The sequence below is a fragment of the Aythya marila genome (genome assembly GCF_965140915.1).
Source record: "Aythya marila genome assembly, chromosome: 1".
Lineage (NCBI taxonomy): Eukaryota > Metazoa > Chordata > Aves > Anseriformes > Anatidae > Aythya > Aythya marila.
The window spans coordinates 18,721,291-18,865,469 of record NC_139042.1 but is presented as its reverse complement, the minus strand read 5'-3'; the positions used below and the strand labels follow the sequence as shown (position 1 = coordinate 18,865,469).

At 40.1% G+C, this 144,179-nt stretch overlaps 4 protein-coding genes across 6 annotated transcripts in view; 2 read left to right on the top strand and 2 right to left on the bottom strand.

The window, feature by feature from the left end:
- Positions 1–6,852, top strand: part of EEF1AKMT1 (EEF1A lysine methyltransferase 1) — a 10,537-nt gene extending 3,685 nt beyond the window's left edge. Inside the window, exons 2-5 of the mRNA XM_082756754.1 lie at positions 2,273–2,426; positions 3,287–3,369; positions 4,054–4,334; positions 5,861–6,852. Of these exons, the coding sequence (XP_082612880.1) occupies positions 2,277–2,426; positions 3,287–3,369; positions 4,054–4,334; positions 5,861–5,988 (642 nt within the window). The 5' untranslated portion in view covers positions 2,273–2,276 and the 3' untranslated portion in view covers positions 5,989–6,852. The remainder of the gene's footprint in view (positions 1–2,272; positions 2,427–3,286; positions 3,370–4,053; positions 4,335–5,860) is intronic.
- A 4,470-nt stretch (positions 6,853–11,322) lies between these two features.
- IL17D (interleukin 17D) lies at positions 11,323–22,539 on the bottom strand. The gene is made up of 3 exons (XM_082784528.1): positions 22,467–22,539; positions 22,058–22,350; positions 11,323–13,442 (listed from the first exon to the last, which is right to left on the bottom strand). The coding sequence occupies exons 1-3, from the start codon at positions 22,479–22,481 to the stop codon at positions 13,127–13,129; spliced, it is 624 nt and encodes a 207-aa protein (XP_082640654.1). The 5' UTR covers positions 22,482–22,539; the 3' UTR covers positions 11,323–13,126.
- Positions 22,540–30,484: 7,945 nt separating this feature from the next.
- IFT88 (intraflagellar transport 88) lies at positions 30,485–75,993 on the bottom strand. The gene is made up of 26 exons (XM_082751931.1): positions 75,932–75,993; positions 75,354–75,448; positions 74,276–74,338; positions 73,017–73,073; positions 71,765–71,818; positions 70,580–70,643; positions 70,434–70,503; positions 69,751–69,841; positions 68,079–68,183; positions 66,590–66,692; positions 65,834–65,948; positions 65,512–65,743; positions 64,680–64,750; positions 64,097–64,183; positions 61,344–61,443; positions 57,004–57,090; positions 56,176–56,362; positions 55,498–55,606; positions 53,626–53,776; positions 52,348–52,463; positions 48,583–48,635; positions 47,058–47,123; positions 45,175–45,281; positions 40,946–41,006; positions 31,590–31,685; positions 30,485–30,947 (listed from the first exon to the last, which is right to left on the bottom strand). The coding sequence occupies exons 2-26, from the start codon at positions 75,441–75,443 to the stop codon at positions 30,826–30,828; spliced, it is 2,457 nt and encodes an 818-aa protein (XP_082608057.1). The 5' UTR covers positions 75,444–75,448; positions 75,932–75,993; the 3' UTR covers positions 30,485–30,825.
- Positions 75,994–80,073: 4,080 nt separating this feature from the next.
- On the top strand, positions 80,074–142,029 carry CRYL1 (crystallin lambda 1). 3 transcript variants are annotated; one of them, XM_082762850.1, is made up of 8 exons: positions 80,074–80,166; positions 85,945–86,052; positions 95,343–95,469; positions 109,988–110,149; positions 114,486–114,680; positions 124,558–124,663; positions 137,698–137,804; positions 139,843–142,029. In XM_082762850.1, the coding sequence occupies exons 2-8, from the start codon at positions 85,970–85,972 to the stop codon at positions 139,954–139,956; spliced, it is 894 nt and encodes a 297-aa protein (XP_082618976.1). In that variant the 5' UTR covers positions 80,074–80,166; positions 85,945–85,969; the 3' UTR covers positions 139,957–142,029. The 3 variants fall into 3 exon arrangements, with proteins under 3 accessions (XP_082618976.1, XP_082618975.1, XP_082618977.1); XM_082762849.1 differs by lacking the exon at positions 80,074–80,166 and adding an exon at positions 83,549–83,672; XM_082762851.1 differs by lacking the exons at positions 80,074–80,166; positions 85,945–86,052 and adding an exon at positions 94,381–94,497.
- Positions 142,030–144,179: the final 2,150 nt, after the last annotated feature.

Below are 144,179 nucleotides of genomic sequence, written 5' to 3'. Positions count from 1 at the left end.
TTTGGACTTGTGAGCAGTATACTTTCTGGGAGGGCTATAGAGAGGTTTCAAGTAGTACAACTTTCTACTGACTTGAAGCCAAAGGAATTTACAAGTCTTGTTCACATAAACTCACTTTAATAGCTTTCTAATGTACTTCATGTGCAAGAAAATGTCTTCATGCTGATGACTTAAGTCAGTATATGTAGACAATGTACATCTGTTCAGAAAAAGGTTTTGTTTTTTGATGATATTCTTAATAGATGTACCTAATGATTTTTCTACCATATGTTCTAAGTTACCTTTCCTTGCAGCCTCACAGTTAATTGCTGCTTGGTTCCTAAAGCTTTAATTTACAAACCAAAAGGAAGACTATGAAAAAGGAGCTAAAATAGCATTTATAGAAAAAGGATGCCTGTGGTTGTATCCCTTTCCATCCACTGAAACAATGGATAATCGCTTCATCAGCAATTTTATCTGCGAGGATTTCATTTCACGGGCATAGATTTAATCCTTGCGAATGCCTGTATGGGTTCACTGAATGTAAAATCAAAATGGTTTTGACTTAAGAACTGCAAGTTTGCATCAGTTTTGGTTTCTCAGTGTCAAAGCCTAGAGGTGTGCTTGCCTTAGGGAAAACAGAAAAACAGATTACTGCATCTATGATACACTTAATAAAAAGAAAGTCATAGAATCATAGAATCACAGAATCATTAAGGTTGGAAAAGACCTTCAAGATCGTCTGGTCCATGAAGAGTAGTTTTAAACTTGGAACATCTGTCCTAGCAAAAAGGGTTCTTGTACAGGGCCTAAATGGACGTTAGCATTGTACATTGTTAGAAACTCTGTTCTGTGTGAACTTGTGGTAATTTTACTAGGAAACTACCTTAATAATATGAAAATTAATAATATAAATAATAATTTCAAAGCATTTATGTTAATTCACCAAGCAATAAGAACAAACTAAGCCATTTTGCCCCCTGACTCCAGGATCCCCTCTTGTGAGGCCTTCAGGCTCTGAGGGACGGAGGGACGCCGGCACAGTGCTCGGCAGGAGCCAGGAGCTTTGAGGCGTGTGGCAGGCACTGTGTCACCGGGATGGCAGAGTGAATATTTTAGTGAATAGCAATGGGTTATCTCTCAGCAGCAGGCTATGGCACTGTTTTTTCAGTCAGTAGGGAGAAACAGATTTAGGAAGTGTCCGGGAAGTGCTGCAGGAGGGAGCTGAAGGGGAGGAGGCTGTGAGTTCTGGAGTCCTCCTTGTAATGGCGAGAGCAGAGAGAGGAACAAATGTAAGCAGCTGTACTTCAGATTAAGTTTTCGTAGTTTTCTAAGTTACGTACAATTCAAATGGCAAGTGTTTGTGTGCAGCCTCCACCACACACGGCCTCTGCATGAAGGAAGGTGCACACCCATTCCTGCTGAAGTCCTTGGATGAATGAATTCTTAGAACAGATGCAGAAAAAGCTGGTTTCCTGAGGGAAGAATCTTGGATTTCCAAGTTTTCTGCCATGCTTTTCACATGCTTGATTTCTGCTGTTGTCACCTTGGCTCCACGAGGTGGCACCGTCTCTTCTGGGAAGGACTCACAGGCTTGGGCTACTGCCTGGCAGTGCGTGGCCGAGAGGTGCAGGGGGTGCCCAGCTCTGAGACCCCTGCAAGCAGCTGCTCTCGGCATCTAGTGCACACCGTGCCCTTTGGGTACGAGCTGTGCCCGTGTTCTCACACGTAAAATACACAAATCGTCAGTCACACAGTGGTACCTTAGGAAAACATCTTCTTGAGCATCTTGTCTGCTGAAGGTTCCTGGCATTCGGGACCCATTTTATGGTGTGAGAGGTGAAGCCAGGTGATGCTGATCCTAGAACAAGAGTTTACTTCTTTTTGAGTCAGAAGTGTGTGCCTCTTCAGCATGGCAAGAAATGATCAGTAGCTATCGTTATGTCTCAGAGGGGAGGGCATAATTTCTACAGTATTTGCAAAATCCACTCTAGCCTTTTCCTGCAAGCTGAAACAAAAGTGATGTATGGATGCAGGGTATAACAAACTGTAACAACAACATCCCTGTAAGAATACAAGTCACAACCCTGTGATACAGAAAGGGACCAGTTCCTGAATTCTCTCTGGAAAAGTTGTATATTTTTCTCTTGTTCTGAGGCTTTCCTCATTAGCTATTAGACTAAGCCTGCAAAGTCAGGAAATGTTGCTTTGCCTTGGGAGAGCGGGCTGTTATTAAAAGCTTCCACTATTGAAAATGGTTAATTAGGTTTTTTTTCCTCTGGTTGATGTCTAGAAAAATGGATGATGATGATGATGACATTCCCCAGCTTTCAGCCCATACATTGGCTGCCCTCCAGGAGTTCTATTTGGAACAGCAGCAGAGGGAGGGCACGAAGACTTCCCAAGGGTTTAATCAATATTCTGTTGGCTCGATAGAAGAAAACTGGGTAAGAAACTAAACATAGTGAATGAAGCACAGTTAGTGAATGTTACAGGGGAACAGCCCTCACTGGGTTTCTTTTGTGGATTGGTAATAAAATGAAAAGGGCAACACTTAAGATGTTCCTAGAGTGGCAAAACGATTTATGGACAATAACACTGCAAGCTTATTTGCCTTAATATTAAATCAGGGTAATTACATGCACAGAAGGAATAAAGCTGCCAACAGAAGCCTCTGTGCCTTCTGGAAACTTTTAACTCCAGCCTGGCATGTGAGGGTAGTGAAGATTCTTCCTTCAGTTTGAGGCAACACAGTGTAACGAGGCTGAATGTTCTTTCCTTTCACATCGTATTTCTATTTGTGTTTATTTTGTTGGTTTTGTGGGTGGCTGCCTTGCTGCATTTTTTCTTCTAACAGACTGACTTTGGATTTGTCTCTGGGCTCTCTCTCTTTTTTTTTTCCTCCCCTTCCTGTTTCTCGTATCTTCTGATTTAGTACATTTATCCTTTATTTCCTTCTATACCATCATTTTTCGAGTTCTTTTTTCCTTTCCCATTGAACTAATTCAATTTAAGAGTATATAAATACTGTACATCTGCGGGGTTTGAACTAACCTTCTTAGTGATTTTGCATTACTTGGTTTTCCTGATACCACGGTAAGTGCTGTGGAAGCACACAGTGTAAGCTACCTGCTGCCTCCCATTGGTTTACGGAAGTAAAAAGACTCTCAGAAAAATTGTCACCTTTGTAGTTTGTGAAATGAGAAATTGTTGTGGGTTTTGGTTTTCTTCTAATAGGACTCACAACACCTAACTGTACATAGCACAGTCAGGTTTGATGTTTATAATTGTGCGTTATTTTTCTCAGCAACTGAGCCAGTTTTGGTACAGTGATGAAACTGCATCGTGCCTGGCTAATGAAGCAATTGTGGCAGCTGGGAAAGGTGGCAGGTAGGTTTTAATGTCTATTTTGTAGATTTGTCATGCCTTTTCTGTAATTATTTCATTTATGCAGGGAGACCGTGCAGTCTAATTCCTTACTCTTTGTGCCTCAGCAGTTGGCGGAGATGCAGCAGCAGAAATGCCATTATTTAGTTAGGTAATAGTTCATACTGAGCTTACAGTTTAGTGTTTCATTGAATGCTGTAGCCTCTGCCTTGCCAAAGTTTATTATAAATCTTTCTTTTTTATTATTTTTTTTTATTTCTGAGAAATATAATGAGCTCCAGAGCGTATTAATGACTTCTAATTCTTTCCTCTGTTTTTATACATTTCTGCAGAACAGATGGAAAAACTTGTTTTTCCTCCTATTCCTGTAAGGATTATTTTTCAATTTTAACTTAAAATTTCAATATATTTCCTTGTTCTAAAATAAGCTTTTCTCTGTAGTTAAGGTCTCTGTGTGGCATGGAAGCTGAACATGTAATGGCCTGCGTAGTTAAAGCTCCATTCTTTGATTTTTACGAAGTAATTATTTGTTAGATTTAAGGTTGAATAGCTTACATTTTCTGGGACAAATGCTTAAAATGTTTTCCCAAAGCAGCCCTGAGAACTCATGGAATTGTCTTTGTTGCAGTTATTTCTTTGTTTGTTGCCTTTTAAAATCAATTTTCTAAGTAGTTCTCTCTTTTTCAGGATAGCCTGTGTTAGTGCACCAAGCGTGTATCAGAAACTGAAGGAACGGGATGACAAAGATTTTTCAGTGGTTATTCTGGAGTATGACAGAAGGTTTTCTGTATATGGTGAAGAATTTATCTTCTATGATTACAACAACCCTTTGAACTTACCGGAAAACCTCCTGCCACACAGCTTTGACATCGTAATAGCAGATCCGCCCTATCTGTCTGAGGAGTGTCTTCAAAAGACTGCAGAGACCATCAGATACTTAACGAAAGGAAAGATTCTGCTTTGCACAGGTATAATTAATAAAATATTTAGGTCACTGTTGAGCATCTCTTTTTTTTCCCTCTCAAAGGACAAACTTACTCAAGTGAGAAAAAATACTAACTCAGTAATACTAATTTATAAGTAATTCTAGGAAGAATGTGCATCCTGAAAGGGATAATGTTTTACTAGAATACTTTAGTTCAACCTTTATTTTTCATTGAAGGGATGTGTATTTTAATCGTTAAGTCAGTACATTTTTTCTTTTGGCATTATGAGTTTTACTAAATTTTTGAAGAATTGTAAAAACATCCTGCAAAGTTCCAGAAATATATATTTTTTTTATTGTAAAGGGGCATTCTCTACAACTGTAGTGATTGAAATCTGGCTATGACAAGCATAGATGCAACCTATCATTAAAATCTAAAAAGATTAAAAAAAAAAAAAAGTGCAATGAGTTTGTGATTCCTAAGCATATCCGTAGCTGCAGGATTTCAGCTACTGTATGTTTAGAAAAACAAAGGTGAGCTAAGCAGGAAGAAGGACAAATAGGTTGGAATGGCCTTTGTGTAGTAAAGTGGGATGATTTTAGCTAAGCCTTGAAAAGAAAAACACAAAAAGGACACTTCCTTTTTCTCATATCACTGGCTCCTTACTGGTAAATATAGAAATTGTAATGTGAATGAATATACGAGGACTCTTCACTGTGATTCAGGTAATTGGTTCTTAGGCACTGAAATGCAGCAGGAGGAATTAAAAATCGGTGATCACAGCAGTGAAACTGGAAGACTCGCCAGCCGCATTTTTAGGCCCTTCTTCATGAAGATGCACTTGCAAGTTTTAAGAGGCTGCGAGTATCTGCCTTAGTCCTGGTGGTTCTTAAGGCTGTAATCTGATTACAAAACATCTGAAAACATCCAAGTAGCTTTTGCAAAAAAACAAAGGACAAAAACCATACATGCAGACAATTCTGGGCAGTCGACCAAGTAGGCAAAATAGAGAAAAATGAAAATAGTATGCGGACGTAGAAAGCCTACTTCTTTGTTTACTTGTAAATGGCAGTTATGCACAAGGATAGCTCTCAGATTTTTTTCCCTGAAATGGATAGGTGGTCCTTCAGTTTACAAAGTTTGACAAATACTGCTCAAGAAAGTGATTTCTGAATGTGCAGCTATAAATACCACGCTGTGGTTTATTTAAATAGAGGAGTACATGTAATCTGTTTGCATTTCCCATGGCTCCCCACCATGTAATTCTTTGGCAAGTAGCAAGAAGATGGAGTTCAAATCTCTGTTTTTTATAAAGGGGGCACCGATCTTTCCTTCTGCCTATTTTTATGAAACTTTTATGACATTCATTTCCTTGGAGCTTCTTCAGTTCTTTCAGATTTAGATTTCCCAACAACTTCAATTGTCAGAGAGCTGAAGGTGTCACTGCTTTAAGCCTTGCTCCCTCAAAAAAGCTGGTTCTCTGCATACGCATTCGTGAGGAGCTAATCAAAAAGTCCAAACGTTCTGTTGCTGTGTTTCTCACCAAATACTAATTATTTTTGGTGCAGGTGCAGTCATGGAGGAACAGGCAGCAAAGCATCTTGGTGTGAAGATATGCAAGTTTATTCCAAAACACTCTCGAAATTTAGCTAATGAATTTCGATGTTACACGAACTATGCTTCTGGACTGGACTGATCCTCACAGGAAGATCTGGAACTTTTTCACTCAAGTTCCTTTGTATGTTTTTCTCAGTGACTCCACGTTTCTCCATGCTGAAACGTTCAGCTCCAAGGGATACTTTCTGGGTTAAATTTAATCAATGTGGGGTGATAGCCTCTCTCGCTGTGAGCATTTGCAAATATTGTGTGTTTTTATCTTACCTGGTAGGTAAATGGGGACCAAACAATGTCGGTGCTGGGCAATGGGAACTTCTGTGTTAGAGTTTCATTCCAACCAGCAGTTTTTACCATTCAGGGACTTTTCAGTGACATCTCTGAAGTGATTTTAGCTGGTTGACTTATAACACCACGCAAGTGCTTTCCTCACGGACATCAGAATCGTCATCTGCATCATAACTGATGGCTTAGTAGCTAGTGGATGATTGAAAGAACATGATCGTTGGTCTCCTTTCACCTTGAGACATGTTTGTTCTCAACATGTCATTTATTTTCATATTCATTGTCCAGCAGGCTGATATTTTTATAAAGGATAACTAAAGAGAAAGCAGGTCTCCTTCTGGGGAGGCCTCTCCAGTTGCTTTTAATAATCAGAACTACTTAAGAGCTGCCAAGTAAGATAAGACCTACTATCTGTTATTGTTGCCAGACTGGCTTTTTATAAAAATTTGGTGATTGTTTCACCTTTTCTAAAGTTTTGCCACAAACCCACGCTTTCTTTTTGTAAAAGATAAGATCTATTTTGTCATCAATTATCACCGTATAAACTTGTGTGTGTATGTGTGCTGTACTTGAAAAAAAGTGTTTAACATCTGTTTGCAGAAGTGCAATGCATTTATTTTGTGATACAGAATAAACATAAGCAACAAAACCTGAACTTTTTAAAAACAACCAAAACCGAGTAGACCTTTTTTTCTAGCTAAGCTAATCTCCAAAGGTTGGTATAAACCTGAAGTCTCCTTGAAAAAAGCACAATACAGATTTCCCCATGAGAGAGAGCTTTGCTTTCACTAGGGATCCTATACATTAGTCAGGTCAAATCACCCTAAAATATGAGGTAAGTAATAAAATGCCAGAAATTAACCCATGCTTGCATTAGTGCCTCAAACTGTGTTCATGGGTTCTCACTTTGTTACCTTTGCTGCTGGCTATGGGATCCTGCTTCTGTAGTAATGTGACCTGTGCGTGTCGATTAACTCTTGAATCATAATGGATTCAATTCAAAAATGGAATTGAATTCAAAATTCAAAAATTCAATTCAAAATTCAATGCAGTGCCTACATTTTAGTTGATTTCACTACCAAGTTAACAACGATGTATGGGTATGTCATGTTTGTAGTTTCAAGAACAGACCTTTTTTTCCCAAATACCCATTTTTATCTTTGCCTCCTGTTCCACAGATTAAAACGTGGTAGTAGAATAGAAACATATTAGAACTTTCTGGATCTTACAGGGCCACTGAGATATACCATAATGTATTGATAAACTCCTATTGTTTCTAACAGGCAAATTTAAATTTTATATACAAGGGTTTGGCTGTATTTCAAGCAATTTCAGTTACAATAGATGATGCATTAGAAAAACTTTCCTTTGTGATAGTAGGGATTTTTTGATAACTGGAATTTTTTAAGCTACTTTTCTCTAACTTCTTGGCTACACTGCTGATGCATTTTTGGGTGAAAGCTGGTTCTTAAACTGCAAGGCACTCCAGTTTTTATCAGCTATAAATACACAGAACATATGTACTTGTCTTCTTGTCTTTCCATACCATATTTATATACTGGGATCACGTAAAAGGCTAACAGAAATGCTGCATCTACAAAATGAAGCAACTAGAAGACGTATTAAGAAATTTATTTTGTGGTGGTGAACTCACTCTGTAAGTTTTCCCTCCTCACTTTTTTTGCCTGTGCCTCCCCCCTCCACAGTCTTCCTGAGTTTCATGGTACCAGTTTTTTCTTTCACAGGCACTGGTTTCCATCAGGTGGCTGGCAACAGGGAACTGTAGAGGCAGAGCACACAGGGGAATGGAGAGCTGAGGCAGATCTGAGTCACTGCACACCTGTGGCCGATACTGTCCTGCCGTTCAAACCAGAAGGCGTCCTTGCTGTTGAGCCCACCAAAGCCTGAATTCCCCCTGAAAATCACTGCCCTCAGGTGACACCCAGCTGGGGTTATTAGCTGTGTTCCAGGATGCTGAGCCATCGCTGTTACGTGGCCAGTTCCAAAATAAGAAAGTAAACCAAGGTTAAATGTGTAGGCATGGGCACAAATCACAACTGGAGGCTGGTTTGTGTTTGTTACCACAAATGTCTTACACACCAGGCAGATGGAAGCAATGCAACGTGAAGCACCTCCTGAAACATTTTTAACTGCATGGAGGCTTCAGATGGGACAGGTACGGTACGGCTGCCAGAGCTGACGATACTCTGCCCACCTAAATTAGAACGTGCTGTGCGAGTACAAGCTTCACATGTGTTGCTGCTTTGCTGGTAATGTCCTGCAGTTGTCTGCTTCCTTTTGCTAAAGCTGTGTTGTTGGGCTCTCTACAACAGAACTGAAAGATAGTTTTGTCGATTTCATCAGAGAGCCATTACTTTTTTTTAAAAAACGTGCAACGTTGAGTTGTACCAAGAAATTCAGTTCACCAAGAAAGCAGCTGCTGCTCTCACGCGTTGGTCAGGCCCCTTTGAAAAGAGGCTCTGTGAAGACGCGTGGTTATGAACATGAGGGCACACGTACGGTTTTGTAGATGTGCTCAATACAGCAGCCCGTTGTCCACCAGCTTCCCCCCTAGAAGGCTGGCAAGCTCGGGCAGCTGCCTAAGCTCAGCTTGACTGGTGGCATTCACACAGCCTTCGTCAGTGAGAGGATGCAAGCTGGTTTTGTCCTTTCCGGGGAAGTAGCCGTGTTCCTGAGGCTGCAAGTCACAAAAATCCGTAGTGAATTTGTACTTTGTGCCAACTCTAAGAAATGTTCTGTAACAGCAAACAGCTCTTTTCTGTAACATGATTATAAAACAAAATATCAGTGTCAAGTGAGGAGTGGCTGGTGTTACTGTGGATCTTTTGGGGACTGCCTTTCTCTTGGAGCAGCCTGTGGTAAGGTTTTCATTATGATGCCACTCTTCCAGAGGCGTTTATGACTGCAGAGGCACGCGTTATGACACGCTGCAGCCGTGCAGCAGCAGGACACCTCAGCGCCGTGCGGGCGCATGTGTCCGTGCAAAGGTGACACTCAGCAAGGGAAACCCGGCATCGTGCGCACGGGCTGACGGCTGCAGGTGGAGGAGCAGATCCCACAGCTGCCCACATCTCCCCCGAGATGACAGGTGGAGCATTTTGAGAATGCCATGGCATGAAATCCAAGGTACTTTGATTAAGCTCTGACCTGCATTTCCCATTAAAGTTGCTGCTGCACTTACCTGGCGCAGCTGGCCGGGCTCCATACAGCACGGCTGCCTTCCCCCCTCTGCACAGGGCAAGGGAAGCAGCTCCTGTCGCTGCTCCTCCACCTATTTTGCAACCTCCTTAGAAAGAAGTGCTGCAAAACCACGTGGTAGCTGATGCCAGCCAGCAGGAATATGTAGCTATGGTAAATCTGCTGCTTAATCCCGAAGAAATATGCAGGTGTTTATGCTTTCTGGGTGTGTGTGATAGCCTTTTTCCCTTGTCCACTTGCTGCTGGTGATTTCGTGTTTGCTTGCAGCTGTAGGTCACTGCCTGCTCACATGAACAGCCCCGTGTAATGACAGGCCTTTAAACCTAAGCTGGCATCTCAGGGTTTCCTCAGCCTTCCCGCGGGACACGAATTTTCCAGCGTATCTTAAGTGATACTACAGAGAAGAAAAGTTCTTTACCGAGGATATTGTTCCGTGTTTTGTGGCTCCTAATGTATTCCAGGGACAACCTCATTGAAGGAAAAGATTTTCCTGGCACAACAAAAGATTTCTCAAATCAGCCGCAGCTGCCAGATAGTTTCAGCTTTGAATTGTTTGCATTTATTGGGCCTGGAGTTGGTTCAATGAGGCATTTCATGTCTGCCTTGTGTCAACAGTTTGTGAGCCTTGAAGCCACTCCAATGAACTTCCCTCCCCCCGTGCAAATTAAAGGCAAGGCTACGGCAGCTGTAACCGGAGGGCGAGAAGCTGGAAAATGTCGCACCGCGGTTGAAGTCAACCTGATATAAATCCATGATGTGATAAGATCTTAAAAAAAGGGGGAAAAAGTCCAAACAAACGCAAACTGCATTTAATACTCGAACTTTTCCACGTGAGTAACGTGGAGGGAGGGCGTAATGGAAGGGTGTTGTGAAGGTTAACAAATGTTTGCATGGCTAATCGCTTTTGATGTGAAGTATTAGGAAACAGTTGTTCACTAACAAATTATTATCAAACAGTTGCTCACGCTGAAACGTAAACATGGCTTTTAGGAGACAGCTAATGGGAGAGCTGGACCAGGAAGCAAACTGGCTCAGCCAAAGTGTTTGTCCCAGAAGTGAATGAAGATTAAAAAAGGAAGTCGGTCTCTAAGTGGAATAGCATGGAGGTGCCTGCGACCATGGGAAGCTTTCTGCACTTGTTGAGTATGCAGGGAAGGAGGTCGCCAACATCCATAATCTATTGATCCGCTGAGGTTTTGCAGTTCCCTAATACTTTCCTTTCAGTCATCCAATTCCTGGAGCTTTATGTAAGCTACAGCATCTGTTTTTCTGGGTTGGCAGAACCAGTTGTGTTCCATTTACCTGCTCTGAGCCCAGCATTCCCAGGAATTCCCAGAACATGCTCTGGTTACTTGGAAAACCTCAAACTGATGCTGTAATTTATGCCTGCAGGACAGAGTGTTACAGCAAAAAGCAAGATTTCTTTTTTTTTTTTTCCTTCTCAATTCCACACAAATAAATGCATGGACACTCCTTAACTTTGTAGTTGAGTGTTTACTACGTGTTGAGGGCTGTACAGTTTGGGGTCTTTTTGTTGTTGCTGTGGGGCTTTACAGTATTTTACAGTGAATTTATATGTTGGGGAGTCTGAAGGTCCGATTTCACCCTGTCTGAAGTGTGAGCGTGGAAAGAAAACACTGCATAATCGTGAAACCTTAAGGAACTGGGACTGCTGAAGCATCATCTAATGCAGTGTTTCTCTGGCTGTGCCTCCCTTTTGAGGCCCTCTGTCTTTGATTAGCATTTCCCTTTTATCAGAGGGTGAGAAGTCCTTCCACATTAGGAGGATGGAAAAGTGGCTGTAATAGCTGCAAGTATTTACATTCTCTGGGGAACAGGTAACTACCTTTAATTGCCGGCAGCAGGTAGGCAATTAGCTGTTCTCTGAGTAGTGTAAACACTTTGTGACCTCCTTTGAACCTTTCTTTGAGCATCCCTTTGAGCTAGAAGCATCCCGCCTTGAGGAGACACAGAGCTAAAGACAAGTAGAATTGTGAAAAAAACATCTGCAAGGAAACATGGTTATAAACGTCAATCTGACATTGTGATGGGAATCTTCCTTTTATTGGTTTCTGGAGCCCTTAAAAGTTGTTTTAAGCTTTGTAAGAAGCTACAGATTGCAGTATAAAAATACTGTTATGCTGTACTGAGTCATAAAGGGCACAGTCAGTAATTGCACACCAAGACAAGAAGTTGTCATATGATTTTAATTCTCTATTAACTTGTTAATTCTGTTCGGCTTGTTGCCTTTCCATTCTTCATCCAATGACAGCCCGAAGGAGTGAGTGTGCCATTGTAGGGACGTCCTCCGTGTGAACTAAGCCCAATTCAGAGATTCTCAATGCAGCAAAGACCTTGGCACATACGGTATTTACCCTGGTTTGCAATGGCATTGCCGTCACAGTCAGTCAACTTAAAAGTTAGAAGACACTGGGGTGTTCATTCTGAGATTTATCAGCTTTGGTAATTGCGGCTCTCTGAGCAGTTGTGGTCATGCAGGGTATGCCCAGCTATTCCTGATTATTGTTCCCTCACCTAAGTCAGCCTTTGGGCCCTCGCTCTGGAAACATGGGGTTTTGGAAATCGAGGGTTTGCAGTTAGGTTTTGCCTCCAGGTTTCTGTAGGCTACAGAGATAGAAAACTGAGTGTTTTTGCAGGTGATTGTCTGCTACTGGTAGCCCAGGGAAAAACGAGCAGCACTAATGGTATAAATCACTTGGATTTAACAAGTTTGGATTGCCTGGGACTCACCTCAGTGACCTTTGTACCATCTAAACGTGAAGCGTGTAGACTGTTTACTCATCTGCAGGTACGTGGATGAAGCCTACCCTTTGTACTTGATTTTTTAATGGAGAATTTCCTCTCCTAACACGAAAAACGTTTTGGCCTTTCAACTTCACAGAACACAATGCTATCACAACAACCAGCAAGCAGTTAATGGTGAATGAAATCTAATACAGAACTCTTGGGACCCAAGGTTGTTAGTGGTTTTTTTTTCCTAATGGATATTTTCTTTGCAATTAGACTTAGTCCACACTGGAAATGTCCACTGTGCTTTTATAATATCCTAGCATGCTTTTCATCAACAGTTGTGTACCCTTAGCAATTTGGCAAGTTTAAAAACAGCACTCGTAGGATGTTGTTTCATGAACGACTCCTGCACAGCGAAGGTTCCCGTTCTGTAGTATATAAACAGCCAAAGGTGTAACAGCCAAGAACACTGCTGTGAGTTGAGATATGCAGTATAGAGGAAGGCTCTCCCTGCCTGAAAAAACATCCTTTTAACTGCTGACTTGACACACGTGTGGTAGCTGTGTGATCTTTATATAAAAGTATTTAAAAGTAGAGTATAAGAGACTCCTTTAAAATATCTACAACCAGTAGTCTGCTATAGTAACAGATAGCATGTTGTACATTTGCATCATCTAAAATTTACTGTGAATAAGCAAGAATAAAATGTTCTGCTCTAAGGAAAAAAAAAAAAAAAGAAGCTACGCTGGAATTTGTAAAAATACTCACATGAGCTAAAGAAGTTCTTGGTACGAATTGCGGTCGTTAATGATCTGAGCGACCGGGCAAAAATTTCCATCTTATAAGTGAAATGACTGCAAGTAGAGAATCAGGGTAAGCTGCTGAGTGTTCTGCTATCGTGCAGTTTCCTGAGGTGGGGAAATAATGTGAAGCCAATCTTGTCCAGATGACTCTTCATACACTCTTCATTCTGATGATGGCTTGTTCTGGTTTACGAGCAACTTCATTTCTTGCTTATCTATGCTGGAATTTACGCTTTCGGCCTCTTTCTCTGGCTCGGGGACACAAGTGCAGCCCACGGGGATAGTGACGTAGTCTTCCGTGTACACGTAGCGGCCCCCGGCACAGGACGAGGTGCGGCGCAGGATGACGGTGGGCATGTACACGGGGGTGCTGCGGAAGTGGAAATTCTCCTCGCCGAAGATCCCCATGAGGCAGCCCTTGCACAGGCAGTACGCTTCGGGAATGTACTTAGGGTATCTCGTGGGATCGTATGAAATTCTACGGGAAAGCAAATAATACAGAGTCATTAGCATCTCTCCATGTATTCATCTGGAAAACATTATTGTAATGTTGTTTGACTGTAAACATTTATACAGAGTTTTTGTTGCTGGCTTTTTTTTCTTTTCTTTTTTTTGGCCAGGAAAAACAGCTGTAGTTGTTGCTGTCTAGCTTCTTATTTGTAAAACGGAAAGAAAAAGCATGAACAGCCAGCTTACAGACCTGCCCGGGTCCTACATGGCACGCTGAAGGATGAAGTGCCTGGCTTTCCGAAACGTGAGATTTGGGGGCTTAAAAGCAGTCCGTCTTGCCTTTGAGTGGGTAGCTGGGACATCAAAAAAAAAACCTTGGACATTTCCAAACTTTTTATCCACCTTAAATTCTTAAAAATTACGACAACTACTTGTTAACACTGTTACTGTAGAAGCTATGACGTGATGATTTAAAGTTTTATAATTTAAATAGAGTTAAATTGTACAATTCTTTCTGCAATAGTTTTTGCTCCCTCGTATGCTTGGGGTGTTCAGGATTGTAAAGGTTCCTTCCTCTTGAAAGCAGAACTCGGCTTTTCTTTCCCTAACTCACCTCTCTTGTCTCTGCTTCTCCCTCTAACAGAATAATAACACATGCACGCCTATGCTGAGATAAACTGCAATATTAATGTTTTTGCTGCCCTCTCCTGCCACGTTTTGAAGTGAGGCATTGCCCCAAAGGTTCCAGAGCGTACATCCTCTATTTTTGTTGTCCTACATTTTGTTGTTTTACCCGTTCGCTTTGCTTACTAAAGCACCATTTCTGGAAAGTTCCCATTAGCAGTTGCTGGACAGCTTGGATCCTAAGTGCAGCTTGCACCAGCGGAGTCCAAGACACAACATTCCTCACCGGACGCAGTTGGAGGCAGAAATAAAGGCGTGATATTTGGGTTTCAAGTAATAGTGATCCTGACTGCCTCAAAACTGGTGTTCTCAGCAGACGGTAAAAGCTGATAAAGTCAGCGTGGTTTATTTTTTGAAATTAAAAAAGGAGTACACAGCATAAAAACATGAAGTGTGTAGTTACAAAGAATATCATGGTGATGATGGATTTGTTGCTTAGATCTTCACCCACTTCTCCTGCTTAAACTGGAAATAATTGCAGGGCATGGCTGTAACTCGTTAATTACAACTGGGTGCCATCAGTCCAGCAAAAATGTTTGCATTGCCAGAAAAAGAGGATTGTTTTTATATGTGTAACATACGCCCGCAGTCCTCTTTGTGGAGGACCTCTCCCCAGATCCCTTTCTGCCCTGGCACTTCAGCACTGGCCCTGCTTCAGAGCTGGTTGAGCCATGCGCTGCGTGTCAGCGTGGGCCGCGCCCGTGCTCCTTCCCCAGAGCCCCGGGGAAGGATGCTGACCCCATGTTTCTTACCAGCAGCACTCACTCACCTCTCACCTAGCAGAAAACCCTTTTCTCCCCTGTGTCCCTGCTCCCCCTTCACGCAGCAGGCTGCTCACCCACGCGCAGCGGGCTGCCAGGCCTCTCCTGCAGGCTGCGGGAGTGGGAGGACGCTCAGGGAGGTCACCTGGGCCAAATGCCTCCACCGAGGCAAGCTTGGAGGCGTTTGCTGATGTTTGTCCAGCCTGTTCTTAAAAACCTCCACAGGAGATTCCCCGGTCTGCCCAGAGGCTCTGCTGCAGCGTCTGACTGCCTCTTTATTTGGTAAGTTTTCCAGCAGTGAAGCAGAGTGGGGTTTTTCTTGCAAACATAATCAATCATTTCCCATGCTTGGCCTGGAAATTACAGCAGCGGAGGCTAAAAAAATGAATAACAGTCAAAGTTTTGATATTAGAGAAGGTATCAGTGAACTCTGAGATGAGAAGGGACTTCTGCTGCAGAAGGGGCAGCATGAGTCTGCCTCCAGCTGTAGTGACACGGGCACTTTACTCATCAAAATCTGCAGCCCGTCTCTCCCTCACACCTCTGCCCTGTGCCGGTGCTCAGGTTCTCCTGGTCACAGGACTGACGGGGGAATTCCTCCAGCTGTAAAGCTGCCTGGCTGAAAGCTGGATTTGGGTCTTCAGCTGTCTTGCCGCGTGGAGCAGTCCTACACGAAGGAGGCAGCGCGGACACACAGCTGTGGATGGGGGCGGAGGGAGGCTGCTCTCTTCAGGAGAAGTAACCCCAGTGTACCACAATGAAACAAATCTGGAACTGCAACTTTAGACAAACACAAACCCATTTATCCCTTCATCAAAGAAAAGAGACTTTTTTACTGTTATTTTTGTGGTATATATTTTACCCTATATTCCGGATTCTTTGCCTTTTTTAAGGAACTTGATTTCCTCGCAGAGAAATGCGACCAGCTCCCCCACAGCCAGACATCTGTGATGCTGCAGATAGGTTTTGCAAAGCTTCTCTGTCCCATTTGCACTTGCTTACTTTCCCCAGGAAATACCTTCATGTTACAGGATCTCACACCAATGTGAAATAAACTGTCTGCTAGCCAGCAGTAAGTGGAATACGGTCATTCCTCCTGCGATACATTCCCATTTCAAACCCGAACGTGAATAATTTCAGTGGCAGGCTGTTAAACTCTCCGTGTGTCAAGGCAGTGCTATTTCCCATACTGTGTTATCTCTAGCACCTGGTTTATGATGTTACTGGAAAGCACAAAAAAAGTTTGGTGCAAACAGCACTTCCACTAATAACAAGAGGACTGTGTCACTGGAATCAGGGTCTACAACAAACTTCCCCATTCTGAATTCTCATGTAGCAAAAGTCTGGCATCAGTGAGGTTTTCTGGAAGGATGGTGTGGTGTAATTTCCTCCTCTATTTGGAAAATCTCCTCTATTCTCAAGTGTGGTATAGAAACTGCTGCTCCATGAGATGAGGACTGAAAGGAATCAGAGAGGCTCCAAACCCCAAAGTGAATCCAAAACATGGTTTTGCATCCAGACCTGCACTTCAGTAATAACGAACCAGAACGTGGGGAGTAATGCCTCCTGAAACCAAATGCTGCACTAAACGTACACTGCGCTTTGGAACCATACCCAGGGTTCTGCATCTTCACCTCAAACCTGTTAAGAAACGTAACAAGTGTAGCTGAAGCCCCGTTTTATTCTTTCTAGGGAGCCCAGATTGATGGGGTCTGCACTGCCAGCAAACCCCAGTAACCCAGCCGTGTGAGGGCACTTGTGAGACCTGCCTCCTGCCCTCACGCACTGCACGTAATCGCTTTGTGTGTACAACGACAGGCTCTGCTGCTGAAGCCTGATGCAGATCCATTACTCCCAGCAGTACCAGTCACGTTTTTAAGTCTTCTCCTGCAACAGGACAAACGTGTTTGGTTAAACTTGGGTTAAAGATATGGATAAAAAGCATGCCCCAGGTTCCCCGACTCCTTCTTGCACCTAGTGAAAGATGTCCCTGCTGAGAGGAGCTGTCGATGTTGCTGGTGATGCAGCAAGCTGCTGCCCAGCCCGTGCTCCTCAGCTGCAAGTGACAGCAGCGAGCTGTGCGGGGCTGTTGTGTTTCCATCTGCTGGAACAAGCAGTGGGTTTGTACTGAACTGGAACTGCTAATGAAGTGTGACTCGTTCGAGGGTGCTTTTCCTTATGACCCTGTAAGTGTTCTGAGAGCTCCCAGTGAAAAACAAACTTCCTGCCGTTTATGCACTAAGCCTGGAAATCAAGAGAGACGCTGCTGTCACAAGCAAAGCTCTTGCAAAGACTTCATCTGTCTTGTCCTGTACTGCTACTGTCAGATGTAGCATTTTTAACAATACTACCACTTCGTAGTTCAAACCCAGAGGGTCAGATGCTGTGCTGGATTCGGCAGGTCCAGCCACCTCTTCAGAAAATCACAGCTGGCGTGAGGCTATTCAGTTACACAAGCACTGGAGTTAAATATCTGCGTATCAAATAAACTAAGCACGATGTAAACTCAACAGAAGAACTCCTGCTACAGAGAAATAAATGTCTTGCTAAGGGAAAAAAAATAGTTGTTAGCTCCTAATGCTGTAAATACTTCAGAGTGCAAGGTAAAGGGACGATGCTGTGCATGTTAGACCTCTGATAACATCCAGCTGTTGTACGAGCATGCACTCAAACCACGAGGACAGCAGTTCTGCGTCCCCTTCTGTTCTTGCCCTCACCTGCATCTCTGGGTCTTGCATGCTGAGCCACACGATAATGTCAAATCTTGAAAAATGAGCTGGGTAAGGGTCTTGAAAATCATTGGAGTCTTGTTTAAAGGAAATGCCACCCTTGCATGACATTTTTTCAAAAGCACAGCAGACAAGCTTGCCTTCAGTGGTAAAGACAAACTTGCCTGTATTGTTTTTATTGAGATTTTACGTAAATAAGCACTAAGCCAAGGATGTATATAAACTGAAATTGTTTTTTGAAAAGCAGAAAAAACAAGCTAGGCAATGTCTGAGAAAGGGACTAGCTAACAACGGGTTTCCTGATCAGGTTAACACTGACAATAACAATTAAATCTCTGCTTTACTCAGTGTTGCTGCCTAGGAACTCAGTACGGGAAAGGAGTTTAAGAAGGAATCCTTAAAGGATGTCGAGAAGCTTTGCTGATTATTTCATCTTACTGCCTATCAGTAAACAACCCCCCATGGAAACCATCACCTCTCTACAGAAGTTCCTTATTACTTTTCTAGCAGAGACAAAATGCTGGATGCAAAACAAAAGAAGGCAGGCTCAGCTTTTGAGAAACTAAAGCTCTAAGCTCATCTTTCAACCCAGTAAGTGAACCTTTAGTAAACATGGGAGTAAGCTCCCAGAGACAAACACAGAAGCCATGAGACTTGGAAATTCAGAATCAGGAATGAATTATTGAATACACATCAAGGTTTTTGCCAAATTCATGCAGAAGTGTGTTTGCAGAAGCCTCTGAATGTATTCCTATAACTCTTCATGTGATTTCTAGCCATGAAAAGTATTAGAGCCCTAAGACAACAGACAATAAAACTGAAGCTGATGAAAATAAACAGCTGATGAATGGAACAGCACCTGGGGCTGATGAATGGAACAGCACCGTCACAGAAATCACAGATCAGCACTGTCTGCAAACTTGCCATTGACTTCAGCGGGACCAGACGGCTCAACCTTTACACCCAGCTTTACAACCAGAGCCTACAAATGTGTAGGCACGTGTTTAAAATTAACCCCTTTTTAATGGCTTGTGTCCACGAGTAAAGTTACTGGCGTGAGCTGAGCTTGCCTTGGTAAGGATCCACCATCCTTGTGGCTGCTGATTTTAACAAGCGACACCCATCCTGTGCTGTCGGCGGGGTGTTGAGAGAAGCCCCTGCATGAACTTTTGTGAAGCACAGCAATGGCCAAGGACCACGGCACTTCCCTGTAGAAGCAGGCTGCCTGGGTCTCACTGAGTGTCCACGCAGAGCTACTGAGCAGTGCCTGGAGAGAGGTCACAAGCTGGCACACCGTCGGCCTGATGATTTCACAGCATGCTGCTTTCAAGGCAGAGCTGCTGCTTTCGACTCTACTTTTTTTTTTAAAAATGGGTAATTCCTGGCCCAGCTCCCCGCAGTGCTGAGCACATCCAGCATCCTCCAGATTTCACTCAGCTCAGCTGACTTCAGTTCAGGGAACTCTGATGTCTCTTTATAGCTCTGCAGGGTAAGGAGCGATACGGGTGGTTGAACATCATGCTCCGAGCTATACATTGATCTCCTGTGACCATCAGGATGGAATTTCAGTATCAGGCAGATGAATTAGTATTTTCCCCTAACTTTTGCCTGAAATACCAACTGTTAGTTACCTGCCAGCAGCAGGATGCTGGATCAGATGGATCCTTGGTGCAATCCACGTGCAACTCCCGTATCTCTGGGTTGTAGCAAGCCAAAAGTGATGCAAGTCTTGTAATTTGTATGACAAAATTAAAGATATCAAATAGAAAATAAGTAATGACAACAGAACAAAGACAAGGAAAGAAACCACACAAGGATCACCTGTACTTTTACTCAGTCAAGCCTAATTCTTCCACACTGAACAGAGAGACAAACTTGGATACAGAGCAGTAGGGTGGACGTTACGCATGGATCTCTAAGTAAATTATTTCATTCTTTCTCACAAATGCTGGTTTGAAAAAAATTTCAGTTGACTTGAAGTGTCATGCGAGCAGAAGAATTACAAGAAGCAGTGTTAAACAGCTGGGAACAGGTGCCTAGGGAGATCTGCAGGGGAAGGTAAGTAGAGCCAGACTTAATATCTTTATTATTAATGATCTGGAATGGGGAGTACAAACAGTATGTTAATGAAATCTGCAGCTGGTCACAACGGGAACCGCTGCAACACCAGTGAAGACAGAGAAATAGCACAATATATCTCAGACATGAAAATGCAGGTCAAAAGGAAAAAAGACCCTGTCTGCATTAAGGAGAGATCAACTGCTCTGTAACTCTTTAGTGGCAGAAAAGAGGCCGGAGAGCTTCTGAAGTCTGCGAGATGCTGGAACTGGGCAGGAATCTCAATGCAAGATTCAAACAGTGCCAGTTGTGCTTTGGGGGTGCCCCATCCTGCGACCCTTGGTAAGATAAGGGAAGGGGAGCAATTTATGAGGAAGACCTGAGAGAATTAAATGTAAGCAGGCTCATAAAAATAGTTCCATAACACAGGAGAGCACTGTATGCAGATTTTCAGAATAACATCCTTGCCATTGAAAAGAAATTGTTGGGATCATTTAAGTGGAGTTGGTTAACCACTGACAAGACATATTGTGCCATGATCTGCTTTAATGGAGAGCAGCACGTCCTTTCTGAAGAGATGCAACAGCTCCAATGGGATCTGGGAGATTGCTTAGAGGGTAACGGGGTGAATACCTGTCATCTAAATGCTGCTGATCTGATTCTTCAACTTGATCATCTTAATGCTTTTTCTATCTGGCTTCACAATCTATGAAAGAGCAGGTTGTAAAAACAAAAGCACCTTACTGTTCATAATGAGCAATTTTATATTTTACACTTTCATCACACATCTTGCAATGTTTGTTGCCATCTCATAGCGCTAATAATGAAGTAAAAATGGGATCAAGAGAGAAAGCGGGGAGATCTGCTAACTAGACAACGCTCTCTCTTACGAACTAAGCCTATACAGAGCTCCAGCTGAAAATAAATACCTGCCCAAAGAGATGTGAGTATGGAAATCACCACTTTCAGACAAGGAGAACAATTTTCTGATAGCACGAGTATTTGGCAAAACCGATGTAAAAATACCTGAGCTTAACAGTAGGTGTTCATCATACTTGTTTTTTGCATGTTTAGGTTGGTTAAAAAATCCTCAGTTTGCTTTGAAAAAAAAAGTATTACTAAAAATACTCTTTCTAAAAATACTTTGTTTATGAAAGGCTTATTGAGCAAATAAACCATTTTTCTTTCAGTAGGATTACTTCTTAAACTAAAAGTGGGCAAAAACCATGCCACAAAATAAATGTTTATGGGAGATCACTAACAAGGAGATGTATTTAAGTTTGCTGGATATACAGTAACTGTGTCAGAGTATTTATGAAAGATAACACACAGAAAGTAGCAAGAAAGTTCCTTTAAAGTTTCTGCACATTTTAGCTTCCCGTTGCCTGCAGTGTCTTCACAGAAAGCTGGAAATTGTCCCCAGATCTGTCACTCTTTTTCAGACAAAACTACCAGAAGACTTGTCAGTGAGAATGGGACCAAAGTTTCCAAGATTTTCCAGAGTATCCCACAGAAGCGCAGCCCCTTGTTTTGGGGTATTAAGCAGCCTAACAGCAGATTTAGTTTGCCTGTTTGTTTTTTTTTTACGCCCCCTTACGAACAGCCTGTCAGCCACCTCGGGGGATGTGGGTTTGCGAAGTGCTGGTTGAAAACAGATGTAGAGAACCGCAGCACTCGTGCCTCTCCTACGCTCTCTTACAGCAAACTGGATGGCAAACTGCTGGGAATATCGGCGTTGGGATACGTGGAGATACAGCTCCGCTGGTCTGCACCCAGAGCACGTGTTGCTCTCAGGTGCATTTAGAAGCCAGCAGTGTCTGGGGAAATGGCTTGGGGAGAGCATCTGAGCCCCATCTGAGCCCCATGCTCTGTCATGGGGTGATGGGCGGCGTGCTTGGCTACTGCCTGCTGTTGATGGTCCTGTGTGTCCAGCCAGGTTCACCTCAGCGTCCAGTCAGGTTCCCTTCTGTGTCCAGTCAGGTTCTGCCCCATGTCTAGTCATGTTCCTCCCTATGTCCAGTCAGGTTTACCTCTAAGTCCAGTCAGGTTTCCCCGTGTCTAGTCATGTTCCCCTCTGTGTCCAGCCAGGTTCCCTGCAGTGTCCCGTCATATTCTCCCCTATGTCCAGTCAGGTTCACCTCTAACTCCAGCCAGGTTCCTGTCCATGTCCCCTCATGTTCCCGCCTGTGTCCCGTCATGTTCCTCCCTGTGTCTGCCACCCTCCCCTCTGCATGCAACCCTCCTGGGGCTCCCACCCGGCGCTGCCCCCTCAGGGCTCGCTCCCCGTGCGTGCAGCCCCCTCCCTCCCCGTCCCCCTCTCCCCCGCTCCCTCCTCACCCCCGGGCGCCCCCATCCCCGCCCGTATCGCCCCTCTCCGATCCCCCAGCCCCTTTTCCCCCCGCACCTCTCACCTGTACGCCCAGGGCGAGGCGCTGCGCATGTTGACGGGCAGCCGCAGCCTCTTGTCGCCGGCCGGCCGTGCCCCCGCGGGGCAGCTGGCGTTGTGCTGCTGGCGGCCGGGCGGCTCGGGCTGCAGCGTGTGGTGGAAGGCGCTGAGCATGCCGGCGGCCAGCCGCCCGTACAGCTGCTCCAGCAGCTCCTCGGGCCTCTCCCCGCAGCCCCGGGGCCGAGCCGGCCGCTTGGGAGCTTTGGCGGCGGCCGAGGGCAGCGGCAGCAGCGCCGCGCACAGCAGCGCCGCCAGCACCTGCAACGACGCCGCCGTCAGCGACCCCCGGGCTCACCCCCCCCACACACCACAACCACCGCCACCGCCACCACCCGGCCCGCGGCTCCCTGCCCTCGGCTCCCCGCCGCCCTTACCCTGCCTCGCTGCATGGCGGCGGCCCGAGGAAGCCGAGGGGAGGCTGCCGCCGGCTCTCCCGCCGGAGGAGCTGCTGGAAAAGTGCCCCGCGCCGCGCCGCATCTCCCCCCGTGCCAGCGGCTCCGCGCCGGGAGCTGCCCAGAGACAGGGAGCGGGGAGGGGGGACGAGGAGGGGGGAGAGCCCGCAGCACCGCTGGGTTGGGCACAGCGAGATGCAGGGGTGGCTGCTGCCAGCCTGGGACACCCAGAGCAGGCTGCCCAGCAACACGTCCAGGCGGCTTTTGGGGATCCCCAAGGAGGAGACCCCACAGCCTCTCTGGGCAGCCTGTGCCAGGGCTCCGTCACCCGCCCAGCACAGCAGTGCTGCCTGGTGCTCAGAGGGAGCCTCCTGGGTGCCCGGCTGTGCCCATGGCCTCCTGTCCTGGCACTGGGCACCACTGAGCAGAGCCTGGCTCCGGCCTCTCTGCACCCTCCCGTCAGGGATTTAGGGACATGGATGAGATCCCCCTGAGCCTCCTCTTCTCCAGGCTGAGCAGCCCCAGCTCTCCCAGCCTCTCCTCACAGCTCCAGCGCCTTCATCGTCCTGGTGGCCCTGCCTTGGGCTCTCTCCTGGTCCCTCTGGTACTGGGGAGCCCAGAACTGGACCCAGCACTCCAGGTGTGGCCCCACCAGTGGTGAGGAGAAGGGAAGGATCACCTTCTTTGACCTGCTGACAACACTCTGCCTAATGCAGCCCAGGATACTGCAAGCTTCCTTCACAGCAAGAGCACATTGCTGCCTCCTGTTCAGCCTGGTGCCCACCAGGACCACCTGGGCCTCTTCTGCACAGCTGCTTTGCAGCTGGGTGGCCCCCAGTAAGTCCTGGTGACTGGGGTTTTTCCTCCCCAGGTGAAGGACTTTGCATTTCTCCTTGTTGAACTCTATGAGGTGCTGACAGCCCATTTCCCCAGCCTGTTGAGGTCCCTCTGGATGGCAGCATGGCCCTCTGCTTTATCAGCTACACCTCCCAGCTTTGTGTCATCTGTAAACTTGATGAGGGCACATTCTGCCCAGATTCATACATATCATTAACAAAGACATCAAACAAGACTGGAACCATTATTAATCCCCAGGGCACATTGATAGTGACAAAATGACTGTGCCACTAGCCACTACCCTCTAGGCCTGAGCATTCAGCCAGTTTTCAGTCCAGCTCACTGTCTGCTAATCCATCTTCATCAGCTTGTCTATGAGGATCTTATGGAAGACTGTGTCAAAAGTCTTACTGACAATATCCACTGCTCTCCCTTCCTTTCCCAGGACAGTAATTTCATCATAAATTTTAAGTTGGTCAAGCATGGTGAGTCCATGCTTCTTGGTGAGTCCACGCTTCCTGGACTCACCCGATGTGATTTTCTTGTCCTGATGATTTTATTGTCCTTCATGTTCCTGGAAATGCTTTCCAGGATCAGCTTCTCCATCACCTTCCCAGGGACTGCTGTGAGGCTGTCTGGCCTGTAGGTTCCCTAGGTCCTCTTTCTTGCCCTTCTTGAAGATAGGACTGGCAATTTCTTTCCTCCAGTGCTTGTGTGCTGCTCCCAGTTGTCATGATCATTCAAGGATTATTGAGAGAGTCCTTGCCATATCATCAGCCAGCTCCCTTAGCACTGATAGGTGCATCCCATCAGGGCCCAGTTGATGTATATATGTGCAATTTGATAAAGTATTCCCTGACTTGATCCTCTTCCACCAAGGGTGAATGTCTTCCTTGCTCTAGCCATTCCCCCTGGTCTCTGGGACCTGAGATGCCTGAAAGCCAGTCTTGCTGGTAAAGACTGAAGTGAAGGCTGCATTCAATACCTCAGCCTTCTCTGTGGTCTGCATAACCAGGTCCATTTTCTTACTCATCAATGGGCCCACATTTTCCCTGGTCTGAGTATTGCCTGGAGCTCCTTGCACAAAGGCCTCCTGGCATTTTTGCCTGAATCATTTTGCCTGGCTCATTGGGATGGACCTCTCTTGAGTCTGGAGGAGGAGATCCTTGAATGTCAACCAGATTTCCTGGGCCCCTCTCCCCTCCCATGGGCTGTACCAAGCAGATCTTTGAAGAGACCTAAGCCATAAGGGTTGTAAAGCTTGCTTTTTGCCTACCAGAGCCCTTCCCTCTGGATCCTGTGAAACCCCAGCTTGGTACCACAGAAATACAAGACATCAGTTTCACAGACCACGCCAGATTTAAAACATAATGATCTGGCATACATAATGTGATTAAGTGACTTAATTTCATGGGTTTTGAAAAGTGATTAAGTAAAGCCCAAATGTGATTTTTGTGGGTTTGGTACCTTATGAATCATAAGTCGGTAAATACTCATGCGTGAGAGGTATCATAACCTTAAACTGTATGGGATTTGAATCAGGTTTCAGCTCTGAGGAAGGACTTTTTTTTTTCTAATGGAATTCAAAACTCTTTCCTTTGCAGTCTTTGTGTCCTGGGGCAACAGGCTGGGGAAAGTGGCTTTCCATTTATCCTCATCCAGCCTAATCCCAAACCCTACACTGCACCTGTCCTAGTGTTACTTCAACACCTCCAAGTGATGTGTTGCAACATGATTAAGACTTATCATAACACATCTTTTTATGATACTCTTCCTATGTTAAACCAGTATCTTTTCTTAACACTTTCTGAGTTGCTTGAGGATGTCTCTCTTGGCTTTACATCAACATTACTGGGAGAAGTCTGGCTCAAAACTTCAGAGCGGAAGGAGTGGAAACAATGCCATAGATGTTAAATTGCCAAAGAATTTAATGCTCTGAGTCTCTAGAAAATATTCCAATTCTGTACGCTAGTTGCGTCATACTATCCAATTAACCACTCAAGTAATAATAAAAAGAATCGTAGGAAGGCAACTGATGAGATTCCAGTATACAGGAACTAAAACAGTGCAGTACTACCTCTCATGACAGCTGACCCTGGAGACATCTGAATTGTAAAAAAATTACAGAATCACAGAATCACAGAGTCACAGAATTTCTAGGTTGGAAGAGACCTCAAGATCATCGAGTCCAACCTCTGACCTAACGCTAACAGTCCCCACTAAACCATATCCCTAAGCTCTACATCTAAACGTCTTTTGAAGACTTCCAGGGATGGTGACTCCACCACTTCCCTGGGCAGCCTGTTCCAATGCCTCACAACCCTTTCAGTAAAGAAGTTCTTCCTAACATCTAACCTAAAACTCCCCTGGCGCAACTTTAGCCCATTCCCCCTCGTCCTGTCACCAGGCACGTGGGAGAACAGACCAACTCCCACCTCGCTACAGCCTCCCTTGAGGTACCTGTAGAGAGCGATAAGGTCGCCCCTGAGCCTCCTCTTCTCCAGGCTGAACAAGCCCAGCTCCCTCAGCTGCTCCTCGTAGGACTTGTTCTCCAGGCCCCTCACCAGCTTCGTCGCCCAAGCACCCCGCTCAAGCACCTGCTCAGCACCCGCTCAAGCACCTCGATGTCCTTCTTGTAGCGAGGGGCCCAAAACTGAACACAGTACTTGAGGTGTGGCCTCACCAGAGCTGAGTACAGGGGGACGATCACCTCCCTAGCCCTGCTGGTCACACTGTTTCTGATACACGTACTTTGATAAAACTTAGATTCTACCACAACTTTTAGGATTTATTGAGATGTTATTAATGTACTGGTGTTGTACCATTGTCATTGACTTATGGAAAAACCTATAAGGACTTCCATGGGTAATGGATATTTTCTAACAGAAGACAGGTAAGACAGTGAAATGCTTTCCTTTGGAGGCCTCAGATGAAATCACCAGACAGAGCACAGAGCATCCCAGTTACGCCCAGCCCCATGGTGAGGTCTGCACAGAGCCTGTTAGGCACAAGGTGCCCCAGCCTCCTGCCTCCTCACACTGAACGAAGGACGTGTCTGGTGGCTCATATCCCACATGTTTCTGTACTGCTTTATGACTGTCCATGTGCCACATTTTGAAACCCTCATACCTACCTGATCTCAGAGCATCCTGACTGGCTTCCCACTCCCTTTACATCATTGTGTGTGCATAACAAAATATTTCTGTACACATATAATAGAAGGGGTGTAGAATATGCTTAAATATATATTTATATTTATTTATTTATTTATTTATGTGCATATATCACATATAAAATATATTTAAATATGATAAGAAAACAAGGACCACACAAACCAGAGAAACCAGCCATCAGGTTCATGAATAGGAAACTTTTGTTTTGAGATGTACTTTGAGTTTAAACTGGGCCTGTTTAGCCTGGAAAAGAGAAGACTGAGGGGAGACCTCATCAATAAATAAATATCTGAGGGGAGGGTGTTGAGAGGATGAAGCCAGTCTCTTTCCAGTTGTGCCCAGCAAGAGGACGAGAGGCACCGGGCACAACCTGAAGCACAGGAGGTTCCAGCTGAATATGAGGGGGCACTTCTGTGCTGTGAGGTGACAGAGCGGTGGGACAGGCTGCCCAGAGAGGCTGTGGAGTGTCCTTCTCTGGAGATATTCAAAACCCCTCCTCCCCACCACAGCCACTGCTCACCCACTCCTCACCTCCAGCCTGGGCTGGCTGGCTGAGCTCACAGCCCTTTTTATACCATCCCGTGGCAGCTGTGACATGGGCATGGCCAACGTCATGCTGCTGTAACATGGTCACCGCATCACAGGGTGGGTGCTCGGAGCTGGTGGAAGGCCCAGCCCTCAGCTGCTGGTACAAAAAGGGCTGCTGCTCTTCTGCCTTGCTCAAACATAGCAGGATGGACAAAAAACAGAACTCTGGGGGGAAATGGCTGACATGGAGAGCCCACCATCACTCCCATCTGTGTGGGGACAGCCTCATGTGGGGCTGTTGTCACTCCAAGGCCCGTCACTGCCCTCTCCCCACCTCCCCTTGGCCTCCTCATGGTGGCAGAGACCAGGGAGAGGGAGGTGGAGCTCAGCATGAGGGGGCAGACAAATAAATGGGGTGTCTGAACACCAGGGAGCAATCCAGGTGTTTAACATGATCGCCTCGTGCCACTTTGGCTGTCTCACGTCCTGATACCCTACGTGCATGCATGAAATGGTCAGATAGGACACTGGGCCTGGGATCAGCCAGGTGGGATGCACAAGGGCAGCTCACGTTGTCCCAGATACTTGATGGCAATGCCCAAAAGTCCATTGTCTCTGTCTGTGGGCAGGTAGCTCACCCCTGCTGCACAGAGTGGGGCTCAGCCGTCAGGACTATGCTCTGCAGTGTCACTGCAGATGCTGCGAGGAGACTCCCCCCTGACTCAGAGCTGCTGAAGTAGAACTGGGCAGGGCTGAGGTAAATGCACCCACAGCCTACACTCTGAGAGGCTGTCATCAAAGTATTATTATTATTATTATTATTTATATTATTTATATTTATATTGTTTTCCTGCCCACCTGTGAAGCAGTAATACACACAGAAGACTCTAGAGACACTCAAGAAGACAAATGCCTATTTCAGGGGACAGAATTCCTGTGACCACTTTCCACCTTTATCAAAGTGGAAATTCCATGTTTTGTAAAATTACAGCAATTCGTAGGGTCATTATGAGGAAGCCTACTGTACACTGTGATGTATTTCATACCTGTAAAGAGAGAGGTAACTATTTGTTTCTAACTGAATCCAGCACATCCTGAAGAAGACTTCTTATCACAGGTCCGAGAGGTCAACCGAGGATTGTTTAATACTGTGGCAAATAACATTTTTCATGATAATACAAGCCGAAACAGAATCACAACAGGATTAACATTTTGCTAGGTTTAATACTGCTGCCTTCCTAGGATTAAATGAATAAATAAACAAAAATGACCGGTCCTATTGCATTTATGAAACTTTATTCGGAAGTTTTAAATGATCTACTATTTCCAAAACGAGAAGCACAAAACCAGAACTTAAATGGCGTCAGAAGCACATACCTGCAGTGTGGCTTCTGGAGGTGGAGTCTGTTTTGTATGACCTAAGCTGACTCATTTCTCCTTGAGTTTCTGGGATCTAGGTAGACATACTTAGCTCACTTAGCTCACATTCCTGCAGTTCCTGAGATCTACCATAGGGCTGAGGACTTTCTACCTGACAGCACACACTGCTCCTAACCTGAATGCCAGCCAGGCTAGCACCCTAACAGGGGCATGGTCTTCACATCAACAGCACAATAACTGCATATACACATGTAATTGTGCTGGACAGTGCCCCACTAACATGGCCACGCTTACTTCTAGACCTGAGCTGCATGAATCAGGCAGTTGTGTTCACTGGAGGGCTTGAGGTCCTCCAATAACATGGTGACAGTGCTTTGGAAGCACACAGCTGCTGTTTCCTGAAGGGATTCCAGGTGTACCAGTCCCCACCAAGGATCACTCTACAGCCTGAAGTCCAGGAGGGATATCACATTTTGTCTTCCTACGTGCAGAACATCTCACCCAGCAGAAGGAGGAGGCCACACCTAAGCTGCCTACTAAGAATGCCTCCTGGCCCATGTCAGGCTTCGGGCCATGCCAGGGAATTGTTTGGGAGACTGCTAATAGTCACGGGCCAAATCTGTACCAGGGAGCATGCTGATGGTCTTACAGTAGGGGTGGATACACAAATCAGCATCCCTGCTTTAGGCCTGCCAGAGCAGGCAGCGTTTTGTTTCTAGCAGAGACACAGCCATAGTTAACATGGTTTGGAAGGAGCTGAATTTGGACTACATCATTTTGACTGTCAGCAGGACTTACCCTTCCACTGTTGTAGTCTGATCACACGACTTTCTGTAAAGCTCTTGCAAAATAATGTGCAAATACACTGTAACCCAAACCATGACATAATCAGATCCTCATGCTGTAAGAAACAACATGTTCCAGAAGTTCCTGGGAGTTTGTGCAGAAATGGAATAAAAGTGCAACTCTTTGTTTGTAAAACACAGAATTTCACATAATGCAGCTGCGCATCTGGGCAAACAAAACCAAGAAATTCCTACTGATCAAATCTGTCTATAGGAGTGTTTCTGCAGACTAAGGTTGGCTGTGAACCATATCCCAAACAATTAATAATTCATCCCACTTTACCACGGACTTGTCTGTGCAATTGCAGTATTTAAGTAGATGCTTTTGTTAGAAGACTGTGACTGTATTGTCTTTTCCTTTGTTTTCCAGCTGTATCCTGTGACGGTCCCAAACACTCTCTCCCACTTTAATTAGTCATACTTCGTTCCACTGCTACTTGCAGCTGAGAATGCTTCCTCCTGCCTGTTGTGACCTGGAGGCCCAGGTCTTCCAAGACTGTAAGCCCTACAGGAAAGAACTACTGCAATATGCAGGAATATGTCATCCCAGGACCAGAGCAATAGATACGGCAGCACTGAAGATGATAGCAAGAGAAAGATGGGTGCAAAATGTGGGCATAAAGTCACCTGCCTGGGCCCTTCTCTAAGAACTGTTCAGCTCAATTCCCTTCCCACCTCCCCTGTCCATCTAACCAAATTAATTGAAAAAATAAGCACTGTTGTACTGGATGTTAAGTGCCAAGGTGCTGGCAACCAAGGGGTTGCAGGGGTGGCTTCTGTGAGAAAAGGTTGAGGATGTCCCATGCCTGACCTGGCCAGTTCCAGCTGGCTCCACAAAGGACCAGAATAAAGCAATACAACAATAGTGCACACGTTGTGTTGACAGGTGTGTACTGTCTTTGGACTACTGTCAAGGAGTGGAGAAAAGTAAAATCATAAAGGCAGAAATAAAATAGGTGGCACCCACTTCCTTATGTTTTTTTCCTTCCTGTACCCACTCACTTTAAACCCTGAAAACCCAACCTAATTGAAGAAAGACTAGCAGATTGCCAAGAGACTGCAGAATGGCCCTGGTTGAGTGACACACAGACTAACATTAAGATACTTTCTTCAGTATTAGTTTAAGTGTTTCACTGAATTGTGGCCTCAGAAATGACCAAGGTCATATCCAGCATTTTCAGGAAGTCAATCCACATGCCTTGAATAAATCCTAGCTTTGAATGATGGATACGGAACTTCCAACTTTATAATATTGCTTTGAGGTATCTCACAGTGAAAGGTGAAATTTTAGAGACTGCTGCATTTCATACTATCAACGTATGTATTTCTGAAAGTGAAAATTTTATACATTTGATACAGCTTACGCTGAGTTTGAGTGCCTGTGTAGTTTTTATGCAGGAGTAAAAATAAAATCTGAGGGGGTTATTTATTTTTATCTCCAAAACTGTATTTTTAACATATGGAACCATAAATAAAAAGTGTTTTCTGGTATTTTATCAAAACCCAATAAAAAAATCATCACAAAGGAGTATTTTTCTGCTAAAACTTTTAAAAGGAGAAAAAAGAGCGGAGCATATATTATTCTGGAAGCAAATCTTCTCCTAGTTCTTCATCAGCAAAGTCATCTTCCTCGGTTCTCTTTCTTGCTGCAGTTTTCGGTCTTTCTGCTTGTGGGCCAAGTGGATCTACGTAGGAGGCATCTAGGGTTTAAGCAAGCACATTTGAAACAGTTACCTACAAGTAATTTTCGTTTTGCTTTAAACATATACAATCAAACATAAGACTCCTTTTTAACGTGACACATCTGTAAAAAGTGTCTTTGAAATGCAGACTAGAAACATCATACAAACACTGAAGGCAAACACCACATTTGGGCACTGCACAAGGGCAATGTTACCTGAGTTCTAATGTACAAGCTCTCTCTCAATTATTTATTTTTTTTTACATTATTTTTTTTTTTTCTTTATTTCAGTATAGACATTAAGTGAGAATAAGACTTCAGAAAGGTGCATGGAACAGGAAGGTGGTGATAGTCAAGGAAGGGCATTCTAGGAAGTAACACATTCCATGAGGATTAGGGTTTTTAAATCCCTTATACCCCCTTTGAAAATTCAGCTTTAAGGTTGCAGCAGACAAATATCAAAAGTAAATAAATATTTACATAGGCCACATTTCTTAACATTTATAATTACTTTAAAGTGAGTTCTGAAGAATTCAACTAAATCTGGGGGAAAATGCTTTCCTAAGTGTGTAATTATACTTGCCCTTCCAAGAACTTAATTTTTCTAACTCCCCTCTCTTTGAGGGCCAGAAAAGTCAGAAGGTGTAAGCTGCCCACTTGCCTATTTCTTTACTGCTGCTACTTTCATAGGGTTCATTTGTTCCAGGCAAAGCTTTTAGTTTGGCACTCAGTTTTTCCCCTTTGGTACCACCAGTATCTGGAAGAAAAGAAAAAAAAAAAATTAGATGACAAGTAACATGCTGTCATGTTCTGTGAAATCATGATACAAGATAAATTAAGCTACTATCTGTCAAACAAGATTTGGATGAAACCATCTTTTCACGATGGATACAGTACTCATTTGTAATAGTAGTTATTACAACACAATGGGTACTGTGTGCATGCATGTGTGTGTTCTAACGTCTTTTTTTCTCCTAATACATAGCTTTATTTATTTTGGAGTAAACATACTAATCTATTTCTGCTTCAAATGCTGACATTTCAGTTGCTTATAAATTACAGCCACATTTTGGAGTTAAAATAACCATGATAAATATAAGCACTGTCACAGTGCATTTTGACATTTCGTATGCCTGTGTGCTTACTAATATATTAGCTTGATCCACCTGTTGAATGCTGTCAAGGTTAAATACAACATTAACTTTGCTTTAAATTAGAAGAGTATATTTGGCATGTGTTGTCTGCACGGCAGGCAGGCACAGTTCATGTATACAGACCATCTCGGCCCCGCATCCTGCTGTAAACACCGTGCTGGCAGCTCAGCTTGCAGCGGGGCCCCCAGGAATGTGTCAGCTCTGAGGGCTGCCTCGTGCCCAGACAACGTCAGATTAACATTCTCTTGCCACAGCAGTATTCCAGACACTTTAAATATTCTGTTCACCTCTGAATCTCGTTTTCACATTCATGGCAAGCTTTCAATCTCACTTGCTACAACAGATTTTTATTCTTTTTTTTTTTTTTTTTTTGTTCTCCTAGGCGAAAATGTCTCATGTTTGGCTTGGTGTATTTACAAGGCAGGACGTGCCATGCAGCCAAATACAAACACACAGCACAAAACAATGCGGTTATGAAAACTCCATCTGTAAGGAAGAGAAATGGGTTTAATTCAGCAAACATTAATTACCAAGTCTGGACTTGGCAACACATTCCCATTGTCTTACTGCACATGTTCTTTTTATGAATTTATTACAATTTAAAAAATATTCTTCCACAAAGTGGACAATCCTTCATTTCTCTGTAAAAACTACTGCAGACTGGCGTTTAATCAGGCCTAAATCGGCAGAAAACGTTTCTGCTTTGAAAAAGATCTAATGCATACAGCCTAATACATGTATGTCAAATGGTTAATATGTTTACAGGATACAGATTATGTCTGAAATTTCAAAGCAAGAGAAATCAACTTTAACATTCCTTGACCTCCTTTTGCTCAATTCTCTGTGACAGGTGTACAGTTAGAGGACAATACAGAAATGGTTTGCAGGGAAAAGAATAGAGTAGTAATACACACAGAGCCTTGTGAAAGGGAAAACAAGCAATTTACATAATGAAGAAAACTGGAAGTAGTGAAGAGACAAAAAGATAGGAAAGATACAGCAGAAACCACAAGAGGGGAAAACTGAACGCATCAGAGGAACTACATTAATGAGAATCATACAAGCAGGTTGAAAAACACCTTCAAGATCATCAAGTCCAACCATCAAAGTCCCACCACTAAGCCATGTCCCTTAGTTGCACATCTACACGTCTCTTAAATACCTCCAGGCATGGGGACTCTACCACTTCCCTGGGCATCCTGTACCAAAGCCTGGCCACCCTCTCCATGAATAAGTTCTTCCTAATGCCCAATCCAGACTTTAGCAATGTCCATTACCCCCCGGCATAACTTGAGACCACTTCCTTGCATCCTATCAATTATCACCTGAGAAGAGACCACCACCCTCCTTGCTGCCTCCTTGCAATCCCATTTCAGGTAGATGTAGAGAGTGATGAGGTATCCCTACAACCTCCTCTTCTCCAGAATAAACAGCCCCAATTCCTTCTGTCACTCCTCATAAGTCTTGTTTTCTAGTCCTTTCACCAGCTTTGTTGCTCTTTGCACACACTCAAGCAACTCAATGCTATTCTTGTAACGAGGGGCTCAAAACTGAACAAAATATTCAAGGTGTGGTCTCACCAGTGCCACATACAAAGGGACAATTGGTTGGGTCCAGAAAGGAAGAACTTGGTGTAGTGAAAATAAAAGATCAGAAGATGGTATATATAAGGTTTTCCACTACAAAGGAGGTAAAACAAAGTTTCAGTGATATTACCCGATGAAGCTGAAGGATTTGGTATTATCCAAATGAAGAAGAAAGGATGGTAGACAAAACAAAATGACTGAGATAAACCTCATATGCACAAGTTACCTGAACATCTTACTGCCCTAAATTGAACAATGTTAAACAACCTTTCTTGGACATCCTAGGATCCTTAAATTTTATTAGGACTATGCCAAAAACAAGAATGAAGCACTAAGACCAAAACTGTAAGACAAATTTTCTCCTATTTTCTCTTTCCCATCCACTACTAGATGTACAACCCCTGAAGTGCCTCACCAGTTGCTCTCCTGCATAACCTTGATTTTCCCTGAACATTTACTGCTGTGATCGAGTTGCCCCAAATGGCCATCCTGAGCCGCAAGATGCCTGCAGGACATTCAGCACGCAACCTCCATGCCTAAGTTCCCCTTCCAGTTTATGAATCAGTACCGTCAACAGGATTCTGAGTGCAAATTATAGTGAGGAAATGTAACTGTACGCACAAATGTAGCTTTTTAGGATCCAGTTGTCCAAACACGTTATTTATTGTCAAGTTAGTGAACTGAACTAGCCCACTAACAAAACAAACTTTTTTTTTTCAAGTTTATCAGCAAATTAATGCAGCTCACCTTACCTCTGGTGTGACCATTACAGAAAGCATGGAAGGAAGGTTAAGATCTCTTTTGGTAGCAGCCCACAATTAGAATTAAGCTAATACATGAAACTACATGAAGTCTCTAAGGGCTGCACTATGCTCTCAGAGTACCTAAGAAAGTGGAAGAAGAGTATCTTTCTTTTTATAAGTACAGCTGGAAGAGAATAAGAGGTGGTTGACACCATCTACCTTACATGTAGATGTCAGACAGCAGCTCAGGACATGAGGGATCTGGCTTCAATGCCTTCCTTCACCTGAGGGACATCAATCCCACAGCTCCCATCTTTCAGGAAGAGTCCTAGCTGATGAGCCATTTGAGGTATGGCCTTTCTCAAAAGTCTGCCATGGAATAAGGATTTGGCTGCCAACATGGTAGCTATGCAAAATTCTGCTGACCATATAACTATCTGCCAGAACTTTAAACCTCATCTTGAACTTACTTTTTTATAGCTCTGTTTGTAGATAAATCATCTATATGTTTTTATTCAGTATACAAACTTAACTTTGCCAAAGTTAAGGAACATTGGCTTGCAATGCAGAGCTCAGGATTTTGGTATCCTACACCAAATAGAACTTCACGGGAAGGAATTTTTTTTAAAGTAGTTCATTACAAACATACTTACTTGTAAGGTACGAGGGGTGAGTTTTACAGTTTCTACTTGTGCCTCCTCTGAGGAGTGAAACTAACTTCCACTGAACTAATAGATAGTAAATTGACAAAGGTAATATTGGGATAAATGATAACAATAAATACTCTGGATCAAGGGCTTTTTTTTCTTTTTCTTTCTTTTTGGTACTAACAGTACAGCTTTACCTGTTAACATCTGTCTGATTGCATTTGCCATCAAAGGACTACAGGTAAGCATTTCTCAAACTGCAAACAAACTCTATCTGCATTACCTGAGTAACTGCACAAACCAATTAAATAAAGTGTTTGAATAAAGGAAAAATGAGTGCTCAACTAAATTGCTTTCTTTCTCCAAGAAAACCTTCACTGCAATGAATACATGCTCCTACTTATTGTGCTTTTATTTAAAAGCTATGTGATTACTGTAGCTTGTGTGGAAGCCAGTCCCTGCGTACCACTCTGGGTTGGTAACGTGGATGCATGCACATAAACTGACTGCAGGAATATGGCTCCAGATCTTGGTTAAAAAAAACAAAATTAACTGATTAAGCAGAGCTTGGCAATATATTTTTTAAAGATATATTTACTCTATAAAATGTTTACACTTGAGACTTGGATTATCACACTGACATCATCTTCCCCTCACGTTCTGCGTGCAATAGCATCAACTGGGAGCTATGCATATAAAGACACAAATTCTGCGTGTTGATATCTGTTACAGTGCATTCCTCCTCTCATCTGGTTAAGAAGTCATGCCCATAATGCTGCATTTAGGATATTTACTAAAATTATGCATTAAATCTATAATGTTCTCTTCATTCAGATTTGTTCAACCTCCATACAAAACCTAATCTGAATTAATTCCTCCCCATACAATTAAAAACAAAATACAAACCAACATCAAAAGAATCAAAGTATAAAACTTAGGTTTTTTAAAAATGGTTAATTCTACGTGGCAGAATAATGAATAAAGCAACATATTACAAAAGTAATCCTGTCTTGGAACAACCCTATTTTAAGCACTGACATCTAGCAAAAAAAAAGATTTCAAATTTGTGTTTCTGTACTTCCAGCTTAGGAAGACACCCATGTGTATAACAATACAACCCATAAAATCCATGATATTTATATTTATATTTTCAAGGAACCTCACAAGTTACAATTACAGTGATGAGATAAATGTATCAGAAATTCTTCCAGTATCACAAAGGACATAAATTAGAATTTTTAGTACCATTTTACTCATCAGGAAAGATCAAAAGGTAAGTTTGTTTGGTAGTCTACCTCCGTAAAATGTTCAAGTAAAGAACTGCATAGTGGGGTAATAATTTTTAAAACTGCAGATGTTTCATTAAATCCAGAATGTGTTTAAATGCAGCTCTTTGCACCTTTCACATTTGGGATGAAGGCACCTTCTTCGGCTAAGAGAGGACTGTTTTGATTTAATTTGAACAGTGAGTTCCATGTAGCAGACAGAACATCATATTAAAACTGAGGAAAGAAGTGAGAAGCAGGTGCAATGTTTTAGCTCCAGAGCAGTTCATTTTGCTTTGAAATTTTGTTGAATTAAATTTGTTTCTGGTGTGCCAGTTAAGCTAACTCCTTAGGTGAGTTCAGATACAGCAAACAGATTAAGATATTCTTGTCGTTCAGATATTTTCCCTTTCCATTTATAAAAAATAAAACCTAAAACACAACTCTTAAAAAAAAAAATCACAGTACGCACAGCAGATGGAACCACCCCACAACAACTTGTAATTAATGAGGCACGAATAGACACACAAAACCTAGTAAATATAAGTGATCGTGCAGTTCTTGCTGCAGAGTAACAGAAGAATCTCCTGCCTCAACCACAGTGAAGATTATTTAGGATGCTTATTGCCTTAACAACTCAGAAAATGCTTGCGTATTATTTGAAGAGATCCCTATAGGGTGCTATAGGGTGTTTGAATACAGGATGTTTGTTTGGGATGGAAAAACCCATTTCACCTCTAATACTATCACATGTTAAATGATAAAGGGAAAAGACGCCTAAATTATTCCCGTGCATTTTCCTTCCCAAATTCATCTGGACAGGCTTAGGTAGCAAGGAGAATGCAAAACGTTCAGCCTTTCGTCTTCTGAATCCGGCGTCACTTCTTTGGGCTTCTGTCCGAGACTGCACGACTCCTCATACACACAACTCCCCTCTCATCTGGTACAAACCTCCTCATTCAGAGAGCAGGGCAAATGCGGAGACCAAGTAAACACTGCTACGGCAATGTATGCCTTAAGGTCATACTTTCACTTATCTATGAAAGGCCTTATGGTCTCGAACAGCGAAAATCGCTTACAGTAGTGAAACCCACAATGTCCGAACTTCCAAGTTCTGGATGTTAGTATCACATCTTGGTAAAATATGGAAAAGTGAGTATGAAAACAAGAGATTATTGAAAAGGAAATCTCTGAAAACTGCTGCAACTTTGATATGCTCTTAAAAATACGTATTTTTTTCTTTTCTTTTTTTTTTTTTTTAATTAACAGGAAAAGTTTTAAGGGATTATATCAGTGTAATTTCCTTCCAATGTGAATCAAAAGGAACAAAAATCATTAATCTGATATTCATGAAGAGAAGAAACGTTTATTTATAGGAAGAGTGAACAAATGTGTTCAATTTTGGGTAGGCATTTTAGATGTAATGCTTATTCTTCTCACAATACAAGACTGGACTTTAACTGACACTCAGATACTAGTTTTTTTGGTTGCCCTTTTTCCATTCTGCCTACCATCAATGCATACTGTAATCATATTCTTCAAATTATGGTTTGGTGCATCTCATGTTTATTCTGTTTTAATTTATATTGGCAAAATAACAGGGGTACAAACCCTACAATGTAAGGTTTTAAGTGCAAACCTTGTCGATTTCTCTTTCCTCTTAGCTTCCTCTTTAAAAGCAATTTTAAATAATAAAACAAAATTCCTAAAACAAAGAAGCCTGAACTATTAATGCACCTACTACAAATAATATAGAGACAAAATACTTGAGGGGAAAAAAGTCTCCTAGGGATGCCAGTAAGTATGGAGACACTGAGCTGGTAAGAGGAAAGAAATAAAACCTGCATCATACTTAAAATATTTGGAATGCATACACACTTCATTTAGCTAGTAAGTACTTTCATTTAGCTAGTGAGTACTGAACTAAGGATGATTCCTTGCCTCGCTGGGTTCAGTAATGACGGCAAATCCCTCATACAATGAAGGAAAATGGTCCCTTTTGGTCTTGGCAACAGCACTGGAAGAGATGAAACTCAAAATGCTTATAAATGTTTCTTTTCTTATATTGAAGCCATTAATATTTCCAAAGCGTATTAAGATCTTAAAATAAAGTAACCATTGTTTATATTTCATGCATGTCTCCATACAGGCTGCGTACAGAAATTTCTTACACTGTAAAACACAGATTCATAACCCAGGTGAACAACGCTAAACTTTGGACAAAATGTTTGGACCTTCAGGTTTCTTTCAGTCTTCCTCAAGAAAAGGCAGACAAACGACAATGTAGTCCTTAACAGTTGTTGCTGCAAGTGTGCAGCTTCTTCACTGATATGGAAGACTGACTCCCCAGAGTCAACATTTCTAGTTAAAAAATAAGTAATGCCTTTGACTCCTTTCATATAAACATATATATCTACATTCACCACAACTTTTAATTAAGAATCCCCTCCAAAAGTTAAGTCCAGGCTCAGTACAGGACCTTCTTTGTACCTCTGCTTGTTTGCTGAGTCATTTGCAGAAAGGTTGGATCTTTGGCACTTTGTATACCAGCAGCTTCCCAAACATGCTCTTACACAGGCTTGTTCCCAAACTGTTTTTTTCCATTCTTTCATGAATTTGACACAGTATCTTGAGCAACAATCTAAGAATTACTGATAGGACAAATTCTAGGTCAGTTCTGACCTTGCTTATCCCCTCAGCCTCTTCGTTTGCAACTGCTCTTCTCCGATTACTCTGATTATGAAGGGTGCAAAGCCTTGGAATTAGTGGAGTTTGCAGTCTAAGTTCCAGAAGTACTCAACTTTTTTAAGGGAGAGATAACATTTCTTTTTCTTTTTCCTTTCTCTCTCTCTCTCTTTTTTTTTTTTTTTTTATTTAATAAAACTTTCCAGAGATATTTCTGTTTTTAAAGAAAGTATTGATGAAGTGATAGTTTGTGGGATTAATGTTGTCTCAGCATTTATCCAGTTTGGTTATTATTTATATTCTCTATTGCTAAATTACCAACTCTCTTACTCTCTCTTTACACTTTTTTTCACTAAGAAGGGTAGATATAATGACAAAATATAGTTGTTAGAAAGCAAACCCTTTGTGCCATTTGCCTGGATGCCTGACGTTTTGCACAGCACTAAATACCCTTGTCTGCTCTTCATTTCTATTTATTGTAAGCCAAAGGAGATCCCCACTTTATGATAAAAGGTGTCCTGATGCTCTCTCACACTGCTGTTTTGCTGGCACCTCTAGCTGATTGTCTCATCATAGAGCTTATGTTACAAAGGACAGTCCAGAAACATTTCCATCCCTCTGTGTTACCAAAATAAGGACCTTCACCCCAGGAACTGTTTTGACCTGAGGCCCAGAACAGGTATAATTCAATCTTAGACGAACAATGTTTTTTTCTACTTAACAAGAAATGATTTAAAAGTTTCCTTAGTGAAACTACTGAGCTAAAAAAGGAATGAGGTCTCTCTTAAGAATCCAGTACTCAGTCTTAACTCCTAGATAAATCAGGAGAGCAGTCTTCCTAAATGCAAAATAATTCTAAGGTCATTTTAAGATTATTTCCATGACCCTAAAGAATTGGATCAATGTAGTAAAACATATGTTATATAGGTGGGGAAATAAAATTACCAGCTAAGAAAAAAAAATCATAAATTGTTTCTCTGTAAAAGGAAGGGAAGAAAAGCAAGAATTTCTAGGGGAGATCTTTTATGACACCCACCGATGTAAGATAAAAGTAGAATACAAAGAAACCGTTTCCTATTTGAGTCAAAATGGATTTTTTTCCAGCTGGCTGAAGTAGCCCGAAGTCTGGTAGTTTCCTTAGAAAGGCAGCGGGGAACAGTTAGGTTTAACAGTACTAATGTTTCATGAATTTAATAATGGGAGGGAAAAATCATTAGTTCTGCAGTATGCAGACTGCCTAGTGCAGAAAAAGCTAAGCAGGAAAGCTTCCAGACTTACCTTGCTAGAGTTTTATATTTATTAAACTCAGCATTGTGAATCTATAGGAGCACAGAGACATAACAGTCAGAGAGTGAGCTTTTCTTTGTGGATGCTGCTAGGACTTCAAATCTGCCATTCTGGGAAAATGGGAGGAAGGAGCTCAAAGGTAGTACAGGTGTCTGCTTATTACAGGGTTCATTGCACAAAATAGCCTCTTGAACTTGTAACAAACACTGCAAAAGACTAGATGGTGGGCACAAAATTCCCTTTTCTCCATGCTAAATAAAGATACAACGAACTTCTGTAGTTCATGGCTTACCCATTCTGCTTCATATAATAAATGACTCCTTATAGTAACTATTCCAAATTTCATCCCAGGTTAATGGAATAAAAATGTTCAAGTCCACGGTATTAAAAACAAGTAGGAATTAGAGATACACCGAGATCTGTACATAAAACACCAACCTTAGACCAAATCCATGCTTTAAAACTGGTTGAGGTTTTGTACAGTAAGATAATCAGAAAGTCTGAAACAAAATTTGAGAAGTGCTTGCTTATTCCTCACTGCGTATTTATATGCATTTAGAAATGTAAGGAACTTTTACAAACACTTTAAGAAAAACTATCTTTAGAATCCTGTCAAGTCTGATATTTAAGCAGAGGCATTAAGTACTTACCGCCACCAGCATTTCCTTCTTTGCGGCTACGTGCACTGCCATCTCTGCCAGACTTAATGCGCTGGAGAACAGTGAAACAGGTTTGGAAAGAACAGAACAAAAAAAAACAAAACATTTAGTAATATGCTTTAGAAATAATTACTGAAAACTCAACCTAGCTTATTACTGAACAGGAGAAGAGTATTAACCTAGGCTTACTCTGCTGTAACTAATAAACCTTGTTTTTTCAAAGGACAAAATTATCCTCAAAGTCAGTGTTAAAAACAATGTTTACATAAAACTAGAGTCTTGTGAAATTCAATCAGAATATCTCAATAAATTATTTTCCTTCAGATAAAATTTATACGAGGAATGTGCATAAAAATAGTTCAGATGAACCTTTGTAAAGTACAGCTGAAAAAACAGGCAACATAGCCCTCCTTGCATGAGTTCAAAGTAGCCTCTGCCTATTAAAGTCTTGTAAATCCTACAAGCCTTTTATTATTGTAAAGATTCAAGGGAGGGAAAGTAGGGAAATCTATAAAAAGAACTATTCACTCCATAGATCTTACATTTTGAATACTTGGCACAGAACTGTATTTTACAGCAAAATGTAATTTGCTGTTGAGTGTTAAACGTAAGATAAAGGTGAAGGCAAATACTTTAAAAACTATGCTTAAAAAGGCAGCCCTCTTGCACTGAGGAAGGTACCATAAACATCTTCCAGCTGTGTTTTTTTTAGGGTTATTTGAAAACTTCAACAGTTTATCAAAGCAATACCTCTGTATCACATGGCAGAACTGGCTTCTCCTGGCCAAATTTCTCATGCATATATCTTGTGAGTTACGAGAAGGTACATCTCAGTAAGGGACTTCTTTATGGACAGGTACAAATACTTGGCATTTAAAACACCTGGATGTTAATAAAGTAATCTCTGTATTTTTTGAATTCAGGATCTGCTTAAAACACGTGCACACTACCTAGCTATGTATTACTGTAGCTTCTTCACTTATTTTTTCACCAGGAAAATATCATAGAGTCTGGCAAAGCTGGAATGACACAGAAGTGAAAGAACTTCCAAGCTTCTTGCCAAAATGAAAAGGAAGAACCTTTAAATCAAAATTCACAGGACCCAGACAGGAAAGCAGCATGCCTAGCATGAAACCAGGAATGGTGTTGGAACTACCCAGTCTGGGACCAGAATTCTCATACTTTTTATTTATTTTGGTAAACCCTCAAGTCTATAATATGTTCTTTGAATTTTGGACTAGGTATGCTCTTCACTGTCCCGTGAAGCAGCATGCCCTTCAGGAAGAATGTCCAGACTATCCAAATGCTGAATGATCCCTCAGTCTGTCAGATGAAGTTCAGCTTTTGTCTGTCAGAAGGAAGTGGTCCCTATATGACAGTACCCTCACGGCATTTATATCATTGGACTTTACTCCCAAAATGTTACAGAAGTCCTAAAGCTTAAGCATATGAGTAATTCCTGTAAAGTTCCAAGTGAGTAGCTTATAAGTCATCCATACTAAAAGCAGACACTTAAAATAGGCCAGCGATTTCCACCCTAAAAATGCCTATTTCTCTCCTACGACTGCAAAAGAAATTTAAGGATGATCAGTCCAGATGTGGATGCCTGAAGGTAAATGCAGTAAATCCCCCCCCGTGTTCGCACCTATCATCATTGCTTCACACCACACCCAATCAGTCTCCCCTTTTCAGTCATTAAGCTCTCTTAACGGAAATAAATGGTAATGTGTGTATATATCAACACCAAGAAAGTAGTGTGAACTTTTACACTAATACTTGCCTTTTATTAAACTGAAACATGAAAAAGAAATATTGATGCATTAAAAAACAGCATGAAGGTTACAGCAAAAATCCAATGCTGAGAGAAACAGGGAGAAAAACTTCGACAGTGAATGAACCCCGCAGATGTTCCCAGATTCTTGGCTGGAAGCATTTAACAACTTGCCCATATTTGAGAACTGCGTGAAACAAGTACTCCAGAATATTTATTTTGGTATAAAATCCATGTGGATATATTTATTCTGGCAAAATGATGCCAAAACAGCAACTTCTGATAAATTTCTACACAGAGTTTGTGTGCAGACTTTGAAATGCAGGTATATTGCACTGGCATTTATCTTGTTCTCAGTATTTACTGAGTGCAATTAAGAAACCACAGGTTAGTCTAAAACTGGGAGCAGGAATTGAGTTGTATCTGGTTTTGTTAACTGAGAACAGCGTTCCTATTGGAAACTGAGGTGGTGAAATATTAAATTTGATAATTTTAGAGCCTGAAAATATAGTTTATGACTATATGCCCATGAATGACAGAAAGAATTTCCTAGGACAAAAATACCTAGTAATTTCCAACGCCAGATGGTAGACGTACGAATAAAACATACACACGCATACACATGCAGAATAAAACTTCAAACAAACAAACAAAAAAACAGGGGATGGAAAGCCAGACGTAATACCAACAGGAAAAAGGAACTGGAGGACTACTGTTTGCAAGACAGCGTTGTTGAGATTCTGTCCTGTGCCACCAGGCATCTGTACTGAATCCCATTGAGATTTCATTTAGGTACTAAAGTCCTTAAGCATAACACATGTGCTACTTAAATCTCAGTTCTTAAATAATTAGGCAATTTAATCTTTAATATTTGCTAGTAGCTTTTTCCCACCAGATAGTACAGAAATCTGTTCAGGAAAGCTCAGGTTTCCAACATGAAATGAACATGAGGAAATTTTACAAATTTATTTAATTTTTTGTCAAATTCAAGTATCACTTTTCTTAAAAGAAAAATGTATTTTTCTTAGAGTTGTCAACATTTGCAGATGTATGGTACATAATTAAAATATTCAGTGCAAAAAATGCTGGAACTATATATCAGGAACTAGATTACCTCCCCATCTCCAGGGACCTCTCTACTTCTCACCAACTAAAATAATCCAGTTTTCAGCTCATTTCATCTCTGAACTTTCCCGAGTAAAGTACTGAGGTACTAGATGTTACTGCAAGGAAATATGATATTGAATTGATACTACCTAAAAACTAAGAAAAGCCTGTTTAACACAGTTCAGAGAGGCCTTCTTTAATTGTTTTGTAGAATAGGAATATTGTATCTGGTTATCTGCTTTGTTTACTGATATTATAGGGGAGACATAGGTGAATATTAGCACTACTACATTTTTAGACTGCTTTCTTTTGTTTATTTTTTGAAGTGCTCAAGTTTTACATTTACAGAAAAACCAAGCCAATATACTTCAACTAGCCCACAGAGCGAGGCTGTAGCATAAATACGGAATTGTTTGATCAGCATTCCCCTTTATGAGCTCTTTTCACTTTTGAAATGCCCCAGTCTACACGTGCATACTTAGACTCTCTAGAATTGAAGTCAAATTGAAGTAACTAAGGATGTATTTACACATTATCTGACATTGAAAGGGAGTCAGTGAGTCTTACTAGTTAAGTTACATAAGCCTTAATGTATCCTAATGGAACTATGCAGCTTTCAGGCAATTCACTGGACAGGATGAGCAAGCTTGAATACTCTACAGCTCAGTAACACAGACAATGCTTCCAAATAAGAACCTGTTTTCAATTTTAAAATCTTACTTTATCATAAGAATAACAAGAAAATTATGAACACACACCCACACCGCTCTGAATACAACAAAAGTTGTGATTTCACAGCCTTTAGTCTTCCCATAGTTTTTTTTCCCAGTTTAAAATTTGCCACTGACGTGAATGATTTACTTCATACCTATGTAATTTATGTAATTCAATGTTGCAGTTTTGTATACAGCAAAAAAGAGTTCTATTACATGAACAAATTCTTACGCTCCCCCCCCATCCCTCTATAGCTGCATTATTACTTGGCTGGTAAATATACTTCGCACAGTCTGGCAAATAAGTAGGAAAGACGACATTCCAGAGAGGCTGAATTATGTGGGTGGCTCCAGCATTCCCATCCCGTACACATAACCCATCTTTCGCTGGTCTTTAAAATCACAGAAAATCCAGTGCTCAAGAAAGATTCAGACAGATTTAATGCTGATGCACAATTCAAATGAATGCACTAATTCAAAAGTAAAAAATACCAAATGCAAAACATGAGCCTCTCCAAAACAGGAGAAATTAAATAAAATTAAATAAAAACTATTTTATTTTAAAGCATCAAAAATACTGTTTTGGCCTTGTGCAGTGAAACTATTATTGCAGAAAGAAACAGGCTTACCTGCTCTCTTATTTCTTTTAATTTTTCCACTTTTTTGAGCTTTGTCACATATTCTTGGACTTCTTTCAGTCCCATATCTGTGCAGAGACGAACTAAAAATCGGAGGCCTAATTGAAAAGCAAAACATTGTTAGAAAAATGCTTACGAGGAGGTCACACTACAAGTGCACTCTACCAGAACTGGACATACAGAAGGCAGCATGGAACACTGCAAATAGCTGGGAATACCAGGTGACTCCAGTCCAATAGCACTCTGCAAGTTACGGTGTCATGCAAAAATTCAATACTTTCTGTGATGCAATGTCTATGTCCACAAAGTGCAAATACCATGCGTATACAAAGATGCAAGACGTATTGAATACTTCTGGCTCAGAATGTTTGTCAAATATTTTGGAAACTGGAAAGCATAATAATGGTACTAACTTATTACTGAGGAGCCACTACCAATAGCATTTTGTTGGAAATAATTTCACAAATGCCAAATTAATATATATATATATATTTTTTTTTACTGTTGCTCTAGGTGATTTTTTTTTTTAGATAAGTATTAATTCTACAGAATAAAAACTACAGACATGAAGATCAAATATAACTGTAGGATGGAACCAAGAGGACCCCAAGAAACAGTCATCACCAGTCTCACAAAACACTGTTGCTATTCCCGTGTGTTTGTCAACATCCCTTTGAAAGCACTGCCTCTGAAGCAGCAACAAGTACCACACAATCCACTTCCCTCCTGACTACTTTCACAAATGTATTTTTTATTTTAGTGCTAAGTTAGTTTGCTGCTTCTTAAGTGAACTGCACCTGTTCACTAAAGGAACAGATAAGCATTGGAACTGGCATAAGGAAGAGGGCTGGGTGCATATGGCCAGGGAGGGAAGAGTGAAGAACCATGGCTCCAACAGCCAAAAACTGTTCTATTAGTTACATTTCTTGTCCCACTACTGCCTCAGTTTCGTAATTTGTAGAAACTATATTCAGAAAAACAGTGGCATTTCTAAAAGGTTTATTAAATACTATGCTCCTCTGAAATGTAAGTAACCAATATGAACATAACATTTTGCTTATAATTTTGAGATGTTGTAGTATTAGATTTCTCTAAAACAGAGCTCTATGATTCCTCTTAAAAAAAAAAAAAAAGTACATTTGTTAAAGCAGAATGACACAATTTTATTTTAACATACAATAAACACTCTTCCCACATAAAATTTAAAATTGTAGGCTTATTGGTGACAACGTATTTTGGAATTAGTAAAAATAAGGCAGTGTGGGATGCAAGAGGATATTTAAAACAACCAGTGACAGGCTTTATTTTCTCCAGGGCTTTTTCACTTAGGATAGAGGTGTGACTGGTTCAGCAAAATGTCTTTTTAATTGTTCCTGCAAAGTTATGTTTCCAATAAAGCAGTTTGAAATTCTCTAAGGGTTTTCTAGAGACCAACTACTTGACCAAATACTTAAAAAACCCAACCCCAAAATCACATGAAGGCCTGAAAAATCATTATGAAGGCCTGGCTTTGGTAAAAAAAAAAACAGTATAATTTTCTCATATCTGAAAACTTGCCGTGTGAGTTTCAACTGGTTGAGACTAGAGGTGAAAACGCATGTATTTTTAATCTCTTCTGATAAAACAAGTAAGTAGAATCTAGCATGTATGCAAGAGAATGAGCTCAACTGATCAGCTACTGTTAAAGTCTATTTCATCTTTCTTCAGCATTATCCTACTATCTCTTAAATCACACTTCATTGGTGTCACAAAAAAAGAGGCATTAGCATTAATTAAAGAAGTTAGTTCATGAAAATATTTTTATATGAAAAATACTTACATTATTGATTATTATTTCAATTAATACTCAATTAATACTCAATGAAGCAACTTACATTCAACGTTCTCTGGGAATTTTCTGTGAATGACTTTGTATTTCTCTAGAGCTTTCTGGTAATTACCTGCAAACAAAACAAACATCTCCTACCCACATACCCAAAACATAAAAAGACTATCTGATGAGGAATTGACACAGTTTTTTTTTTATCACTGCATCTTTCCAGTTTGAGAACATGATTTAATATTACAAAAGCTAATTTGATAAAAACAAACTTAACATTCTTTAATTACTACCTGATAGCAAAAATTAAAAGCACTTGAAAATAGCCCAAATTATTCTGTGAAAAACAGTTTCCTGATTTTTGACCTTTTTTATACCTGCCTGTAGGTCCTCATCTTCCTAAGACACGTCTACCAGATAAGACATTAAACATACCGTGGCTTATCTGAGGCTGCAAATATATGGATTGGTCAAATAGAAACGTGCAACTGCTGAGCTCTGCCTGTATTTCCTTCAGTCAGAATACTCGTTTGTCTTTCTCTCTTTTTTGCCCAAACAGCAGTTTTCATGAATCTGGTAGCAAAATAATGAGATTGTAAGACTTCTGCCTCCAATTTGGCTCAGATTGATTATTATGCAAAGGACTGACAGCCTGATTATCTAAAAATTCATATCCATAACATAACTGACAAAAAAGTCTGTTCAGATATCATCGTTTTTACTTCCCTAATGTGAGACAGGGATCAATCTGACTTTCTATGTGTTAACATGGTAATCTGGGAATTTTGCCAGTGAATCATAAAGGATCTAAAAAACAGCCAAAAACGTGTTTCTCTCCTGGGAAAGAAGTTCATCTGCCTCTTTTTAGATAGTGCTGAACTGTTTGTAATTCACTAACTCCCCCAGGTCCTGTTCCTTTTTTCACTGTTGAATTAAATACCAGAGTGAGAAAATGCGTTTGTTTACTATGGAATTAAGTCCTGCAAAGTTCTAAAGAAGACAAAATGAGAATGACAAAATGGGTCAGCAAGAAAGAAGAGTATTATTTACAGGATTAAGTGATTGAAAAAAACTATTAAGGTTAGTCTCCTTCTATTTTGCCTATTGACATACAATATTCCCAGTAAGAAAATACTTCACATTAAGACTGCTTTTTGTTTGTGTAACGCAAATACTACTTTAATACCTAAAAATTCTGTCTACTGTTGAAAATGAATGGTCATTAAACAACTTTAAAATCTCATGACTACGTTAGATCAGATGGTACTATTAATTATAGTAAAAAATCATCTAGCGTATTATTTATGCTGCTTTATCTTCTTTATTTTAATTATTTAACAGCATAAAGAGTATTTTATGCATATGTCAGTACAGGCATACTTCTCAGAGTTAAAAGAGAAGTCACACTTTATTGCATATAAACAAAACATTTCCAACAAAATAATATATAACAGTTCTTAAACAAAGTTTAGACCAGTATTGACATCAGACAGAAAAGATCAAAAGGAAAAAAAAAATCAAAGCATCAAACAAAACATAACAAACCTTCAACTAATTACAAAAAATGTTACAGAACTTACCACTTCTTCGATAGCAACTGGCAACCATCAGCTGCCACTTCACTTGTGTAGGTCTGCACATAAATAAAATAAAATTATGCACATTGCCAAACAATGAATAGGCAAAACATCCCGCATAGTATTTGTAAAGACCTCTCCACTTAGAGCTCTAAACTCTGTCTCCTCCACTGTGCCATCAGCTAGATGTGCCATCACATTTCCATCTCCATTTTAACATGTAATGGCGATACCTATGGTTAGAGAAAATATGAAACATTTGCTCATACACAACAAAATTGTTGGATTCCTTCCTCATCTTCTCAAGATAACATGTAAATTCGTAAGATTTCATGTCAGTTGTGTGAAGGTACTCTAAAAGCTGAAGCACTTTTCACATGAGTTACAGTTCGGCATATCCAAAGCACACTGTACACTAGCATTTACAGAACAGTCTTTGTATTTATTTTCTTCAGTCCCTGCAGTCACAGCATAGGCCTTTTTTTTAACTCTAGCTGATCTGCTTCTTTGCCTGGTAGTCACCAATCTTGGAAAAGTCAGCTGGCTTCACATTTTTCAGTTTCAGCTAGATATGCCTCCTGCAAACAGTAACTAGTAGTTATTGTCAGTAGTCAGCATTAGCTTCACGACTACTTTAGTAATGGTAGATGGTATGCTGGTTAAAACTGTCTAACATGTCATCTTAAACTGAAATTTTAAATGTTAATTATTGTGATTAAAACACCAAATATAGTAAATAATGTTAAACTAAAAAAATGCTGGTCATAACTAAAGTTATTTTAAAAATAAATTTTATTTACAGTTAATAGTGATACTTATTCAGCAATCTATTTCTCAACATTCATATTTATCAATTAGCATATCTAGACTATTTTAAATAACAAATAAAAACCAAATATCTATGTTGCACTATGTACTAATAACAATATAATCCCACAGAGAAATAATTTCTCTGTATTACAGATAGATTACAGTTACAGACAATAATGAAGAATTTCATATGCCAATTATTCGTAAGTGCTTTACAGTCCAAATACTTCATGCTTCATGCAAGGCCTGACTGCAATTTGAAGCCTAAAATATTTAGATCTTTGCCAAAACAAGATTATGAAATAATTCTTTTTAGTTTCAGCTGTTTTTTTTCCAGTTTCTAAGAGGGCTGTGAGCGCCAGCATCTGTGATCTAATAGTTTGACTAAAATACAAATTTTTAAGGTGGGCAGCATTTATACTGAAAAGAGTACTAGCAAACCTCTCTGTAAGCGTTGTGTGCAAAAGACGAAAATATGGAGACAAGAACTTATCAGGAACTGCCAGGCATCTCCTGGCAGTAAATGACTAGCTGGTGAAAAAACAGCTGAGGCCTACACGAGGCTCGGGTGCTGATGTGTGCTGAACAACAAGATCCTGTATTTTGATGGAACTTTTTTCATCTCTTCTAGGGTACATGGTGTCTTGAACTACCAACTACTGAAATATTTGTTACCGTATGCTACCAATCTTTTCTTTGCAATTTGTACAGATTTGTTTGTAGAACCAACTGGTTGCAGAATTGAAGAATAATACATAATGGAATATTTTACAGCTGCTACATCCATAATTTCAAATATTTATATCCTCTAATTACAATATAAAGTTACATTATTTTAAATGTTTCATTATTTTAACTGAAAAATTAGATTTACAATAGAATGATATTGATCATACTCTGCACAGATAAAGATTTGAAAACATTTTCATGAGGTAAGAAGGAGTCTAAAGTACAACACAGCATGAAGAAAACAGTCTTTGCATCTATTTGCATACTTTCAATTGTGAGAAGCAACACAGGTATGGAGAAAGGCCATACCAATAAATTGTGTGGCTTCCCCAAGCTGTGACTCAGACTGAATGCTAACGATCAGGAATATGATCTTAATTTAGTTTGTTCATTTAAAAGCAGTTTACGTGATATCTCATTTAGGAGTAATGCATTGTTGCTACTGGTGTGCTGGAAAGCTAGTGAGTTTGGTGTATTGTTTTATTTGCTTTTTAAAGAAGCTTTCTGAGAGTTTGCTCTTTTATTCTTGTTGTCACTTAAACACAATAAGACAGTGTATTGCAAAAAGTAACTATCAATTTCAACCAGGTTCTGTACTTTCAGTGTACCATAAAAAGTTCAAAGTTCAGTGACCAGTATGAGAACAGGCACAAGTTCAGTTAACTCTATGTTTAAAGTTAATTTATGTTTACACTTTCGTAATTTTTAATTTCATGAACTGTCTCCTATATTTTTTCATCGAATCTATATTTCTTTCTTGATAATTATTACCTTAATTTGAGTGAAATGTTTTCTTACTTATTTTTGTTGCAACCTTTAATCCTTATTTAAACCTAGGCTTTTCTCTTCTATAATAATGTCATTTCTAACTGAAGCCCCCTCTAAACCAGAATTAATATTTCTTAATGAACTTCTAACGATATTTGCATATAGTCTTTACTTGTTCAAATGCTGTCTTGTTCATGTATGTCATTCACATTCACAGAAGAAGAATATCAAATATTAGAGCATCACAAGGCAAGTAGTAGCAAGTTTTCCTTAGCCTGATTTTCTATAGGATTCTCAAAACACAAAAGAAATTATTGAATCACGAAGATTGGAAAAGCCCTCCAAGCTCATCTGGTCCAACCATCCCCCTACCACCAATGCCACCCACTAAACCATGTCCAACCTTCCCCTGAACACCCCCAGGGACGGTGACTCCACCACCTCCCTGGGCAACCCGTCCCAGTGCCTGACTGCTCTTTCTGAGCAGAAATGGCTCCTCATTGCCAACCTGAACCTCCCCTGGTGCAACTTGACGTCATTTCCTCAAGGGAATAGGGAGCCAAAAGCTAAACACAGTACTCAAGGTGAAAATTCACACTTGTTGGAGTAAATTTTGTTTGTATGGATTTCATTTGGTCTATTACCATAAAATTCGTCATGAATGTGGGGAGAAATCTTTGTTTCCACACAAAAAGACCAAATGGATGTCTTTTTGGAATTCCATTTGACCTGTGTTTTGCAGATTTAAATTAGACCGAATTTTTGTTAAGCATTTGTCTCATAAGCTCCCTTTTCTGATCTAGAATAGAATGCTTAGCCTACAGACACACTTTCTTAGGAACATCACATTCTGCTAAAAGACAATTTCAGTAATAAAGTTTAACTTAATATATATCCAATACCTACGTCAAGATCAATTTGATGTCAGCTTACTTCCACTGACTGTGGTAATTCTGCATGGGATGTATTTGCTTACTTCTACACCTTGTTTGTAATATTGTTCTTTTTATGGTAGTAGAAGTTATATGAAAATGAAAAATGCAGCAAGAACTGCTAAAAGATACATTTATCTAAACCATCATGTCCTCACTGTGTGATTAAAAAACAAACAAACAAACAGAAAGGAAACAGTTCATATAAATCTATAGAGAAGGAAGTCTTGGGGGTTTAGTAGAGCTGTTCCCCACTTCATAGCTGTGTTTAATGGTAGAGGATGGAGAAAAGGGGTTCAAATATCTAATACTCTCTTGGGCCCAATGGACGATCATACTTAACATTGAAACTGCACAGTAAGAACAATACCATCCTGTAAACGAACAGAAGGTTGAGAAAATTAAATAATAATCCAAATATAATTCACTCTGCTATTTGCTTACAGTATTAGGCTAATTTATCTCTAGGCATGATTACGCATGTCCAATCACAAAATATTTGGGTAAGCATAAAATAATAATTACTTACAGGATAAGTGCTGCTCTTTCAAAGTACTCAATGGCTTTTTCACAAAACTGGGTGTCAATGTAATAGGCTCCAAGCCATTCAATGACCTCAATGTTTGAAGGGAAATACCGGTACGACTGACAAAATAGGGAAGGTGAAAGAAACACAATTTTAGTGATAAACAACATCTTTATGTTACTTCTGGAATATCTTACTCAAGTGTTTAATTCCCCAGATGCCAAAAATATGCAATATATGAATGGAAGCAGTGTACTGCACAGACTAATCCTAAGAAGAAGAAAAAAAAAAGCATGCCAGGTTTTCTAATTACAGAATGCTTTTTAGAAGTTACCTGAGATGAGCCTGTCACATTTTCCATCTAGCCTTATTTGAAATACTATTTTAAACAGTTTGCAACAGCTAAAATGTTTACTTAGATCAGCTCTATATGTGAATAAGTTACCTAAAATGTTAAACAATGGTAAAACTAATAAATGTACAATTTCACACTCAAATCAGCCTTCAGAAAAACTAACCTAAAAGCATTCTTTTCTGTGAAATACATAGGTATGTAAATAACATTTTGGGATTCTTAGAAATTCCCATTGAAATAGGCACCAAAATTATAATCATGCATAACCCATTAGTACTCAGAACTGTAACACAGACTTTGGTCATCGACACTTTACACAGAAAAAAAGAACTCTTGGCTTGCAAAGAAACTTCCTTTCTCCTGTTTCTAAAACAAAAGGATCTCTAGAAACCACAGCCAGTACCATAGACAGCTTAAAAGGAGAGAAGACACCTATCTTCAGGCAACTGTGTGTATATCATGTGTAACTGTGCCATTAATGTATCTATAAATACACACCCATAAACACAAACACATATATGTATATCCATATCCATTACACAGACATACCTTCCAATTAATGCTGCCAAGTTATGCACCTTTTAAAATCACATTTGTTATATCCGTTTTTGATTTTGTGTCTCAGACTGAATTTATATTGAAATTGGTAGGGGCCAGTCTAAATAATGACTACAAGAAAAATGAAAGGTGGAGGTCAAATACCATGTGGAAACACAGACTAAGTTTCTTTGGGATCTGACTACAAAAATAAGATTTTGCCAACTCTCTTCCCACCTCAAAATTTCATTCTTTCTTATTTTGGATGACATTTTGAATAGTTTAAAAAGAATTAACTGTTAATTTGATATAGGAACCTATGACAACATTGTCTTTAATTATGGGAAAGATTTTTATTACGCATTGGAAAAATAACAAAAAGCAAGTACCTCGTAGTAATAATGAAAAGCTTGAGATTTATCACCTTCATTATCATATAATTTCCCTAGCTTTGAAAGGACGTGCGGGTCAGTTGGTACTACACTGATCAGCTGCATAAGCCACTCTATGGCTTGATTGGGATCTTCCATCATTTCATATCTGAGGTTTTTTTCAGTCAAGGACTAATGCTGATGATATTCTACTTTGATCTACTCAGAATTCCTGCTGCTTTACATAATGTAACCCACATGCTGGACAGATATACCAGTCACTCTAGTACGGACATATATTGTTAACTTTTACACATTGGTTTCACAATTTCTTTAGCATCAGAAAGTATTTTGGTGAAAAAAGAAATAATTCATAGAATCATAGAATGGTTTAGGTTGGAAGGGACCTTAAAGATCATCTAATTCCAACCCCCTGCCATGGGCAGGGACACCTCCCACCAGCCCAGGTTGCCCAAAGCCCCATCCAGCCTGGCCTTGAACACCTCCAGGGATGGGGCATCCACAGCTTCTCTGGGCAGCCTGTGCCAGGGCCTCACCAGCCTGACAGTGAAGAATTTCTCCCTTCAGAGGCTTTAGCTGCCCTATCACCTTAAAAAACACGTTGGGCTTGGTTATCTTCTATGTCAGTCACTAATTTTACTTAGATTTTCTCATTTATAAGAGTGAAGAGTGAGAACCAGGAAATTTATTTGTAGCCTTCATGATTTGGTTTATTTTTCATAATATATAATTTTGACCTAAATAATTGATTACGTAAAACTGCTGTTTAACAGCAGACTTTTGCCTGCAGTGAGATTTTTTGCTGTATGTCTAAGAAGCACAGCACAGACTGTACAATTCTGGTCCAGAGAACAGAAGCAGTTTTGGTTTTAATTATTCCTACAGTGTGCTCTCCCTTCCCGAGTCACCCCGAAGCTGCACAGCAGCTCAGATCTGCAGCAGTGCGAGTTAGAGCTACCTCCCAACACATTTTTCATTTTTTTGCTGCACCTTACCCTTACCCATCGTGGAAGCAGCTTGTGAGCACTGGTAGACAGCAGTTTTATAAAGCAGTGGAGCACAAACTCTCACTCAGAACTGAGAACCCAAGGCCATTAATTCTGTTGTGAAATGGGCAAGGCAAGGAATAGAAACCACAGCCCTTTCGTATTTCTGGAGGTTGCTTATTTTACTGACTAAAATATATTTTTATTACCTTCATTATCCTTAAAAGTGTAGTACAGTAACTGGAATCTGTTCTGCCTTGGGGACGATTTTATTATGGTTTGCACATCCTCAGAAACATCGTGAAAGGAATTCATACTGTAGAATATCACTGGTGATATGCAAAGCCAAAACACACCCCACCCCACACTTGGCTTTCCAATCTGTTCTACTTTTGCAGCAGTGGGAGACAATTACTTTCTTACACATACACCAGCCTGAAAACAGCCTTCCCAACAGAACTTCACTTTCATTAGTTATTTTTTCTTTCAGGTTTTACTCAACTGTGCTTACATCTGTGACATTAGTTTCATAATAAAATCGGCAGCATTTAAATATTCCAGAGCACACTTTAATACTGAGTGTAAATGTTTAACTATTCCCTGACACGCTGATTAATGCAAGGCAAACAGCATTAACGTATTTTTCCACTTGCTTCATCTGAAATGCCAAAGAAGGTTGTAAGTTCTGTCCTTGTCTTTACAAACATGAGAGAACCAATCTATGCACGATCATCCTAGTTATAATGGACACTACAGTAATTTTTTTAGGCTCCTTGTCGTGACCTAGAACACGTATTTCAGATTAAATGAGTCTACTCAAACCACCATCACACCATCATCTACTATAACCACCACTCCTTATGATAACCCAGAAAAAAGATACAGGTTTGCTATTTGGTGAAGGACTTGGGCACTATTTCGAAGGATTGCGTGCAGTTTCAGAAAACAATCCAAAGCTTCATCTATTCTGTTTAACTTCTTGTATGTTAAACCTAAAAAATAAAGGTTACAGTGTCAATGCAGTGAGATAAAAATGTATTCAGCATATTAATTGACACAGTAATGAAGAAAACTAAAATAGGCACATGAAACTCAGCAGAAGTGTAACTGCCTTGACATCAATGGACTCTATACTTGAGTCATCCCTGTAATTCCTTCCAGCTAGCATGACTTAAACTGATAAAGGCAAGGAGCAGGAATCTGATCAAAGACCAAGACCATTCTCACTTTCTGAACAAGATGACAGAGGGCAAGGGATGGTTTTCAGAAGTGGAATGACTGTGATGGTTCGATAATGTCAGAGCTGGTAGGTTTTAGTAGATAGCAATATTTACAGCATTTTTTTGTATTCAAAATGAGTTATTGCAGATGATTAACAGTTCGTGGTTTTTTGTTTGTTTGTTTGTTTGTAGAAGAGATAGGACTCATAACATAAATTACTGAGTAAAGTGGTAATAATTAGTATAAATGTATATACAAGAAAACTTTGAAAGCCAGATTCTCAGAAACACTAGTAGCACCATTAGACAAAAGCTAAACTACAAAAGCACCTTTGGCTTACCGAGATTATAAAGTGCTTCAGTGCAAGAGGAATCATTCCTGAGAGCTTCCTTATAAAACTCAGCTGCTTTTTCATAGTCTCCATTTGCAAAAACAGTATTTCCTTTGTTAGTTAGAGCTGCTGGATTGTACCTATCAGAATTTACAGCTAAATCTGCATAGTTAGATGCTTGTGCCAGTTCATTCTCCTATATGAACAAAACAAACATTGTATTAGTCATTTGTCAGTCAACCTCATTGCTGCTCTGGCTTCTTATGGTTACTATAGTGGAATTTCAAAAGATTAAGGACAAAAAAATAATACATTCTTTAGTCCTAAAATATTCTGTATGTATTTTTATAGGGCAGATCATCTCTTTCAAGTTTCGGAAAAGTTAATATTTCAGACATATTTTGCTATTCTGTTCCATTCAGTCTGAAAGCTTTCCTAGCTGAAACGAAGTAGTATTTGTTTAAAAACAACAACAAAAGCCTCTCAAACCCTACAGATTTCATATGCAAACACTACATACATACTTCACATGTTCTTGAAGTTCAGCCATGGTCTTCAGCAGCTAAGTTTTAAATGCAGGTGGTGAACTTCATCACACATCACACTCCAGGCACGCTTCTGTGGCGTGGGCATTCATCTCGCTTCCTCCCAGCACCAGCAGACAAGGGACATGGCCCAGACCACAGCCACAAAAGCACGTTCCAGAACAGCTCTTATGACAGGCAGTTTCTTGTTGTTTACACAGATTATTTAGCCAAACACAAAAATTGCTCAAACATACAGAAATTGCTACATCAACTTTGGTTCTTAACAGGTTTTGTCAAAGCAAACACTTACCAAATAATAAAGGAATGAAAGGTTTGTTGCAGCTGCACTCTTTACTCTGCTATCCTTTTTTTCAAACATTTTTAAAGTCTCCAGTGCCTAGAAGCAGTTCAGAAACGAGTTACTTCCCATTGAAACAAGGTTACACCAAATTCTTTCAGAAAGCAGTGATATATTACACAGTAATAAACATCTAAAATTACTACCTCATATAATCACATACATGATAATTACTAGAGCTTGTAACACATGATTACAAACACATACACACACAAATATATATATGATATTAATCTTGGTCACAAAACTTGAACAGCATCAGCTGTATACTATTTTTTATTTAGAATTTAGATTAGATACAGGTATCCTGAAATACAAAAATATCTGATAACAATTCTATACGTAGAAAACACAAGTTTATATTGTTTGTTTTAACATAGCCAATGGATTAAAATTCTCACACCTACTTTTCCAGTTCTCTAAGTGAACACGAAAGAACTGAGATTTTATTTATAAAGATAAAAAATACATCCTATGTAAAAATATGCAAGAAAGCATAGGATTTGATTTCAACCTGCATTTGTTTTGTGAAATATGAAGAAAACAGCTGTCTAAGTTTAGGAATTACTCAATTATGTGAAGACTGAGGACAGAAGATAAAGAACTATTTTACAAAAAAAAAATCAAACTTTGAAATGAAGAAGTTCATGGACAAAAGTAAACAAAAAGTAAATGTAATACATGTAAACTACCAAAGAAACTTTAATATTTATGCAACTTTTTTTCAATGACTATATAATAACATTTGTAACTGCAGACTAAACTATTAAGAAAATCTGTTTTCTTTACAGTAAATATTTATATTAATTACACAAACTTAGAATATTACAGTGGGCCCAGTTCTGTTGCCTATTATAACACAGATGTGGCAACTTCAATTTAGCTGCCAACATTAGCAACTCAAGTTTCCTTCTTCGTTTACATGAAACCTGTAAGCCACTGTTTATATATCAAAATGAATGCATCACACCATATGTGGCATGCCAAAACAAACCAGAAGAAAACAAGTGTTAATTGACTGTCATCCATACTGGTTTTAGTTACTTCACATGAAATACACAACAGTCCTAATGATGTGTAAAGTGACAAAGTATATAGAGCTAGTTGTAGTTAATGGATTTAGTCAACTCCATTCAACCCCAAAACTATTGCCTACTAAAGATCATGATATTTTCCTAACAATATAAAACTTTCAGAAGAAAGAAAGCAATTTCAACCAAAGAAAGCATTTCAAAAATTTGACTGTATAGTTTGTGTTATCTGATATGTGAGACTTCAGCTATGACAATTTCAATCTTTTGTATTTATGTGTGACTTTCTGCAAAAAGGGAATGGTCCGAAGCATTTACTGATATGACACTGTATCTGAGATACCCTACTCCTAAGCATAAACTTGCTTCTTTGAGTAAAAGCCATGCATTTCTTACAATGGAATCTTTTTAAGTGGATGTGAGAGCTATATAGTTGAAAATCACTTTCTGAAAAGCCATTTCCCATTGTATCTGATATGTTTACCTTTGCTATTACTGCTAAATGGCACTTTTGACTGTAAAGACTATAGGGGAAGAAATCTATTTTTCATTTATAATGAAAAGTTCATATGACTGTACTCTATTCATTTACTGGTAACCATGCTGCAGGTCTCTTAAACCATTTCAGCAATTAGGAGCCTTAGAATGAAAACCAATAGCAAAACTCCTTTTGTCCTTGCAGAGTGGAAGTGCTCTCTTTTTATCATCAGTTAAATGAAATTTCTAAATCATTTTGTAATTTTTTTAATCCCACCAATAATGTTTACTTAGATTCAACAATCATAAAACAGATCGCCCAAATTATTCTTTATAACACGATTCCATTGTACCTAAATTACTTGCTTACAGAAGTTAGAAAACAGCTTGCCTGACTGAAGCAGGGCGTGCCAGAGACATTAAGGAGCTGCATAACTAACTTACAGGCTTTTATTTTAAAATTAATTTTCAAAGTTCTTATTTGAAATTAAGAAAGCATATTAAAAATCCAATACACAAACCCTTTCAATAATAAAATAGTGTAGATATACTGTGGGAATCTCCAGCCTACATTTATTTTATTTTTTTGTTCAGGCTATTTTAAAATAGTATTAATTATAATGAGCACATTAAACCCATTAGTTACAGCAGAAATCCATTTCATTTTTTTTTGGAAACTTAATAAAACCTTCAGCCTGAAACTAAATATTTAAAGAACCTTCCATTCCTGTTCTTCAGCCAAAGGTGTGTTGAGCAGGTGGTGAGTTAGTAAGTCTATGAACAAAAGACAGACTGGATGAATGTAACTGGCAGCTGCAGTTATATTAGAAAAAAAAGACTCCATGCAATTACCATTCTGTAGTCCCACTCTACTATCAAGTAGTTCCACTGCAGGTTATAGGTCTTCTACCACACAATCTAGGCAAAAAGTGCACCTTCCCCATTTACTCCAAACTTCCAATGCTCTTCCCTCTCCCTGCACTGAAGTACTCCACAGGAACATCTTCAACAAACTCTGTATCTCCTTTTATCTCTGAGAAACAATTTCTATACCCTATATTGGATACTAACTGGAGACTGTGCATAAAATACCATCAAAACAGTAAATTCTTGAGATCATATTATTCTCTACCTACCTACACATCTCTCACTCTCCAAAAATAATCAAAAAAGCTAATGCCAAAATTTTCCAAACTCTGTGGGTTTTTTTTTGTTTGTTTGTTTGTTTGTTTTTGTATAAGAAAAGCTATCTGTTAGACATGCAGTATAATAAAAGGATAGCTTTCTTGCTATATGTACAGGGAAGGAAAAGAGGACAGGGTGGACAGGAGCAGCTCAGGAATCCCAAAAAGCTTAAAGACAGAGAAAGGAAGGTGGGCTTAAGTTAAGCATGTAGCCCTGTGTGCATCCTTCCAAGCTATGGGAAGGTGAAGGCCCTTAGATGACAGAGGTATTCAGCCTCCACTATAATTTTGCTGTATACCATCTCTCTATATTTCTTGCCACTTGTGCATGCTACATTCCTTCTCATTTACTCAACATTCTTATCATTGACTGTACTGAACAGCGCATGTTAGAAGGAAATTGAGCAAATCCTTTCAGATTTCTTGTTGTTCAGATAAAGTTGTTTTCCAGCTGCTGTCATTTCAAAATGAACCTTTTTTTCGTGTGATGAAAACCTGGTATTAAAAATTGTACTGAAGCCTATTAAAAATTTCATTAAGAGCAAAAAATGCACTTGACATAAAATAAAACAATGTAAGGCACATGAACTTAGACAATAACAAAAACACCTGGTGAATTGCAGTATTAATTTATACACCTTCATTGGCAATTTATATGTGTATAAAAGGAAAGCTATAGCTAATAGCCTGCTGTGCATATTAACAAGAGATTAGGGATAATTTCTACTATGAGAGTGATTCAACATGAAATTCATTGGCAAATATTTGTCTATACTACCTACTGGTTGGTGAGCTATAGAAAGGGACCTTACCTACATAAAGACATACACATAATTTCTACTTATATGGCCAAAAGTTACTTCACAAAAATCTAGCAAAGCAATGAATAGGACGCGTGTAACAATATCTACGATACACGCTAAAATCACAATTATTTTGTTACCTTCATCATCTGAACTTCTGCCAGTTAAATTTTGAGCAATGACCTATGATTTTACTTGAAAGCACTGATACTGTGTCTTTTCTATGACCTTCCTCACTTGCTATTGTATACTGTAGCTTAAACCTTTATAGTATCTTTTCAGTAGTAGTGATATTTTAGGTAATTCTGTGATGCACAGGTAGAACTGAGAAAAGCATAACATCAACAGTAATGAAACATATGAAATGCATCTGCAAATATTTTGGTATTAAAGTCAACCAAACAGCGAAAGATTCAGATCATACTAATGAAAATAACCTCCTGGCTGATTAGCAAACTGCTCTTTAGGCTCCAATTCGCTATACTGACTACATTTCCTTTAACTATAATGTGAGATTGGACACCCAGTGAAGGTAACAAAATGTAGGTGTCTTAATTTTGAAATGAACTCCATTCACTGTAACTTCTATGGCAGAAATTTCATTTACATGAAACTCATCTCTTGGCAATGTGTTTTTATAAAGTTATTCTACTGAGCAGATTCAATATAATTATTGGGCTTGCACAGATCATTCTTATCCTTGCTGAAAAATATGCAGTGGTTATGCAAGATGTCTTTGACAATACAATATTAAAAAAAATATATTAAAAAAATAATAATGTTAAAAGTTGCTATACCTGGTTAAAATCCTGTTGCCTCAAATAAGTAGTGGCTTTATTTATTTCCAGGTCATTGGCTAGCTCTACATAGTGGGAAGCTTTCACTACTTCAACACACCTGCAAGAGAAAGAAATCTGAAAAACAAAATGCATCTGTGCAAATGCCACTTTGATATATACTTTTGCTGCCAATTCACTTTCCAAATGTCCTTAGCTATTCCTTCTTTACAAAGGCAAACAGCACGTTGATTAAAAATATTTATGAACACATTTTGTTCCCATAATCAACCTCAATAACTGTGTTCTCATTATATTTAGGCCACTGACTGAAAAAAAAATACGTTATTTTCCATCACCGAGTGAACTTTGCAATACTGATGTCAAATATTGACCCAAACAGATGCTGGACAAATTACTCAGTGCTTGGTTTTGGATTCCATTCTTTGAAATGGAATCTTGGTTCCGTTCTGTTTTTAGATTTTTTTTTTTTAATGTCAGAATTATTACAGCAAAATAGCACAGAGCTCAGGACGCATATTTGACCTGCACTAACACACGTTCTGTGAAAATACTCACATATTTTGTGTATGTTATCTTTAATTAATATATCTGTTAGTATTTTCACAGAAATACTGAGGAAAATAGGGACAATATGCAAAATAAAAACATAGAAATAACTCCTAAAGTAACACTCAGCCTTTTTATAAAGCCTTACTTATACTCACTTCACACTATTGTTTTTGGGGAAACTCCTTCTTTGGACAGGTTCTCTCAGCTCATTTTTCAGACCTGATCTCCTGTTGCATATATTATCAAACCCATAAGGCAGCTTTGTGAACAGATGGTAGACTGTGTTCCTGAGCTACGTAATAATAAAGTCATCATCATAAACTTTTTTCTGCTCATCCCCCAGTTCCTTTTGGCTTAGGGTCTTCTGCAAAGTGAGGGGAAAACAGAATGAAGGCCCCAGAACAGTTTTCAACTGTTTCTGTTACTTCTAACCATAAAATACAAAGAGAGCTATCCATCTGTTCCTTATGATGACAGAATAGTCCCAAGATTATGTCACACTTCAAGAACTCTCAGTGAGAAGTTATGACATAGAAAGAGTATTTGTCCCCACTTTAATTTTCTTTACAAAAATAATCTGATTAAAATCACATTTAATATTCAGAATACTCATGGCAAACTGTAGTACTCAAAATGCTCGTTAAACTAACATTTACAACTTCTTGTTGGGCTTGAATACTTCAGCCTAGGAGAGTAAAGAGTAAATCTGTCCTGATATATGCAAAACAATCCCACACGTCTCACCATTTAGTTGTTTAATTAACAGATATGAAAGAGAATGTTTTACTTCATTAAAAGTATTTTGTGGATAGCGCCAAGGAAACTGAGTATCTGACAAACTGTGAAATAAAGGAAACTTATTTGGTTTTCATGAAGAAAAAACAAGATATGGAACAAACAAATCAGATTTACTCAGCATCTGCTAAGAATTTATAAAGCAACAAAATTATTTTCACAAGACATATTGTTCTGATAAGTCAGAATGGGAAAAGCAGGGAAATGATTGGATTATACCGATTATTAAATCATCAAACACCACCTTGTGGGCTGTGGCAGACTAAACATGTCCTCAACATGAGAGATTATTTCATACTCCTATAAATTGCTTCATTAATAAATTACAATCACAGGACCTTCAAATTTTGGAAATATACCTAATTGGCAAAAAAAAAAAAAAAAAAAAAAAAAAAAAAAAAGTAAAGGCAGGAAAGTTCCTTTTTTCGTATCAAACTTCCCTACCCTATTTTTTCAAACATTAAGAAAATCTAACATTGAACATATCTGTTAGTAATGCTGTGGTTGCAGATTCATTTGTGTACATTACCTTCCAATCAGGTTATAAAAATACTTAAAATATCAAAATAGGTCCTTATAATAGAAAATTTTAAAAGTTAACAATATAGCTCAACAAGTTATACTAATCATTTTTATGCTGTCATTATAGAAAGTGTCTTTTTAAAAGAGTATTCTGTAAACCATAAATCGAAAAATAAACTGGATATAAAATCCAGAACACTAAGCTGTATCACCAGCCCATCACTGTATGTGCTTGTATATATGTTAAAGAAACAGTAGATGAAGTTTACATTTCGAATCACAGAATGCTTTATGTTGGAAGAGACCTTATAGATCATCCAATTCCAAACCCTCTGCCACAGGCAGGGACCCCTTTATTTATAAACATTAAGTTTACAAATTAAACACAACTAAACGTTTCTAGTAAGATTTAGATTTCAGTGTTTTGTATAATGACTTTGTGGAATAGTGAGAACTTCTTCAGCACCCCAAGCCTTCATTATGCTATCTGCTACCTTTCCATAAGGAATTGTGATTGTCTTCTGTACAGCGTTTGAAGGTCAAGACTTATTTTAATAAGTTCTTGAATTGTCAAATTATTTTTCAAATGTAATTAAATTTAATTTTCAAATGTAATTGAATTTTACAAAACTCTCTTTGTGCTAATACACAACAGTATGAAAGATATAATTAACAGCTGAGTTTCAGTAATGCAATGAAATTATTATTTTTTTTTTTTTTCCTCCCATGGATTATGGAGGCAAACTGAAAACAGCCTGCACCCTGTGCTTGAGATGTGCGACAAATTGTATTTTCCAGACTCTTTAAGTCTGTGAACCCGGTCTAATAACCAGCACCAGAGACTGACACACGTTAGACAAAATGAAGGCCTGCTTCACTCTTACCAGTCATAGCCAACAGCAAAAGATGTTTCAATAACTGGTGCAATCAGTTTAGCAGCTGTCATGATGTATTCCTCTGCCATGGATTTCCTAAGGAAAAAGAAAAAACACACAAAAAAATAACACAAACATGTCACTATTTCAAAACCATGCAAAAAATAACCAAACCATGTTCTTGCCTTTTCCTGCACTCAAGGGACAATCTAAGAACTCCATCTAACCAGTCCCCTGCTAATGCCACTGCCCTTTATCTTCACAATGGTCTGTTTTTCTTGTCTTCCTTTCACTGCACACTGTAGTTGTATTTTAAAAGCAAAACAACATAAAAGCTGCAAATTTAAGCCATGTAAACCATAACATGTGAGATAGATGTTTTATTTATAAACCCCTATTTTATATACATTTTTTTTTTTACTGTAGGACACTAAACTCAGTGATCCAATTGGTTCTTCCAAACAAGTTATTTCTTAAACATTATGAGGACACTTTTATATCAATAGCTGTGGACACACAACAAGATTGTTAATACTTTCAGGAACTAAAATCCATGGCATTAGAGGCAAGAAAGAACAGACTTCACTATTACCTTTCTCGTTCTATTTGTCTTAAACTGTCATTTTTAATGGCTTCAATCAGTAGATTGGTATGTGGATCATCCTGAATGGGGACAAAACAACTGTAAGCAATTATGCATGTATGTATATATGCATTTTACTCATTTTATAGGCAATTTGACCGTAAACATAAACAGATTACATAGCCTACAATGTCAGTTATTTACTTTTCACATTTCGAAAACCTGACTTCAATTTAAAGTAGTTTTAAATCTAAGTACAAAATCTGAAGTTTGACATTACAACTACTTTCATCTTGTTTCAGAGTTCAGCCACGTGGTCATGAGGAAGTCCAGATTCCAACAAATTCTAAGCTAAATTAAACATCTATAAACTTCACTAAAGTCTTCCTTCTATAAAATACGCCACCATATTACAAGTTTTATTAACATTCATTTGAGATTACTTGCATTAATTCACTCATTCCTTTGCTCCTTTTATTGTAGCTTATAAATCATTTACTATAATGTTAGGTAACTAAAGGAGGCAAAGCAATGAATGAGCTAAGTAAGTCAGCCAGATGAATTTCAACAAAATCTTTAAGGAGACAACTGTGTGGTATGGATATTATGTAAACCCTATCTTCTGAAAAAAAAAAAAAGAAAAAAAAAGATTTGAATATTCTCAATGTATTTTACATTTCTGAGCAGTACTATCACACTTAATTCATTCTACTAAAAACGTTATTTTAGATATGTAAATACTCATCAATTTACATATTCACTATCATCAAAGCATTCAATATCTCTTCCCCTTTCTCCTGAATTACCATATGAAAACATAGCTTATTTTGTTCAAACTTACATTTGTTGAAATGTATTTGTCATCATAATCCACTTCCAAGGGAACTGCAATCAGTTTTTGGAATGATTTTTTCATTTGTTCACTGTCCCCAATAGCAAAATAACATAGGATCAAGTTGAAGCCTGCCTTCAGATTTGGGGACATGCTCATTATATGTTCAAAGGAAGAAATGGCATCAATGTATTGGCCAGTTTTAATAAATGCAACTCCAATATTTTGCATTATATTAATCCTAAATAAAGAAATCAGAATTAGATTACATTTTAAACTATGACATTGCACTTAAAACTTGCGTTTCAGAACCCTAGTAGCATAAACTCACCTCATCTCTTTGTGGACACTAGGAATCTGGTCTAGAGCCATACGGTAGAATTTGATAGCTTTGGAATAGTTCCGTTGTTTTAAATATATATTTCCCATATTGACCTTCAGTCTACCTATCATAAGAAGTGAATGAGTTACAGTCATTTAAGGCATAGTTAGAGCATTTTTAAAAATTGTTTCAAAGGGAGAGCAGAACAACTTTCTAATAAATTTGTCTTCATTATAGGGTACCAGTATTCCTTTAAAGAAACCCTGCAAGGAACAGCCTCCTGGTAACTTTCACCCAGGAGTTAAAGTAATAGTGAAGCCTAAAAAAGAGCTATCAACCTAAGATGTATATCTGATTTTGATTGTGAATAGAGGAATGAGGTAGTATTTTTTATAGTGCTCTCCAAGAAGGCACCTGTAAATAAGTATCTCTGAGAAAAAGAGAGTGGAGTCTGTAGGAGTCTCAAAGATGTGCAAAACACTGAAGGAAGATTTTAGAAGGGCAAGTTGAGTCAAAAGAGAAAAAAAATAGAGCAGACAATGTAGCGTGTTCCATGAGAAAATCATGTATTTGACTTTATGCTTAGCTTAGAAAAGATTTCATGAGCACAACCACACTAAATTAGAGCAGGTCAGACAGTGTGTATCTGCCATTCACCCTGGCAGATATGAGAACTGAGATCTCTGTGAGTCAACACCAGGCAGATGAAGTCCTGATTTAGAATGCTTGGCTACCAATTTTAATTCATTTTGGAATGTAACCTACCTCCATTGCTGAACATCTTATTCTTCACTATAACTTGGTAAGTATTCAGTGCTTCAGCATACATTTCATTAGCAGCATACTGACTAGCCAGATTGAAAAGAACCTATCAAAAAATGGAATTATAGGTACAAGAAAATAAAGTTATTCTCTCAACAGTAATAAATCTGAGTTCAAAGCAGACAGTTTCAGATTAATTTTACCTACAAAGTATTGATTTCACTCCCATCTTTGATGATTCTTTGTTCTTGTACATTGACAGAGTTCCAAATCTCTTCATAATTCTTTTATATTTATATATATATATTTATATTATATATTAATATATATTATATATTATATTAATATTTATATTATATATTAATATATTTATATTCTTTTATATTCTTCTAATTATTTTATATTTTTTTACTTAATTACCAACAAAAATCATGTTACGCAAAGACAATGTTATAATTCAAGGTTATTAGAAGCATTTGTTTAAGACAATACTCAGAAACTCTGTAATCTATGACTAACAGTGTGTGCAAAACCGTCCTACTATCAGTGGTCCCTCAGTTTACAGAGAGAGAATTTTTTGAATTGTTGTTTCAAAACAGAAGTTCTGTTGGGGTCTGGTAAGATACTTAAACATTTTTCTCCCCAGCTTTACTCTGAACTTCACTGTAAAATTAACGACTGAGTCTGCCTAACTTGATGTATTCATTGTTTATCATTTTCTCTACAGCATACCTGGAGTATAACCTTAAATTTCTCCTGAATATTTTTATTTATGTTGTAACCTTTAAAAAAATAATAATAATTTGAAAACCAGAAAGTAAATCTAGATACCTGCTTTAAAAGTCAGGATATTAATATATCCTTTTTCACATAATATATTCCCTGACTCTTTATGGTTCAAGATAAAGGCAGTGTCTGCCTGATCTCTCCTATTTTCTTCATTATATTTTGTAGACTTTTTATTTTTGAAGTATGGGGTTTACATTTGTTATATTTTGATATTTTAATATGCATGTTTTTTATGTGAGTAGGTAGCTGTAATTAATGTTCATGGGTGCAATTCTTCAATTAATGTTGACTATGTGGTTCCCGTGGTACTCAAGAGGGAATAGACTTGCAAGGGAATAGATTTGATAACGTACATGGATCTTTGCAATCCAACATTAAGTTTTTAACTTTAAGAAATCATTCATTTTATAAACTTTTTTTTTCTTTTTAAATTTATACTGTATCTGATCTGAACACGCAGGGAAGTGGTGCAGTCCCCGTCCCCTCACCCCGGAGGTAATTAAGAGATGTGTGGACGTGGTACTAAGGGACATGGTTTAGCGATGGGACTTGGTAGGTCAGGTTTATGACTTGATGACCTTGAAGGTCTTTTCAACCCTAAATGATTCTATGATCAGAATAAACTCACTTAGCAAACACTGAAACGTCATTAGTAGGTTAGCTGCCAACATGCTTCAGTCATTGAAGATTTCTAAGCACTTACTGAGTAAGTGAGATCTAAGTTGATGTTGTCTGGAGTAGAAATTTGTTCACGTTGTCTCACCAATACTCTCTCCTTTCTTCCAGCTTCTTTTGCTTTTTCCAGAGCCTTAAATAAATGACCAAAATTTAGTGATGCCTTGAATCTTACTAATCCAAGACCACAAAAACACATTCAAAACAAGTATGAAAATAATATACTTGTGTACGCTTTCTTCAGGTGCACAGACCACACAAAGTGCTTGAAAAGCGACTGGTGTGTTAGGATGGACACAGGCTCTGCAGAAGCGACAGGCAGAACAGGCAAGGGAGGGTCTTGGTGCTGCATGTAGTGGAGGGGTTGGACAGCATGGAGCTCGCAGCTGGCAGTGACACAGCTGAGAGCCTCTGGGTAAGGATTAAGGGACAAGCAAATAAAGAAGATGTCATGGGAGTCTACTACAGACCACCCAGCCAGGATGATGACACTGACAAATTAGGCTTGAAGTAACTAAGAGATAGCTTCTAGATCAGCCGCCTTGTGCTTTTGTGTGACTTTAACTTGCCAGATGTTAACTGGGAATATCACACAGCTGATACATCAGGTCCAGGAGATTCCTAAAATACCTCCATGGTACAGGAGCTAAGGGAGCTAACTAGGATCCTAGATTTGTTGCTTGTAATCAGAGGGTCTTGTGAGTGAAGTGCTGACTGATGGCCATCTCGGCCATGGTGACCATGAACTAGTCGAGTTTAAAATCTTTAGTGATAGGAGGAAAACTGTCACCAAAACTTCAACCCTGGATATGGTGAGAACAGGCTTCAGGCTGCTTAGGGAACTAGTTAGTAAGGTCTCCCAGTACCCCAGTAGTTTAGGAGCTAGAGTTGTCCAAACCAAAAGATACGGGAAAAAAAGAAGTCTTGTCTTAAGAAGTAACAGTTGGAAGAACCCAAGATACAAGAACCCAACCAGGGTTGATGTGCTTTATTGCCACTGTCCTGTGAAGGGTACTAGTGTTTGCAGTTCAGGGTGTGCTTAGCTTGGAAGGTCCCCTTGTCTGAAAAACTGAAAAAAATGATACTTGCTGCTCACCTTGCTGCTAATTCCTTATGGCCCAACAAAAGCAATATAGTAAGAATCTTCCATATGCTATAGCACTAAACAATCCCTGACAGCAAAGGCTACCATGGAGTAGGCTTACATGCAATTGCCCCTGGTGCTAAGGATCAGTCCTGGATGAAAGTGACATTATCCAAAAGGCCTGAGTAATACCAAGAAAATAGAAGGCCACTCATAAAAGATCTCTACACACCTAGGGATCAATTGTTGCAAAGATGCCATTTTACATGCATGATTTGGAAGAAAGTTCTGCCATTTCCATAGAGTCCATACGTTGAACTGGACTTATCTGTGCCAGTTATGATTAATAGATTAGACCTACTTGAAGAGGCCAGTGGAGATATGGGGGAGGGAGTCTTTATAACACTGAAATCCTAACAAATAAATACACAACAGAAGTCCTATCTTTACCGGGGGGCAACACAAGCTATCACTGTATCGGAAGAGTCATAAAATTAGAATTAAGATAATCTTAATAATTTGAAGCATTTGAACCCCAAATGAATTTGAAACATCTAGTTATGCAAATTGTGCTTCAAATAATACCAAAAGAGAAATGAAATCCAGAAAAAAATACCAATTTCAAGTCTCCACAGCTGTTGGCAATGCAACTTTCTTCAACCAGTTCATTCACTTTTTTTTCTAACTGCCTAATCTTCTCTTCTGAACTAAACAAAACAAAACAAAACAAAACAATAAAAGCATTGATTACCACCAGTAATGTAATGGCAATGCTAAGTTTTTATGCACGATACTCTCAATAAAACAACACAGTGATATATCAGGTCACAACTAACTAGTTTTTCCATGAAAGAAAATATAATGTGAAACTATGCCCAGAGAGAATCCTCCAAAAGGTATCACATTCATACACACAAAGACCTCAGAGAACATAAATCCTCTTATGAGAACAAGACAGACATGCAAATTTGTTGAGGTGAAACGACAGAACGAGCAGATGAACTAGTGAAATTTCCAAATAATTTCCACAACCTTGTTCAGTCTTAAGATTATTTGTGTGGCAACAGCTACATCCAGGCTCCTAGGCTCCAGTCAGAGCCAGAAATCTCTGAAACCAGACTGTCCCTAAAGTTAGTGCAATTAGTCCGTGGAGTCAGCTAATCATGTATATAAATGTTTGTGGCACCACACAAAGTTAAGTTTGGCCCCTCAAGGTTTTTTAATTGCCTGGATATTTCTAAGCTCTACTATCAGTTGTTTTTTGTTGCTGTTAATACTTTGAAATTAGTTAGAACAAACCTGTCTGGATTTTTCATTTCCAAAGGTGGAGCAGGACCTCTTGCTTGGCCAAGAGGATCAAATAAAGAACCTGCAAAATTAACACAGTACTGAAATTTGTAAAATAACATCTTCATCTGGCAGATAGTGATTTCTACAAACCGTACCTCTCATAGCTGCCTTAGTGTAACCTGCAGCATGCACTGCTGTCATGGGTCGAGAAACCCCATCCTTAAAAACAAAGAAATATTAAATGAGCATTCCTAAAAAAGCAGATTGTGGACAGTATGTGAATCAGTTACATATTACAAAGCCTTTAAATACAACAAACAATTGTTACCACCTCATAAATTGAATATTTTAAAACTGTTTTTATTGACCTGTGTATTTCTCAAATATACGTCAGAACTGTCAACAAAGAAGAGTAACAAACACTACGTGGAAACTATAACTGACACAAATGTGCACTGGAAATTGTACATGTATTCAAAATACTTAATTTCAAACATTTTTATTTTTAGAAAAGTATTAAAAATTGTTGGTCTTGAGATCTGTAATGTGCTCTAGCTTACTGTCACACTGTTTCAGAAATCAGTTTTTTTTCTTTTTGTTACTAATTTTATATGATTTTTAGACTTTGCTGGTAATCAGAATGTTTGATTTGATTTATGCTTATTTGGCTTATGCATCAAATTTTTGGCTTGACCTTGAACCTGCTCCACCTTCATCACATTGCCTTATTTTCTGGACTTTTGTTTGGATGTGGCCACCATTTCTATGTGGAACCTACTTGGCTTGCTCAGGTACTGTGGGGCTGTTTGGATTGGTGAGGCCCCTGCACTGCTGTCCATGTGACTTCTTCCTGGGCTCCTGGTTTGGCTTGGCTTGCCCTCCCTTAGGGAGCAGCCCCATTCCTAATGCTCTCTGATAATTCCTCTTTCCCACCTGGGCTGATACAAAGGGGATGCACATTGATATATATTTAATGCTAAGTCAATGGTGGTGTGGAAAGTCATTGATGTGTTGAAGTAAATTCTTTCTAGAGCACAAATACATGAGAAAAATGTAAAAAACTGATTCTTTTTTTCTTCCTATTTTAAAGGAAAGTTATTCATTGCATGTCAGGAAGCATTAAAAACACTTACAGTGATATTTCCTCCAATCATGTGCTCAGGTAACATACTCAACAAAAACATTTGCTGATAGCAGTAGTATTTTAAAAAAGTACAAATTTAAAATAATTTTTTGTATTCTTATTTCAATTAACTCTTAAATATTTGTATCAAACCCAAACATGTAGCAGATATAACTGCTGTGACACAATATAAAATATAAATACTAAAAACTTTTACCTGTATAGCTCCTGTCATTGGTCTTCCCATAGATGAAGTTAAAGTTGCCTTTGACTACAAAAACAAGGAACTTGTTTGAAACTAGCATTCACAAGGCATTAGAAGCCTTTAAAGGCTATACATAATCTTTCTACAATTTAGTTTTAAGAGGTTATTAAGCTCAGAAGATCTTAGCAAATGTCCCATTTACATTATTTGTGTGTAATATACTTGTGCCTGGCAGACTTGAAGATGTGGAGCACTTCAGTTAGCACAAATTTATAATACTGTTTTTATGTATTGGGATATTTCTGCCAGGCATTTTAAAGATGTAATTTCCATGGAAATTTCTAAGGCAGCAATATTTTCCATCATTAAACTGTAGAAATTAATTTCAATTATTAAAAATTATGCATTTAAAAATCCATTACAAGTAATTTACACAAAACTGTGCAGTAAGGTTCTTAGTACGGCTGGTATAAGCTTACAAACTGTAATTTGTCTATTTTATTATGTTTTGGATAGCCTCCAAAAATCGTTATCACTGCAGAGTTTTTCTGCACTTAACTACGAATTTTGGGGAGAGATTTTAACATACTTTCATGCAGATTTATTTTACAGTAAACACAGATCTGCTTTGAAAGTGCCAGTGGCTATCTTTTCCATTAGCTGACATGCCACATATTGTCCTTCAGTATTGCTGTTACAAGTGTAAAGGAGTAAATGTATGAAACATTAGTAAATACTAAAGGCTGCTACACATGCAATACAAGTAGACAAAAATAGAAGGTCTTCAGGCCATAAGAAAATATTCTTGATTTCTACCCCTAAGTTTTACTGTTTTACCTACTATTCATCACATATCATGATTGTTTTTTTTATCCTGCTTAAGGCTGCATTTACATTAATAAGGATTGTGGAGCAGGAGAAGCAGATTTGTAGAGTGAAACAGGTAGTACTATGGACTGGACAGTGCTTTGGGAGTTTCCACCTCCAGGGTGGTCCTGTGGACTGATCCATTACTGGTTGGAGCACACTTGATCTACTTTTAGAGTGCATCACTTGATTTAGCTCAATTCAAAAGAGCATAGGTTGCACACTCCAAGATCAGTCTGCACTTAGAAAATTAATGAGTAAATGCGTATGACTGGAGAGGAAAACTTGGACAAAAAGATCTTACGTTTTGCAAGGAATTAAATTATAAACTTAATTTTTGGCATTTTTTTGGTAAATATCTCACTTTCGTTATATATACAAAAGAAGAAAAACCTACCCCAAATGCAGTACCTAAAGGTCTCGAAGCTGATGTACTGGGAATTTTGGCTGTCACCTACAAGGGAGAAAGAAAGCAATGAACAACTGTGTGTTAATTAGTATTTTTACACAGTGAACTTGTAGAAATTATGTTTCAATTGTTACACAATCTGTAGAAACAAATTACTCTGGCAAATAAGTAACGCTAATCAGATAGTTGCAGCTCTTCTTTAGTCATAAAACATATAGCTCAGAAGTGCAGGTACCAAATCTGTATTTAGTTTTGAAAATTGATAGGGGTTATGTCACGGCTAAATGAAAGTAAGAATTGATGTAATTTACATGAATATGGAGGGGAAAAAAAATCAGAACAACACACAGTTTTCTAGATTACACTTTCTAGTATGTATCTCAACCTTAGGATAATGCCAGGGCCAGCAGTTGTTTGCATAGAATATTAAAGTCCTTTCATAGTATTTAGTTTTGTTCTTTAATAACGCTTTATTTCATTTCATCAAACATCAATACACGTTTCCAACCAAAATTCCTTGTTTGCTGTCTTCCAGCTTAACTCCAGAACTTAACGGAATTAATACTCTGCTAATTTTTTAGTTTTCTATAGATATTTAATCCATGTCTTCATATTAGTAGTAGACAAAAAAGGTAAGAGACAAACTTTGCTTAGGTATCGGAGCTAAAATTAGAGCTAGGGCTCTAGAGAACTTCTGCACTATTAGTGTAGAAGTACCTGGAGTACTGCATTTGCCTTTGGGGCCCCAACACAAGACATGGACCTGTTAAATCAGGTCTGGAGGAGGGACATGAGAAGGGCAAGGGCTGGAGCACTGCTCCTGTGAGGACAGGCTGAAGGAGTTGGGGTTGTTCAGCCTGGAGAAGAGAAGGCTCCAGGAAGACCTTACAGAGGCCTTACAGTACCTAAAGGGGGCTACAGGAAAGCTGGGGAGGGACTCTTTGCCGGGGGTGCAGTGATAGAACAAGGGGAATGGCTTTAAACTAGAAGAGGGGAAGTTTATGTTAGACATAAAGAAGAAATTCTTCCCTCAGAGGGTGGTGAGGCCCTGGCACAGGCTGCCCAGAGAAGCTGTGAATGCCCCATCCCTGGAGGTGCTCAAGGCCAGGCTGGATGGGGCTTTGGACAACCTGGTCTGGTGGGAGGTGTCCCTGCCCATGGCAGGGGGTTAGAACTGGATGATCTTTAAGTTTCCTTCCAACCCACGCCATTCTGTGATTCTATGATATATTTTAATATTTACTTACAGGGGGTCTTCTCCCATGACTTGTTCTTGCTGCCTGTTGAAAACCTATATCATTTTCTAAATCCTAGAAAGAATAGTAGAATTTATTTAAACCTCGACATGCAAAGCAACAATCCCAGACCATTTTGACTACTGAAAGCAGACAGGTAAAAAATGATTCTTCTTCCAAAAATACTTGATAACTGAATGGTAAGTTTTACTGACAATAAGTAATGATTTTAATTGGTCTATCTTTTTTGGTATTTTAGATTAAGAAATTTTGATTATTTCCTGAAAAATGTAACCCAGAGGATGCAGAACTTAAGTGATGAAATATAACTTTTTTTTTTTTTTCTGTCAAAAGCTTGCTCTTAGTTGTTTTTCTGAATTTTAACTGACATGAATGTCTGTCAAGCCCATGCATTAGGATATCTCATGTCATTGAGGTTATGCTGAAACTCCCATGGACTTCACTGTAGGGATTTCATGCAGAATGCCAGGGAAGTCTGGCAACACTAGTTCTGCTTTAGGCAGGGTTGTGGGGTTTGGACCAAAATACACCCCTGTTCCCTCCAATTCCACTACACCATCAGTTTCCAGAAAGTGGTCTGCAGCATTACGTTGTCATTCCAGATGCTCTACTGGTTGTACAGAGAGCTGCAGGGTAGGAAACTACTCATTTCTCATCTCCCTCAGCTGCGGCACAGTAAAAGACCAACGACTGGTAAGCTACCTCTTTTATCAGGAAACTTGCTGCTGCAAGTGAATGTGAATATAGACTTCAGATAATTAGAATTCAATAAATTATATTTAATTCATAACATAAATATAATTATTAATTTATTAGGATTTAATAAATTCTAATTTTCTGAAGTCTATATTCATTACAGTGTATTAGACCTGCTACAACAGTATTTTGTTGGAGAAGGTAACTATCAGAAATATTATTCCAAAAGATCCTGGTGAAACTTCATATTTCTTGCTAAAGACAGCATATTTCACTTCAAAGCAGTAGTTTCCTTGCACATTACTGTACCCAAGTTTGTACTTAAAAATGAATCCTATGTAAAGGGAAGATGGGAAAGAGCAAGCATTTTTACCTCTGTGTCAAAAGTGGGATTATAATCATTGTAGCCAGAATAAAGATCATCTTCATCTTCCTCAGGAGCCAGGTGCACGTTTTGCATCATTTTTTCTGTGAAATATTAAACATGCCAAATATTGCATATAAGACACATATACATCTTAAATATAATGGTGACTCCACCGCCTCCCTGGGCAACCCATCCCAGTGCCTGACTGCTCGTTCTGAGAAGAAATGTCTCCTCATTTCTAACCTAATCCTCCCCTGGTGCAACTTGAGGCCATTCCCTCTGGTCCTATTATCTGAGAGCAGAGGCCGACCCCTAGCTCCTCACAGCTCCTTTCAGGCAGTTGCAGAGAGCAATGAGGTCTCCCCTGAGCCTCCTCTTCCCCAGACCAAACACCCCCAGCTCCCTCAGCCGCTCCTCACAGGCCTTGTGCCCCAGGCCCTGCCTCGATGCCCTTCTTGTAGCGAGGGGCCCAAAACTGAACACAGCACTCGAGGTGCGGCCTCACCAGAGCCGAGTACAGGGGGACGATCACCTCCCTGCTCCTGCTGGCCACACTATTCCCGACACAGGCCAGGATTACCCACCTCCTGCTGCGGGCAGCCCGGCCCCAATCCCGATCCCGGTCCCGGTCCCTAGGCCCCAGGCCCTGCCCGCGTTGCCCTGGTGACGGTGCAGCCTCGCCCCGTTGCTAGGGGCCCAGAGCAGGGCGCATGCGCACAGCCGCCGCTGAAGCCTTTGCCCGCTCATGGGCGTCTCTGCCCTGTGAGGGCAGGTGCCCGCCGCAAATGGCGGCGCGGGAGGAGTGCGGGGCTGGAGGGGGTCAGGAGGGTGTGTGCTGCGTCCTGAGGGCTAAAAACCAACACTTTCTGTGAATTGCACAGCAATAAAATTCTGTCCTTCAAGGTGCATAACTGGTCATCTTTTAGATTGGAAATTACTGCTTTGAACTCATTTGGACATACTTTTAAAGCGGATTAGTGTCGATCCCTGAGCTATAGCTAAACGTGAAATTTCACTTTTTTTGCTTCTTTTTGGACTTATTCTTACCTGCAACTGCTTACATATACACTTAATTTCCCAAGTTACATTGTGCATCGTTCCAAGATGGGAATACGTGCTAAGGAATAAAAAGATGTGTCATACAATGAACATACAAGCAAGTTTTGTTTTCCCCTGTGCTCTCCTCAGCCTCCAGAAGAGGAACACAAAATTCTGTTGAGGGATGGCAGGCTCAACAGACTGTCTGGGATAATGGTAACATAAATGGAAGTAAGATTTGTTACCTGCTGGACATTGCTTTGCTGTGTCTAGAAATAAAAATCTGATGAGTGACAGCTAATTTGCCCACAACAAATCATTGCACTCTATGAACCAAAATGATCCAGGTTTCAATGGGAAACAGAATAGACAAGCGACCTCTGAACCTGCCTACAGTATTTTGAGAGAGAAAATGTTCTCTGAGGCCAGTTGTAAGCTGCTCCTGCTGCCTGATACTGAAAGCTATAGATCACATATAAGAAAGCTATAAAGCCACTACACAGCATGTGGTCAGCCAGGATACCCTTTTTATGGTCAAGGTTTATGAGCATTACACAATGTCTGTGCTTTCTGCTGCTCACCTTCTTTCAGCCTCAAAGTCCTTTCAAAAGAGATAAGACACAGAGGATATAAGTGAAAGGTCTTTCTATTCCAGCTCCCAACAAGGGAAACAAAGATAACATAAAGAAGCATTAACACATTATTGCTTCGTGTATTAACTCGTTCACGTTCCATGCATGAACTACTTTCACACAGACACTTTAGACTTGAGACCTTTGGACATTAGAGTCTTTATACTTGGCATTTGTGAAATACAAGTATTTTCCAGAGTAACAGACTCCAGGTGGAAAAAAAAAATCAGGTGAATTACTGGCTACAAATTATGAACTTTGGGATAAAAAATACATATATACTTCTATCCCCCCTTTTCTGCCTGTGACCCCTCATGTAAAATTAAGCCTATGTGTTTTTTTTTGTTGTTTGTTTGTTTTGTTTTAAAATTATTTTTATTTTCTGACTGTTCCCAGACACACTCGGACTGAGCAGCAGTTACATGCTGTAGCAGAAGCCCTAGCTCTGCTGCCCAGCTTGTCCATCTCAGGGACCTGTGCATACCAGTGCTCAATGCACTGCAGTGTTTTCAGCCCAATTCTTCAGGGCACCGGAGAAAAGAAACTCCATGCTAAGGGAGTCAGGACACTTGTAAATAAAACAGTGTTAGGACACAACTGGGATCTGTGTTCATGTCAAACTTCCTTACCCTCCAAAACCAGCTGTTGGAAGATGTTCCTGGCCTCTATTCCCAGATCATGCAGGGAATTGTATGGGAGAACGCTAATTAAGTAACACTGTAATGGGCTATGTTAACAGCTGAGACAGTTGACTCCAGCACCTGGTCCAGCGCTGTGCATTGCCCACCTCAAGTGTGCTCTGGGGCCAATAGCTCATGAGCACTCCCTGGCGCAGCTCCTTAGCTCCCTCAATCCATACACTTCTTATGAACTCACAACTTGAGGGCCTTACCAGGCTTTATTTCTGCTTCTAGAAGCTGTAGGGTTTTTTTTTTTTTTTTTTTGTGTGTGTGTGAAGTATAAGTAAACTTTAATGTATAAAGATTTAACACAAAACCTCAGTCTCAAGATCCACCATGACAACACTAGGCCTTACTCACGGGATGTGATTGTCACACACATTCTTCCAAGGTTGCATAATGGGGTGAAACCCAAGTGGCACATCTGCCTTTACTGTTTTGGGTTAAGTCCCAAGGGTGACCTGGATTGTGAAGCTGTCCCCCAAAAATGTTACAAGCAGCCCAAGCAATGTTGTATGCTTTGAACTCCTAACCATTTTAAGATGTCGGCACTATCACTAAATTAAGATGTCCAACTCTTTTTCCCCCTTCTGATTCTCATTCCTGTCCCGGATCTGTACTATGACTTGCATTGCGTTAGCTATGTGTGCAGTTAAAGCAAACCGCTGATCTAATTTTGTTGTTTAGTTGACTTAAAGACATTGTGTTCCTGGTCTCATTCCTAGAGTGAAAACTTTATGGCAGGTTAAGGGGACTACAAAGACATCCTCTTAATTAATTTCCTTGCAGTTCAATAAATATACATGGTGCATCTGTCTCTTTGCAGCACTGACATTGCAAGTAAAGACTCAGACAAACTGTTCCAGCAGCAACTAACTTGGGTTCAGGCGTTACTGGCCTCAGTCTACATGTTGTAATCATTGTTGGCATGTGCCCTACCATTGCTCTGTCGGTTTAACTGTTTGTCTGATCTGCCCTTAAGCTGTGTTTTTCTTTTCAAAAACATTTTGAATTGAAAAAGTATTTCTCCTACTAAAATCTTCTGAAAGTGAGTAATATTCTAGCATTGAATTGTGGTCCAACCAATTGTTCAGAAGTTTTCTACTACCACGTGGAGACGCTTCAACTTAACTGCCACACGCAGTAAAGCTGCCAGTAACCACTCCTCTCAAAACTCCATGGATCTTGTCAGTATACCTGTAAAAATTATTGAAGGGAAAGAAAATATGGAATGAGTTTAAAATTAAAGCATTTCTAATACTTCACCTTTTCTTTTTCCATTAGTTGACATAAATATATATAAATTATATTATGAGAAAGTTAAAAAAATGAAATTTATAGAACTGCTTTTGTTGCAACAATAAGTACAAGGATCAGAATATTTTCAGGGTTAGGTTCTCAATGCAGAATTAATTAGTTAAAAATATTTTAAAAGATTATATTGAAAGTTTTCAATAGATCTATTCGAATACAGTTCCAAAGGGGGGGAATGATATTCATTATAATTCTGCCCTAAACATCAATTTTATATTTAGTTTATTTATTAAAGCAAGTAAATTTATGTTCAATTTGAAAATAAACAATTATAAGCCATGTTATAAGTAATTCATGTGTTGTAGTTCGGGCTTAAAGGACATTTATCTTGTCGATGGGTATTTCTACTATTAAAAGATACAACTCTACCTAGCTTTGCTAAACTATGCCTTTGCATAATTTTTTACGATGAACCTTTCAATTCCTGCAGATTTTTCAAGAATCAAGTTCTAGCATTACTGGTAATATTCGCATCAGACCATTTTCACTGTGAATGACCACCTAAGTTAACTGCATGAACTACTAGTAATAATTAAAATTATAGTTTTAATTGTAGTATGATTTTGAAGTAATCACTAATTATAATTACACTGTGCAAGCCATTAGTTAGAACTCTAGATAATAGGAATAAAAGTTTCTACATTATTATTTGAGATTATTATGTTTCCTGAACCATTAGCAGCAACATATCATGGCTAACTACAAAAGAAATGTTCACCCAAACAATCCAAGCGTACAAGTAACATATTAAACCAATCTAATACTTAATGAGGGTGAACTATGCCTCTGTTTTCATCCTACACCAAAAGTCCAGGCTAGGATACCCTCTATTTTTTGAGTCATGTGATTCCCTTATTTTCTGCATGGGGACTCACACTTCCATCTCCTACACATTCCAACCCCTACTGGTCCCAGCAAGCATTGGAAGCTCCCATGTTGTTTATTCCAAGACTCTCTTATAGTGCCCTGCTCCTCCCCTGCAGTAATCCCACCTCCTCTCTGCAGCCAATAGTGGTTTTCACCTCCTCCCAGGGGGCTGCAGAGGAGCATGCTCAACAGAGACTAGAAACATGGAGGAGTCAACTTTGCAGCTCAAGATGACAAGTCAGGTCTGCTCCTACTGCTGTTGGACCTGGAAAAAGAATACAGAGGCTGGTGAGTGCATATTGGCTCCATATAGGCCTCTTCTGCTGCTAATTTAAGCTCTACTTCTCAGTCCCTAATGGAGTCCAGAGCTTTCCACCATATTGTTGGTAAAAGGTTTTGATGAAGCCATCAAAAAGGTTTTGATCTTCAGCCTCTGGGCTGAAGATATTTTCTGGCCTTCTTATGTGAACTCAGGAGAGGGAGGAGAATCACTACTCCTTATTCTTGGAGACTCCAAGTACTGGGCCTAAAAGTTCTTATTTTGTGCAAAAATTAAACTTTCTGTTTTTTTTTTTTTTTTTTTTTTTTTTTTAACTATATTTTCTTCCCTTCACCTATGCTTCTTATAATTTAATTCTCTGTATTCCTCTTTCATCTTGCAAACCTCTCTCTTCTATTCATGTGTTGACAGTTTGGGCTCACTGGTCCATTTGGCCGTTGGAAACAATGGGGCATGTGGGTGTTGTCATGACCTAATAAAACAACTAATGCAGAGTTATGTGGCATTGTTATTACTACATTGAAGATAATAAAATAGTTCAGATTACAATACCACAGACCTCTTGTTTTGTTCACCAGCAGAACTTAAAGGCCCTGTAATTGCTGTTATCACAACTATGACTAGTTCTCAGTTAGTTCCTGCAGTAACCCTTCCTGAGTTGTTTAACTGAGCACTTCGTTTTGCAATATCAATTTGCCCGACTGTAACTGCTTTTGTCTCTAAAAGTCTAGTAGTTCGTATGACAACTCCAGGTATAAATGCACACCTACGTATATCAAGGAATACTGAAATAACCAGTGGGTGTTTTCAAATAAGCGTGATAGTGAACTTGTTTTGAAAGCCATGGTTCCCAAGCCCAAAATACATCAGTTTTATGTTCTGGGAACTTATTTTTTTTTTCTTTAAAGTAAAAAGTTGCGCCCATAAAGTATACATCAGTTATGCTTTGTCTAAACAAAGTTCTTTGTAATACATGCCAAGTCATGCCATTTCAAATTAGTCTTCAAAGGAGCAAAACTGGTATTTGCTATAATCATAAAACAATGTTTTCTGCATCAGCCTTAGCAAACTGTGAGCCACAAACTGGAAGGCCAGGTTTCCTTCAGCCTGCCCTCCTACTTCCTTTGGTCTTCTTGTGGCCCAGCTATCTCTGCTTTGCTCCTCCTACATCTCCTAACTGCTGGCAGCTCTTGGGTCACACGTGCAGCATTTAGGTCCTGAGGTCACAAAGATATTGGCATGGTTTTCCACCTGCTGTCCTAGTCTTCATGACTAGTCTTCATGAAGGCTTTAGAAATTTATACTTCTGAGATCTCTGTCTCTGTGCTAAATATGGCTGGACTTAGTGAAGTGCTAGTGAGGGTTGTGGACGTGCGAAATGATTATGTTTTTAGTTATGTTATTTTTTTGTATTTTTCCCCCCTTGGAAACTAGAAGAAATGATAGCCAAATAATGTTTCACCGAAATTTTTCATCAGTAATTATGAAACACTTATTCTGGAAAAAAATGTATCAATTTTCAACTTGGTTTTCAGAATGCCAGTAACACATAACTTACAGATGGTTTTCAGCTATATTAAGAGTACAGTAATATAACCAAAGAATCATAGAATGGCTCAGGTTGGGAGGGACCTTAAGGATCATCTAACTCCAACCCCCCTGCCATGGGCAGGGAGGTCACCCAGTAGATCAGGTTGGCCAAGGCCCCATCCAACCTGGTCTTGAACACCTCCAGGGTTGAGGCCCTGGCCACCTAGAGCTCCAGGTGGGGCCTCACGAGGGCAGAGTAGAGGAGGTCAGTCAGCTCCGTCCTCCTGCTGCCCACCCCTCTGTTGGTGCAGCCCAGGACGCAGTTGGCCTTCTGGGCTGCAGGCATACACTACTGGCTCGTGTTGGGCTTTTTGTCCACCAGATCCCATAAGTCCTTCTCTGCTGGGCTGCTCTCAGTGAGTTCTTCTCCCAGTCTGTGCTCATGTCTGGGATCACCCCGGCCCAGGTGCAGCACCTTGCACTTGGACTTGTTGAACCTCATGTGGTTCACGTTGGCCTACTTCTCCAGACTGTCCACGTCCTTTGGATGGCCTCTCTTCCTTCTTTGGTACCAACCGCACCACTCAGCTTGGTGTCATCTAAAAACTTGCTGAGGGTGCACTCAATCCCATCGTCTATGTCATTGATGAAGATATTGAGAAGTGCTAGTCCCAAGACAGACCCCTGAGGGAAACCACTCATCACTGGTCTCCACCTGGACATAGAGCAATTGACTACTACTCTCTGGGTGCTTTGCTACCTTTGCTAACAAGTAGGCATTTTAAATCTCAATTTTTATTTCTTTTTAGGAATATCCAGCATGATTACAGAGCAACACGCAGGTGAGTAGGAACTATATAGAATTAGAAAAAATGAGGAACACAGCAATCCAGCAGAACAGCAGAAAGTATAGAGCTGTCAAGATTATTAAAGAATTATGTTGACATTCTAATTTCACCATTTTTTTTCACAATATAAGAAAGCTTTTGTCCAAAAATCAAGGAAAGTCAACAAAAACATATTATTTATCAGGATTCAAGAGGAAAGTATTTTAATGGTATGAAATTATAAATTTTAACTTTAATTGTATTACAATAAAATATGTATTTCTTATAATATATTATAATAATTTATTATAATACATAATAATAATTTATTATAATACATTTATTATATTTTTATTATGGTATTATTCCCTAATGAAAAAAAAAAAGGAAATGCTTTGGACTTTGAACTTCATTTTGGAATTCATTTGTGCCCTCGTCAGGAAACTGGGATCTGTGGGCTTTGACACACATTCTCGTCCTTTCTGTGGCCCAAGTGTCATGGGATGGGGGCTTTGCTTCTTCAGGGGAGGCTGCAAACCCCAGGTCCCCAATCCTCGATGGTGTTTCAGTTTCAGTGGGAGCTCACATTGAACCTGAACACCTGATGTGGCCAGCAGGGTGTATGCTTTTGGACAGTAGGGTAACTGTTTCTGACAGTAGGGCGACTCCGGCCTCAACTTTAAGGCCAGATTTAGGCAGTGGTGGGGCACACTCCCTTCGAGGTGGCACAGGCAGAGTGCACCCAGCAAAGTGTGCAGAGTGCCCCTGAGCCTGGCAGGGGCTGCCATCCCTGCTGCCTCCTGGCACGGCGTGGGGCTGAGCACACAGTGCCCGTCCTTCCCGGGGCGGGGGGCGGACCAGAACACGGCTCCTCGCTTTCGGAGGGGATAAACCTCCGTGTAGTGCCGGCATGGCTGCGGCCGGGGACGAGGCGAGCCCCGGGGGCGGGCTCCCTGCCTCCCTCCCGTCATGGTAGCGAGGCGAGGCCGGCCCGAGAGGCGCGGCCAGCGGGAGCCAATGGGGGCGGCCGCGACATGGCGGCCGCCGTGGGTGGGGAGCGGGCGCCTTAAAGGCGGCGGCGGGGGCGGTGGTGGCGGCTTCTGCTCGGTGGCGTCCCCCGCGGGCATGGAGTCCTCGCAGGTTGCCGTGATCGGCAGGTGAGGCCTCTCCTTCCCCTTGTCGCACTCCGGGAGCCGGCTGTGAAGGGGAAGGAGCAGGCGGGGGGCAGCGGGGCAGCGCCTCTCGCAGCCGGCCGGGCTCTCGGTGCCCTCTCCGGCTCGGTGCTGCGGTGCTCGGTGTGGTTGGGAGCCCGCAGGAGGCCGGGGAGAGGTTTAAAAGCTGCCCCCGTGGGTGGGGAGTAGCCCGCGGTGTGCCCGCGGGGTGGCCCTCGGTTGGGCATGCAGCGGTGGGTTTGGCTGTGGAGGTGTCGCTTCGTCGTCTTGAGCTAAAATTGGTTGATTTGGGCAATAACCTGGCGAGGCGACGCTGGCAGCGAGGCAGCTCGAGGTCGGAGGCACGTGTCTGGCCGCTGTCACGCACCAGCGACGAAACTCGCTGTGTCTGCTGGCACAAAGAAGCGTCCGGAGAGCCGGGCTCTGCGCTACTGCCTAAGGAGGAACCCACCATCCATACCAGCCAAGGCCAAGGGAGAAGGTCTGGATCCACAGGCTGCAGCAGCGGGCCCCAAATGACAGTGCCTGCCTGTCCTAAAGGGACGTCTTGGGGTCAAGTGCGTCTGCATCCTCCCGGGATGCGGCTGTCATGCACTGCTGCTCCATCGCACAAGTCTGATGCCTACCACTGACTTCGTACGCTTGATAGTGCCTAAGAAAACAAATCACACAATCCTGAAAAATCAGTATCAAAATAGAATACATTATTTGATCAAATGTTGATTTTTTAAAGAGAGAAAGTTCATTTAAAAGTGCAGTTCAAGAGGAGTGATGTTTTATAAAGATACTAGTGGCTTAGATATACTTTGTTAGGGGGTCAGGTGGTCCTAACGCTTGTAGTTTAGAAGTATTTGTTAGCTGGGAAGTTATCATAGCTAACAAAGTATGACCCATATGTTATTTTCCTGTAAGTGCTTGCTCTGTAGTTTGCCTGAGAACTGCTGAGATCTGGGCTTGCTGCAGTGAAAATGTTTGCTTTTTCTTTTTAAATGATGTATTTTAAATAGATGTTAAGTTCTCGTTTAACAACACTAAATACACAGTTTCACCCCCCCACCCCACCCCCAGTTATTTCTACTGATTCCTGCTGTTTCCTGAAACTTCCTGTTTTGTTCCATTTTTATTCTTCTTTAACTAAAGGCTGAACGTGTTCCTGTTTTCTCTTCCTTTTCTTATCTGGCCTGCTGCTTTATCTCTGAATTTTTACCCCCCCATATCATAATTTACTGATGACCTATTGCCTTCCATTTTTACAGTTGACAGACATCGCTTCAGTTTAATGTTACAAGGACAGCAATCTCAGAAACGTCAGGAAATGCATGTGAAAATCAACACCAGTAATAGTAGTCGTGGATATAGAGTTCTGTTCTTGTTGCTGTTAGGATTATAATTATTTGTGATGTTACTTAATCTTGCTGTACTGTATCTCAGTACTTCTGTTTAAAGAGGCTAATGCCTGCAAATAAAGCTAGTTAAGTTAAAAAACCTGCATTGTTTTGATAGATGTGATGAAATTATCAATTACTGTACATTTCCTTTATATATTTCTTATAATGGGCTACAAGTAATATGGCTTTGCCACAAGATGTGGGCAGACTCCTTCTGCAGGCCTCCAACATGGTAGGATGTTTCATCCAAAAGCAAGGGTGATGCTAGATGCGGGTAGGTGGAAAAGTAGCATCAAAACCACGTGGTTCTTTTTTTTTTTTTTCTCCTGTTTTTTGCACACTTAACAGCATTTCCTGAGTTGTAGAGGATCCATGATTGCAGTAGCTGGGCCTTAGGTTTCTCAGATTAACTCTGAAGCAGGATCTTGAACTCCTGAACAAATGGGCTGCTCTCCATATTCAGACTTTGAATTAAACAAATGAGTTTCAAAAAGATGAAAAAACAAACCCTCCATAATGTGATTCCATGCACCATTTCCAGGTTAGGATTACAGCTGACAAAACTGTTAATACTTGAATCTAGTGTCACAGAGTAGCAGCTCCTACTCTTTAGAATTCCGCTGTCCTTTTTCTCTTTTTTTTTCTTTCTTATCTTTCTCCCAGCACTCAGAGAAGCTGCTACACCACTAGCAAAGGATATTGCTTTGTTACAGAGAGAGGTTGGTTTCTTATCAACATGTAACTGATTTTTGGATCAAGTATTGCAGAGTCTGGACTCTGTTTTAGTTCTTGCAGTGCTTGTTGTTGGACCTTCCCCACCCCAGATAAATGCTACTTTATTAATTGGTTAAAATTTATTTCCTTTTCAGTGGGCTCATTGGTCGCAGCTGGGCCATGGTGTTTGCTGCTGGAGGCTTCAAAGTGAAACTTTATGACATTGCACAACAACAATTAACAGGTGCACTGGAAAACATACGGTAGGTCACCTGACTTGAAATGACTGACATTGCAGTGAATCTGTGGGATTTCTGTGGGATGTAATTAGGAATGAACAGCCTCATCTTACTATTCAAGAGAGTATAGATTTTAAGCATTAAAGAAGGCTTTAACTTAAAAGTACAAGTCCTGTTAAGATTAGAACTGTGCCTCTAAATCTTTCAATGACACTTCTGAAGAGCGCTTCAATAATTAAATAATGGTTTAAGACATTAAGTTTAAATCTAAGTTCTTGAAATCATGTCTTCCATGATTAGGTTATCTATAGACTAAGCTTAAAATACAGGAACATAGGAGTTTTTGCATAGAAAGATTACAAAGACTTCTTCAGAACTCAAAGAGGCTAATACTGATTGCTAAAGAGACCTACTGCAATTACCACTTCTCTATAACTAGATTTAAAAAGAAAATATCTTAAAGTGACATTTCAGCATCCTAGAAGAAGAGGTGGCTAGTTGTGTTAAAGACACAACTACTGAACAGTTACAATAGAGGCTTGGAAGCACCTTTATAAATTGCAAATTTGAGGACTTGAACATAAGAACAGTCAAACTGCTTCAGACAGTAATCCCCTCACCCTTTTCTGTTAACGCTGTGGCACTACAGCTGAAGCCTTTGGAAACATGCGGAGCTGCAAATTCAAGTCCTGCCTGTCTGCCCTCCCTCCTTCCCATGACCTGCAATGCCTAGAAGTTGCTTATGTACTGAGTGACTCTTAACTATATTTCTTCCAAGTATTTCTCTTAACCTTGCCTTGAACCGGTGTAAATCGTTTTGCAGCCTTCTTGCCAAGGGACTTTGTGTTCTGCGGGTTTACTGCTCTCTGTGTGAAGAGCTGTCCGTCTTGTTTGTATTGAACCTGACTCCTCAGGTGCTTTGTTTGGCCCCTAGTTCTTATGTTAGAAGGGACAGTGACTGGTTCTATTCAACCTTTTTTTTGCCAGTCCTGGAAGTCTAGTTCTTGTGGATGTGAGAGTGTACATTGATAGGGGGGTTCTGTGTACAGCCTCATATTGCTATATCAGCATTTAATGCTGAAGTTCAGGTTGCTTCCTGATAAGCATCTAGTTAAGTGTTTCAGCCCTCCCCTCTTGCTGTCTTGTAATGTAACATGTTAGCTGCTGTGCAGCAGCCAGTATGGGGATTAACTTGTACCTAAAAAGGGATTGTAGCGTGTTGCTTTCGGTAACAAGGCTTACAGCAAGGAAGAGTGACATCAGGAGCCTCTGTACACTATCCCTGTTGTAGGAATTTAGATGTGAGACAGTATGTTATATCTAATCAGATTTTTTTTAGGCAAAAATTTGATAGTGAAGGAGGGGGGGAAAATCTGTCTCTTACAGGTGTGTGGTGTTGTTTTTTTTGGTGGTGGTGGTGATTTTTTTTATCATTTCCTCAAAACTTTCAATATAGACATTAGGTTTGACTAACACCTCTGTTACTGCACCCTATATGATGGCACTTCCATTTTTTTTGCAGAGTTGCTGTCATAGCAGTAGCCATAATGAGCTTCTGGATTTCTGGAGAAGGGAGGAGTCTTGTGGTCTGCATTACTAAAGCTAGCACTCACCTAATTCTTTTTTTTTTTTTTTTTTTCTAATAGCAGAATGACAACTGCAGTCTTCCAAGGTTTTCAGCTTGGAAAAGAAAAGCATAAATTATTGTGTGTGGTAGAGTAGAGAGGCATTTGGGTGTGTCAGTGTACTGTCCTGTGCCTGCACATGCTGTTCCATAGGAGTTCAAGTCAAGTTTTGCCTTTCGCATAAGGTGTTTAGTTAAACTTATAATTAACTTAGGTATCTTGGCTGTTGTAACACCTTAGTTAAAAAGTCTAGTTTCAATAAAAGCGTTGTTTTTTTTTTGTTGTTTTTGTTTTTTGTGACAAGAACACAAGCTATGTAGTTTTATCAACCAGTATTTTAATGATTGTATCTATCAAAATGCAGTCAAACTTTTTTGGCACTGATTTCACAGCACACAATCTGTAGTAAATCCATCTGGATTACTGATACAATACTTCTGTAACTGCTGGAGCTTGAGTAGGTAATGAAGACTTGTAGAAGAGAGCAGCAGGGGCTGCCAATGGAAGCTGTATGACAGAGCCAGCTGGTGGTTACTCCTCTGGATTTGCTGGGATGTGCTTTCCATTCTCTCTGCATTGCTGATAATTTAGGAAAGTTCTTAGATTTAGTTGAGTGTGGCTTTGTTTGGTTAGTTGTTTTTTGTTGGTGATTTTTTTTTTTTTTTAAGCTTTAGTATTGGAAAGAGTTTTGTTCCATTTTAGTTTACAGTCTATGACTTAGTTGTATGTACTTTACATAATAAAGAAAAACTGGAGAATACAAAGGACTTCTTAGTTTTGCTTTTCTAAACCAAGCAAAATTGGATTTGAGTAGTATGCAGTAGGCACTTCTACAAGGAGTAGAAATAATTTGTTAATATGATTGACTTTTAGTACGTTGACTTGTAACTCATTCTGGATTTATAAAATCTGTGTTTCACTGGGGCATTTTGGGATTCATTAACCTAATGAATCCAACTCTCACAAAATGGTAGGTGGGCAGCAGTTGTGTGCGGACTTGCAACAGGACTGGCATGGAGGCTGGGAGGGACTTACATCGAGGATGGAAACCTGCATGTATCTGTGGAAAGTCTGAAATGTACTCTGTCACGATTTTCAGAACAACTGGTCAAAAATGAGTCTAAACTGTGAAATTGTCATCTACTGACACAAACGGAAATATGTGTCGACACAATGCCAGTAGACCAGATACGGAAAGGAAATGAGAGTGTGGTTATTGAGGCCTAGCGTGGTGCAGTGGATTTCCTACCTACCTGTTGATACACACTTGGTAGTCAGTGTCCTGACAAAAAATGCCTGCACACTGGACTGAACTGGGTGTACCATTAGCATTATTAACCAGTGTCTGCTCTAATGGAACAACCTCTTCTGGAGAAGAAAACAAACTATCGAACAGCTTTATGCCCTGCTTGACCTACAGAAAGAACCTGTATTAACCTGCCTTGGAAAATGCAAATTTTCATATCCAGTATGCTTTCTCCAGAGTCAGTGTAATTCTGGTTTGAATGCAAGGTTGTTGAGTTTTAAAATAATGAATTAGAAAAACAAGTAGTGCCCTGTTCCTGGAAGTAATCCTGGAACATACCGTGTGGAAATGCTCTAGTGCATGTCCCCCAAAAACGCTTTGACTCTTGTAATATGTAAACTTTTTTCCAGTAGTTACCGTGCTGTTGTTCTAAACATAATTACACAGCTGATAAAGATAGGTAAAACACAGTAAAATGCTGTAATAAAAAGATAATGAAGCTGTAGAATGAATTCTATATGGAAAAATAAGATGGGATGTTTGAGACTAGTCTAATTTTTTTCCAGAAACAGTTCTAGAGTGGTAGCTTCCTCTAGCCACCCTTTTCACTGGGGAAGAAAAGAGTTTCCGAGCTGTTTTAAGGAACTGGAAGACAGGACAGGTTGGTAATGCTACTTCTCAGAAGTTCTGCATTCAGATATGCCGTAGCCATCTCCTGAGATTTAACAGTGGTGCTGATGTGAAGAGGTGCTTTGGGCTTGTCTGCTCAGTCTTGTGCAGGAGGTGATACACTCCTCCTGTCCATCCTCTGAGCTCTTGCTGAGTAACTTATGTTTGGAAGCTGTAGAGCCAAGTCCCTTTAGGAATGGTGTCTGCTTCCATTCTCTTTGGGTCCTTTCCCCATCTGTAATAATAGGATATTTTCAAAATGCAAAAAGGGCTTTAAAAGTTTTTAAAGTTTTCTATTTCTCAGCTGATGAGACAGGACATAAGTTTGGGAGACCTAAATACATTGCCTTGTTCTGTGATTGGGGGGGAAAAAGCTTCTGTCTGTAGCAATGTAATGTTTCTTGATGTAGAAAGTAGACGTGGCATTTTCTCCTTGAGTGTTTGGAAGCCATTTGAAACAGTCTCCAAAGAGAAATGTTGTTTTTTCTCCTCATTCCTGTGTGACAGCCAGTCCCCTTTGGCAGCTTGAATATAGGCTTTAAATAAGACTGACTTTTGCAATGAGAAAGGCTGTGCTTTGAGAACAGTTACGGTGTTGATGCTTGCCTGGTATGCAGAAGTAACAGGTTATCTGTAAAGGTGATGGAATTTCCATTCCTGAAGGCTTTCAAGGTTTGGCTGCACAAAGCCAAGGTTAACCTCACCTGGTCTAAGCAGTAGTTTTGCTGCAGGTGCAAGCTGCACTTGAGACTTCCTGAGGCCTCTGTGTGTGCATGTGAACCTTCAGGAGATCTCAGAAGTCAGATCGGTTTGCATGCATTGCCATGCTTTTATGCTGTGCACTAGCTGTCCTGGAGTCCTTTGCTTTCTGCCTCTTCAAAACTGCCCGAGGAAGATGAGCAACTGTCCTGCTTTAATACACAGACATTTCTGTGGAGAAAGTGCATTTGGCAGCTCTGGATCTCATGTCTGGACCAGCTTGTCCTGCTGTTCTGGGTAGGAAACCTGTACTGTGTAAGTTGTATGCTTGTATTCAGCTTGGGGAAAGCAGGAAGAGGGGATTTGGATGTGAATACTTTAAAATGGCCACTTGCAACTCAATATTAGCAGCTTAGTATTTGGCCATTGTGTGTGCAGACAGTAAGCTGGTCCTAGTGTTGGGGCATTTGTTTGCAAGCTTGACCTGTTGTGTCTCAGGCTAGATCTGTGGGGCTGGTGATGTGATGGGGGTTGTGTGGGGTTTTGGTTTTTCTTTCCACTCCAGCTACTCCCACGTTTATCAGACAGCAGTAGATAGCAGTGTGGTGCTGGCTCTGGTTTTTGGGCAAAGGCGGCTGGCTGAAGTTGTGAAGAAGCATTTTTGGCGTTGCCTCTTCTTCCCCTCCCTTCCTCTTGCTGATCTGGTCAGTGAGTTGTGATTCAGTAGTTGTTAGCTATAGATTTTGTGCCTTATCTTGAAGCAAATAACAGTTCAGTTCTCAGGACAGTGTTGACTTGGGCAGTCTGGTACAACAGAGATGCTCTGGAGCTTGTTGAAGGGTGGGCTCTAAAAGGAGGCAGTATTTTCTTACGGACATGAATTCACCATTCTCTGAAGACCTTATGGGTACTGAGACAAATTCTTCAAGCTACTGCTTCATGTGCTCTGTGACACAGCTGCAGAGTGGAGTCCCGTGGTGTGTCCTCCAGCAACGGCTGCCATGGCCTTTGAGTCTGTGATCATACTCAGCGATGATCACCCTGAACATGAGGCTGCTCTGAATAAAAACTCACCCAGCAGAGGTCAGTGGTGCACTGCTGTATGCATAAACCAGTCTGTTGTGGGCCTTAATGTATGGTAAGTCTCTTATGGAAGCTCTCCTACATTGCTCACACTGCTTCTGTGCCAGTCTAGTACCCCAGGGGAATGTAAGTAGGGATTGCATTTGGAAGGATTAGAATTCATTTGTGGAAGAAAATAACCAAACTGTCAATAAATATATTAATGAAGGGGGCAAAAAAATTCCCCTAGGGAAAGGGAAAGTCAAAATTGAAGTAATGCATTAATTGCATTTCATGTTCTGTTCCAAGTAAAATTTAAATTGCAAGCTTGGTGATCTTAACAGAAAGGACTTTCTGCAGGAAGAAGAAGGGGTGAGGGAGGAATGGTCTAGCCTATAACTCTGAAGAATGAAGGCAGTAGCTTTGTAGGTTAGTTAAGAAATTGTATTTTCTGTGCACGGTATAGTGTGTAATGGCTTATGGCAGAGGCAGAATGGGTGGATGCTCATCACTGGCAGAGGGAAAAAAGGAACGGAACAGAAGACAGGTGCTGCGAACTTCTACAAGAGCTTGTGGAAGATGAATAAATGCCACCTCTCTGGTAACTGAGGGATTCAACACAGCTAGCAACAATCATGGTACAGAGTTTCAGAGGGCCAGGAGGAATGAGGAAGTGTAAAATTGCACAGAAAGTGAACAGGAGCTTCACCACCTTCGTGGAAGGGTGCGATTCTGTTGTGGTCTCTTCAAACTTTGCTTTTAAAAAAAAAAAGTATGGGCTATGGCAAGAGGATGCTGCATTCAGGCAACTGTGCCTGTGAAACGGACTTCTGACCAATGAATATTTGATGCCTTCTGAATTAATTGGTCCCCTACCATTTCACTTCACAAGGAAGGCATCAGGAGCCAGAAGTTTGGATACTTCAGTTTAGATGCACCAGTCCCTTTACACACAATGTGCTGGCATCTTCAGTGGGTCAGAAGCCTTAGGAAGTCAATTAGAGCTGCTGCCTAGCCACCCGTGGTGTATCCTGGCAGCTTGCAAAAAGGGAGCTGAAGTGTCCTGTTCCTGCAGATTGCCACGCAGATTACTGAAGAGGCAGAAGGCCGTGCTCTGCAGCTGTCCTGTTGCTGCTTGTCAAGGAGCTGAGTGGGGAACTTGCTGAGAAACTTGATGGATTTTCTACTGATTTCTGTGTCACTAACCAGAGTTTGAGTATAAACCCGTATTTGAGAAAAGAGGCAGAAAGCTGATAGAACCATGCTTCAATTTTGGACTACACAGGCTGATAGAAACATTAATTTTGGCCCCAAATCCAAGGGACTCCAGAGAAACAAACATGACAGACCTGAGCAGTGCCTGGAAAGTGCATAACTCCTGGCTTCATTTTCTAGCTAAGAACAAACCTTTCCAAAGGTGTTGTCCAATGTAAACAGAATGCAGTGCCTGGCTGTTTACTGAGGCGTGCTCTGCCTAAAACAGTTTTAAAAAAGCGTTGTCAATGATCAGCTGTTACAAAAATAAGGTATCAGAACTTGCACCGCAGAAAAGATTATCTGGAGTTAAGTATTGAAGGATTTCCTTGAAGAGGAGAAAGCTAATGCTTGTAGGAGTTAGCTGTGTGTGTTTTACAGCTTGTTTTTCTTGTGTGTGTTTGAAAGTTGAAGAGTTGAAAGTTGAAGTACGTGCTTATTCTGAAATACGGGTGCCTATTCTGTTTTGGAAGGTACAATGTTAACCTTTACCAACTTCATAGAGGGTTTCAGTTAACATCTTGCCTACTCCCAAATTATAGGAAATGCTTTGATTGAAGGTGCAAAGTCTGTGGAGATTAGAAGGTATTTGCCTCTTCTGGCTTTTGTGCTAAACCAGGAGCAGGGCTGTTCTGTATGCCTGTGACTGCTGCAGAGTGCTCCAGGTTTTAGTGGTGAGGTGTTGCAGCTCTGGGGTGGTGTTGGAGAGATGCATTGGGAATCTGGATTGTCTGTTGGGAAACCAATCCTCGCCTTTACACCACCTTCAGTGGGAGGGAGGGAGTCAAGGTAACTTGCAGGGCAGCAGGTGGTTATGACCTCCTAATAAAGCCATGAGGGAACTACCAGAGTCTATGCTTGTTGTATTTTCTTGGACACAGTCCAGCTACACAGCTGCTGAAGTAAAATTCTGATTCTCTGGAAGTTGATGGTTGATTTAGTGAGCCATTCCCAGCTGAAGGTCTGAGGGCCCATTGAACCTCTGAGGTTTGACTTCCTACTGTATAGCTCAGTCGGAACTGGGTTGTCTTTAAATAAATCTCTGAAAACTTTTATCTTTGGTAACTTCAGAATACTGTGGTCTAAATGGCTCATTCTACCTATTTCAGCTAAAAAAGCTGCTTCTGTCATAAGATGAGAAAGATCCCATATTTGAGTGCCTAAAAAAGATCAGGCAAATGTACCCGAAACACTTTGTTCTCCCTTCTCTAAACGAGAGCTGAAGGTGATTGCCTCAGATGTACGTACTGGCAGGGTAGGTGAGATGAATCCCCCTCAGTCTCTTGAAGAAATCTGGAGGAGGAAGCTTAATATTAGATCTGTGGGCTCAAGACTTGTTGACAGGAAAGAGCCCTAAATAAAGGGATGGCCTGACGAAGTGTGGGTGTGTTATCCCACACTGCTCAGCCAGCAGCCTGAAAAGTGTGGAGAAGATAGAGGCCTGGCAACCTGCATCCCCTTCCCTTAATTTGAAGGGCTGCTTGGAAAAATATTGATGGACTCGGGAGCCCCATCTCTTCTGAGGTCTCTAGATGCAAAAACGAACCCAGTGGTGCTGTTTGGGGACAAGAGGGGGCAGACTTACTGAGGACTGGTTTGTGGCTGGGTACAGAGATCATCTTGGTGTATGTAAGTATCTTCTACACATTTAACATACACTGTCCCAGACAGCCCCTTGTGAAAACTGTCATGTCTGCGCTGCAGTCACTTAGAAAAAGCATTCTGGATCCCTGGTTGTTTCAGTATTCAGCGAAGTGTATTTTTATGTTACACAAATCACAAACTTTTTCTTTCCAGGCTGTCCAGCTCCTCTGTTTGCTGTGGCGTTTCCACCCTCCAGTTGGGTGCCAAGTGCAATTTACTTGCTGTCTAAGGAGGCATTCAAAAAGAAGCCAAAGTTTCGGAACTTGTTTGGTAGGGAGAACAAAGGATTATTTTTTTCTCCCGCTGCTAATCATTAGCTCAATTTCCTCCTCTTCAGGATGAGCACTTTTTGCTGAATAATAAGCAAAGGCTTTAGAGGAGTTCTGCCTTGAGGTAACCAACAGATTTAACTGTAATAATGGCTACATCAAATAGCTTCAGGTTAATTGTGATGAGGTGCTGTAATCCCACTTAATTTCTGTGGAAATTACACCTCTCAATTACTTACATAATTTTGAGGCTTGCTCTTGACTTTTGATGGTTTTAAGCTGCGGAGGCGCTTTCTCAGGTGGCGTGTCCAACCCCAGCAGTTGTATACTTGAACATTCAGTTCAAACTCCGGCCACTCAGTGTCTGAAAATTCCTGTAGTTATTAAACTTGCTCTGTATTCATTATCTGTGCTGGGGAATGTGGTTTTTTAGGAATGACTCTTGGCATTATGGAATGCATTTTTTTATTCAGTTAAACAGTGATCCTACAGAGGTGTCACCAAAAGCTGTTTGTAATGCTAGAGGAAATAAATTAAAGGTATCTCTATTCCTGTTAAATATAAGTAGAAAATCTTTCTGATTTTGCACTAGTGAAAACAGGCTGGTGGCGGTGACAAATTTGGGGCTAGGAATAAATCTTGCAGCTGCCCATGACTGAAGAGAAGAAAAACCTTAGCAGAGAGAAATGACCAAAACTAACCTTTGTTTTCGAGTACAAATAAATGCTGCGGCATGGCAAATAGTGTTCATGTTTCTGGGTTTTTAAGAAGCTTTTATTTAAAAAACAAAAAAGTAAATGTGGCTTAAAAATGATCAGGTACTTGTGTGTGTCTTGTTTCTATCAGGAAACAAATGAAAGAGCTGGAGGAGTCAGGATTCCTGAAAGGATCTTTGAATGCAGAGAAGCAGTTGGCTCTCATCAGCATCTGCACAGACCTGAAGGCAGCAGTAGAGGGTGCTACTTTCATTCAGGTAAGCAAAGATTTAGCAACAGCTAGCAAACAGTTTAAGAAAGATGATGAAAAACTACTGCGCAGTAGGTGGGCGGTGGAGAGTTCAGCACCCTGACCCTGTGAGGATGGTTGTGCTTGTTATGATTAAAGTTCTTTCCAGCCTAGTATCCCAGCAGGGGAGATCATGCTTCTTTGCAGGTTTGCCTGCTCAAGAGTCTTTGCAAGTTTCTTCTGGGTTATGTTGGAAGAGGCTGACAGCTGGCTAAGCTGAGAGGGAATTGCTGACCTCCACATGCAACAAAGACCATACCTGTTAGAAGAAGGAGGCTGGGGCAGGAGATTCTTGGGGGAGAGCTTATCTATTTCAGCAACATCGCTCATGCTAGATCTAGGACTAAAAAGTATTTCTTCTCCAGGTATCTAGGTAAGGCAGGGAACGTGGCTATGCCCAGGACTGACTTGTGACTGGTGAAAAGCAAGCCTCTTCTTGCTTGTTGCCCTCAGGCAAAAACAGGTTAGGCTCTGTGGAGTGAACATCCTATCTCTGCCACAATCACTCATCACGGATGCTACAAAGAGTGCTGCATGAAGAGGGAGAACTGTAGCCAAAACCAACTATGGGCAGAGTGTTAGAGTATTAAAAATAAGGTTAGTAGGCAGGGCTGGATCTGTGCTGCTAATAAAATCTGGCTGGGGAACAAGTTAAATTATTGGACCTGATTATTCTGTGCTGCATAACTGCTCATATGCTCGTTGATATGGGTATAGTTGAGGGAATAGGTGCATTAGTGACCATTTCTGGAGTAAAGGGTGAATGAGTCTGAGTCTGCACAGAACTGAGTCTGCCTAAAAGAGGACAGATGTCCAGACCCCATCTTCCTCCTGTGTAGCTAGTTGAGTGGGGAAGAAGGGGAGGCAGAGGGAAGCCTCACAGAGCAGTCAAGATGTGAATGCACTTGCAGATTCCTACAGTCATGTACTATTTTGTGTTCGCTTCCTTTTCACAAGGTCATGAAACTATATGGTGTTAGCTCAGTATCTTACTTCCTCATTAGTAATGAGCTTAGAGTTTGTCAGTTCATATTGTTTTCACATATGTATCACATCTACAGAGTTTAATCTGTGAGTTTGTCTATTCACTCAGTCTTATAAAGTCCTCCTGCAGATGTTTGCGGTAATAATGAGAAGGATCAACTTAAATCTATGAGCTAACTTGCAGGTCATTTAATCTTTGTGAAACAGCACTGGTCAGCATCTTTCACTGAGTAAGAGCTGACTGTTCTTACTTGATGCTTACCATCTTTACCAGTTACTGTCCGTGAAAGGACTTTTTTTTTCCCCTCACATAGCTAGTTAACTTCCTTGAAAGCCTATATATGTCAAATGTCTTGGTCTTTGTTACAAGACTTCTGGACATCCTTACTGACTGCATCAGCTGTGTGACTCCTGTGCCTGTTGCCTCATTTAGAGAATTCAACTAGATTTGTGAGGCAATGCTTCTCTTTGAAAACGTTGCTTTGACTCTTCCACATTTATTTAAAGCTCATTCAGTGCTCCCTTTTTCTCTTAACTAAGAGAAAAAGGAGACATTATGTCTCTCTATTAAGAGAGACATAAAGCTTACAGGCTCAGTGTTGAAATCTTCCCTGAGTTTCCTTAAAATTGGCACTGTGCTTGCTACTCTCCTGCTCTTTACTATCAAAATGCATTCATTCAGTTGTTTCAAGCGAGCAGTTGTGTATCACTTACTGGTTTGGGGCAATGCAAACACATCAAAACTGGATACCGTGTCCCAGTACCTTGATTTTTCACCCCCCCTCCCTTTGTTCTAAGATTTCTTCCACTTCTTCCCACTTGAGACAGACCCTGGGAGCTCCTAAGAGGAGATCTTCAGTGTCTGCAAGGAGTAGAAAGGAGAAGTGGAAACATATAAAAAATAAAATATTCTGTTATCCAGATGTTCCTTACGTACTTAGGTTATTTCTTGGCTCTATACATTACTCTTAATGCATTCTGAAGGAGAAATAACTTTTTTCTGTGTATTTTTTGTCTTTGGCAAATAAACAGTCCTTTGCTGGCACGATCATTTGAGCACCTGGTTCTCACAGCTTTATGAAGTCTGCCTTCTTGGTTCTAGCAGACTCCAAGTTTTGCCTGTTTTCTCTTGCTCTTCCAAGCATTTCTTACCACCTAGTTTGTCAATATGGTATGTCTGTTCCTTCCATGCTACCTGTAAGCATCCAGTCCTCTTTTGCTGGCAAGTGTGCATCTCCTTTCAAGCATCCTCACTTGTATTTTACTATCTTCTGAAGCTGAGTGCAGCTGTCATAGAGTTACTAGCACTTGTTACTAGCCCCTAGAGATTTTGAATGTTTGCTTTTGTTCCTGGTAGAGAGGCTCTTCAGCCCTAAGAGTTTTCAGTAAGGTCCTGCATGCTACTTCAGATTAAATCAGGGGCTGCATTTTTCTGTCCCCTTCATATTCTTTTTGATCAGCTGATCAGCGAAGCGGGCATTGGGAAAGTGTTGCAAAATCAGAGTAATTCTGTATTGGAAGGGACCTGTGGAAGTCACCGTGTCCAACCTGCTGCTCTAAGCAGGACCAGCTTACATCAGCTTGCCCAGAGTTTGTCCAGTTGAGTTTTGCATATTTCTAAGGATGGAGACTTCCAGCCTCCCCAGGTAACTTGTTACAGCATTTGATTACTCTCATTGTGAAACTTCTTTTCTGGTATCTAATTGGAATTTTCCTTCCTGCAACTTTTGTCCCTTGCCTCTTGTCCTACTACTGTGGACCTTTGAGAAGAATCTGGCTTGTGTGTGCTCCCTTCAGGTAGCTGAAGACAGCAGTGTTGCATTAATAGTGCCTGAATAGCAACAATCTACCTGGGGTAATGCAAGCTCTCAAGCTTTCTGGTACTATCTTATGTTCTCTTAATCCTTCTGATAACACTTAACAGCCGCATGTTAAGCGTATAAATAAATGAAGGAGGTGGAGCATGCTGAAGGGTAACAAGCCTGAAGTGTGAAACGCTGTTGGTGGTGTTCATATCAGCTTATCAGTTCCAAGCCATAGTATCGAATTTTGGCTTGAAATGAAGTGTTACCAAATACACAATGTAAGCAGACAAATTATTTGAACTAGCCTTCAGTTTGTTCTTTTGGAGGTGAGAAGGGAAATAAAAAAAAGAATCCTTATTTTTAGGTTCATAGCCCTATTTCAGCATTGAACTGATTACTTTCTGCCTGGATGAACCATATTAAACTTCCGAAACTTCACAGCATACAGCTTTCCACCTGGAAGGACAAGGTGGACTATGAAGACAAGTGTATTGTTTTTTTTTCTTATTTTTTATTTTTAATTATTGGTTACTTAAAAATTAAGATGTCATTTGCGTTAATCTTAGTTGAATATAAAGGGCTTAATTTTCTGGCCTAGTGATAAAAACCTACTGATTAACTTGTCAGAAGACTTCCATGAGATCTCCATTTCTTTGCACTAGATTTCAGTTGGTTAAATCTTAACTTATTTTCAAATTTGGCCTTTGTAGAGTAAGTCCACCTCAAACTAAAAATTTCCTTGATGTTTGCACTGCTTGAATGAATTCTGCAGATAGCCTTCTATGCTGTTCTAGTGGGACATAACTTGAAATGAATGGGGTGAAATTATAAAAATATGAAACTTCTTGAATAGCAGTAATGAAGATACAATGGAAAAGTGAAGTGAAAGATGCAAGAAATAATTAGAAGGACTGAGAAGGACTACTATTTGGAATAGTAGTGTTGTGAACTTCTAAAAACAAGGTATGCCTTGCTGTGTTTTTGTTTGTATCTTCTATCTCATGGGCACTTCTATGAAGTAAGCTATCTTGATGATTTGGTGTGCTTTACATCATCTTCGGAAGGAAATTAATTTGCTTTTTGCTTTAAAACTGAGTATTCACCCAGGAAAATGATGGAAGTGCAGTTTCACCTCTCAGTTTTCCTGTGCTACTTAGAAGCAGTTGGCAGTGCCTCTAATTACTAAATAATAAAAATCAGTGCAGCATTTGTATAATCTCTTACCATGGTGCTATTAAAGCAAAAGCCTTTCTTTATATGCTTTGCTCTATTTTTCTGTTACTAAATTGTTCCAAAGCCTATTAGCTCTCATAGGAGGATAAAATGACTAGCTGCTGGTAAGATCTAATGCTTGATACTTGAGCTACCATGTTCTCCAGCAGCAAGCAGGGAGAGCAGCAGCAAAGCCTGGGCTTTGAGGCCAGTGCTCACGGTGAGCTGCCTGCTCAGGGAGGTGCTCTCTGAGCCTGCCAGCTGGGCTGTGGCATGGGACAAAGCAGGCTGGCAAGAGGATGATGTTAAGCTTGGAATTCAGACTACTGAATTCATAAGGAATTCATAAAGAGAGGATTCATAATCCCCATGGTGTGAGGTATTTATCCTTTTACATTTTAAATGAACTTTTCCAGAACAGCCCTTGAGCAGTTTCTTTTTTTTTCCTTATGTTAAAATGGGAGGACTCCCTCCCACCACCCTACCTTACATGTGCAAACTCTTGAACTGATAATAATAACACTAGTAGATTTTTGGCTTGGTTTCTTTCAGACCTTCCTGGATGTATTATATCTCCCAGGTAGACATAAATAATAATTTAAAAAGTTCTACCACCTTAAAATTAACTTCCAGAAAGTCTGGATGTGTTTCAGGATGGGATAACAGCATTGACTTGGGAGTCTTGACAGCTGGTGCCTCGTGTCTCTTGTCACACAAACTTGCTTGACTGATTGGTACCAATTTCTACCATTAGTGTTTGTTCTGCTCGTCTGATGGCTTCCAAGAAGGTTTGTGCTTCTGGTGGTGACCTGTCTGCAGACAGGTCAATGTGCAAAGGTGTCTTCAGCTTCCCTGAGCTCATAGGCTGGGAGACAAGCCTGGTTTGGAAGCTGTGTTAATGAAGTACCTCTGTAAATGGAAAGCTGCTGCGAGGCAGTGTGCAAGCACTGCGGTAACAGCTCCTTTGGGACTGGTGTCTGGTCAGCTTGGAGCACTGGACAGGCAAACACGGATCTGTTTGCTCTTAACTGGGCAAACATAACCTTAGGCCTGGTTTTACCTTATCTACCTCAAACACTGGTCTGAGGCACCAGCAATTCCATTTCAGCTTCTGAGGGAGCTGGTTCTGGGACATCAACTGCCTCGCCATCGCTGGGGAAGCTTGAGGAAAACTGTTCTCCATTTTTAGGGGTGAAACAGTTTGAGCTCAAAGATTTGCTGCGAAATACTTGATGAAGTCCATGCTTGAGATGAACTGGAAGTTTGAGTAGGCAGCTGTGGTGCTGCTGTTGAATGGACTTTTATTCTTCCAAATTTCCAGATGCTCACTCCCATCTAGCCTATGCATGTACCAGCTGGCACTGTCAACCATTACGGACTTTAAAATGGTTTCGGTCCCTGTTAGAGGAGGTCTTCGCTGCTATAACCATTGTCCTGCCCAGCAGTTAACCCTGCTCCTGTGTTTTTTTCACTGTTCTCTGGTCTCTTTTCAAGAACTGTATTATATTTCCATTGCCTTTCCTGGATTCTTTCCCCTGGCAATTTTCCCTGTTTTTCAGGTTGGATGGGATCACAGTAGAAGGAAACAGCAGGTCTGATTCTTCAAGAAAGGATGTGGGGAGGAGGATGTTGATCAGGCATATCTTGAGATTGTTTTGCCCCTTCCCTAAAGGACCAAAAAGGATCCTAATCCCTCCTGTGGCAGCCCTGATCATCTTCTTTGTTTGTCTCTTGAAAGCTTTGTAGGATACAGGAACCTCATGGAAAAAGGTGGATGTCTTCATGGCATGATACTGACAATAAGTGAGATGAAACTTGCCTTCATTTATATATTAAAAACAAACAAAAACCAATAACAACAATTCTCCACATTAAAAAAAAAAAAACAAAAACAAAAACACTCCTAAATCTACAAGTTTTCACTCTGATTTAGATGATATGTAATTCTGCTCTCCCAGCTCCCTTTCTGTGTTTTGTACCGACTGAAGGTTGAGCAGCCACCTGTAATTCACTTGTTTGTTCTAACAGCGTACAGTGGCTGCAACTTGATATTTTGCTGCTCCAGTTCCTTAACAGGGCATGTTTCTGAACTGTAGGAAAGTACAAAATGTTTCCATCGAAATGCTAGATTTCACCTCACCAAAGTGGGGTTTATTTGTACAGTATCATGTGGTAGGCAGTCTCTCCTGTCAGTTGAGCTGGTGATTTAGGAAGCATCAGATTTCCCTCTAGTATGAACTCATCCAGTCAAGGCACCTAACAAGTTATTCTGGTAGATTTGAGGTGAGTTAATAGGCACAAAATTTCTAATTTGTATTTCTTTTCAAAGTCAGATTAACCTAGAAATGTTGGTGTTTTAACTGGTGCCTTTGTAACTGCTCCATGACAAATTAGGCTTGCTGGTCTGTTGCCCTGTAGCTGATGATTTTAAGTTCTTTTAAAGCCTTTCTGAATATGAACTTAACACCGTTCTGAAAGCTGGACATTTGTGGATTTGCTGTAGGACACTTTTATAACTATATTTTGAAATGAAATTTAAACAAGTCCAAACAATATGAATTGGAGTTAAACTTGTATAGGGGTTGCCCTGGCTCTGAGCATCTGCTCCTCAACAGAGGAGCCTGTGAGAGGATTTCACCTTTATGAGAAGGTTCACCCTTACCTCTAGCTGCCCTGCCAGCTCCTGAGTTGTCCAAAGCCTGTCTGGAAGGAACTTCAGAGGTTACGTAGTCCATCCACTGCCCTGAGGCAGGTTCAGTCATACTCGGACAAGTGTCTGTCAGAAATGGTTCAACTTGTTCTTAAAATTGTCATGTGATGGGATTCCTTCTCCTTCCCCCTGTTAAGCACTTTATTATCTACCCTTATTCTGAGTCTGTAACTGAAACCTTGGGACGTGAACGTATGTGACCATGCCTTTCCATTTTATTTACCATTTTTATAGGTACCACAAATGGTGGTAACGTGTTTTACCACCACTCACTAATTGCTCGCTGGTCTGCTCTTCAGTTAAGGTGCTGCTGTCCTTATCCTGTAAACCACGGGTGAGAGAGAAGGATACCAGTCTGTGTTCAGGTTGAAAACAAAGACTTGATTGCTCAGGTTGTGTGGCTTGTTTTAGGGTAACTAATTTGTTTCACATCTGAGTCTTTTGTCCACAGACATATTGTGTTACTGATCCAGTATTTGAACATGTGCTTAAACCCCATTTTGGAGGAAGTCCTGCACCAGCTGTGTGGAATGCATGTCTGCAGGGGGGAGAGGGGCAGGCAGCCTGTTGAGCTGTCTTCCCTTGGCTTGTATCCCACGTTGCCTGGGTTCCTGCCTCACCCCCAAGTGTTTTGGGGCCAGTCTCTTGATCTCACCTCCCTGCAGTGCTCAGCCAGGTGCTCCCCTGTGCTCCGAGCTGCCGGGGCTCCAGCTGTAGTCCTGCTCTAACACAGCCATGTCAATTATAAGAGTACGTTGTTGACTTTCTTTTTCTCTTTTCTTTTTAATCTTCCTCATTTTAACTGATCTAAATGCTGATACCACACCGAAGGATGCTGCATAGCCTGGGGCCTCCCTCACTGACAGCTGTGCGTGCATCTGCTGTTCCTCTGCTGTGTCCCACACCCGTACCGTGGTGTGCGAATGTCTCCTGTCCAGCAGCTGTCCTTACCTTCACCCTCAGATAAGGGTAATAGCTCTCCTTAAAAGGAGACAGAAAGAAATGTTTCTCCTCACCCACACCCCATCTTTGTAGTTCAAAATGGTGTGTTCTTATTTGACATCGTGTCTTTGTTAAATACTTAATTACTAGACATGGTTGTTTCTTGGGATTTGAGGGGGAGCAGGGGAAGGCTTAGAGTGACAACCTTTAGAACTAAAGCTGTAAAGCACTTTAACACCCCTGGCTTTGACATCCTCAAAATAACTTGAGAGACTAAGAGAAAAATATTAGTTTAGTTTGTTTTGACTTCTGTAATATGAGAACCCAGGAATAATGTGCAGTGACTTATCTTTTCAAAACAATCCACGCTTGCAACTTAGCAAGACCTGCACTTGCAGTCCTATCTCTTCCCTTCTGCTTGTGGTGTGAGTAGTGTGTTAATGCCCTGTATGTGCTGCTCCTTGCACTTGTTACTGATTTGTGAAGTCAGGACAACTTGTGGACAATCCCAGGATTTATATTTAACCACAGATTTAAGAGCAAATGTTTTGGAAAGTCACTGTTAGAACTCTGATAGGGCTGGAAAGACCTGATGTGGATTTAATTTCAACATGCTAGAGAAAGGGGGAAAAAATATTTTCTTTACAGACTGTGATCGTTGTCTTTACTTCTCTGCCCTGTGCTAGAGGAAGGAATTAACACCTGAGTGACTCACTTCAGAGTGTAAAGGAGTATACCTTAAGCCAGAGTGTGGGGAGGATGTTTCTCTTTTTTTTTTTTTTTTTTTTTTTTTTTTTTTTTTATCCTATTATGCTTCCTTATGTAGGTATCTTGAGGAAGCTTTTACATGTTATTGCTGGAACTGATTTTAGTTGGTATGTTCATCGTTGACCTAAGAGTGTTGGTAAACACACCCAGTACTTGAGTTTGTAGGTGATAGTAAATTCTTTTAGGTGGCCTAATGCAATGCAAGCCTAAGAAATTCCTGACAAGCCTCCTAAATCTGAGCAGAGAAAAAGTAGTAGGTGAGTAGTAACACAGATGTGAAAGAACATAAGGAAAAACTATTTAAATCATGGCTACATGATTCTGAAGTCACAAGTAGCAGTTGGAGTTTGGGAACAAAAATATAATTGTCCAACATTTCTCTAAAAAGTTCTCTAAAATGATCAATGCAGTGCATGTTTGCAGGAAAAAAAGAAGCTTGCAAAATGTTGAGTATCTCTTGGGAAGGGGTGAGAGGTGAGTGGGAGGTTATTGTTTTACTGCTGCATGAAACATCGGTGTGCCCTTGTCTCATAGGTGCTAGACTGCAGACAGTGCTCATCTCACCAAGGATGCATGAGAACTAGAGGAGGTGCAGGAGGAGAGCAACTGAAATGATGAGGGGGCTGGAGCCCCTTGAGAGAAAGCACCACTTCATGTTGTGGGCAGTGATTTGCTGAAGCTGCCTGCCATGGGAAACTGTGGTGGCATAAAGTATCAGCAGGTTCTTATCAGAATTAAGCAAGCTGGGGGACAATATAGTGGGCTGGAGGATGTTTCTTATGTTCTTAGGGAAAACCTGGATAACTCTCATCTCTGAGTCGTTGTGTCCATGTCATTTGGTTTGGGGAGGTTCCACTTGTCTCTGTGTGCATGTGTGCATTTTAAGATTAATTATATAAAAAAAAAAAGGGGGGGCTATCACCCTACAATATTTTAGACCATCCATCTTAAGCTTTTGATACAGATGAGGAAAACTATTTATAAATACATATAGTCATAAATTTATTTTGATGCAGAAAAGCTAAAAGAATATGTAAAAAAACAAAACAAAACAAAAAAACAACAATGTGGTGAGATCTGTCTCAGAGTTGCACCATACAGTCATTGTTTACATATCTTACAGTCAAACTATTTGTCACTTGGCTGAAACAACAAAATGCTTTGAATGATTGTGTCTAGTGTAAATAGTAATAAAAAATAGTTTGTGTCGAAATTGATAAAGAAATAGAGTCTTAATTTTAAACCTGTTCATGTAAGTTATTGGTATATCCACACACTATTTATCTTAAAACATGTCTCAAAATAAGCACCTAAAATTACTTTGAAAAAGGGTGATACAGTAGGAAAACCTGGAATACTTGCTGTCACTTGTATTGTGTAATCATTTTGAATTTTGTGTAGCCACCCAAACCTGTTTAATACATGTGAAATACTTGATAGTTGAGCTAAATTGGTGACAATAACATCAGAAACAAAATTGATATTTTTACATAATAACTTGTTCTGATGTTAAAAACACCATTTTATTTTTCAGCCTGCTTTTTCAGCCAAACCCCTAAGCATTGCAGTCAAACTGTCACACTTCTTAATTGCAGTGGTGTGGTTTGTGTGTAACTTGTCTGCTGAGCAGGCTGTGTGTATCGTTGTTATGACAGAACAAAAAGAAATAAGGCCCCCTTTCCTTGATAGTGCACCTTTGATCTTCCAGATGAGAATTGCAGACCTAAACCCTGCAGAAAAGATGAAACTAGCAAGTCTAACAAAAGCCTAAACAGAAGTAATAGTTAGTATTGAAATCCTAATTATACTAGTGAGTGTTTTAAACACTATTTTACTTTAAGTATAATTTGATTTTGGTTGATATGGATTCTGTGAAACAGCAACAGTGAGGAGCACAGCAGTGCATATGCATACACAAGTGCAGTATTGCTTCAATAACATCAGTAATCTCAACTGTGCAAGTAATATTGTATAAGAATTGTCTGCTAAATTGCAAGGTCTAATTTACAGATAGAATGTACAAATGCTAAAATAAGCTGTTTTTTAAGTCAGCTTTTTTTTTTTTACAAGAGTCCTTTATTATTTAGATTTGCTAAATTATTTGGAATTATTTGGAAGACTTTTGACTGTGCAGTTGCTAAATATAGTTAATAGATCTTTGAAATCTGTTTAACTAAATTTACAGATCTTACAGATGTCTGTCCTTATAGTGATGAACTTAATACAGTTTAAAATCCACGGGTCCCTGTTTTATGCAGGTTTGTGTGAATAAGGCTTTGTTTTTAAAAATGCATCTTTCTAATGTGGTTTTGTAGGTTAAAAATAAAACAATTATGCCTGAAGTCTTTTCTGTGTTCTTTCTAGTGGATTATAACTCCAGAAGATAATGAAGGTATTTGTATAAAGGGATTAGGCACCAAGACTTTCAGAAAAGCAGCTTTGAGTTGCAGAGGTCTCTCTGCTCTTTGTTTCTTAATCCTGTGAGTATCTTTGTATTCCCTGCAGAAGCTGGTAGTCTGTTGCTGTAGGAATTAATGTGGTTTGTGTCCCAGGAGTGCTGTCGGTCCAGGTCCAGCTTGTGGGACAGGTCGGTGCTCCAAAGGTGGCTGCTGTACATCCTTGTGTACGAGAGGATCGCTGTTACCTGGCTCTGGAAAGTGTTCTGTAGAAAAAGAAAAGCTGAGCCCACTTACAGTGCTGTAAATTACACGTGTACAAACACAGGAACGGAGCCAAGGTTCGTGGTATGTTTGGAGATCCTCACTTAACTGCACAAGATGAAGAGCGTGCTTGTAGCAGTTGAAGTGGTTACGGTTTCTGAACAGCTCACCTGCTGCTTGAAGCCCTGTTGAATTCAGTGGGGACTAAGAAGGCCCAGAACTCCTGCAAGGAATTTTCTACCTTTTGTTGTGGTTAGGGCAAGGCTGCAGGGCGCTCCTGCTGCAGCAGCTGCAGCATAGCAGTGAAGTACAACCGCTGGGGGTTAGGCGGTGTGCTCTGCGAGCCAGGTGAAGGTAAGGGAGGAGGAGGAGTACTGCCTAGGGGACTTCATAACATGCTATGAGCTAGGTGGCTCACCTGTGAGCAGGTGAATTTTTCAAGAATTAGTTCCTTCAAGTTCAAGATTGATCCATCTTCACTTGCAGAAATTTACATTGTTATAAATGCTCATATTAATATTCTCAGGGAACAATTCTTGTATTCATTGCTTCTTCAATACACAGCAACCAGAATCTAGTCAGGAGGTGGAAACTCATCATTGTACAGCTGTGGCTTTCAGTTTCTTTCTTTGGGGATTCCTCACACTTGGTGACCACTGTCAAGCTCCATGCTTGCTTATAGAGATGTTTCTGCTGCTCACTCTGACAGCATCATCAGGTGCTGTTATAGAAAGTTGGCTTGCTTGTTGCTGAACAATTAGTAATCTCCATGCCAGCTTAAATCTTTGGCTTTCATCTTACACTGTGATGCTTGTACTGCTATTTTAGGACTATACCGCTGTGTTGCAGTGCTTTGCTCCAGGCCATGCTTTGCTTCTTCACCTCACAGTGCTAGTAAATCCATTGCCTTGGCAGCAGCTCCAGTTGCTGGTGCAAGGAGAAGGGAGGTATTTTGCAAGATAGTGTTCTGGGGAGTGTTTGCTAGAGGGTGATGCAGGTGAATTGCTTCCTTGGCATACCCAAGAACGGATGGGAAGAATCTGGGTAGACGCCAGCATTTAATATAGGTAAATGAAGCTGTGCTCTCAGGTGAGCATGGATGTGTGTGGGAGTGCAGATGGCATGGTGGGAAAAGCTGTACAAAAACACAAACCCTCTTGATTTCAACAGATTAAGCTTCCTAGCTTTGTACTGACATTCAAATGGTCGCATCATACGTGAGTACAGATCCTTAGCTAGGGGTGACTGGACCCTGATCACCATGTCAGGGTATTGTTGGGGAGAAGTCAGGTATGTTCTTACCTTCTCTAGGTCCTTCAGAGTTCACAGGCTGCCTGAGTAGCAGCTATGTTGTCTCTGAACCTACAGGTAACAGGCATTAAGCTGGCTGACAAGACGTCTTTAATACAATGCAGCTATTCCAGGAGGTGGGTTTTAAAAATGAGCAGCTGTCGTGCTCTGCTCAGGCTGCTGAAGAGGACATTTAATAAATTTCTAGTCAGATTAGCAGCAGCCTTGTCCAGACGCTCAAGCCTTGGGATAAAGGCGTACTGTTTCTCACAAATGAGAAGTGCAATCTCTACAAAAAGTGCACAGAAATATACGGTGTCACTTAAAATGCACTGAGGTGTTGGCTAACCTTCTTTGCACTGATTCTTTGAGAGGGACTGTCGTAGCTTTAAAACTGAATCTTATCTTGCTGTTTGATCTTCTTTTTCTCAGGGTAAACAGAATAGCCTCAGACCGCTCCAGGCTCCGTAACTGACAGCAAGTGAGGCTCCTGTTTAATAGGTTGTTTAGAGTTTAATTTTTCCCCTCTGTTCTTAAGGGAATTGGTGTCTCTGAGAAAATAATTGCATGCCCGATGAGGACAGAAGCTTTATTGCGGTGGTCCAAGAACCTGAATACAATTGTGACGATATATGAGAAACTTCAAGCAAATGGCCCATTCAGAAACCTTACATAACTGTGGCAGGTTTGAGTTTCCAGCAGATTCGGATTTGCCTCTTTGATTCACATCTGATGTGAGAGGAGGCTTAGGGTTTCAAGTTCACAATACATCTATTCAGTGAGACCCGTTTATTAGCCTGAACAGTATCTGCGGAGTTCTCTTCATCTTTGGCTTTACTAAAAGAAGCTATTTAAACTTAATTCCAGGCTCCAAGCTTGTTGGTTATGAGCAGAGTATCACTTTGTTTTGATAAGGATGTCTATTACTTTGCGCTCTCTCTGGAGTTCTTAAATGACCCCGTTTATCTCTTCTGCATCATGGAACTTTCAGTGCTGCCCCATGCAATGTGCTTATTTTCTTGGAAGACTTCAAATTAGCCTTAACCCATTTATATCCAGCCTGATGGAAACTCTGGCCCTGGGCGTTCCTGCTGAGTTCAGCATAACAGGAAGGACCAAATGACATGCTGATTGGTGGGAGAAGCTTAGGGCTGGAAAAAAGTAGGTATTTTCTGCGTTTTGATGGGGAAGCTGAAGTTTTGCAAGTTCAGGATTCTTTTTAGACTTTGTGAAACACTTCTGGGGAACAAAAAATAAAAACAAAGAAACAAATAAGCTGGCTGGCTTTACTCCCCTGTTTTGTCCTGGACAGACTGAAGTCCTTCCTATTGATTGTGGGATCCACTGTAGTTGTTCTCCCATGTCCATGTTGCTTTCAGACTGGTGGATTTCTGCATGCTCTTCTTCAGGCAGCTCATGGGGATAACTTTAAAATTACTGGAGAGGTTCTGGCTCTTGGCTCATATAGGTAAAACTGCACACAACTCTGTAGTGCTGAATATGCTCTGTAGCTTGGGGGAAGTTTTGATAGTATATATTCCACTTCAGAAATCTTTCTCACAGTTGAAGTAGGTGTCTGTATTTAAGCTTTTAAAGCATGGGGATCACAGGTATTTTGGTGCAGGTTTCAGAACTGTAAGTTGTGTTATTCTGCCTTAGTTCTGGAAATCATAGGTTTGTCTTCTTTTGAGCTACATATGATCACTTCCATCTTGTCTGAAAAAGAACAAAAGACTGCTGGCTGACTTCATTTGAGGTTCTCTTTTTTTTTTAAAAAAAAAAAAGCAAAACAGCAACAACAAAAAAAGAACACGTCTTATTCCTCCTTATTATGTTACCTCTTTGTATGAATAGAAGTCTATACTTTATACAAAGCAGAATCATCTGCTTTGTGTTAAATCTCCAGTGGTGTGTGGTCATCCATCTTCTGCTACAGAAAACCTCTAGGGCTTTCACTTCCTTTGTGTGTAGAAAGGTATCTTTGTAGTATGGCTCATGGGTACATCTAGGCTGAATTAAAACTGGTGGTTTGTGTGGATCAGTGAAGTCTGAAATGCATAGATAAATGCTATTAAAATAGAAGAATTCTAATACTGTTCTTTGTTCTTATTTCAGGAATGTACTCCAGAAAACCTGGAACTGAAAAAGAAGATTTTTGCTCAGCTAGATCTAATTGTTGGTGACAATGTTATATTGAGCAGCTCGACCTCTTGTCTCTTACCCAGCAAACTGTTCACTGGCCTTAAACATGTTAAGCAGTGTATTGTGTCGCATCCTGTAAGTATGGTGGCATGTATTGTTTTTATTGTAACATTATAGGTATTTAATGGACTGTGTCCCAATTTCTTCTCTGCAGAATGAGAGGATATGTGGAGTGCTTTCATGTCTTTGTTAGTGTGCAGGGCCTGAATTTTTGGAAATGCTTTAGTTTGGTCATTCTGTGAGTGGCAGCATATACAAAATTGAGGTTTAGTGTATGGTTTGTACTATTAGTTCTAGATACCTTCCATGTAAATTCTTGTGTGCACATTGCTGTGTTATTCCAATTAATAGTTCTCAAAAAAAAATATAGGGACTCTGTGTTTTGTAGACGAACCTATAAAAGTCCCTATGTTCTTCTGATGGCATCATTATTATTATTTTTCTTGATGTAATTTTTCAGTATCAGTAAGGTTCCAAACAGCAAGCTGTATGCACTTGCCAGGTAATGTAGATGAAAGGTAGAAAGCTTTAGCTCTGGTTTCATCAAATTATTGATGTGGAGGTGGTATACCTGAAGAGGAGCAGCAGGCAAATGAAATGAAATGGGACAAACTACATAGAGCTGAATTTGCATGCTTTGTGTCTGACTGGGGCAAGGCAGCGATACATAGCTAGCATGACTAGAGGTGGCAGCAGAACCTCAGAATGCTGAAGGACACCTTTGAGCCTCTGTAGGCATTTGTGGGGCTGTTTTTCACAGCCTCTGTCCTCAGTGTGGAAGAATGTTTTGTCTTAATCGCTGGGATTCTTACTGCTTCTGTTTCTGGACTCTGAGTCTGTTAACTGATCTTGCAAACAGAAGGCTAATGTTATATTAAGAGGGCTGTGGTCATAAAGGCAGTAACTGGAGAATAGTACTCTTCGGCTGTATGTGGCTCATAGAATCACTGAATAGTTTGAGTTGGAAGAGATCTTAAGGATTATTGAATTCCAACCCCCCTGCCATGGGCAGGGACGTTACCTGCTAGATCAGGTTGCTCAAAGCCCTCTCTGACCTGGCCTTCAGCACTTCCAAGGATGGGGCATCCACAGTTTCTCCAGGCAACCTGTTCCAGGGACTCGCCACCCACTGAGTGAAGAACTCCTTCCTTATATCTGATCTAAATCTACCCTCTTATCCTATCACTCCACTCGCTAACAAAGAGTCCCTCCCCAGCTTTCCTGTATGTCCCCTTCGGGTATCAAAGGCCACTTTGAGGTCTCCCTGGAGCCTTCTCTTCAGGCTGAACAACCCCAACTCCCTCCGCCTGTCTTTGCAGGAGAGCTGTTCTGGCCCCTTGATCGTATTTGTGGCCCTCCTCTGGACTCATTCTGATACTTCAACATCCTTCTTGTGCTGGGGGGCCCAGAGTTAAATGCAAGACTCCATGTGGGGTCTCATGAGAGCAGAGTGGAGGGGGAGAATCACCTCCCTTGACCTGCTAGCTAAAATGTTACTACACTTTGCCTTTCCAGGGCAGAATGTACATTAAATGCCAATTCTGTTGGCATACTCAAGTGTGGCAGTGTGAACACACAAATCCAGCACTACTTCATTGTGATATCTCTACAGCTGCCTGTAGCCTAATGCTGCAAATCGTTTGGTCAGCCCCTCTGACAGCCCTCCACCAGTACCATTGTGCCTTGGAGTGACTGAGGAGAAAAAGGAACAAAAGGATTGGTTTCTTTCCTTAAAACTGATTTTTTTTATCCCCTTTTAACTAAAAAGGAAAAAGAAATCAAGCTTCAAAATATGTATCTGTGCCTAGGATTAGCCTTTCTCCAGTCTAAAACTCAGGAGTTCCTTATCTCAGATTGCTAGGGTTGTAACTTTCCATAGTGCAAAAGATCATGTCTCTTTTAAGCTTCTGTATTAAGGAACTATAACTATGATTTTATTTATTTATTACTGTTTCCTAGGCTTCTTCCTGTGCTCTTCTGCTTGTCAGCCTTTCTTTTTTTTTTCCATTACTCTTTTATTGTTATCCCAAGCTGGTTTATTCTGGTTGATCCGTTTAGTTTGAGCTGCAGCCTTCATAGGAGCTACTTCTGAAACCATCTTTGATCAGATCTGGCAAAGTAGCTAGTTTCTGCATAAACACTTTTCTAGGTTGCTGTTGTAAAGGTATGTGTGTTTTCCAAAGTAAACACTTCAGAGTGCCATAAAATGTCTAACTGCTCAGAGATGGCTTTGCAGTCTGAGACCATTTTCTTAGTAGTCTCAGCTTCACTCATAGGGGAGTGTACTATTCCATGTACTATTCTATTTTTTTTATATACGTAAAAACATTTGCTTTGTAGTAGTAGTTGGTTTTTGATTGTTTTGTTTTAATCGTGACCTTACTAGCAATTTAAACAAAAGTAGGACATGGGGAATGGTGGCTGAAGGAAGCAAGCTGTTCAGAAAGACTGAAAATAAGAAGTGTGGAATTTGAGCTTTTTATTTTTCTATGAAAGTATCAAGTTGTAAAGCCTCTGGGACAGGTGAGCATGCTGAGGACAAATGAAGAGAAATTTCTCAAGTACTATATGAGCCTGCCCGATCACGCAGCTAGAAACATGGAGCTAGAGGAGACTGCCACCGAGTGAAGTTCCTTGCTGTAAGAGGAGGCATGTCATCAAGTTGCCTTAAAATATATTAAACTCCCTCTTAGTTTTTTGTTTTACTTGACTGCTTCTATGTAAAGTTTTCTTTTATTTCAATCTTACTAACAGTCCATTAAAATTTGTTTGTGTAGACTCTGGTTTTATAGCTTTTGTCTAGTTTAATTCTGTTTTCTTCATTTATCCCTTCTTAGCTATCATTCTGTTAGGCTGAGTAAGGTAAACTCTCCTGCTCCCTTAAAAATGGCTTTGCATTACCCTTCTCCTTTTTAGAAGCCTTTTTTTTCCCCTCCCTTTCAATTTCATGTTCATTTTACCACTTTCAGTTGTTACCAACATTAGTTATCTCACTCTTAAACAATCGTCCTCCTAAGTCTCCACAGCGTGCTCAGTAACACACCCATACAGTCCTTGTGCCAAGTCCGTGAAATAAAATATTTCAATAAGGTCTCTGTCAAAACTAATCGTGGAAGAAATTCATAATAGCCTCAGTCTTGCTCAACAATTAGCTCGTCTTCTTTCTGATGAGACCCGGTGATATACTTAAGGATTAGAAAAGCCTTCAGAGAACTTCTTGCAGTGTTTCAGGTCTTGCTGAATTGCCTGGCACCACCATGTCTGCAGTGGCGTCCATCACACCACACAGCTTTGGTGGTGGCACTGCCAAAGAAAAAAAAGTAAATGTATTACATGGGTTAGAGCAGGCATAGCTGTACAGCCCGTTATGTGTTGGTCAGATGCTAAAGTAAAGGAAAACATGTAAGTACTGAAACAAAAAACAAACCAGAGGAAGGACTGCTGGCACACTGCTGTGATTAAGTCCTGTATTTGCATTTACATGAGTACAGTTAAGAGCAGCTGACTGTGATGGAGCATGGTGAAAGAATCAGTATTTAATTATCATCCTTTAAATGTGAATGTTTTTTCTGGTGGTCATTTATGGTATGTTGGGTCTGACTGTTGGAATTGAGTACAAGAGCTTCATTTAAGACCTTAAGAATATGGCTTATGGACTCCTACTTTTGGAAGGAGCACACACTGGATACTGCCTGAAACACTGACCTGAAGAACCTTAGGCACTTCTAGGATGTTCGTTACAATTTTTTGTTTATAGCTTCAGAAACACATTGCACACAAGTCAGGACTTGTGTGTAAAATAACATTTGGGAAGAGTCATGGAGAAGTAGGGTTTTGTGGCTTTTTTTAAAAATAGGTGCAGTGTTGAAGGTAGCTGTTCTGCAGCTTTTTTTTTTTTTTGGAAGTATGTATTACGTGATATCTGTTAATGTGTTTACAATATATTCCCAGCCTTGGGCCAGTAGCCATTTATCTGTTGAGTTTTGCATCGTACAGGTGGTGCATAGGAATAATTCTGTTACAAACTTCCTGATTATTTAAAAGGAAATACCTTGTTTAATTTGGGAAGGCAAGTGGTGGTCATTTTTTACAACAAAAACCAACCTGCGTATTGGGAAAACATCAGTTATTCAAGTCAGCATAAAGCCTTCTAATACTGAACTGTTCTCCTCCTTAGGCTACGTGGACTTTGGGATTAAACAGAGTTAGATTTAATTATAGATTATTTTCTTAATTTGAATTAATATACTTTTTTTTTTTACTGGTGAATTGCCTCAGGAACTAAAGATCAGACCTACTGTATTCACTGGAAAATATCCACGCTAGTAGAAAATTATAAATATGCTTTATATTAACTTGATCTGTTAGGCTCTGACATAGCTGACATTCTTCTTTTGTGTTTCTTCTTGAGGTAAATCCACCTTACTTTGTGCCACTGGTTGAAATTGTTCCGCATCCAGAAACAGATCCTTCTACTATAGAGAGAACATACGCTCTTATGAAGAAGATTGGACAATCTCCTGTCAAATTAAACAGAGAAATTGAGGGATTTGTTCTGAATCGGCTCCAGTATGCAGTGATAAGTGAAGCCTGGAGACTTGTGGGTGTACGTATATATTTTTCCAATTTTTACACACTGTCAGTTTTGTAGAGACAAGCAAGATTGTATATTTAAATTTCTTATAAAATTGACTTTTTAATTAAACTATCCCTTATGTACATGAAAATTAAAATTAGCGTGTAACTTAAAAACAGTAAGAAGTGATGTCAGTAATAAATAGCAAAGTTTATGAAAAACTTTGTGATATGATCTTAACAATTATTCTTTATCCTGCTTTCATTTCAGAATACTGTAATTTTTCAGGACAATCAAAGGAACAATGTTGAAAGTGTAGAAATCAAGATACTGATTTTTATTTTTTCTAGGTTGTCTCACTATTTCCTGTTATTTTTATGAATGTTGCTGGCTTACTTTTCAGTTGTTATGAAATGTTTTAAATAGTTCTCTGTTTGGCCTTTTAGGAATTGAACTCTTAGGTTCATTTGATACTTGCAGGTAAAGACAGATTTCGCCTCCTCCCATTCTGACTTCTAGCTGAGAATCATCTGTTTGTTTTGCTTCAGCTTTTCCCACAATTGCGTGTTCTGTGCTACAAAATCCATTCTTTCACCAGGAAGAGCTGAATTATAAGGCTGTTGGAATTCTGTTGAGAAGAGATTTAATTGGTGTGAGTGGGGTTGACTTTTTTGTCATGGACACTACTTTGATTTCTTTTATTTTTTCTCAAGCTGTCTTAAAAAAAAAAAAAAAAAAATGCACAGATACAGGTAAAGATCTTGAAACTAAGGTAATATTAACATGCTGTAAATAAAACAACTCTTTCCAAAGCAGTATCTAAACATATTTGCTCAACTGATGTTACTTTCAGTTAGCTTCCACTAGCAACACGATGCAACAATGTAAAGGAGATGAGTAACAATACCCAGTGATGTTGGGAAGGAACTGAGCTTCTACTGGAGATGTTTCTTTAAATTAAAAAGGTATCTGTTATTAAAAAAGTTACAGCAAAATCTGAAGGATGTGATTAAAAAAAAAAAACCTTCAGAAAGCTGTACTCATGTTGTACAGATGTAAGATAGAAAGGATATTAACCTTTAAATTATTTTTCAACCCATAATAAGGCTTATCAAGAGGAGAAAAAAAAAAAAAATAAAAACTACTACCAAAAATGTGAACAAGGAAGACAAACCCCGAGGGGAAAATGGCCGATGTTATTGCTAGGCCACTCTCCATCATCTTTGAAAGGTCGTGGAGAACAGGAGAGGTGCCTGAGGACTAGAACAAAGCCAACGTCATGCAAATCTTCAAAAAAGGCAAGAAGGGAAGACCCAGGCAACTACAGGCCAGTCGGCCTCACCTCCATCCCTGGAAAGGTGATGGAAAAGCTCATCCTGGAGGTCATCTCCAAGCAGTAGAGGATAAGATGGTGAATCCATGCTGACTATTCCTGATCACGGGGGGAAATCATGCTTAACCAATGTGATATCCTTCTATGACAAGATGGCTAGCAGGGTAGATGAGGGGAGAGTGGTGGATGTGGTCTACCTTGACCTCAGCAAGGCTTTTGACACTGTCTCTCGTAACATCCTCATAGACGAGCTCAGGAAGTGCAGCCTGGATGAGTGGATGGTGGATTGGCAGTTGGCTGGATGGCAGAGCTCAGAGGGTTGTGCTTACTGGTGCAGTCTAGTTGGAGGCCTGTAGCTAGTGATGTCCCCCAGGGGTCACCAGAAGACTGAGGGGAGACCTCATCAAAGGGTATAAATATATGAGGGGGAGGGTGTCAAGAGGATGAAGCCTGTCTCTTTTCAGTTATACCCAGCAACAGGATAAGAGGCAATGGGCACAAACTGAAGCACAGGAGGTTCCAACTGAATATGAGGGGGCACTTCTGTACTGTGAGGTGACAGAGCACTGGGACAGGCTGCCCAGAGAGGCTGTGGGGTCTCCTTCTCTGGAGATACTCAAAACCCACCTGGGTGCCATCCTGTACAACGTGCTCTAGGTGATCCTGCTTAACAGGGGGGTTGACTAAATGGTCTTCAGATGTTCCTTCCAACCTCAACCATTCTGTGATTTTGTTTACTGAACAGTGGTGCTCACTGTTAAGGAGGCTCCCCAACTCTAAACTTTCTTTAAAGGAAAGGGGTCTAAAAGTTGTTTCAGTCATGTGAAGAACAAGATTTTTTAGAAGTGGAAAGACAAAATGAATAGCAGCAGATAATGACAGGGTAATTGAACTTACCAAAGACTCCCAGAACTCAAATATTAAGTTGATGAAATACTGGTGTAAGCATCTTGTTACACACCTGCTAGCATAGTACTGCAGAAGTGGAAGTTAGCACTTTCACCTGAGTAGTTTGTTTTTGATTTTGTTTAAAAAAAAAAAAAAAAAAAAAAAAAAAAAAAACACTTTCAAGTGTAGTTAGCAAACTGTGGACCAGTAAGTTTGGTAATGCGTAGGCATATATATCAGGGAAAGTAATGCCTCAAAAATGTAGGTTTTCTCATGACTCAAAGAGGCTTAAGCTGAATTGTGAAACTTGCTGTCACAAACCTTGGATGACAAAACTATGAATTGGTTCAGTGAACATGTAGACACAAATTTATGTTAAATGAAAACAATGTAGAAATAACCTCCAGCTCTCAAAATCTGAAAGACTGGACTACTCAGAGCTGAGATTCTGCTTGTGATTGAAGTATGAAAGTATCGCTCTGTATGTGCTCTTTGATTATGGAAAGATAAGAACACTTTGTAGGCTATTATCAGCGGTGGAAAAAAGCTACTGACTTGAGGTGAACTTCCAGTATGAACCTGTACCTTTAGTATAAACCTGTGGGTGGTATGTTAATAGTAACACAACACAGTGCTTTAAGCACTGACAAAGTTGCTTTCATTGTGCTTCATCTAAGTTTCCAAGTTGTTCTGGTTTTGTTTAATTTTATTGCATTTCAGGCAAATACACATTTAAGCTGCAACAACTTTGATACCTGGTATTTGTCTAGACTTCTGAAATGGAAATACAATCAAAGGTGTATAGTTTCAGCTGTATGACTTGGGGCTAAACAGCCCTTTTGGGGGAGAATCACTATGGATAGGTGAAAAATACAAGCCTTGAGCAGTTTTTCTTCCTACTGTTGTGCTGCCAACTTAGTCATTTTCATTGTAAGTCATGTTCTTTTGGTGTTTTCCACTTTCAAATTGGGGAAAAATGTATTTCTTAGTTCTGACTTCTAAAATCAGTTTTTAGTCCTTATTGTTGAGGGTTAAAATATTGTGAAAAACATCATCCTCCCCAGCTCACAAGTTTTGAGAAGGTCCTAAAAATTAAATTTTATTCAGTGTTCTTATTTTGTTGCTGCAGAAGTCCACATTGATACTTCCTAGTAACAAAACTTTTTGCTACCCTAGGAAGTACTTAAGGTGGAAGCTAGACTACAAATATTAGCAATAGAGACATTGTAATAAAATCTGCTTGTCCAAAATAACCCTATTATTAATCCTTTTGTGGTTAGATAGGTAAATTGCATGTATTAGATTTGGCAGACTAAGACATTTTGGATGCAAAACACAGGCATTCTTATGAAATTACTTATAATTGGTTTGGTATTTTAATGCTAATAATTGTGTACTGTTTTTGACGTTGTAAAAGAACAATGAAATGGAACCATAAAACATGATTTCAAGCATACTTGTTTTATTACTGGTTGTAAAATGCCAGAGCAAGTGTCTTTTTATGCCAGCAGTTACTTGTCATAAATTAATTAGTGCTCATACTTCTGTTACAAGTTTTCTTTGAATTTGCTTTTAACATGGTGAGTACTTGGGGGCAAATCTATATCCTCAACAGAAGAGTGCTGTATTTGCACTGCTCAATATCAGTTCTCTGACATATGCAAAAATATTTGTCCTTGTTAAAAATGCCGTGTGTGAACCGGGAGAGGAATGCAGCAGTGGCCTTAAGTGTTTTGAAGCCACTTGAAACTATCTTAAATCAGCCCCTTTATGTAAACAACCCTCTGTGAGGACTTTGAAATGTGAACTTGACAATTTCCATCTGGGTCTTCACCTGAAAAATATTTATAGTAATAGCAGGGGGAGCAGTCTTACACCTGCACACGTGTGCAGATGTACTTTCATGACAGTCACCTTTTTTTTTCCTTTTGTTTTTTTAATCAACTGATCTTAATTCATCCAAGAAACTAGTTGAAACTTCACTGGTAGTATTTATGTAGCCTTAAAAAGGGCATTGGTGGTAGCGCAGCTGTACCTGCATGTCTAACATTTATCTGGAAAACATCATCAAGAAAGGACTGAACAGTTTGCAGGGTATGTTTTAGTTCCCAAATGTAGCTTGGTAACTGACAGCTTGCAAGTCCCTCTTTTCTTTAGCAGTGTTGTGATGAGATGTGTGAGGCATGGGGCAGGAATCACACTACAGGAGAAGGGCTCTGATACAAAGCTATGATTGTGTCACCTGATGAGGAGCATTTGAACCTGGGGCTGTACAGAAAGCAAGCACTGCAGTCCCAAAGCCTTCATTGCTTGCTCTGAATTCCTATGGTAAGTGTAATTGCCTGCTGGATCCTGCACTGGACTTGCCAACTTCTGCCATGTGGGGTCTAAGAGTAGGGAAGTCTGCAACAGCCAGAGATCTGATGGGGGGGCCTGCCAGCAGGTTGAGATCAGCCTCTGACTCCACATGGTGACCTAACTGCATGTGGGCATAGGTGCTTAAGCAGAGCACAGCAAATTTCAGGGCAAGGTGATTAAAGTAGCAATGACAAACCCTCATATTTGGATGCTGTGTCTTTGATTATGGAAATAATCAAACCCTTTTGATTAAGGGTCCTCAAGAGCACCCTTGAGCTGGTATATTGAACCCGGGCACAAACTGAGTGAATGCAGGACTGGGACAAATGTGGAATGGGAGGTTAATGTGACAAAAAATTAGAACTGGAGGTTGAGAACCCAATTTTTAGGGAAGTAGAAGAGCGAAGACTGGTTTGGAGATGTACAGAGAGAACACCTGGGTGCTGAGAACTTCGGTAAGGTAGATAACATGAAATGTTTTAAGGATACAGGAGTTCAACTTTACAAGAAGTTAGGAGCAAAGACTGTAGATTCACTTATGGAATGAAAAGAAAGAATTAAAGCAAATGCTCTCCTTCAAGACAAGAGTGCTGCAATTAGATGCTTTATTTTAGATCTGAGTTAGTCTTTTCATGTGACACGATGTCTTATTGAATGTTGTTTTGATATGCAAGTTGCAAACACTTGGGCAGTGTAGGTGTTCGTGGCAGGAACTTCTTGTATCAGTTTTCTCTCTCCTCAAGCTCTGCATTTATTTATTGAAAATGCAGATATTGGGAAGACTCCAGTTGTCTGCTTCCATGTCTGCCTCTTTGAGGTCAAGTACCTGAGAACTTTCTGGGGGAAACTAACATAGGACCATCCAGTGCATATAAGACTGAAGTTCTTGTAGCCTTCATATTTTTAATTCTTTGGTTGCAAAACTGTTTATAATGAGAGGAAGAGACATACTGTGAGATGTTGAGTTTGAAGACCCTTACTGCTCTGACCTTTTTAGTCATCTTAACTTTAAATTTTGATATTTTAAGTGTGGAACTATTAAAATAATCTGCAACCAATAGTAGGGAAAAATATCTGACAGGTTTTTCTGTTATTCCCTGTTATTTACTTTCTCATACTTCTATTGACAGTAACCACTAGTGTACATGTATCTGATTTTGTTCGTAGCTCCTGGGAGCAGAGACCTCTTTATTTGCCCTTATTTAGGAGTTTCAGCTGCCTTTAAGAACCTGCTGAAACTACTTTGTGAGATGGATCATACAATGCATGTCTCAAAGATTATATATTGTCCTCTATGTATGCCTTTAGTACTGCTTTAATACAGATTTCGTTAAAAATGGGTTTACTCTTTTTAAGTTATAGTCATGGAGACTGTAGACGATAAGAATGGGTGGTCTTGCTATTTATTTTTTTTGGTTAATCTATTGGAAAATAAGCAGTTGTGGTTTGGCTGTGTCCATTTCGGTTTGTTTTCACAGCAAGAATGTGCATTGGCTTCAGTCCCTAATTCATGTACCTCCTGTCTCAGGTGGCTAGCTTGGCTGTTCTTAAATACTGGTAAGACTTCAAAATTCCAAATTTGTTATTATTAATTGTATTACAATGTTGTTCTAGGTCCTTTACAAAAAACAAAGGTAACAACTGTAGAGGATTAAGCATGTAGTTATAGTGTTCTGTAAAAAGGGGATATTGTAAAAGGAAGTTCAAGAGCCCAGGGAGAAGGTGTTGATACTCAGTGGTTCTTACAGGGTGAGGTGCGTGAGGGTGTCATGGGGGAAGATGAGGACCAGCAAAGTAACAAGGTGTAAACTGTAGGATAAGTTTCTCAAACATGATGAAATGGGAAGAAATGGAGCTGGTAGGGGAATCTAGGAGAAAAGTCGTGTGCTCAAAATGATAGGACTGGAAAAAGATTTCATCAGGGTGTGGATCGAAGGGACTTGATTGAAGTGATAGTGAAGAAGTAAAGGGTGTAACGAGTGCTTTTGACAGAGAATGAATATATTAGTAGCAATTGGAGAGAAAAAAGACTGGATCTTGGAGATTCAGAGGATACAGTGGCAAATCTGGAGACCTATTATGTGGTCAGGGAGGGAGTAGAGTCCAGAATAACTCCAGAAAGGCTGAAATTACTAGGAGAACGTGGTGAATTGGTAGCAGCAGAAGAAATAAGATTGTTTTTTGTCCGTGACATGTTTAATATGATGACAAGCCAAGTCGGTGACAGAAGCTGAGATGCAGGTGTGACTCACAGACGTAAAACCTGGCAGGCTGGTCAGGGCCCAAAGGTGGAGATGGCAGAACTGCCACAGGCTTTTGGAAAGGAGAACAGGGTCCCCACACAGCAAGGATCACTAAGAAATTACCAGAAGATAATACTCCGGCATCACAGGAGATTAAAACACGTGGGAAGATCTGATTGTGGTATGTAAGCGGTGTCACAAGCAGTGTGGAGGTTTCTGATCCAGTGTAAATCTTGAAGTTTAGCTGCCCGTTGGGGTCACTGAGGGTTTTGGTGGAATTTGTTTTAAATTACCTCCTTAATTCTGCATCTGTGAAAGTCAGTCAGCTTCTGGTAAACAAAGCTTTAACTTTTATGTACTTCCTCTTCCCTTTGACAAGTGCTTAAGGGGAAGACTTGCAAGAAGGGTTATGCGGATTGAAGAGGAGGAAAAATCCTCCTTGGGAGGGTTGTTTCACACCTAGACTTAATGAAACCGGGTTGTGGAAGACTTTCTTGTTTACTTCTTAGCATAAACACCAGTCCTTGTGGAAGACACCTCGCTGACCTTGCACCCACCCTGCTGAATCATTCCACCAACTTATGATCTCCTTAACATAAGTGGGAGTAGTTATCCCCTAGAGGAAGGCAGTTTAACATATTTCTTACTTGTCTTCTCGTTTCTGAACAGAACAAGGTAAAAGACTTTTCTTTAAGAGGATCTGTGTGACAAAGAAAACTGAGCTTATATGTACAGAATAATAAGAGACCTCCGCTGGAAGAACCTTTTATTTTCCTTCTGTTAACTGCAATTTTTGCTTTTTAGCAGCCATAGCCATAAAATTACAGCTTTAGGCAGGAGGCCAAGAGCAAAGCACTCACCCTGTGATCCCGAGGGCCCCGGGTCTTCAAACATTGGTACTGAAGCCGAAGACTACAGTATCGGAAGGAAGAGATCACTTTTTTGTTTGAAAACTAATCTGTATTGATTCTGAATTGTTTCAAAAGTCTTATGTAAGCCTGTCAACTCTCTAATATTATAGTTTAAATGCTGCTGCCATTCAGATGCTTGTCTGGAACTTGTGGTTAATTGTTTGTCTGCAAATCTTTGTCAGCCTGAGAGGGGAAGAAAAAAAATCACTCATCAAGCACAGCTTTACCAGCGTAACTCATTGTTAGTTGTGGTGTTATTTCAGGAGAAAAAAACTTTCACAGCCCATGTGGTGCCTGTTTCTTTCACGGACACCAGTTCTGTAACCTGAATGCTGAGGTTTGCACTTGGACCTGTCTTTACACAGACCTTCTGGTCTTCCTCTAGACATGTTAACCATACCAGTGCCTTACCTTTGGGTTGAAGAAAATAATGCTTCCTTATCCCTGCCATTGTGCCCCTAACTGGGGGGTTGGAACTAGATGATCTTTCAGGTCCCTTACAACCCTAGCTTTTCTATGATATAATTAAATTGTTACCAGAGCTGGATGTTGCAAATATGGTGGGTTGGTGGTAATAATTATGTCATTGTTTCCTTTTTCAAGATAGATTTCAAAAGTTTCCTGCAACAGTGATTCAGACAGGCTTATTTCTGATAGGAGCAATGCCTACTAACAGATTGAGACTTGAGACTGAATATTATAAAAGGCTCTATTTAAACCTGAGATGGTTAAAAACTCAGTTTCTTTGGTTATGGAAGTTATGTTGGTCCTTGGCTTATTTTCTTCTAAAGTAACAGCAGATGTGTTTGACAAACACAGAAGGACACTGTGGATGGGATTCAGCTCACTTAAGCTGAGACTTGTACAGTGTAGATATTAACAAAACATCTTAAAATGTTAACAAAAAAGTTAACAAAAAAAACAATCCTGTCTTGGCCAAGCAGACAAGTATATCTACTTGCCTGCTGCAGCTAAAGAAGGCTCGTGGAGCAAGAGGTCCTGTGTAGGGGGATCACCTCCAGGTAGGCTACAGGTAGACAATTCAGCATCTCTCTCACCTTAACAACCAGAAGGAAATGATTTTTCTTTTGTCCCTTGGAATTAAGACGACAAGTTCTTGAAATGAAGCTTTGTCTGATGGAAGTAGTTAGAACAGGTCTTAGTTTGTCCAGGCCTTTCCAGTAGGTGGAAAATCAACCTCATATGATAAATATTATTTTTCTTAAGTAAAGCTGTAAGTTACTGTTCATTAACTCATTTTTATAAGCCTTCATGTACTTGCCCTAACCTGACGGGGACGTTGGCTTTCCTGTAGGTGACACCATCTGGGTGGAACAGCAGCACTCATTTTTTAACAGGAGAAATTCTTCATTTTGTATACTTCCTATCCTGCCAACTCCGAGGTTTAAGACTGACTGGCAATGAACTCAAGAACCTGGGCAGGTTGAGGCTGTGTAGGTTGAATATTCAGTGAGTTTTTTGGAAGGGAGTGGCAGCTGCATTGCCTGCGTGTTTGGTCCTAGCCTTTTTTTTTTCAAGTGGCCTCAGGGTAGTACAAATGCTGCACCCCCATTCTGCCAGTTGCAAGTCTGCACAAAAGTCCTGAACTAGGAGAAAATGAAGAGAGGTGTAAGATTTAGCTAAAATTTCTGTATTTAAAAGCGCTGGTGTGATACTTGGACTTTACTATAAACTCTTTTTGGTCATGTGCTATTAAGAGTGTCACCCTTGCTATGTGCTCTCTGATTCTCTTTTTCTAAGAAAAGTGTTTATTGGTTGACATAAACAGGTCAATTTAATTTTAATACATGGATTACTGTAAGTAGTAAGTATCAGGCAAACTAGTGTGTACAGGTAGTTTGTATTACATAGTGTATTAATCTACTATCAATTTAAAAAATAAGGTACTGTCAAAATGTATTTAGATTATGAAGTACAGTGATCTTACCAATGTGTTTAAAAAAAAAAAGTTAGGTGAATTAATGTTTATACTGAATTACAAGAAGACTTGTATAATAGGTGCACGATTCTGATGAACGTTTACTAACTCTATTTCTAGTCTCTCTTTGTATTACTTCTTAAATTTTATTTTTTTTAATTATATGCAAAAAACAATCAGTTTTGCATTAAAACTTAACACTCACAAGTTTCCCTCTTCTACTTCTGCCATATAGGAAGGAGTAATATCTCCTACTGATCTAGACCTTGTGATGTCTGATGGATTGGGAATGAGATATGCGTTCATTGGACCTCTGGAAACCATGCATCTTAATGCAGAAGGTAGGTACCTTAACATGAGATAAATATGGAGAAAGCCTTACATTGCATAATGTCAAAAATGACATCTAATTGAAACACCAGCTGTGCACCTCATTTTTCCAAGACCTGTTCCAGTGCTTTGAAACCACTGCAGTACACATAGTTCAGGACTGTATGAGTGTCAGAAAAAAGTGTATCTGATAATTCCATGTCAACAGAAACTCACTTTCTATTGGTGAGTGCCTTTTTTTTTTTTTTTCTTTGAGGACCTGGTAGCAAAAGGTTCACTGTAAGCGTGGCTGGTGCTGGTTTGGTTTAAACTGGTTTAGTTCCTGAAGTGAAGTTGTTTCTGTCTGCAAAACACCATTCTTACAAAGTTGACTTAGTTGAAGCAGTGAGGTAACAGTTCAACACGTCTTGCATAATCAAGATAGATCTTAGGTGTTTCTGGAATTATATACATAAATCCAAGCTAAATAAAAGTTAATTGCCTGGAATGAAATCAAAATTATGAGACTGGGGCTACAAAGGTTTAAGCAATAAATGTAACAAAATGTAAAAAAACATGAATGAACTTTACTTCCTAAAGACTAACTAAACACATTTTTAATTTTTTTTATGTTGTGGGCTGTCTTTATTCTGCTTTTGTATTGTCCTTGACATGGCAGTCCCCTTCTCCACTGATGGATCTTTCAGGAACTGCTGCGATGCATAAGAATACAATAATGAAATGAAAATAAGAAATGAAGATTGTAAAATATCAGTGGAAAATAGGAGTGTTTTATGACTACTTACTGATCAGTCACTTTGCAAAAATTTGTGTTTTTTAAGGGCAAATTGTCAATTTCCATATGAATGTGGAACTGTGTCCTCCACCAGAGGCTTTCTGCTTGTCAGTTTGGTGGCATACCAGTAAATTAAATGTCACAAAGTGTTTGCTTTTGTGCAATTGTTAAGGGAAACAACATCCATCCATCTAAGTAGAGGCATCTTCCTAAAAGCTTCCCCCAGAAATTTTCCAGTAATTTCTCTACTGAATGTAGATTTACTCAATATAAAGTATATGCATTCAGAAGATATATCAGAACTGATGCACACTGCACATCCCTAAACACAGCAATCTACATGGAGTCTTGCAGGCCAGGGTTCTCCAGTCCTTGCCCCCTGATTCCACTAACGTGCCATGCCGTCCTCTGCATGAACTGTCTATGTGCAGGTGATTCTGTCAGAGCAACTTGCTGAACTGCCCCAACTAAAACATAAAAGCAGAACAACATGTGTATTAGTACCAGAAAAAAAAACGGTTTCAGAGACTGTATCATTCTTGGGTATCCTTTATCTTATTTTATATATAATCTTAGAATTTAGGATCATGGATTTAAATATATATATTCACTTGAGATGAATGGAATTTATAATCATTTAGGTTGGTTTTGATATTCTTCCTGGAGTGCCCTCTGACATTTTAATGCTCCATCGTGATTCAGCTTCGTTTCCTTCTTCCCATCAGAAAGTAGTTACTGTTATAAAACACTTCTGAAATTTCCCATCTCAAACCAGTTTTAAGTAGTATTTGCAACTGGTAGGTAGGTTGCTTATTCATGGCAGAGATCATCCAGATTCTAGATTAATGCTACCTTCGGTTAGTAATATTAGTGTTCAAGATCAGAGGAGGAAAATTAGAAAATACAATCCAGGAGATTGATAAAGAAAAGGAGATTGAAGAAAGAGTAGCTTTGTGGTGGGTTTGCAAAATACAAAGCCAAAATATACCTATATAGTTATTTTAGCATTATATAACACTTTCAATTAAATATCTTTGAAATAATATAACTAGTACATTTGTGAACTGGGACACTTGCTGACAAGGTGCTTTTGTGTTTGTTCAGTAACTTTGATCATGAGAAGTATTCCTTCGCTCCCCATCTAGCAGATGCCTTTTCTTCAACTTCAGAGCTGCTTCTGTTTGTGCTGGCAGACTTATTCAAGATGCTGCTCTCATCAGAGATAGTTCTACATCAAAATTGCTGATGTCAGGACACATGATGGCTTATGGGCACACTTATACCACTGCCAACTTCTTTGTTTGCCCAGAATTGCTTCCCATAGTAAGGAATATCATAGATCTCACCTGCTTGCCCAGGACAGCATTCTTCTGATGCAGTGCACTAAGTGTCTATTTTTGAGCAGCAGAAGGAAATGGAGGTAGAGATGCCTCCATTCTCCTTTTTTGCCTGTCCAGCAGCTTTACTAGCTTCACAGCAGCTACCTTTCTAGACTTAAAATGTTAATTTTCCACAATCTTAACCTCACTGCTAATCAAGGAGGAAACATAGTAGGGATGCAGGAAGCATGAGAGGAAAATAGTGTTTGTGGGAGATCCTGGAAGGTGGGGAAGACCGTTTTTCTTTGTAAGGGCGGTGTGATATTTTTGTTTGGTTTTGAATAAAGAATATTATTCCAAAGATTTCTTTTGAAGTCAGCGTTAATGTGATGCAATACATCAAGATCCTCCCATGACCCTCCTATGTGCTAATGCCAGGGTTCCCATGTATTAGTTCTTTAGTCCTTTCCTGCATACTCATAAGTAGCCTTATCAAAAGCTATTATCTAGGCCACCTTAGACTGCTGGTTAATCCATGCATGAGTAATGGGAATTCTGAATATATGGCTGTGAGCCAACAGCTTTGAACATCAAAGTGATAATGTCAAGCCACTACAAGGAGCAGAAGCAGCAACAGCAAGTTGAAAACTGAATGGCAACGGGCAAAGGTAACCTCCTTTTAAAAACAAACAAACAAACAACACATTCAATTTACATATCATAATGTTGATTGTTGGTTTCGCTTTCAGTAAGCTGTTTTTTTGAGCTTCATCTTATTTCTCATGGCAGTAGCAAAATAAATGCCGTTACGTTCCTTTTATAAGGAACATGAATAGACTTCAGTAGAGTCATTTTACCTGTTTCCTTACTGAGGGATTATGTTAGCTGACAGTGTCCCTCCTGTATATGTGCCTGTATCATTAAAATATACATCCATCCCACAATCTTTACTAATTTCACTTACAGCAATAAAAAGAATTCTCCATACCAAAAGCAGTTCCATGCTTGTTACTTGTGAAGATATTAAATATGATTTAAAAGATTGGACTAGATGATCGTAGAGGTCACTTCCAAACTAAGTGATTCTTTTATGTAGCCTCAGTAAGACTGTATCTCCTATTTCTTGAACTGGCAATTTCTTTTAAGACCTTAGAAAAAAACATCTGTAAAACCAGAGGTCAGACCATCATATACGGTATTTTACATGTTTGCAGCAAAAGTTCTTCATGCATATTTCATAATGGCTGTCTTAGGTCAGTTACTTTTAGTAGTGGGGTATTTAGTGAGCTATAATTGTAATTTAATCTTGATCTAAAACTGCTACTACTAGTACAGGAGTTGGATATGGGGAGGTTGAAGGATCTTTTGTGGCTATTTTTCAGTATTGTATTTATTAAAAAAACAAAAAAAAAAACAAAAAAACAAAAACAAAAAAAAAAAAAAAACAAACACCACTCCAGGTTCATACTCTGCCTATTACTCACTGTGGTATTTGTGAGGTGTCCATAGCATGGACTGGATGGAAAATGGATTTGATATATGGTCCTTAAAAGCACAGATAGCCAGTAAGCACAGTATGACTCTTCTTGTTCAAAAAAATTTTGCTTCTCTTACTGGAAGAAGGAACGCTAACTCATCTCAGAAGCACCTGTCAGGTGAATAGGTTTAGGATGATATGACTGGAATGATTGTGTGGTATGGAAAGCACAAAGGATCAAAGGGAAAGAAGGAGAATCATAACCCGTAATTCAAAGCAAGGGTTTTTTTTTTTTTTTTACATACAAAAAGTATGTATTTTAACGATTACTGTAGACATACATGCTGGCTAGTTCTAAAGCATAGGTTATTTTCATTGTTACATCCTCTGGATTAATTCTTCCATGAAGGGAGCAAGGATTCAACCCAGTTCAGGGGCTTTGTGACACAAGCAAGTAAGCAGAAGGTGTGTGAATCTCTTTAAATTAAGGTAGTCAAATCAAAGAAAAGGAAGATTGCCCCTCTTTCTGTCTAGCTCTATGTGTTGTGTTTTATGGTACTGAAATATCTCCATTTGTTTCAGGAATACTTGTAGAGCTGAGATAATCACAGTGATACATAATCCTACAATCTCTTCTTTCATACCTGTTTACTCACATTCAGTTTGCTTTCCAATAGGGTGGTTAAAGCAGTTTATAGTGTCCTAGAACTGCTGTTTGCATCTGCAGCTGCAGGCTTTTTCTGTGAGAATGCTTGTATGCAGTAAGCAAAGGATATTTTTATTTTGATTTTTCAGTGCAGAGATTGGTTTTACCAGTTGCCTACTATGGACTGTTAGGTGCAAAGTAGGTCTCTCCATCTTCTGAAGGGAGCAACTTACTTTGCACAGGAATTCATGTTTTTTTCTCAAGTGATCACGATAAAGCTCTGATTCTCAAGAACCTATCTCAGTCCCGCCTTCTCCCTTGTGCTAACAGAGGAATTTGCATGCTCATCAAGTGACCTGTCTATGGAACTCACCCATATATGAAGCTAATCTAACAAAAGGAATATTTGTACACTGCTACTGAGATGGTAACACAGCTCCAGCGAGAAGAAAACTTTTTTGTTGCTACGACTGTCTTAGTGTAGGTGAAAGTATTCATGCAGCTTAAGTAACCTCACAAGGAATTAATGTCGAGTGGCAAGTGTCCTGTGAATTCACACCCTAACTGAGAGCATGCATTTGTGTCCGAACACACCCTTGATGAAGATAGAATTACACGTAGAAAGTTTTCTTGAGACTTGTAATGTCAGCAAAACAAAGAGGTTGGGACTTTTTTCACTGAACATATCCTAACCATGACAAATTCCTCCATGGTGTTCCTGAAATACACCCCTTTTTTTCTGATCTTATCTATACTCACCTTCATTCTTACCAAGTGCAACCTCTTATTAGATTTTACCTCCTAAAATGACCCCACCCCAGTCTTCTCAAATATTTGATGTTATATCAGTGGCTTGACCATCTTGCCTACTGTTTTTGAGTCATTACACTATCTTCTTATTACATTGCTCATCAAGTTCAAAGTAGTCAAGTTAATGCCACTGTCTCTTTTTCTGTCTCACAAATATCTCAGTGCCTTCCTCATTTTGCCCCACGTGTAATGTCCTTGCCAAACTCGTTTACCGAGTTTGTTTGCTTGCATCCTTTGTGCCTGTTGTCCTTCTTATGAAAAAGGCAGGAGTCTTAGCAGACAAGAAGCTAAGTTACTTGAGGCTGTTCACATGCATGAAATGCATGAAAAACCTTTTATGTTGCAATGTTTTCTCTTCTTTTTCCCCATTCTTCCCATCGCCTTTATAGGACCCTCACTTGCAAAGAGGTGTTTTAGAGGCCAAAAAGCGTTTTATGCATACTTCTAAGCTAAAAGCCTGTCCAGAGTTCCTTTTCTTTTCCATCCTCGATGCCCCAGTCATCTTGATGCAGCTAGAGACATTTCACCAATACCCATGTTCGTGTCACACCAGTGCAAGTCCTTCAGGTGAGGACCTGCAAACCAGAAGTGTAGTTTATTCTTCCTTTGGTGGTGGTAAAAAAAAAAAAAAAAAAAAAAAAAAAAAAAAAAGTATGGGCAGCTAAAGAGCCTTGAATGAATGCCCTCATCTTGCTTACGTCAACTTGTTCTTTTAACTGCACTTTACCAGGCAGAAATGCTGAGTGGGATAGAGACTTTCATGGACGTTAGGTTGTACCCCTTTTCATCTCTGTAATCCGTATCTGCTACTCCCTTAAAACACTTAGTTATTCCTTCCTCTTCTTTCCCTCTCCATCACAGTTGGAAGTGTGGTGGAAGGGAGATTCAGGGAACTCCTGCCTTCTCTGGAGGTATTTCTGTGCTGTGGTTGTAGTTCTCAGATGTCTGCTGCAACATCTGCCTTCTCTCCCAGCTGCCTCTCTCCAACATGGATGAGGTCAGTGCAAGGAAGACAGAGGTTGGACAGGGAGACAACAAACCACATGGGGAAAAAGGAAACTGTTGTCATTCCTGTACTGCAAGTTGCTTCCCCTCTTTGTCCCAGATGCATCTTGTCATTCTTTTCTTTCCAGTTGGAAATAATGAGGCACAGTAACTGGATGCAAGGAAAGATGGTGAGTGTCTTTAATAGCCCTATTTGCCACCATTTTCCTGTTTCTCCAGCTCCCAGGTACTGCCCTGTCTTATCTCACACTGTTTACAGATACTAATTCATCCAGCTTAAGATGCTGCCTGGGTAGTATCAACAAGGATTAAAGTTAAAGGGACTCTGTCATACTTGTTTTCCATCTTCTTGTCCCTATGCTCCAGTCAAGTGCTCTTCTCATCCACCTTTGCAGTAGCCCTGACCTTTGAGTCAAGGAACTCTTAAGTCTGAAGATCTGGAGTCAAATATTTATTGTTTTGAGTTTGCATTTGAAAAGCAAAGTGGTTTTTCCAGCAGTGTTCCCCATTGCTCAAGCAGTTTCTTAAAGCTGGTAGCATAGGGTTGATCTTTAGTACTTGCATCAAGTCAAACAGTGGGTGTCTCCTGAGATTTCATGCTGGGAGTGCTATCTCAAGTTACCTATTTTGAAATTAATTATTATTATTATTAAGTCTTTGAGTAGTACCATATATACATATATATATGTATATATATATATTCAACTTTCAGTGTGTTCCCTTCTCTTGAGACTGGAAAGTGTTTGCATAGAGCATCCACACCATTTGGCAAGCAGCATACATGCCTGCATGTTGCTATTTCAGCCACAATGTTGAAGTAAGCTGTAGTGCTGCTCTTCTCTACAGCCATAATATTTTGTTTTTATCTTTTCTTGTTTTGATGACTTTGCCTAAGGCTTCTTTTCATTCATACATTGCATGCAGTGAGTGAATTATATTACCCAACTTGCGTTTGGCATGTCTTTGTTACCTTGGTAAGAAACACCCACCCAGAAATTACTCTGATTCATTCAAGCTGTAGGTGAGCTCCAGTAGGAGCTCAATTTCCAGGCCTAGCTGGCTGAGTGAGCTTTGAAGGCCATCTCCAACCCAGGAGTTCACATCCACTAGGTAAATGGATAAGCCAAGCATTTTGCTTCCCAAAATACTAATGTTCTCTCTTTAGGCTGGGGCTCCTGGAAAAAAAAAAATGCTGACACAGACTTCGGTTTTTACCTTCCTGACTGTACTAGAATCGGAACTACTCAGATTTATGGTATTATTACACAGGCTGACCAGGTGGTTGAGAGGTTCACCTTGGCTATTGGAAAATTACCAATCCCAAATTATTCAGCACTGGTGTAGGTGTCATAGACCTTTGTCAGCCATTGAAGCACCGGAATAACTGGTCACTGACACTGCTTTGTTTACCATTCATTCGATTACTAATTGCTTGTGTGGATTTGCTTGAATTGCCATGTTTGGCTGAATAACCATTTCTGCTTTTGTGATTGTCCAGCTGGCAACAGCTGCTGCTAGCAGCTGTGAGTTAGCAAGGTGTCCATGTAGTTCTGCACTCCTCAGCATCAGTTATTTCTACTTCTATATCTGGAAACTTTCTGTGACATTGCATGATGTGGGGGCAAACCTCTTGCTCAGACTCTTCGCTGTTACAAGAAGCTCACGTGAGTAAGGTGAAATATAAGCATCGTCATCTTGTGGTTGGTGCATAAGTATCATCCAGAATATCTGCTGCAGGTTGATTTAGGTTGGCTTTAGGTGCCAGAGTCTGTGAACCTAGCTGTTAAGAGGTAGCACACAGGCCCTTTATGCTAATAACAAGGTATGGTCAGTGTTCCAGTAACCAGTGATCCTTTGCAGAGACTTTGTGGAGGAGAATGGTCCCTGCTTATGCCCTCAATGAAGAGATAAAATCATATCACAGCCTGTTCAACATCCCATGGTAATGCTTCTCTTCCTCAATCATATTTCCTGTCAGTGATGTTTTGGTGGCCACTAGGCAATTTGAATGTTTCTGGCATTGTTCAGTTTTCCTGACTGACACACACAAAAAGTTCTGTACAACTGATATGGTATATCAGTTCTCTAGTTATATGGAAACTCTGTATTTTGTTCAATTTGTATGACCAGTTGTCCTCCTCTTTCTGTGCTGGAGAAGGCCAGAACATGCCAGAGAGTGTTCAAGGAGCAGATGTGTTCCATGGGTAGATAACACAAGGAGGTAGGTTGACCAAATGCTGATTGGTATGCTCTTGACACCACATGTAGCTTCAAGCTACTACAAGGTTGCCCTTTTTCTCAGAGTTTTCTTCCTTCCTTCTGACATGAGAATGTGTCTTCATTTTTGAAGAGGGTTCAATACACTCAAATCTTCCCAGGTCGCTCTCTTGCAATGGGTGTGTTCTCCCATTCTGTCCCTTTGGTTGTTTGTGACGATCATCCTAACTTCAGAGTGCTAATTTCTTAATGGAAGTTTCTTTCCTTTGAAAGTTGTTCTGTCTTAAGTCCAGGAACAACAACGTTCTCCATACTCTTATTGACCTCAGAAGCCTTTTGGAATGCACGTACTTCAGCGAATTCAGGCTGTGAGGTGTGCTGTGCCGTGTAAGTATTGTAGTTTATGATTCATGGCTGCCAGTAGTCTGAGGTTTCCGTTCCTTCATCCACCTTTAACCTCAACCATTTAGGGTTAGACAGGTGTGACTTCTGTGGTATTGATACCACACAGTATTGCATTCCAGGGAACTGTTTGTAAGCTGTTCAGGAAAGAGACTGCTTAATGACCTGACCTAGGATTCTTTGGTGCGGTAGTCAGGCCACCCCACTTACGTTTCTCGTATTTTGTGGCTGGGTAAGACCGTGATGAGTTCAGACTGGTGCTTCTCAGCCTGTACGATTTCCTGAGCCTTCGCGAAAGAGTTGGTGACTGTCCCCACCTGCCTTACTCTTCTGGAGCTTTCTCTTTCTCTTTGCATGGGTAATTAGCTCATTAAAATGAGAATGAAAGGTTAAAGTTCTTCAGTTCTGAGGTTATCAGAAAAGGGAATTTGTCACAGACTTTCAGTGGATATTCAGAACTTCCTGTCTCAGATTTGCATTATTCGTTGGGATAATTGCATTCTTACCTGTGTTGACTTGCTTACTGACAGAATAGCATTACTTGTGTACTGTTGTGGTGCAGCTCATGACTTATAGATTGATGTTCACTGGGAAAGGCTGACTTGTCCCTTCTTGACTGTGGTAGTTAACAGCACTAAGGAGTCTGCTAGATGACTGAGTTCTCTTTTAGGTGCATGTATCACTATAGCTCCTCTTTAATGCCTCAGCAGCACTAATTATTTTGGGATTCCTCCTAAAGCTGTATCTTTGGCCAAGGTCTACCTGACTGCCATTTTACCCATCATTACCAGCTAGCTGGTTCTGTGGTTCGCTGACTACCTGCTTTCTGGGGTGCTGGTCAGAGGTCGTCAGTCAGGGGCTTTATTTGTCAGCAGGAATTCAGCCTTTGGGTACAGATCCTAATGGGTTTAGACTTCCAGCTTCCCTGCTCCCTTTTTTATCTGTCCATTGAACATAGCTTTCCTGATGGCCATTTTTCCGTGCTAGGATGAAGAAAATTCACATTATTACTGGTCATTTTAATGTTTTCCTCTTTAAGACTGGTGTGTCATTGTCAATTTTAATTAGAAAAGTCATTCTTCTCTTTTCCCCAAGCCTCTTGCTACTGGTGCTGAATCTATATTTTGTACATCTGATGTCAGGAGCATTTTGACTGACCTTGTAGATCCTGACCCTTTCAGTAGTGTCTGAGGATATTTGTTTCCACTGCTGGAAAATGCAGCTGCTCCATGCAATGGCTATCAAAGAGTAAAGTGGGTTATACTCAGAGGTGCTACGTTCAGTTTGTTGCCTACAGGGATTGGGAATTCTTGGGGTGCATGGGTCTGTGTTGTTGCAAGTTGAGTTGACTGAACAATGGAACAGGTTGCCCAGAAAGGCAGAGTCTCTCTTTTTGGAGATCTTCAAAAGCCACCTGGATATGGTGCTGGACAAGCTGCTCTAGGTGTTCCTGCTTGAGCGGGAGTGTTGAACCAGATGAGATCCAGTGGTGCCTTCCAACTTCAACCATTCCATGACTGAGTTCTTTCTTCTGAGGTGCAGGACCTTCCATTTGTCCTTGTTAATTATTTTTTTAAGGTCTATGTCAACCTATTCTTCCAGTTGTTCCAGTTGTCTTGCCTAAGTTGTTCTGGATACTTGCCTTCCAGTGTATCCGCTGGTCCTCCTCCTCCATCCCCCAACCACCTTAGTATCATTCAAAGATTTAATTGCTATTATGCAGTACAGTTCTCGGGATAGATTCCTGTGGTACTCCACTTTTATTGGCCTCTGAGTAGAGTATAACCCATTAACTGCTACCTCCTGAGCCTGAGCATTCACTGCATCTTTATACATCACAGAATCATCCAAGTTGGAAGAGACCTCAAGATCACCTAGTCCAACCTCTGACCTAACACTAACAAGTCCTCCACTAAACCATATCACTAAGTTCTACATCTAAACACCTTTTAAAGACCTCCAGAGATGGTGACTCAACCACTTCCCTGGGCAGCCTATTCCAGTGCCTAACAACCCTGTCAGTAAAGAAGTTCTTCCTAACATCTAATTATCCAAACATCTAGACCCTAGTGTCCTAAGTTTGATACAAGAATATCATGGGATCAGTGCCAAATGCCCTTCTGAAGTTGAAGTAAATGATATCCACGACTTTCCCATTACCCATATATACAGTGATTTTATAACAGAAGTCAGTGAGGCTGGTCAGATACGATTTACCATTGGCAAGTACTTGACTGTTAACAATCACTTTCCTCTTATTCCTGTGCCCAAGCATTTGTTTCCAGTCAAGGACTTGTTCCTTGATTTTCTCAGGGACAGAAGTGAGATCAATTGGCCTGTAGTACCCTGGATTGTTCTTCTGACGTTTTCTGAGGATGAGGGCAATATTTGCAATATTTGCTGTCATTTGGGAATCTCAAATGATTTGATCAGTGTATTAATTGTCATGATTTAAAAAAAAAAAAAACACGTGGCCTTGCAAGGACATTGGCCTTTTCTCTTATATCCTTGAATGCAGTCTGTGTGGTCTGATGGACTTAGGTAGGGCTCACCTCCCTCTGGTTGCTCTCTTTTTCCTTGAACCCTGCCTTTTAAGCATGGAGGGATGGGAGACCTTGCTGAAGAAAGGAATGAGTTACTCAGCATTACCTGTTTCTCCAGTCACTAATTCAGCAACAGGCCCAGACTTCCCTTGTTCAACCTTTTATTACTAATATAACAGTAGAAGCCCTTCGTGTTGTCGTTGATATCTCTGCAAGTCTCAACTGGAGTTGAGCTTTGGCTTTTCTGTAAGCATTGCATTGGACATGCATGGACAGTGCTTTTAAATTTCTCCTTACCTACCTGTCTTCCTGAGAATCAAGGTCTTGCCCTTGGAGGATGCTGTCCTTAAAGAGCAGCTGGCTTTCCTGAGCTGCCTCACCCCTCAGAGCAGCATCTCATTGGGATCTCACCAATTTTCTGAATCAACTCAAGTCTGCTGCCTACTAATACTCTTCCTTACTCCTTTCAGGATCTTCAACTCCAATATTTCATGGTTGCTACAGTCAAGGCTGCCACTGATTCTCATACCCCAACCAGAAGTTCCTTGTTACTGAAAAGCAGAGCCAGCTTTGCATCACCCCTGGTTGGCCCATCCAGTACCTTTATCATGAGCTTGTCCCTGACACTCTCCAGAAATATGCTTACCTGCTTGCGTTCTGATGTGTTGCCTTCCAGCTTTTTAATTCATCCACCTACTTACCCTGATTGTGTGGATGGCCTGTAACACACTCCCGCTATGAGATCTTCTTTACTGGCCTCTCTGCTGGTGCTCTCATCAAGCCTGTTATCCATCCCATAAAAGAGTTCCACACCTCTGAACTGCTTCTTTACAACGATAGTAACACCTCCTCCTTGTCTCTTCTGCCTGTCTTTCCTGAAGAGTTTGTATTTGGTATTTGTCCACTGCAACGCTCTGGCAATGTGGGCAATCCCATCATATCTGAGTTACTCTAACAGTCCTGTAGCTGTGTGACCACACATGGAGCTCTTGTCCTGCTTGTTTTCCAGGCTGCATGTGCACTGCAGGTGGACTCCTCCTGCCTTATTTTGTTTTTGTGAGGTTTGTCTTGTACCTGTTACCATCCACTCCTGTCTTTTCACCCCAGTACATCCCTTCGTCATATGACTACATGTTGTAATCTTGCTTTTCCAGTGTTCCTAATATAAAGCTTTCCTCACCAGATTGGCCAGTTTTATGGCAAAAATGCATTTCCCTCAATTTGTTGGGTGAATCCCATTTTCTTCTAGCACTGCTCATCCCTCAGAGGGGGCTCTGTGATCATAAAAACTAAATCCCTGTTGTCACCCCTAGTTGCACAACAAGGTGTTGATCTGCAAGTATCCATCTGTTCCTTCTCAAGTCTTTCTCTTTCAGTGAAGACCATCTGGGTCTCCATGTCTTTGACTCTTCCCCAGAGCTTTGCCCCATTCAAGGTCAATAAATAAAATCAAAACCAGGGATGCTTCACCTGGTAAGACACATACTGAACAGGAGGAAAGAAGGTGAGAGTGTTCTCCCTGTGGACACTGTTTGGGGAGGTTTTCTTGTCTCAAGTAACAAAGCACAAGTATGCCCATGGTTGCCTACTGCTTCCCTCACATAGCATTGCCTGCTGGTATGGAACATTAACTGGTTTTGCAATGAAGGCATGTCCTATATGATTTTTTTCTTGAACTTTAATGGAAGTGCAGTGGATAGAATCCATTTTTCCTTGGTGATAAAGGTGTCTTAGGCATAGTAGCACACCTTTTTTGGACTCTGATTTAAGACAAGGCTTAAGCACAGGTAATGTTATTGAACTTAAAGTAGGAATTTCTGTTCAAATGTACTTTTTTACTCTTATTTTTAGGTATTTCAAATTACTGTGAAAGATACCGTGAAGGTATGAAACTTGTTCTGAACACCTTTGGACCAGTTCCAGAATTTTCAGGCGAAACTGAGCAGAAAATCAGTCAGGTAAATATATAGAGAGTCAATAGATGCAGTGACTTTCAGAACCAAGAATGTTAGCTTTTGTTTTAATGTATGTATAATTTCAATTTACTGTTAGAGACAACTGTAGTCTATTTCTTGTGTGAACGTGTACCTTGAGCAAAAACATTAGTACAGAACATACATGATTATGTAAGTCCCTTTTCCAAAGCACTTTGAAGTACATCAAGGGAATACATCTAGCAGGTGAATAACATTACTAGGAGTCAACTGATAACAACTGTGGGTTATTTACATTAAATCCCCCATGCTGTTTCTTACTGTCTGTCGTGTTCTCAATTGTTACATGCACAGCTCCAAATTTCCTTTCCTACACAACAACTTTTCTCCGTGTGTCTTCCTCCTACTCAGTCTTCCTGCATAAGTCCTATGGCTTTTTTCCTCCAGCTGTTCTATTGATTTAGTATATTTACAAGCTAGATCTCCAGTCTGTAATGAATACAAAGGTGTGTTGACGTTAAGCATGTGAGCAGTCTGCTGAGGCTATTTGCATGCTTACAGAAAAGATGTGTTTTTTAAGTGCTATGCTCTATCAGGACCTAGTATGTCTATTATGTTTCAAAGCCAACAATTTGTTTATATTTACCATATAGGATATTATGTGTGTTCATAGCAGTTAACTCCAAAGTATTGCCATTTCCTAATTCTACCTTTCATCATTGCCTTTTTTAATGCTTTGCTGAAGAACGTGTGTATAATAAATTGTTTGTGTTTAGCTGTCACACGTTAATTCCGTATATGCAGGCACTCTGTCTGGAAAATAGCTTTTTGTTCCTCTTTATGTTAATGCAATTTCAACATCAGCTATGTTAAAAAGGAAGATTCTTCTATGCTTAAACAATATAGTCTGCTTGTAATAACAGTCTGTGACAACTGTGGAGTTATTCACAATTAGAAGCTTTTAATTAAAATGAAACAGGTTGGTTTTCTTCAAGGAATGCCAGATTCCAGTTCAGCATTTGTTTCTGTGCCTATTATCTGCAGTTTTCAATGCCAAAGATGAGCTTGCAAGAATCCTCTCTTAAGAGTAAACTATTAAACATCTCTTATCTTACACATCTATCCTTCCCCCTGATTTTTGCTTTCTGGACTGACTGCAACTTGCCAATTATTAGTAGCAGAACGAGGTTTTATCCGGTTTCTCAACAATTGCCTTTTAAACTGAAGACCTCAGGTGCTGCTTTGGCAAAGATGGCCTTGTAATCTGTACCTCCACTCTCAAACCCAGCTGTTTTTCCTTAAATGAAAATCTGTTTCCATTGTGCTAGCTTGCTTGAGTTTTCTGTCTGTTCTTCTACCTTCAGTGATACATTTAGCAGATACATTTGGCAAACTTTGTTTATGCACTCAGTAGCACTTTTTTCCCCTCCATTTACTTGCAAATAATATTTTTGCCTTCTGATTTGTTCAGGCTTCTACCTTTGGACCCTTAAATAGTGCTATGTTCTTTCCCACATTTTCCATTAAAAAACAAAAATAAAATTATAGGTTTGTTACATCTCTTTCCCTGTCATTTAGACTGTAACTGGCATTCCTAAAACAGATGTTTTCAAAAAAACATGTTATCTATTATTAGATTTATTAGGAGCCAGAAGAGAGACTACAGTGTTACATATACACCCACAAATTTGTTTTAGAGCATATGTTTAGCGACATGCAAGTCCAGGTGTCCTCCTTCCTACTTAATAAAAGATTATTGTCAAGTAGGCGAGACAGTGGCTGTGTGGGGTAAACTGAGAAAAGAAACTGATGCACTAATGTTTCTGTAGGCTCCTTCATTGCAACATTCAAGCCAACCTTCTCCAAGTGGGAGCACTTCCCTCATACAGGTTAGCTAATTTCCAGTCAGCCATGTGAAGATTTAGTGGCCTATTGCCTGTGATAGACTATATGACAGTTTGTATTGAAGGATACTTGTTCTGATGCAGTGAAAGCAAGAAAATAATCCTTCTTACTACTCAGGAAAATGAGATTTAATCATCTCCTAAATTTTCTGTTTCAGGCAATGTCTGAAAAAATTCCAGTTGTTCCGAAACACCTCAATGCCAGGAGGGAATGGAGAGATGAATGTCTTACTGGTCTTGCCAAGCTGAAAAAACAAATGTCATCCAACTGAGGTGCACCTCATCTAACAGGAGAGACCAAGTGAAGAGCAGTTCTTCATAAAAAGTGGAAAATTTTGGTCATGCAGAAGAGGAGACTGAATGTGCAAGCACTGATATGCACTTGTATAGAGACCAATGAAACTTTTGGTCCAATTTTTGTCACGACATAATTCATGAGTAACTGGAAACAGTTATTAAAAGTTCAGTTAAAACTTCATCAGATTATATATATGCATTGGATGTGCAAGTATTAAGTAGCTTTAGCAGTATGAATATTGTGCAATGCTGGGCTGGAACACAATCATCTTTTAACGCATTTTTCTAGCTTGCTTAGAAATTCAGCACTTGAACAATATTTGCTTATGCAGGGATCTGAAATTGGCAAACATCAGCTGTTTGTCACTGGAGAAAACAAGCCCTCACCCGCCAATCAACGTGGCAGTGAGGTTAATTTGTAAAGCACTGACTGTAGGTAGGGGGAGGTTGTCTTAAGCAAAGAGGAGATTTGCTGGCCAGTGAGCTGAGACCTCAGCAGCAGTAAGGGTCACTTCAGCTTAGCTCTGTAGCTGTTCCACAATGTAAGGGAAAGAATTATTCGTTCTTTCCCTCCTTTTGGCACTTCTGTACTTGTGTGATGATCTAAATGTGAGTAAATAAATCCCTCCCTCATCCCCCCCCCCTGGTTCTGAAGATTTACCAGAGACCTCTGCTCAGTTCTTCAGACCACACACTTGATACCCCATGGCTTTGCCCAAACTTCAGTCAGGTATGACAACCTGTCCGTAGGCATTGCTGCGTAGACATATGATCTATTCTAAAATTTGCCTGTCAGAAATGTGATTAAAAGTTGTTTTGGGAGATGACGTGGTATAGTGGATTGGTCTGGACTCTTTCAGGCTACTCCACAACCTTCTGAGTGATCCTGGGAAGCCAGCTCCCCGCTTTGTTTCCTTGTCTATTTTGTACAGAAACAATCAGCGTTTCTTTAGGGCTCAGCTGTAGACCTCAGGTATCTGATACTTTGCTCCCAGATGCAGTGGCTTAGGTGTGAGGCACAACGTTTGTGTAAAGGTGGAGGGTGCAGCTGGAGGTAGAAGTGTCTCCTGGTGCTGCAGTGGCGTGCTTCAGTCCGCACCATGTAATATAGCTGGATTTTGATTTTAGCTGGAACCTTGGGGCAGCATTGTTTTGCAGATAATAACTTGGAACAGTGCATTGCACCCACATTACTCGAGTTAAGCATTTCTGAATCTTGTGCCAGCTGGTCATGTAACTTCAGCTACAGCACAGATCCCAAAGCGTTAAGCTCTTGCTTTGCTAATGCTCTGCTCAGGGGCATTTCAAATCTTGTTCATTACAGAAGATGCAGGTACACAAACGGGTCGCTGCAGCTTAATTAGTTCTGGTGCTGAACAGCAGCAATGTCTGCATGTGCACGCTAACACCACTTACTTCTGCACGGGTTGCAATGAACGAGACCTGAGATAAGTTGCGTCGCTTCATGCACGTGGTGGGCCAAGAGCACATCTCTGGACGTGGAGCATGGGATGGGAGGCATGATGCAGAGATTGCCCTGTGCTCTTTTATAATCAGCAGAGAGAAAGGAGAATTCGTAAACTCAATTTATTTTATCCCAATATAGACCTAATATTGTCAAATTTCTTCTAATGCTTTTTATTCCCACAGTGACAGGCACAACCTTCATTTAGCCATCTGAAGTTGGGGAGGTCAGCCCTCGCTCTTGGTGCCTTATTAAGCAATAATAAATTAATTGAGGCTGATTTCCTCATCTGATGTATGTTTTTGTATTTTAGACAAGGCCTCAGAAGGCTCCAGTTACTTTCAAGATCAGACCTGTTCCGCTATGAGCATGTGACACTGTCAGAACTAATTAGCTCTCATTGCTTTTTTTCTGAGATATTTTAAAACTCGATCGTGTCATCAAATATTTGCCTCCATTTTTATTATTTGCTTATGAATAAAAGATTTTAATGAGAAAGATGTTCTCCTGTGGTCTTGTGTGATACTCTAGTGGTAGCACTACATCTTTCTCTTGAGAAACCAGTGCCTTGATAAAACAATTTATTGAAGTCGATGGGAATAAATAGGCAAGAAATAATGTGCAGTCTCCAGCAGCTCTTGTGTGGGTGACCACTTGCTGCAGACGCTGCGCCCTGCTGCAAGGGAGCAGTTTTCTCTCTGGGCAAAAGCCTTGGGAAGGAATGGGAGGGTGCCAGAAATGCTCCTGTGCGGTGACCCAGCTCCTCGCCAGGTCAGGACATGGCACAGCTCACCTCAGAGCACTGCTCCCCACCCAGGCCCACAGCTTCTGCTGGGGGAGAGGCTCAGCAAAAAATGTATTTTAGCTGGGATTTGCTTAGGATTTGAAGCACACAAAATTACTGCTTAATAAATACAACAACAACTGGAAAACATCAGGAAAAGTTAGCTAAAAGGGTGAGACGGGCTCTCTTCTTCCCAAGGTTTTGTACCCTATTCACAACTGATCCCTTTTGATCAGCAGGAGCTTGGACCAGAGACCTCCTAAGCTCCCTTCCAGCCTTAGCTATGATAACTCCAAGTTTCCTTTGAATTTTGGCCTAGTTTGTATCAAAAGTTGATGTGGCTTAAACAAATTAGCCTCAAAGAAATTATATATATATATATATAATATATAATAAATAAATAAAAAATAATAAATAAATAAAATTTATATATATAAAATATATATATAATGTTAATTCAAATTATGGGATGCAAACTCCTGGTTTCTAGACCTGCTATAAAGCTTTTTTCTTTTTTCTTGATTTTTATCTCTCCCTGATTTTCCTCTCCAGTCTTGCCTTCTCTCTCTCTCCTCATCCTCTCTCCCTTTTCACTTTTTTCCATTTACTTTCCCCTCTTGGCTTTCTCCTAACATTCCATCAATAACTACTTCTAGGGTATTTAGCTGGTAATTTGCAAGGAGCTGCTTATAGGCCTGTGCAATTGGTCTGCTAATTGGGTGTTGAAAAATCCCTTCTGGGGAGCAACTTGTTGGAGCTGAACTGCTTGTCAGATACAAATCCTGATTCTGTTAAATTAATTGGTTTAATTACTTTCAATTTTGTGTCATTCCTTTTGTCCTATTTTTTTTTTTCTCAAATGCAATAGACTTGCAGTGGTAGACTGCACCTTGAGTGTGTTACGAGGACTTTTAGCACCAACTGTCCTAGCAAGTTGCAGAACTACCCAGCTAAGGTCAAATATTTATTTTGTTTTGAGTATTAGCAGAAGAAGCAAGGTTCAAGCAATTGTTCTGTGGTAAACTAAGAGATATTCTGAAAGAATTTCTCATGTGGTTTGTTTTTTACATAACTGCGTATTTTAAAATCCTCTATTGTTTTTAATGATTACACCTATAGGTCATTTTTAAACCATATCTTTGTCACACTGTATTCTGTTATACCAATTTATTATTGATCGTTTTCCTTGTTAGGTGTATTTTACTATTAGTTACTAATAGTAAATTAGTATATTTGAATTAGTTATTCTTATTGGAAGCAGACTAACTGTGTTCATATCAAAGCCAATAATTTAATGCTGGTAGGAAATTCAAACCAGTGATTTTGTGTCATCTGAAGAATAAAGGGCAGATACAAGGAGATACTCATCTGCTTCATTGAAGAAGGCTCAGTCCCTCCTTTCCTACATCTCTGAATGTCGTGGAAGTAGTTTGCTTCTGGCAAAGCAGGAGCATGAATTTACTGTCTATATTCTGTAGTCATTCTGTTGGGTTAGAATGAGTATTTTGTGATTGACATTATTTAGTTGGAAAGGTACTAAGATATAGTGTTGTCCTATCTACATAATCTTTTAGGCAAAAATCAGCTGTGCTTCGTTTGGAAAGCAGGATAGCGCTGAATTAAAAGAAGGATAAAACTAAACAGGAAAAAAAATGGTTTTCAAGACAAAATTATGTGACTAAGTCTTGGTTCTCAAAACCAAGGTGTGATACACTGCAAGTGCCTGTGTAGTTACAGGTCAGGATTGCATTGCCATAGTGTGGAGTTACAAAAAGGCCTTGGGGAACATGCAGCTGTGGTAACCTGGCAGAGATGGAGATACGGAAAACAGGAGTCCTCCACGAGGATGGGAGCCTGGAAGACTTCAACAGAGCAACTAGTGTGACAGTAGGAAAATGTAATGCTCTTTTGCCTCCTAGTCTTGAGGACAAATTTTGCAATTTAATTTG

What these genes read in the sequence shown, in the direction of transcription:
- IL17D (XM_082784528.1), bottom strand. An exon ending in GCCTCGCCCTGGGCGTACAG is followed by an intron (nt 13,443 to 22,057) that starts GTGAGAGGTGCG and finishes GCTTTCCCGTAG; the next exon opens with AATTTCATACGATCCCACGA.
- IFT88 (XM_082751931.1), bottom strand. Translation starts at nt 75,443, where the DNA reads ATGATGCAAAACGTGCACCTGGCTCCTGAGGAAGATGAAGATGATCTT. An exon ending in ATCCCACTTTTGACACAGAG is followed by an intron (nt 74,339 to 75,353) that starts GTAAAAATGCTT and finishes TATTCTTTCTAG; the next exon opens with GATTTAGAAAATGATATAGG. An exon ending in AGACAAATAGAACGAGAAAG is followed by an intron (nt 64,184 to 64,679) that starts GTAATAGTGAAG and finishes CTTTTTCCTTAG; the next exon opens with GAAATCCATGGCAGAGGAAT.
- CRYL1 (XM_082762849.1), top strand. Translation starts at nt 83,641, where the DNA reads ATGGAGTCCTCGCAGGTTGCCGTGATCGGCAG. An exon ending in CAGGTTGCCGTGATCGGCAG is followed by an intron (nt 83,673 to 85,944) that starts GTGAGGCCTCTC and finishes TTTCCTTTTCAG; the next exon opens with TGGGCTCATTGGTCGCAGCT. An exon ending in CTGAGCAGAAAATCAGTCAG is followed by an intron (nt 137,805 to 139,842) that starts GTAAATATATAG and finishes TTTCTGTTTCAG; the next exon opens with GCAATGTCTGAAAAAATTCC.